Source organism: Apis cerana, linkage group LG13, assembly GCF_029169275.1.
Source record: "Apis cerana isolate GH-2021 linkage group LG13, AcerK_1.0, whole genome shotgun sequence".
Taxonomy (NCBI): Eukaryota; Metazoa; Arthropoda; class Insecta; order Hymenoptera; family Apidae; genus Apis; species Apis cerana.
Genome location: NC_083864.1, coordinates 10,636,958 through 10,781,136, shown reverse-complemented (window position 1 = coordinate 10,781,136; position 144,179 = coordinate 10,636,958). Strand labels below are relative to the sequence as shown.

Here is a 144,179-nt window from a genome sequence, read left to right as displayed (position 1 = left end):
GTCATGCAAAAACCATTACGTATACAAATCTAATAGAAACAAAGTACTTCATTATGGATGCTTGTGCAAATATTTGCCTTCATCCCGATATCCTTCAACGAGTTCGATAATCTATGACAAGATAAGTTTATATACGTGCATTGAATCTCACAAGAGATACTTCACAACATCGAACATCTATTTTTAATTTATTTTTTTGATATTTATTAAAACTCGTATAACGAGCATTAAGATTTTTTTTAATCTTTTATAATTCTATTAAAAAATATACTAAACGATTATTTAATATATTTCGATCAACATATTACAACGGTAGTAAAGATTCCGTTTATATATTTTCAAATGATACTATATACGATTTTTCTACTAATAAGAATTACTTCAGACACGACAAGGCAAATTCAACACAACGCGTCGAAGAAAATAGATCGACAGGGAAATCTGATTTGGCATTTGCATCTAAATTATTTATTTATACGTGAAAGGATAGAAGGACGAGTGGTTGGAAAAGGCTGATTCGAATCGATGATCGGGAATCACGTCGAAAGATGCAATCGAGTACGATGCTTAACTCAACTCTCCAGCGGAATCGTTCGGTCTGGATTTTTCTGAAAGTGGAAACCTCGCCCGAAGCGAGCAACGTGTCCGATGCTGCGTCCCGCCAGCAACAAACCAGCGACAAAAAGCGGTTCAGCAAATGCACTCGTAAAGCCGCAAGCAACGTAGGAACCTGTTGCTTCGGATTTACCAGCGAACGAGATCGAACAGAGGAAAAGTGTGGGAGCGAGCGAGAGCGAACGTGGTTGGCTATGGGAGGGGAGGTAAGCAAGTGGAAGGAGAAGGCTAGACAAGGGACGGAAACCGTGTAGAGAACGGTAGAGACGATCGAAAGCGAGACGAGGATGAACGATCGAGGGAAGGCAAGAGAGGGAGAGCAACGATGCTCGAACGAAGCAAATGGAGAAAAAGTGGAAAAATGGGAATGAGATAAAGAGTAGAAAACAGGATGGGAGTGAGAGAGAGAATAGTGGCGTGCATAGAAATGGAAATGGGCGAATAAGAAAGGTGAAACGAAAGGGAGATGGAGAATGGACGAGTGAACGAGAGAAGGGAAGAAAGGGAGAAACGATTCTTTGTGCCCGGTTTCTATGTAGGCTCGAGTATAGTGCGCCGAGCCAGTGCCGTACACATGGTTATCGTGATCATATTTATCGTGCAGTTGTCTCCTTTCACGGTTCCGAATTTCCTATATTTTTCAAAGGGAATTTTCTCATTTGTGGATAGAAAGATGCGTTTATTCGTTTTTTCAAATGGATTCGCGAGTGAAATATTTCTTTCAACTTATAATGATCGTTATCAAATCGTTCTTTCAAATTGAACGAGACAGTGATAGTTGGATATAGTACATTGGTTATGCGTTCAAATAAACATTGAATTTATCGAATATAAATACGCGAGGACTGAACATAAATTAATATTTATATATAATTAATATTTATATATTTCCACGTTTTTTCTTGAGAGAAAAATTTACATTTGTTGTTTCTCTTTTTGTAAGAGACCTATCATTAATTAAGATTATTATATTACGAGGAGGTATAAGACGGGGAACGTGTTGTAAACGCGATTTTGAAATTAATGGGAGTTGTCGCACTATATATAGTTTAATTACATTAAATTCTTCTAATAATTAGAAAGTGAAACTCTATTTTGTTTTACTTTTCTTTTAAGACTTTTATTAGACTTTTACTTTAGAATTTATATATATATATATTGCAAATTCTTCGATTAATTGAGAAAAACTATATTAAGCGGTATTATACAGTTTAATCGTAAAAAGAATTGTTTTGTAGATATTCGATTGTTCGCGGAGCAGTTTTGTGATAGCACAAAAACATTGTTACTTTTTGCTTCGTAATGTTGCATATCACTTATAACAGTCCATTGCCTGTTCATTTTATGGACATCCACGTGTATCTTGTTATTCGGTTTAAAGCCCGTGTAATCTTATATTAAAATAGGAACAAAAACTAGTATGCAATTCTTTTTGAGACTGTGGTATCAAAACTGTTGCAATTGTTCTGTCAAAAATTAACTATTTTTCAAACATCTCTCTAATTTATAGTAATAAAATATATATCGATATTAACACTGAAATTATCAATCGTATAACTGGTTAATTTCATTTTTTTAAAAATATATAATTTTAATTTTCACGATAATCATTATTTATCTGTGCTTTTATAGAAATTTAAATAATTATACTTGATACAGAAATGATCGCCCCGTTTTTTGTGCGATTCGTATTTTTATTTTTATAAGCGGAAAGACTAGCTTTATTCGCATCGTATTTATATCTTTAATAATGCTAAAAAACAAGAAAAATTAGAAACGTTTCATTTTCAATAGATAAATAATACTAATAATAGTAATTGATGATTCTGATGTAAACGAATTCAATTTTTCCTTTTTGAGTTGTTCCTTTTTGAATTTGTTTTAATGCTGTAAAATTATCACATATATCAATATCGAATCGTTTCATATTCTCGTTATTTCGTAATTTTCTTATTTACTACAAAACGGACGATTGCATACGAAATTCAATTGATCGTTCTACGTATTTATAAGAAGAAGAAGAAAAACGGTAAACGATCGTAAAAAAATTTGAAAAAAAAAACGTTAGAGAAGAATACACTTTATTAACGGAACGACGCGCAACTTTTTTTAACAACGGAATCGATAATTAGACGAGCCAAAAAAACGAACCGGTTGGTTCTAAATGAAATGTGTACGATTTAACCGCGAGGAACCGGTGAGATCGGTCGAGTGGTTTTTACGGTGGTGGCCATTGAGAGAATTTCTCATATTCTTGAAAAGAAACTCGGTGAACAAAAGGGTGGCTGAGGTGGGTGAACAGGAAGGGGCTTCTGGTTGTTCGTGCACCTTGCTCTCTCTCTCTCTCTCTCTCTCTCTCTCTCTCTCGCTCTCTCTCTCTCTCTCTCTCTGCGTCGAAACCAGATGACCGAGGTTGCATAGAAAATATTTCATCATGTGTCATGTGTTGTTTGCGCCAAGAAATGCCTTGAGCATGAAAATCAATTTTATTAAAAGGTTATCTCATTGAACTATCGCCTGTGCTCGACCGTCTATCGACTGTGTATGCAAATGCATCGTGGAATTGCAATTCATTATAGAAGAATTTAAAGCGATACGATGTCATATTTTTTTTTTTTTTTTGAACTTGATCTTTTTCCACGTATTATCCCTCCGCATACGATATTTTTCAACTTATATTAGAAACCAAACAGTTTGATCTCTTTATTATCGGGGGATTATGATAGGGTTGTGAAATGTGAACAGCATTTTTTTTCGCACGAACATTTGAAATTTCATGCTGCCAATCTTTTACGCGTAACTGACTTACACTGATTGGCTTCTTAGTCGTCTATTTACCAGGTGCGCCTACCCTTTTTTGCTCGTTATCAGAACGGATTCACCGATTTACACTTCGAGGTCTTCGGTTGTCCTTCCTTGTTCGCGTTATTTCCTTGCTCCTATACTTTTCGAAAAAGAATCCGATACCTGCAGCAAAGATTATGATAATTTTTCAGAAATTTGCACAAATTTGCTTTATGCAAATTTCGCTTTCGTTACGAAAACCGAATCGAGATAGTAGAATTTTCATAATTTTCGTCTAATATTGTATTAAAAAAAAATTAGTTACTAAATAATAGAGGAATGGTAAAAAAAATTGGAATTACACGCTGGAAACGAATGATTTCTCCGAACAGATGGTGTATCCTCTTTTTATTCTTTTATCAGACGGAGATTGAACCGTGTCTGCCTTTTGCGGTTCTCCTCGCAAAAAGTGTGTTGGACGAGACGTTCGAAAAATGTTCCCATATTCCTGAAAAGAAACTGGATACACAAAAGCGTGGAAGGAAGGCGTAGAATGAGGGTGCACCGGTGTGCACCTTGCTTTTCTTCTTCGTAACGCTTTTGCGTTTCCAAACCTAAAGGTTGTCTCACACGTGGAAAAAAAAGCGAGAGTGGCAAGCGATATTTTCTATGGGATTCCGTCTCCCTCTCTCGATTTCACTTTCACGCTTGATTTGCCCGACGAGGTAGTCCCCCCCCGCCTTTCCACAATTAAAAACATTCGACTTTCCACGTCGATCTATCGAAAAAGATTATTCGTGCCAACGTTTCTGTTTTCTTTCGTTTCGATGGTTAACAATCCGAGGACGAGAGAATTTCGTGTTCGTGGATCGTATCGTAGATTTAAAAAAGAGATATCCATCGGTTGAAAATTTTATTGTTTTAGAAAGTGGCGCAGATCCGATGAAAGCAGACGACGAGCTGCTCGATGAGCTCTTATAATAATCGCGATCGTTATTAACCAGAATTTTGATTGAAATATTTAATCCTTAACTATCTTGTTCCAAATCTTCTCCAAATCCGATCTGCCCGCTTTGGCGTGGAAAAATCGTCGAATAAAACATAATCGAGCGCGGAAGATTAACGCTGTATCACGATCGAGCGAAGAAACGGCGTTTTGCAGCCTGTCTTTTAATAACACGTTATCGACGCGGCTGTATGGAAAGTGGAGGAGAGGAATAAGACGAGTAAAGAGAGAAAGAGGAAAAATGTTGTTCTGTAACTGTGATCGGAGCGAGAGACTGTGGAAGAAAGGCGTGTCGGTCGAGCGTGCAGGCGTTGCATTACTAAAACATTATACTCGGAACACGAACCTTGTTGAGAAAGGTAGGAATAGTGATTAGCAGCGGAGCTGTATAAGTATTCTGCGTGCATCGGACAGCTATTTCGAATGAGATATTGTGTTGTGTTCCGCTGCGTGACCGGAATAATGAATTCATCGTTAATGACTTGTTATTTTCTTCTCTCTTTTTTTTCCCCTCTCCTTTTTTTTTTCACCTCCCCGCTTCCTTTTTTTTCTTCATTCTCCACTGAACGATCAATTAATCGTTAACGATGAAATGGAAAACTGGCACGGTGGAACGACTGCGATTTAAAAAACGAAAACAAACGTGAAAGTTGGCTGGTAACCGTGACGCGTGAAATAGGCCGTCGAAAGAAAAATCGAATTTTTATATTTGTCAAAAGTGTATCAAAAATCGAGTTATCTAACAGCCGATTAGAACTGGGTACAAGGATAATTTCATTTGTAAAACTTCTCTTTCGTTTCGTCATTACAATTATTGGATAAGACAATATTATTGGCAAAGCTTATATCTAAGATCAATGGACGAAATCAATAGCCGAAGCTGGATTAGCTATAAGGCTGGATTTTCCACGTTTCGCCTGTACGAGTTCTTCCTCGTTGATCGATTTGGCTTAGGAAGAAAAAAAGAAAAGGCAGAAGTCGAAGACCACGTGGCTCTAAAGCGCGCGATAGCACAGTGGTACTTTCTGCACGGGTGAACTCGTTAGTTGCATTAAGTAAATCTTCTTTCTTTTATCTTTTCAACAATGTTATAGGCTTCCGGTGTAATTTATCCCCGGCATATAACCCTGATTGTTGCTTGAGTAACTTTACCTTATTATGGTTATTCAGGTCGCTAACCACGTTCCAAGTTTTTACTTTCGTAATGAATCAGTCGCTGCCTTTTGTCTCGCCGTTGTTAACTAAATCACGCTGAAAGTATGATCGGTGTTTCTTTTCATTACCGCTTGTCGCTTATTTTCAACCTTTTGTAAACGTCTTCTCCGCGTAATTCGTTTCCTTTGGAAAATCATACCGAGTTATTTACGACTTGCTTATTCTCGCTATTATGCCGAACAATGGAAATGATAATCGTTACGGATGATTGGTTTTTTGGATGGTATGCAGCGATGGGTAGTATGTAAGAATAAACGACGTCTCTTTCCGTGATATAACTACATATTGATCTCTGTGAGCGAAATCTCTTTTGTAATTTCTACAAAATTTTATGGCATTATCGTTGGATCGAAATCGTAAATTTCTCTCGCTTCGAAATTTAACGATCGAGCAAAAATTTTCGTTATTTCGGAAGAACGATCGGACAAATACAAAATAACGCGATATCTTGGAATAATTTCCTGTGCACAGGAAACGATATTTGCATACACGGTTCGGTCGAAGAATTTGCTATCCTCGCGTTGCCGTAAATCCACAATTATGGCGTTTATGATACAATAGAGAGATACGCGCATATCCCCATTATGGAATTCATTAAGTGACGGGGTAGGTTGGACGAAAATGGACTCGAAGGATGTGCAACGTTGTTAACGAGCAATCGATAAGATATTCCGCACGCGAACCACCTTCTCCGACTCCTTTTGGCCACGATTCCTCTATTTTCGCTAATCGCCGCTTCTAGAAACGCCGACGCGCATATAAATCGCTGCGAATTCGTATATAAACGTTTTTTTAGTATTTCGATGTTGCACGTCGCGTGAAAGTTGCCGACATTCTTTACGACTCTGCTTTTTAACTATTCTCCTGTTACGAAATTTTTTTCGTTTCGTCGATTCGTTCGATTTTTTTTTCTTTTATATCTTATATATACCGTACATACTTGATATGGAATTAATTTATGATTTTAAAATTCAGATAGCGATTTCTTTTTCTTTTTTTTCCCCCTTCGACGAATACTCGTGGCGCGTTTCTTCGAGTCGAGATTCGTCGATCGAATTCGAAAGGTAATATTTAAGAAACTTCAAATTGCAGGTATTTGTTCAAATAGTTCATTATTTAATCGGGTTATCGAGATTATCGGGTTAAAACGAATGCACGTGGAAAGTTTTTTCAAATTAAACTTGCAAATTCAACGTATACGTATCTATTTTTCCGTAATTCTTTTAATAATGATATCTATCCATTGGCAATTGAAATTTTTTGCAAACATAATACACACGCTCGAATAATAATATACATTGCTCGAAGAAGAAGCTTGGGAAAGAGTTGAAATTGTATTGGAGTATTTTCGATGGAATGGAAGAGCGAGTTTTAATAATTGAAAAGAGGAGGACAGTGATGAAATTGAAGCATATGGTTGTATCTGTTCGTTGCTCTTTTTTTTTTTCGTGAAAAATATGCAGAGGGATGTACGGGGACGAGGAAAAAGCGAACGATGCAGAGAAAACAAAAGGAGAGGCGAGAAAACCGTACCCTTTTTGCTCGGCCATGTGTGTACAGACATGCGCGCTTTTTACCAACACCGTATGCATCGTGGCCAGCACATGTGCTTTCTTAGCCTAGATGGGTTTTCTTCCACTCTTGCTGTGCCGCGTCTGTGCGCTTATCTTTTTAAACCGTTCCTTCGAGTCCTTCCACGAAGTGAAAATTAGGGTCGTGTCGCTTCTGGGTAATATATTTCTATTTTATTTTATTTCCAGACGCGAGCTTCGAGAAAGAAAATAAAAGTAATTTCCCCTAATTTTTACTTATAAATAAATAAATAGATAAATAAGGTTTTTAAGCGGTTAAAAATTAACCTTGAATTAGCCAATTTTGAAGTTAAAATCTTATCTTCCATCTTTACTGCTCCAAATATTTCGAAATATTGGGACGAAACTGGTTCGTAATTAAAATATTGAACGAGCCAAACGGTCACGAACCGAGTTAATTAAGAGGCAAGATTAAGTAAGTATATCCAACGTGTCTCGTGAAAATAACTCGGGTATTTAACGTGTGATTTTCCCAACGACCAGCAGCCACCTTCCATTCTCGTTAAGCGGGTAAATTTAAACGAGGGGCTGGATGGTGGTGAAACCGGGCGAAAACGGAACGGGAGAAAAGTAAAAACTAAAAAACGGCTACCCTGTATACACTCGCCACGTACGCGGTTGGCTGTGCGCGGCTGCACACTTGCTCTCTCGATCCACACGTGCATATCCAAGTTTCTTTATGCGGAGGAAAGTCTTCGTGCTGCTCGTGCAGCAATGCCTGAATCACGCGGCGTTGCACCGCCACGCTCTCTCTCTCTCTCTCTTCCTCCTTCTCTCCCTCCCTCCTCCGTTTTACGAGCATAACTCCGTATTTTCGTGTTCCACCACGGATGCATTTGGCGTGGCCCTTTGTTCTCCGTCCCGTGGACATCGTGATTTCATTCGTGATTTCATTCGTGATCCAACGTCCACCGTATATACGCGTCTCTCTCTCTCGTTTCGTCCGAGCTTTACCTCGTTTTACAGTTATGTTTATGGTATGGATAGTTTGTCGTTGCTGTCCACGATTTTTACTTCGTAAATCCTCCGCGCAAATAGCATTTCTATAGAGTTGGTTTCTAGAAACGTATCTTTTACCGAGAAATTGGCAACAATAAACAATTCTTGTTTTTATCGTTGCTGCTGATCGCATACACGCTCGAAAATTTACGGTTTAATTCTTTATTAAATATTATTTGATTCGCTTTTTCTTATTTGTTACTTCGTTACAAAATTTATATCCGATTACATTTTTATCATCGTTCGTTTCTTAATTTCAATCATCGAACGTAATATCGGTTATATTTTATTTATTTTTCATTAGGAAAAAAGGATACGTGATTCACTGTTTCGACTTTTCTCATTATAAATTCTAATAACCATTGTTCGCATTATAGAAGTATGTTTGTTGTTATTGACAAATTCCATTACTGTCGTATTCTGCATACGCAACGTTTCATTATAATAAATAATGCATGCATAATGTATGCAAATATTATTGAAATTTTTCCTTCTTAAATATAATAAATTAAATCTTTGAATCTTCTTATTTATAAATGAATTTCGAATTTTATTTTTTATTTTTATCGTCGCTATTTAGAGTTGTTGATCGAATAAAAATCAATGAAAAAGAAAAATTAGCTTGATATTATATTTTCTAGTGCACTCGAAATAATGGGCCGCTTAAGCTCTACAACAATATCAAGAAAAATAGATACTATGTAACGATATCGAGTTCTATCGTGTGATACGTTTGATATAAAATTAATTTCATTTCTCATAAGTATCTATCGTAATTCTTTTTGTCTCGAATCTATAAATCATTCGTAATTCTTACTTCCTTCGTAATTTCTGAAATTTTTAATTTTGGATCTAATGGACATTTGATTAATATCATATCGTGGATATAAATAATTTTGAAAAATCTTCGAGTTGTATAATTATACAGTTCAAAGGAGGAAGTTAGTTCAACAACAAGTTTTATTATATTTGTAACAATTATAATAATAGAAACAAATAGTCCTTCTCTAATGAGACGATAAAAGATCCCGATACGTTATCATAGAGTTTAAAATTAACTCGTTTCATTTTTACATCTTCTATCGTCGTGTTAGATTTTCTCTACGTATAAAACCATTTCCTTCCTTGTGAATTTAATCGACAAGTGTGCGTCCATCTTTTTCGAAGCGATAAAAATTTAAATTATTAATTTAATTTTTCAAAAATTATATTTTCAATCGTACGTCGATTTTATTACTCCGTTCCTCAAGCTTCATACACAAAGGAATGCAACGTGTAATTAGCCTTTGATCCCTTGAGATTATTAACCGGTGATTAATCGCGGCAAAAATCATCGCTGATGAATTTTATTGGATTTAATTGCAAAGACAAAGCCTCCAAAAAACACGAGTTGAATGGTTTTATCGTAAATCGTTTATTCGAAAATGTCGTAGGTATTTGTTTTTTGATTAGGGAAATCGGATATTTTATTGTATCTTGTTCACTTATCAATGATGATTTCAAGCCTTTTCGAGCGCACATGTTTATTTTTCATCATCATCATCATCACGCGAGATTTAATTTTCAATTAACGATAAATCGTAATCTATCCTTCTTCCACCTCGTAATTAAATTTCTCTCAAAATAAAAAAAGATAAGATACTGTCGTAATAAATAATCCTAATGTAGCTATATCGTTGTAGCTATCGTTCCATTACAATTTTCTTTTTATCTTTGCCTTAGTACGTGAAAATTTTCTTCTTAACTGTTCCTAAATCTTCTAAAACTGTTCCAAATCTTAAAAGCAAACGGTATTGCGAGACTTAATCACGCTACGAGAAGCATTTACGGATTTAAAATATATTAGACTGGAGAAAAAATGCCAACAATCCGTTAAATTGCTTGATTCGGAACGGTAAGTATAGGCTTAAGCTGGAATTTGTATGCGTTGCTGTATCAGAAATCAGATAAGCTAAGCCTTGAACCGTAATTAGTAACATAGATCTTGTAGATCTCGGCAATCTTGCTGTGAGACATTGTCTCTTTAACTTTATTTTTAGTTTTCTGTTTAAAAAAGCAATTTTACAATTTGTAAATTGAACGATCCAACAATCTCTGATCTTTCGCTCGGTTTATCTGCATAAAAATGAAAAAGATATCATATAGTTACCATTAAAAGAAGGCGATAAATCTTAAGAAGAATTTTTAAAAAGGACACTCCGATTCTCAACAAATACAATTAAGATCAACGATGTATTTAAACGATGATTATAATTATCTCGATCTTATGCAAATGACTGCGGCCACGGTCTCTCGCAATTTTCTATTTATATTAACAATTTTAATCAATTTTAAGCTTTTTTTTTAATTCTGACTACAAACAATCAGCGTATAATACACGCTAAAAATTTTTTTTCTTCTTCCTTTTCATCGTCCCGTGATGAATTATCGTCACGAGTTTGAATGGCACATCGATTGTGGGCTAACGCGTTTCCTGAGCGGTTCGAGGCTGACTCGGATATAACCACGTAAATCGTGGCTCGTACGCAACGAACGAACGAACGACTGAACCGTGACTTGCCCTCGATACACGATGAATAATGTGTAGAACAGTTTTCTCGCCAATCGGAAAAATATCGTTTTTCAACTAACCGACGTTGAACGGGTTCTTTTTCTCTTTTTTCTTTTCGTTCTTGCCCCCTCTCCTCTTCCTTTTCCCTGTTTTCTCTGCGGTTACTCGAGGCGGGCGATGATGCAACGGTGATCTCTTTAGCGTTTAATGACGCATCCGTGAGACCATACTTGTTGCTCGCGCAGGTGAATAATAAACAACGAATAATGCTTCGTTGTGTCTTCGTCGTGTTCGTTGTTCTCTCTTCCTCCCCCCTCCCCTCCTTTTTCGGCGTAATAAAGTAGGCGTGAGATTCTTGATCGTTTTAATTTCTTCTTCGGCGTTCCCATTGCAGAGAAGTAGATCGATGATAAAAAAAAAAGGTGGAAGGGGATAATTGAAGAAATAACTGGGGGATTTATTGTTAATTATAATTGAAAATTATAACGAGAAAAGAATATATACGTATAAATTGATTTTATAATTTTTATATTAATCGACCAAGAACAAGGCGGTTAAGATTTTAATATATAATTATATTGCATTTTGAAACGCTTCTTCCTTGTATAGAGAAAGGAAGGAATAAAAATATGAAGAGGTTTTAGCAATAAATTTTATTCCTCTTGATACTACCAGATACTAGATACTAATGATTGTAAGCCATACATACATAAATACGTATATACGTACACACATCCACTTTATTCCGAAAAATTTGAATTTTATATCGTCATTTTTTACCTCTGTTAAATCAGTATGTACAATCTGTTAGATTTTATGATCGAATAAATTAAGGAAATTAATTTTTTTTTTCTTAACGTTCGCTGATTTCTCCGTTCGATTCGTTCGTCCGCCCAATGTTTTCGCGGTCGGATTCTATTGGCGTGGAAAAGCAGGGGAAAAACGAGAAGGAAAAGTTGGAAACAATAGAAGTTGGTAGAAGTGTGAGTAGGCAACCACGTGGGTTGTGAAAACTGTTTGACTTTCTACCGGCGGTGAAACGTTACAAAAGGTTGATTCTGATAAAGCAAACACAATGGCGGTTATACACAGGCGCAAAGAAAATACTGGACGCACGGTATGTAGTATTGAATTGTTTATTAGATCACATCACCAAAGGAATAATTGCGTGGAATCGTTGCGGCAATTTCACCGGTTATCGAAGGCACAAAGGGTATTGTGCTTCGATTTATCGATGTACAGTGTCGTGCACAAATATCTGACCGTTTATCCAACGCAAGTGCATTTTTTGTTTCTATAAATGGACGAATGGATGTTATTTTAATTATAAGTTTGTATTATGGTATATTTAATTTAATTTAAAAGCAAGCTAATTCTTTAAAGTATTGTAGTTGTTGGTGATAATTCAACGAAAAAACACTTAGCGATATATTAAAAAATATAAACTCGGGACAAACTCAGGCAAATTATATGCAATGTATTTTTTCGAAGAATGTAATTTCACTTTGCTCAATGTATGTAAAAAAAAAAAAAATATGTAATCATAAATAGGTATTGTTTTGCGTTTTGTGTCGGACTATAATCTTTTAGAATACAATTACTTTTAGATATCAATAAAATTTAAGCACAGATACATGAAATTATCGATCGTAAATACTAACTTGCTTTCAGTCTAGAAGGCATAAAAGAAATTCATTAGTAAAATATATTACAAATTTTTACGTTTATATATATTTTATTCGATAAGAATAAAATAAAAAATCCACGGAACGTTGGTTGCTACGTGGAATTAATTAAAGTAGACAACGCGCAAAACAAGCGGATCAGCTGAGAAAACAAACAACACTTTTTAAGCCACGGAAATTCAGTGTTTATTCAGTTATTAATGCTCGTTTCGTTATTTTTTAACGCTCATCTTGAGTTGTCGAATAATAATAATAAGAATAAATCGAAATTTACATAAGCAAAAAAGAAAAAAAAATACCCATCCATATTTAACTTTTCTGGCAGATAGATAAGAAGAAAAAGTAAGGATTTGCTAAAAGTTGGACTGGAAAGGGAGTGGGAGATCCTTGAGCGAAGGAACAATGTCGAGAATACTGGGAGAGGAGGGGCAGAACGGCGTGCCACGTAATAAAAAGTGTCATTGAACGTTGCTGGCTCGAGGAATCACGGAAAAGAGAAACAAGTGCAGCGAATCGACTGTTGAAAAGTTGAGATCCGGTTTTTACACAGGCGTCGCCATCTTTTTCGCCCGGTATCGGGACTGAATCATACGTTAGTCATCGCATTTTACAATCACTACACCGGCGAGCAGGCACGCACGGTGGTCACGTCGACGAAGGGAAAAAGCTGCGCACCGCGCTCTCGAAAGGGGCGACACGCTCTTCTGCGCCGGAAAACGAAACGTTCCTACGCTCTTGCCTCTCCTCACGCTCGCTTCTTTTCCCCATCCTGCCGAGTCGCGGCTCGAAAACGCTCCTCGACCGTGTCTTTCCCTCGATCGCGCGTGCGCAGTTTCTCCCATTTCCCGATCATCCGCAACTCCTTCCATCCTTCTCGTCTCGGCCTCTCTACCTTATACCGTTCGAACGAAATACTCGATGTTCCTAATTTTACCCATTATTTCTCATTTATTTTCTAATTTTTTTCTTCCTTATATCATTAAGCTTTAATGTGAAATACAATTAAATAGATAATAAATTAACCTATTTGATACGTAAACGCAATTTCTCGTAAAATTAACGAGATAGATAATTACTTCTATTCGTTAAATGCCCATTCATCGAGGAAATAATTAAATTCGATATCGTGAAATTTAAAGAATGTCACTGGCAATAATCGTTATTAATATTAAATAGAAACTTTTGCTTCCCGATATCATTAAATGATAAATTGATATAATATTAAAACGACAAAGTTACATATCATTAAAGATATTCTCACACAAGCCTGTTTTCACGAACACAACAATAACGTTATCTTGGACGAGAAGAAATACGTATATAATTTCATAAACGAGTATGCATACGATACGCGTTTGCAATTCAGCTGAATATTTCGCTACATATACCACGCTCACAATGCTATCTTATTTTTTTATCGCGTTCACGTGACATTCGCGATGTCACGATATCGCAGCACGCCTGTGTACGGGCAATTGTAGAACATCGGACGTTACGTGTTAAAGTCTGTTGCTGAGGTCAATTTATCGTTAGGAAAAGTAGCGTATTGCAAATTCAAACAATAAGGTTAACAAGAGATCATGTGCTATTTATTTTTGCCTGCGTCTTAATATCGATGATTATGATTTGTTTCTCGTACGAGAACAGAAAAGATTGTTTTTGTTCCATCTTTTTTTTCCCCACCATTATTTTTTACATACCGCATTATTATTAATATACCGTATTTTCTTATCCGTCGTTTTGAACGTTTCTTAGGGAAAAAAATAATCTATTCTTTTTTATCCTCCCTCTCCTCCTCATTTGCATTATCTGAATCTGAGAATGAGAAATTAATATAAATAAATTATTCGAGGTTGATGATACAACGATAACATAATTAACATAAATAACAATACAATGATAACACGACACGTACATATCTATTTATTTCAAATTAAATATTACTTATATCTAATGCTTTATAATTAGCTTCTCATGGGAATTCTCTATGTATATATATATCCATCCGTACAATTGTTATAAGGACGAAAAGGTTAATTCTATTTATAATTCCTATACATACATACATATATATATATATATAAACGATATTTACAAACAAATTCAAAATTTCAATGAGAGACACTATATTCATCTTTTATTAATATCCATGCTTTTCCAGTTATACAGAAACTATCTTCTAAATCAGTGTTTCTCAATCTTCTCTTTTCAGTTAGAGACGCTTGTCTCTACGTATACGACATATCGTAATATTTTTATGTTCGACAAAATCGCAAAAAACGTTATTACCAACTGAAACAGCCCATAAAAACTGTCGAAATGGCGGGAAAAATATGTGCGATACGAGATAACCGTTGGTTAATTCAGCAACAATAATATCATCGAACAAGATTTGTTAATCAAGATTTTCTCTTCCAATCGACGGATTCGCCTCGAGCGAGGAAAATATAACCGATACAATGGGATGTGTTTCGCGAATACCGTTTCAATCGCCTTTACGCCGGACAAACCGGATAATTAGGATAGTTAAAGTGAATCCCGACGATGCCTCGGTTACGTAAGAATGCGTGAAGCGCCGATTTCCATTCAACTGGCGCCACGTTGCTTCTTCGCTCTTGACTTCTTCGTTGCCCGCCATTGCCTTTTTCCTCTCGCTCCGCTTACTTTCACCTTTGACCTTCGGAATGAATCCATGGTCTTCGAGTTTGAACGTGTAATAGAACGACGAAGCCGTGAAACTTGTATCGATATAATAGACTATCTATCCTTCTTTTATTTTTTCACTTTTTTTTTTTCTCCATTCAACGAAAATGGTTAGGAGTTTTATATTTCGATAAGTCGAGAATAGAATAATTTCGCGCAAAGAAGGTATATGGAATAGTAGTGATTTCTGTTTTGTGAATTTATTATAATTCTAGAAATTGATGAATCATTTTCTTTGAAAAGATATTTTAGTTAATCATCGTGTATCGGTGAAACAATTTGGCGATTTAACGTAATAGAATTTAAAATGTGATATTATATAATAGATATAAATGAGTATTACGTGTACATTATGGTCAAACTCAACTTTGAGTTTACAATTTATTTTATTATATGGAAATATTTTAAATTAATGCTTGGCAGCAATATCGAGTGAAAAGGTTTTTAATAATTTTTAACGATTTTTAAATTATTTCTTAAAAAACGTACTTTTTATTAAAATATATGTTTTTTCATTGGATAGATTTCTAATTTTCCTAAAAATATAAAATGTACACGCTAATCGACAATAACAAATCGTAAAAAGTTGTTAAAATAACTCATTAGATAGGATTAAGATAAAGTACGTAATTTACGACTAGTTATCGGTAAAATTACATAATATATTATCAGTTACAATAATTGAATGGAATATTTTTTTCGGAATTTCCTATAATTTTTCTTATATCGGTCTACTGTTAAAATTACATAATGTTATCGTAATGGCAACGAATTATAATACGCGAAATTTTCTCTTTGTGACAACAAATATGTTAAATATATATATATATATATATGCTGTATCGTTCTTGTCCAACGTTATCGAACCCGAAATTTTATACAAACTTTTTGAATTTATAATCTTTGCCATTTTTATACAACCAAAACTTGTTCAAACATTCGATCGACGTATCATATTACTTAAAATACATATGCAATAAATAACGTGCAATATATACAATGTATATTGCAATTAAAACATAAAACACATTAGAGATTTCATATTTTGAATTAATTCGTAGTACGTAATTCAAATTTCGTAGCATTAGAAAACAATCAAGTTCTTCTTTCATCACAACTTATACTAATACACCGTGCGTTATTTTAGTCTGTTTCTTCGTCCAATTGGGAACGGTGAGATTGAACGCGTTGATTAATCGTAACGAAGAATATATATTGCGTTGTATATTGGTGCAATGCAGGTTTCTGATGTCATGGGAACGTGGAATATTTAAATATCTGGATAAACGTTGTATGCAATTTATCACTCGTCGTGTATGCAATATTTATGACGTTGTGTTATTCTTTCGTTCCGCACCACGATATTTCTATGTCTGTCATATGTTTATTTATTTTGTGGCCAAAATAGCAATACCTTTTCCTTAAAATTAAGATAGAAAAATTTCGCACGATAATTTTCTTCGAAAACATGATCAAATTGAAATGAATGTTTATTTATTTTAATCTTCCTAGGGGAAATTTAGTTTTTTTCTAAATTTTTTTCCATTCATTTGAAACAAGTTTTTTTTTATATTATATCAAAAAAAGTTTTTGCCCGCGGAAGTTTGGTCCAAAATTTGAATAAAAAAAAAAAAGACGACGAATTCGTACAACTTGGAAAACTTTTTATCTCAAAACACAACAAGCAATCGTCATATATTGCGTTGTTTTGTTCAAAACACGATAGTGGTGTATAATCATTTTTTTATCAATCTCATTACCTTATCTGACCACATCTGAAACCTTTCCATATGCGAGGAATTGCGAAAACAATAAACTACAGTGTTTAAATTGATATAACACGAGTCATTTGTTACATTCTTGAAAAATCTATTAGCAATCTAATAATGACGAATGACGAAGCAATTCGATTTGCCGAGTAATTGCATTTTCAATACCGAAAGGGACAATATTAAAAAGATAAAAAAAAATTTATCATTATGCAAGAAATTGATGTATGGGTTGTAAATTAATAATAAAAAGTTAAATCTTATTAATTGATGATATCGGAGAAATGAAGTGTTTATTGTTTATTTTTAATTATTTTTTTTTTTAGATAATATCTTTGATTTGATACATTATCAAATTAGTATTTTCAAAAGTTTATTAATATCTTTTCATTGTTTTTTTGTAGCGAGATAAAGATACTGACGAGGAATCGATATTTTTCGTGTATATAAATTGTGACACGAAACGATTAAAAAATTATGGAAGAATCACTCACTCAAACGACACGATGACTCATTGTTAACAAAGGTATCCGATAACTTTAAAAGCTATACACGATTCATACATTCGATAAAAGCGTACGGATAAATGTTTATACATACATAATATATATATATATATATATATATATATATATATGTATATATTAGTTTCTTCGATAACTAACCCATTTATGCTTTCTTTTTTCTATAACATTGAAATCTTAAAAATTTCATTCTACTTAGAATTTTTTTTTTTGATATTACAGACTTCGATTGTATAGAAGGTATAAAAATTAGTTTATGATCTTTAATTACTGGAATTCTATAAATAATAAATGACATTCAATTATTAGAAACGCAAAATTGCTTCTAATTCGATTAATACGCGAAAACGTTATATATATTGTATAAACTGTATTGTGTTATTCGTTGAAATAAATTGAAAAAAAAAGTTTCCAAAGAATCGATTCGTATTAGCGAATGAAAAATATCCAATCATCGACCATTAACGTGTTAATGAAATACATAAATAAGAGATTCGTTTCAATTTACCTTTGTTTTTATCTATTTTTTTTTTCGCAAACGCGAATTCATACAATAAATCGCGGTTCATAATTTCCTAATAAGGAGAGACGCGCGTAGATCAATTTAATCAGACTGGACGTTTTAAGAAACGTTTTAATTTTTGATCAGTTTCGAAGGCAAACGCTGTTCTTAACACTGTTCTTTTGGGAAAAAAGCGTGGCGTGGAGCATCTTTCGATAGAGCATCTTTATCCCATCAAGAGTTTATGGAGTGGCGGTGGAGTACACAAAGCTCGTTTTGCGCGGTGTTCTGCGTAGGAAACGAATCGACCAGATGAACGCGCGGCTGTGCCAGACTCTGGACTGTCGTCGTCGAATCGAGTGAATGAAAAGTGGTATGCCTATTTTCAGCCTGTTTCGTGGAAACTCTCTCGACGACTGTTACACACCAGAGAGCAGCGATTAGACTATGTGCACACGATGCACTTGTTCCCGAGAGTACGCGAGAGGTTGGCGTGAATCATCCACGGTGAGACGACGAAATCCGTTTTCTTTCATCGAGTATGGCGTCGTCGACCTCGACCAGCAGCCGTTCGAGAGAAATTTCTCGAGAAGAATGTACTTTTTGCGACTACGACCTTTTTCCATCGTTTTTCCATCCTCGACACGTAACTCTTTCCTCGGAAGGAGGCCTGCTGCCTTGCAGTTTCGACTGACGCAACAGATCGATCGTTTCTTTTTCTTTTTTCTTTCTTCCTTTCGGATGGATCTGCCAACTCATCCCAGAGAATTTCTTTCGGAGGCGAAAATTTGTGCAAGAGCGATCGATGGAGAAAACGATTCGAGGATTCACGATGGTCGAATGCCGTTTCCGCGTTTCGTGTCGAAGAATTTTAATTTTAAAAGGTCAGATGATGAATCCGTGAATCAGAAAATAAGGAAGAACATTTTTATTCGTTCTTCGTTGAAGGAATTCTCATTGTTTAAACTGTGTCGTACGATAGCGAATTCTTCCATTGTTTGAACGAGATAGACGGTGTGAAGAATCGATAACGATTTTTAAATTGTGGGAAATTATTTTACGAACGATGCTAATGCTAGATACATTTATCGTCCAAACTATGGATAAACGAAATTCGAATGTTTTTCTTACACGAGTTTAAACTCGATAAAGTAGCGCTTGGTAACATTAACATACTAGAAACATGTATCACGGGACTCGTGCACGGTATACACTGTACACACCGTGAACACACGTGCTCGTGGAAATTTCCAGACGATGTGAAACAACGATCGCGCAAGGATCTATGGAAACTACGATGGAGAAGAATCGGTCGATCTTTGGATTCTCTGACGCGGACAAAGATCAACGAAGGACGAGTTGATTTTCGCTTCGAAGATGAATTCGACTCGAATTCCTTTTTAATTCGCGTTACTTTAAATATATATTGCTGTTTAAAATTTTTTTTTAAATTCGTTTCGTTGTGAATCACGATCTCGATTTTCCATTTCCATATACGCGTATGCACGATTTCGAAATTAATTATTATAGGATTGCTACATTCCATGATTCAACGGTAACGGTGTTTCGACACCGATCGTTGTTCCTGCTTTTGTCGAATACTTTATTGCACAATTGGAACTCGTTATATCGTAGATAAAAATAAACATATTAACGAGACGGATAATTTAAATTGATTTCAGGGTTATTGTTTATACACGTATGTGCAACTACAATAATGTTTACCCGCAAAGTACGAGCGTGCACGTGATTAAAGACTGTAAATTACCATAATAAGCCATTTAACTCTAGCTGGTTTACGGTTTTTATTCTCTTTAATGTAAACCGAGAACATTTCGATCGATTACATTGATTGAAAACTCGTCGTCCTCGATACGATAATACACTTTCAGCACGTTAATTTAATCGTCCTCTAAATTATCGTAATTAACGTTTCGATTAATAAATTCGGTTCCGATCCTTTTGTTCCCTTCTTCTTTTATTTTATGCAAAAATTTTGACGGTTTAATGGAGATGGAAAAAAAAAAGAAAAAGAATTTGCTCCATTAGCATAAAAACTATCGGTATGACGATTGGTCTTAGTCATATAAGTGTCTTAGTCGGTTCACCTTGGCAAATGTCAATTCTAATATAAATTGAAATATGATAATTGATTCCGTGATAAATGGTTTACCTCTTCTGCGAAGAAAAAAAAAATATATGAGAATATTTTCTTTAAAATTAAAAAAATCATCCGAATGATCTTTATTATTATAATAAATACCTTTCCTTGAAAATATTTCTTTGTGAAAGCTTCGAAATCGACGATACTATCTAGCAACGATAATATTTAACCAATCCCCGGGAAGTAGCTCTTAATGGAGAGCTAGATAAAGATTGACAGGATTTGTAGTAAATACCAAAGATGGAGGGTTCGTTTTTATGGTTTAGAAAGGTTCTTTTGGTAAATTTTCTCTATCTAAGATTTCTTCGGTCTTGTTCGAAACTCTCGTAAAATCCGATTGTTTCCAAAGGGGCATTCTCTCTCTCTCTCTCCCTATCTCTCTCTATCCCTCTTCCTTTTTACGCGAGTTTATTCTCAGATTTTTCTCAGGTAGATTCTCGAACAAATTTTGATCTTTCCTCCTTGAAAAAAGGTTTTTCGAATCGTTGTCTCTTCTCGTATACCTGTATCCTCTTTCTGTAACTTGTCATCGATCGATTTTACCTCTCTCACGATTTAAAAGCAATTAACGATAACGATGTTTTGTTTTGTATCGCGATCGAAGATAGTAATAATCTGAACCGATGGAAAAAAAGGATAAATTAATTGTTTTGAATCGAGTTTATTAATACGTGCAGATAATTTCATTATTCGAATAGAAATTCGTGCTTACGTAACAGGTTTTCCATCAAATTTTTAAATCATTGATGAATCAATCGGTAGGAATATACATACACACACACAGGCGCACACGCATATATTACTTAGTATCGAACTTTCACATTTAGCCTGTGATAAGCGAGCAATTGAAATATCGAAAAGGAGATTTATTTTTGTAACGTTTCACAACACGGAATTACTCAATTCCGTTTTTTCTCTATTTGCGCGCAAAATCGCCAACAGCTCGTCGGCAAAACCATAAAATTGAAGTCGATAACGAAGCGTTTCATCGGAACGTTCGAAATCCTCTAACGTTCGAATAAAGCAATTGTGCACGCCATTTCCTGTATTCCTTGATTGGACAATCTATTAGAAATAAATGATCGTTGTTGGTCAAGGGTTCGCGTCCAAGCGGTTATATCGCGTTGCGTAAGCCGTCATCAATATCGTAATAATATCTGCGATGGATCATTTCGGGTAAATGACGCGTATTGTTCCTGCATTCGTCGAAATTACCACAATCGTATCTGCGATCCACCGTAATCCGCCTTCGCCTTTATAATTATCTCGAGGAACGACACGATAAACCGTTTAAATCTGTTACACGTGGTTGGTATTATTTCGTTACGTCACATACGAATCTATCCGCGTAAAAATATCAATTCCTGTTGCTGCTATCTCTTCCACGTCGCTCGATTCCTCGAAACGTTCATTTTCTCGACGCTACTTCGACCAAGGGATAAATAAGACCAGCTTATTCTCTCTCTGTCTCTCTCTCTCTATCTGTCTCTCTGTCTGCCTGTCTCTTTCTCTCTCTCGAAACGTACGAAGAGAAACGAACGAAAGGTAATGGAGCGAAGGAAAAAATGTTCCTTTGCAAATATTTTAGCTCCAGGCTAAAATCTGGCTAATGGCCCGAACACGTGTCTCTCACGTATTTAATAATTTAATTGGGAGGAAAATGAAACACCGTTCGAAGGTTAACGACATTTCGCAATTTCGAAAATTTTATCGTACGTGGAAACGTAGATATTTCTTTTCTAATTTTGCGGACGATTCTACGAATTCCTACGTTTTATCGCATAGTTTAAGTCTTAATCGATTTTATCTTAATCTCTAGTGGATTTTATTACGTTGCATCGGATGCACGGAGGATAAAGGAAAAATTACGCGGAACAGAGTAGTTGTGGAGGGAAAAAGTAGGAAAAAATTATAGGCGGGAATGGAGGGAAATTATGATTAGATATTAACGCAGGGATAAAAAGGAGGCAAAGGAAATACAGTTTGGATCGGTGTGTTACAGAACGCATCTGCGAAGGCGAAGGAAGCGACATCGGGATCCGCGACAAACACCTCGAGCAACGGTTCGAGCGGGAACAATGGGGGACACGGGCCACTTCGTCGCTACACCTCCCTGGTAACAACCCTGATCGAGCAACACCGTAAACTGGATCGCAGCGCGAGCGAGCCGACCTCCCGGTACAAGACAGAGTTGTGCAGGCCATTCGAGGAAAGCGGCACCTGCAAATATGGCGACAAGTGTCAGTTCGCTCACGGGTACAGCGAGTTGCGCAACCTCGCCCGCCATCCGAAATACAAGACCGAGCTGTGCCGCACGTTTCACACGATCGGTTTCTGCCCGTACGGGCCCCGTTGCCATTTCATCCACAACTTCGAGGAGGCTCGGATCCACAATCAAAAAGTGAGCGCCCAGCTGGGATCCACCCAGCCCAACATAATAAGCCTGAATCCTTTGTTGAGCGCGGCGGCGGCCGCGGCCGTGGCCGCCGGTGGAAACGGGTGCAACGGATCCAACGTGAATTCGAACAGCAACGTCTCGTTGCTCGAGCAGATCGTCGCCTCTCCCCAAGTGACGGCGATCGCCGCCGCGGCCACCACCCCCAGCCTCATGAGAACCAACTCGTTGAGCTTGTGCAACTCGAGCAACGTGTACAACCCACCGCCATTGCTCAGAACCAACTCGTTGAGCTTGACGACCAGCCAACACCATCACCATCACCATCACCATCACCACCATCATCAGACCGGTTCCACGAGTGCGAGCTCGGTGATCGGCGCCACCAGGCCCAAGCCGTTGAATCTCAGCCCGACCTTCTCGCTCGGCAGCACCGGGGACTCCATTTCACCGTCGTCCAGCCTCAGTCAGTCGCCTACCAACTCGATGGCGAGTTTCTTCAGCGACGACTGTAATCAACAACCGTCCGTGACCAGCCTGCCCACCACGCCGTTCAGTTTTGGCCAGGATTTCGGCCAACTTCTCGCCACCAGGCAGAGCCCCAGCCCGCGAACCAACAGCGTTTGCAGTCCTTTGGGATCGGACGAGCTCGCGCCAAGGACGCCGTCCCCATTGTCGCCCAACGCCGAGTCCAGGCTCCCTGTGTTCAACAGGATCAGCAGCACTCTCACCGACTTCGACAATCTTAAGATCTAAGGGAGCTCTCCTTTCCGACTCCTGGGTCCTTCCACTCTTTGGTATTTTATTCTTTTTGTTTTCTTCTTCTTCTTCTTCTTCTTCTTTTTCTTCTTCTATTGGTACTAGTAATGCTGTGTCTTCTTCTTTTTTTTTCTTTCTTTTTTCTTTCTTTTTTTTTCTTTCTTTCCTCGCAATCTTTTTAAGAGATGTATGCGCGTACGAGGATGTTTCGAACAACACGTGCGAAGGAAGAACAAGAGAGAGGACAAACAAAGAGCGTTGGACCCAAAAATATATATTACTCTAATTTAATAATATCGATGGAAAAGACAGGAGAATGTGTTTTAAGGGAGAGGGACACGGACTCTTCCACCGACTTGAAGAGGTTTTTTTTCTTTTTTCGTCTTCTTCTTCTTCTTCTTCTTCTTCTTCTTTTTATTCTTTTTACACGCGCGCGCGCGCGCGCATACACACACATACACATACACACACAAATATATATATATATATTTTTTTTTAACATTTAAACTGCATTTCTCGCGTTAGACGGATCTTTCCTCTCCGTCAGCTTCTTATTTAAGCGTTTCTTTTCTGTTCGTAGGACACGTTAGGCATCTTACTCTCGTTCTTTAAAAAACGATCATCTCTTCCTTTTTTTTATCATAATCGTCACGATTATATTATTATATTATTATATATATATATATATTATTATCGCTACAATTTAATATTAATTATTAACGTTATCATTAATATCACTATCGATATTGAATATCGTTATATTAATCTTAACCGTATTAATAGCGTCAGACATTTTCTGACCAACGGAGCCGTTTTTCATCTCCTTGCCCGCCCCCCCTCCCATTATCATCGTTTCATCGTCATCGTTTCATCGTCATCATTATCATCGTTATCGTCATCGTCATCTCTTTTTATTTTCTTTTACTTTAAGTTTACGCTCGTTTAACGGAAAGGACGAGATGATATCAGCCCGGATGTCTCGACCTGCTCGTGGGAATCCTTGATATATACGCGATTCAACCATGGAGAAAGGGAAAAATATACGGGGAAAAAGGGGGAAAAAAAAACGTAAAAAGAAAAAAAAGAAAAAAAAATAATTTAGGATTCTAAGATCCGAGAGCAGAAATATCGTATAAAATAATATATCGTATATATAATAGAAATATTCAGAAACGACAAGGCGAATGGAAACAGGTCGGAACGAGAGGGACGAGTCCAAGCCTCTACCGAATTGTGTGACTTCCTTCGAGAAAGTTGTTCTTTGATCTCTCTTGGACCCATAACCCCGTGATCTCGTCTCGTTTCCATCGTCGTCCATCCGCTTTGTCCGTTCGCTCTTCCATTTTGTCTCCTCCGTACACACAAGGATACTCACGGGAACGAAGCGTTTTTTTTTTTTTTTTAATTTCGATCCGGGGCAGGTGAAACGTTGCAATATTCCAAAATGATATTTTTTTCTTTTCTTTTTTTTTTTTTTTTTTTTAATTTCTTCTTCTTTCGTTTTATTCTTTAATAATAATGTTCGCGTTTTTTCCCTCCGGGATTATTCCCCCCTCCCCCTCTCCTTCATGTTGCGAAAGGACGAGGGAGGGGAAAGTTGTATTTCGAGAGTGAAAGGGAGACGAGAGCAAGACGCATGCGAGAGAGAGAAAGAGCGGAAAGCAAGGCGGATCGAGAGGAAGAGAGAAAGAAAAATAGAAAGAGTCACAGGCATATATATAACGTATATGTATATTTATACAGAAACGAGTTTTCGTCGCGTTGGTATTGGATCAAGTGACGAAACGCGCGAAACGGATCAAAGATCATGCTATGCAGATTAAGTGGCTTAAGAACTCCGATTGTCTTCCAATGTTAGAACGAGTAAGAGATTCGTTTGTGTGTTCGTGTGTGCGTGTTCCGTTTGTGCGTATGAGTAACTTGGACACAGAGCGAAAGAGGAGGGAGAGTGGGATCGGATGGTGAGAGCAACGGGACGAGCAAAAGGAAAGATAATGAGAGAAAGTGATACGTTTGTATGTGTTACGTGTGTATATGTGGAAATTACGTGTCGGGAGACGAAACGTGTCCATGGGATGAACGAAAGTGCGTTTAAAAAATAAGTTACGCGATATTGGATATTTTTGTAAAGAAGGATTCGGTCAGGGCTTTCGATCGTCACGAGACGAACTTTTGTTAAAGACGATGAGAAAAAGAGAGAGGGAGAGAGAGAGAGAGAGAGAGAGAGAGAGAGATTTGCCTTCAGAATTCGTTTATTTTTTACTTCGAGACTTTTATTCTCGATTTACTTTTCATTTTCTGATTTATCGGACTGAAGAGAATCTTATCGGATTTATCGTAGTTTGATATTGAGCATTTCGGTTTTTTTTTTTTTTTTTACCATTCTTCGCTTTTATCCGTTCTCTTCTACGTTTTCGTTTAATCGATTCGGTCGAAAGTGTGAGGTAGAGAAAATGGAGAAAAGTGGTATTTCTTCTATTCATTTTTACCGAAAGATAGGACAATCGAATTAATTAATAAGAAATTCTAACGATAACGTCCAGAGAACCAATTTTTCCCCACGAGTTATCTTGTCCAAAAGAAAGCAAATCTCTGTAAGAAAATTTGATTATTTATCGTAGTTTTAACGACTTCAATAGCAATCGAAATAATTTTATGTTAGAGAATATCGATGTTAGCTTCCTTAATGGTGCCTTAAATGCGTGCCTCATCGATAAATAAATGAACGATGAACGAGTATTTGATTAAAAAAAAAAAAAAAAAGAAAAAAAAGGGAAAAAAGAAAAAAAAAGAAAAAATAATAATTGGAGTGTGATAGAAAGAGAGAGTGAGTGGGAGAGAATGAAAGAGATATCATCAATTTCGTGGTATATATATATATACATATATATTTACATTGTTCTTTCCCATAAAAAAATGTGATATGTAACTATTGCAATAGAAATATTAACTATTATTAAAGAAAAGAAATCTATTATAGAGAGAGTGCGAGTCAAGGAGAGAGAGATATATCGAGCGAAAGTGAGAGTATGGTCAGAGGAATGAGGCGGCGTAATTTCGTGAGTGCTTCCATCTAGCGGGGGAAGAAATTATTTTTCGTATCCCAAAGACATTCGAAGGAAATGAAACAATTGCACCAATCAATTCTTAATTTTTGGTGTATATTCAATATATATATATATATATTTATTAATTATTATTTTTCTCCCCTTTTTTTTAAAAAAAATACGAATTCGATGCAATCTTTGAGATTTTAATATATCGGATCGATTTTTTTGGCGAAAAAAAATATTTATTTCCGCCGCGCGTCGCTTCAAACCGAGAATGTCGAGAGAGAGAGAGAGAGAGAGAGAGAGAGAGAGAGAGAGAGAGAGAGACAAAAACGAGACAAAAAAGAAAAGTGCCTAAATGACGTAGTTTTTGAAAATCGAATACATCTTGTATATATGCACATCATACACTCTTATGCTAAAACAAAATATGTTTTCATTTAATTTATACTTGAAACAAATATTATTATAGATTTAGTTTATTATTATTATTAATATTATTATTATTATTATATTATTAATATAATTATTTTTATTAATAATTAATTATTAACTATTATTATTTTATATTATATTATATATTATTATTATTATTATTATTATTATTATTGTATTCATAGCATTGTACGCCTCGATTGCATACGAAGTAGGTGATCATTTACTTCGACGAACAGTACGGCACATCCATTTAATATTATCTTCATTATATTATTTATCTGGCTGATCGTTTCTTTTTTCTTTTTATTATTATTATTATTATTATTATTATTATTATTATTATTATTATTATTATTATTATTATTATTATTATATTATTATATTATTATATTATTATTATTAATATTATTATTTTTTTTGTTTCTTTTGCCTTTTTGTAAAACGATGCAATCAATTGCTAGTGCAGTCGGTTGCTTCGATGATCGTCGTTCAAAACTCCGAACTAAAGTCAATTAATGCCGTGTCTTATCTAATATATATATATATATATCGTCGCAGATTATCGTGGCCCTATATATACATTATATTATGCTATTATTATTAATATTATTACTATTGCTATTACTATTACTTTTGCTATTACTTTATATCATTATTACCATTGCTGCTACCACTATCTATTATCGCACTAGTGTTAATCCAGCATTACCGTCATAAATATTTACCATTATTGTCATCGATCATATCTCCGTTTATTACCATGATTCTGTGTCGAGAAACGCGAAGGTTCTATCCCTTAAATCCCTTACATTTTCGAACTCGTGACGAGTTCAACTTTTGTACATCTATTATTTAATGAATGCATTATTTAATTCCTTGCCATAACACACACGCACTCTTCCGTTTCTCTCGTGCCCCTGCGAAACGACACGCGCGATATAGTCCCCTCGCTGCCAGTGACCAGCCATATACTGACAAAGTCTCGTTCCTCTTTCGATCTAGACATTTGGATCGTAAAAATTCAGAAATTACAATAGATGATACGATAGATAGATAAAAATTTAAAAGTTTGAAAAATTGTAAAGAAGAGGATAATTCTTCCATAAATTGGAGATATTCTCGTTCAGTTCGCGAGTCATCATTCACTTGTACTCGTTGTCAGAAGAGAACTCTTCGCACATAATTTACGCACGACGCGAAATGAGACGACCAATCTCGAAGCGAGTGGACGTTTTAGCTGGTTCTGTGCTACGGTAACCAGGAAAGGGATAACGTAGCAGGGAGAGCCATCTATAGAGGGGGCGAGAGTAGTATAGAGAGAAAAGAACGCGTTTACCAGACGCGGAGAGTGAAAGTTCCCTCGAGTTTCTTCGTCGCTCGGAACGAGAGATAAAAAGATGCGTAGGCACAGATGGTGGCACTGGTGGAGGGGGGGTTATGGAGGCCTATGTTCCACGCGCGTTCTCCAAAACGAAACCAAGCGTTATACTATACACCACCGTGTAATACACGTACAAGTTCACGTTTGTCTCTCGCGGCCAAACGGGAAGAGGCACGACGAACTTTTCGAGTTCTCTTCTCGTGTCGCGAGAGATCCGCGATTATATTCGCACGACGATGAAAGAAGTAGCGACGGCACATTTTTTCAAAAGCGTCTCGCGATGCCACCGAGTCTCTTTCGTCGTGTTCTGCCATCTTTGTTATTATATCGTTATTTATATATTATTACCATTCTTTTCCCGCCTATTTTTTGTTTTCGTAGAAAAGTGGCCGAAGATTTCTCTCTTTTGAACTTTTTCTTCTTCTTTTTTCATAAGTTGTGATTTTGTTCGACCACTTGAGAGATAAATTTATTTATTTATTTTTTTTCTTTTTAGTTTTGCATAATCATAGCCGATGAGTTTTGAGTACGAAGAAATACTTGTGTAATTTTTATTGTAGTTTTGAATTTGTGTTTACAAGAGACAACATATAAATATTTCTTGATTGAACGTTTTTTTGAATATGTAAACAATTTTTATTTTTTTTGTAATTTAAAGATTGTTTTATAAAATCATTTTTCATTGATAAAAATTACTGAAAAATTTATGAAATGTAAAATGTAAAAAAAAAGTTGGTCGTTAATTTTTTAAAAAAAGTTAAAGACGCGAAACTTTTTTGTTTAAACATTTCTTAAATTTTACATTTTTTTTTTCACAGAATCTTAATATAATACAGAATCTTACAAGAAAAATATTTTTATGTTAAGGATGAAAACGTACTCAATTTACACGTTAATTTCTATATTTATTTTTATTCTCATATTCCACAACTTAAAAATATGTATTCAATAATCCTCGAGAAGAAACTCGACAATGATTTATAAAGAAATTCACAGAATTGAAGAATATACATATATATATATATATATATATATTAGGATATTTAATTTATTTATGAATTTATAGAAATAGATCGATTTCACTTGCATGGAGGCAACGTAATTGTATACTTTGCATACGTGCTATTTATCAATCATTTTTTTCTTCATTTTTCGTTCCAAATCATTTTTTATTTTTCTTTCTTTCTTTCTTTTTTCCGAATGGAACGAAACAATGTACAATAGGAAGGAACACTCTTCAATTCGAACACAATCTTCATCCAAACACGCTTCTTTGAATTCATCCTTACCGTGTATTCGCACGTTTCTTCTTTTATTTACATTGTACACTTACAAACTTAGCTGTAAATATCGAGTTTAAACGAGCACGAATGAGCACAAGAAAGAAAGGGAGTTTTTTTAGTTGATTAGTGCAATTAATATTGTTATACCTATTTATTCGAATCATTTTACAGACAGATTCTTACACGTAGTAGACACAAACACGCGTGTAAGTTAGTTTTCTCATATTTTTCGTTTCCTTTTTTTATCAAAGAAGCGTATTGTACAATTCTTCCAAGAATTCACGGTTTTTTTTTTCTATTCCTTCCTTCGTATATAAATATTTATCTATCCCTATTTTGTCACTCGTATGTGCAAGCAAAATATAAATAAAAAAGCAATCTCCTGTTTGATCGAGATATAATGATGAAGCGGCATTAACGAGACTCGGTCGCGGTAGCGAAACGACGCTAATTTTTCGTACCCTCCTGTTATAGACTTGACAACTTATATATATATATATATATTAAAATATAATATTAATAATAAAATAATATACTTTACGTTACGTCTTTTTTTTAATTTAATATATTTATTTTTTTTCAATCAAGTATTTATATATTTATACAATATTTTATACAACGTTCTTCACAGATACACGCTATATATATATATAAAAATATATATATTATAATATAAATATGTATGTACGTAACAAGACGCGTTACGGCGAATATTGTAATGTGACAGGTCGATCTCTTGGCTCTCAGAGGAAAACCGATACGATCACTCTAGCAAACCCTTAAGATCCTTTATCTCTTATAACTATTATTATTAATATTAATATTATCATATTATTTTTTTTTTATCATATATTTTCTTCCATTTCTCCGAGACCAGCCTAAGAAACGTATTTCTCTCCCCCCTTCCCCCACCTTTCCTCTTTTTTTTTCTTGCCCCATGGGGACGTTATCTAATTCCTGATTCCGGGATTAGATGTGCCGAACCAACAGGTGGTGTGCAAATCCCATCCCCAAAAAATACAAAAAATGGAAAAAAAGAAAAAAAGAATTAATTAACGACGAAAGTGTGTATACTTAATTTCTCCTTGTGATACATACGAGCATCGATTTTCGAGATCGATGGTCGTTCGAGAAAAATATTTTGCGCGGGAGATATATTATTATGTATCATGTTCGACGAAAGCGAGAGAGCGAGAGAGAGAGAGAGAGAGAGAGAAAGTGTGAGCACGCGCGCGAGAGAGAGAGAGACAATTAGCGATACGTACTAAGAGAGAACGAAATGCGATTTTTGGGAGCCAATTGATAGGCTGGCGGAAGTCGTTCGGACCGGACATACGTTATCGCGTATACGCTCCATCAGAGATTCGCCGTGAAATCTTCCTTTCGTCGCGTTCGTCGGCCATGTACGTCGGCCATCTTTTTCCGCTGGTCGACACGATTCAAACAACAAATTGTGTATAAATTTATTTTAACTCGATCGTGATTTCGATATTTTTCCAATCGTTTCGAACCAGATTTCACGGGGATGATCCAAGGTTGTTTTTGTTTTTCTTTTTTTTCTTTTTTCCTCCCCCTCCCCTCCCCCTCCCCTCACTTTTCTTCGACGAGAGAGCGTTGGTCGCGACACAAAAAAACGTGATACACAGCTCGAACGACTTCGGTCTAATCCACAATGGGACCACAAAGGTGATAAATGCACATAGAGTTTCGTTGATTAGAGGAATGGCGAGCCTTGAAAAATAAAGAAAAAGGAAAATATGGGTCATCGGTTACGAGGAGCGATGTTCATCTTTCGATTGGAGGAGAAGGAGAATTTTTATCCGGGATTTTTCTGCTCGTAAAAAACGTAAAAAAAAAAAAAACGATTTTGTTCGGTTGATGAATTGCACGATTGATTTTTTTTCGATTTCTATGATTTTTGTTTTTTCCATCCTTCCTTCCTGTTTATCGCTCCTCCATGTGGAACGTGAACATCGATCTGCGCGAGACGACCCCTTTTTTTTTTGTTTCATTTACCGAAAAAACACACGAATGAAGAAAATTAGTAGTTTGATAAGTATTGCCAACAATACACTATCTATTTAATACATTTTATTATTACAAAATAATGGAGTTTGTGTAATGATTTATTCTCTTGTACCGTGTCTATTCCTGTTCCTCAATTCTCCTCTCTTGATTTATAATAAAGATGAAAAAAAAAAAAATATTACTTCGACGTATAGGTCTAAAAAAAACATTAAGCCAAAATGTCAGTCACACTTCGTAGATCACAGAGTGGAAGATTGGAAAGCTGAAATGATGACTGAATATACATGACTAAATAAACAACGTTATAACAGAGAATGAAACATAGAATAGAATTTTTTTTTTTTTTATATTTAAAAAAGGAGAAATATAAGTTTCATATTTAAAATTTTATTACTACATATATTATATAACTACCATAAAGTGAAGCAATTTCTTTATTATTGTCTATCCGATTTTCAATATTCCTAATTAAGTCTTTAAAAATAAGTTGTATTATAATGCGCAATAAAATTGCATAGAATGCAATTGAGTTATAGCCAAAGTATTACCTCACAATCGGTTGGTCGAGACTTGAAAAATGCAGGAAATTTGCACTTCCTCCATTAGGAAATTTTTTTTTAGCATAATGACATCCTGTTGTACGCATAATTAAAAAGTACGTATATCTCGATCCACAACACGAATTTAAACATTAGCAAAACTGGTTGTTATTGTTTTCTTTCATTGGTTACCTGATCTATTCGTAATTTGATTTAATGGAGTATTTAATTTGATTGACGGCCATTTTGATGCACGTGAAAAGGTAGAAAGAACGATAATTTGAATAAATAATAATAATAATACAATGATACGACATAGAAATCTCTATTTTATTTTGAATTCAAATTCTTATTTTCATATTTGGATATGAACTCGAATATTCTGCTTCAATCTTTTCGATCGAAGATTAATATTTTCTCACGATACGAAATAAATATTTATACACGTATTGTTATATCATAAGAAAAATGTTTGCATTTTAACGAGCTAACGCGTAAAAAACGTGTTAAGTGTTAACACGAAGATTATTTTTCCTAGTTTTTTTTTGCTACGTTTGCTCGAAAAGATCAGATATTACTTCGTTAAATATAAAAATGGAACAAAAATTTTATAATTTTCTTATAATTATATCAAAATTTTATTATTAATCATAATAAAAAATATTGTCGTACGATATTTCTATCATATATACGATTTTCTGGGAAAAATATAGAAATAATTGGAATCGCACAATTATCATTTGAAGAAGGTTACGTAAATGTTAGGATAGTTGAACCTTATATGTATGTGTGAGTTTCGTGACCTTCGAAGTTGGTGATTTTTTATTAGAAGATGAAACAAGAAGTGAAAAAATGTTTTAATATCATTAAAAATAAACCATAATACGCTTAGCTCGTAACAAAGAAAAAGAAAAAGAAATATTTGTCCAAGAGTTTAGAGAAAGAAAAAAATAAACATAATAATAGATAATATTCTGTTTACGATAGATATCCATTATGCAAATACGACGATACTTGTATTTCCATGTAAAAAAGATCTTAATCTTAAACTTGAAAGATCTAATCCTTAAAATCCTTATTTTACCAAAATAGATTATCGAAAAGTATTCGTAAGATAATTTGTATTTTTAAAAATTGAAAATTTTCAGCTGTTCTCTAACAAAGTGTGAGCAGTTTATCTAGAAAAATATAAATATAAAAATGTTTCGATTTATATTAATTAATTAACGCAGTGTATTTCCTTTCGGAGAGATCGAGAAAAAACAAGAAAAATACGATTTCATAGAATATTTGATTGATAAATCGAATATTATGCAAATCTGTGACGGATTTTTTCACCTTGTACCGCCATACCGCAGATTTATCGATCATTCATGTCTTAATTCCCTGTAGCAAACGACACGGTTCCTCAAATATCTGCCGGCATCTAGTCATATCTCGTTTCGCAACTTTCTGTCACGGTAAAAATCACGAACCACCTCGACGTCGTCGTCGTCGTCGTCATCGCCGGTGAACGAAAACGAAAGGGAAGAAAGGGGGGAAAACAGAGGAATGCAGTCCTCGACAGAGTTTATTACAAAGGTATGATATCGCGGCGAAACGAAACCATTGCTCTCGTTCGAGTTCCGTTTCGCTGCCAATCTTATCGGTTCTCGCACAAGGCTGGCCCAATCGGTCGATGAACACAGCCATCGATGCCTACTTACCGACCTTCTTCACTCTTAATTGTCATATTTTTTTTTTTTTTTTTTAATTTCCATTGCCCATTAAACTTGTTGGTTTGCTGTTTCTTGAAGTCTTGAATGAACGGGACAATATCATTAAAATATATATCTCATAGAAACTAATTTGTTTATAATTATAAACAGATCATATATAATCGTATAATTTTAGATTGAAACGTTCTCGATGCATTTTCATAAAAAGTATAAATCGATGGATAATCCGCTTATTTTTCCACACTCGATCACGCCATTGGGGAATATTATATTTTTAACATTCTTATTTGATGCAAAGTATTTTTATCAACGATATCTTTTTAATTGAATTGCAAATCAAGGAACATTAAACGATCGAGACAAGAATCTGAAATAAATATATTATTTATCTCGTTTAAAACATCTTTTTTTCTTTTTCCATTGCGCAATCTGATTTATTCTTTTAAAAAATGATTTCTGCTCCTGTACAATTATCGATAATAAAGTTATGAATATTTGAAGTTTCAAAATTATTTTTTTACGACGTTACTATATATATATTTTGGAGATTATAAAACAGAAACATTGGAATTATTTATCGTATCTTCCTATACAGGACCGAAAAATTTATCTTTTATATATACGATATAAATTTACAATCTGATTAGATTTATTGTTATTATTATTAACGAGTAAAAATCTTGAACAGATGATGAATCATACGGATAACATAGATGAGTGAATCAATTACAATATCGAACATACTGGTGGTAAAATCCTAAATTGATAATAGTTGATAAAATTATTGGTAATGACGTTGCCAATAACTTTTACGGATAAACTCGATTGTGAGATAAATAAGAAATGAACGATAAAATATCACAATTTTATTTATATCATAGTTGCACGCGCTTTGATGCATTCTTAACGAGTTATTATGTCAATGATTCGTAGCAATCAACGGGTTATCCTCGATCGTATCAAGTCCTTGTTCACCGTCCCTGACCGTTCCGGTCTCGTTGTTTCTCTCTTGGTGACGATTATGTGCAGGGTACAATTTAATTCGTGGTCTTATCGCGTATGATCGCGTAATTTTTTTTTTCCTTTCCACATCGATAATCGGTGCCTCATAAATATTCAGGAAAAAAATGCGCCAACAGTTAAAAGGAAAAATAACGTGGAAAACGATATATTATTTTTTCGGATTTGTAAAATTAACGCGCACTTATGGTTTCAGAGATTAAACCGGAAATATAATTTCCTTTTATTCCTTGTGATTTCTAAGAATAATAATCGTGCGACAAATTTTTATAGAAATTGTTCCTCTCGACTCGATATTTATTATTCTCGTGTAATATTTTATTTATTTCTTTTATAATAAGTTTTCATTTCAGTTATATCAACACTTTGCGAATATATTTGCGGATCTCTTTCCTTCTTTTCTTGGTACACGAGATGGATAAGATGATAAATGGACGATCGCAATTCATTCCACGAATATTATTGTCACGTTATTTCTTCGAATAATGCGAGATTGCATTGTTGCAATTACTAATAATAATAAATATAAAATAAGAAGAAAATATAGAATCAAGTTTTCTTAAAAGCTTGGCTCAAACAGTCATCGGAGAATACAGGATGACAATAAGAAATGGATTTCAAGGTAAATCTGCATTTATGCACGTTCGTTTCATCAACGAATGAAATTTTAAGCGTAACGCGATGGAACAACCGATCAAACTGTTCAAAAAATATTAAAATATCGAAGATATCGAGTAAAAAATAGAATTCCATTATAATCTTTTATTTACTTTCCAACGAAAAAAAGGGATCAATTTAATTTTTTATGCAGAAGAATTTAAACGAATAGCTGTTACGATTGAATGAAGAATAGCAATAATAATAATAAAAAAATAACAATTATCGAAGATCAAAGCGAAGAAGAATGAGAAATCTGAGAACGATAAATGGACGGAAGGGAATGGATCGAACGGATTGAGAGTCGGTTAAATGGACACGATCGATTCTCGGATCGCTAATGAGACGGCGTTTAGAGGTGGTCAGTTAATAGAAATCAAGCACGAATCTACCACGCTTTAATTCGTTGTACACTGGCGCACGGCCCGTCCTGTCGGCTACTGCGTCCACGTTCGCTGCAACCGGATGTGTAAAGCGCAGCAACTCGCGGAACGTGACTTGTCCGCGACATGTCACAAACTTCGTGAGCGCCGATCTAAACTACCTTTTCCTTCACGTTCTCCAAGTTGTCGTATAAGCTCACGGTGGAAACTAGCCCCGCGTAATTACGAATTCGTCTTCCAGTCTTGTTTTCTTTTTTTTTTTTCACGTAGCCTCCAACTACAGCTCGATGCAAAAGCGGTCGATTCGATGCAGGAATATAAAATTAAGTAGGAGATCGTAAGAGAGCGATGCGAAATATTTTCTTAATGGTAGAATATTTTGTAATTGCGAGAGGAATCAAAAGCTAACGCGATTACATTTGAGTCGAAGAGCGTGACTTTTATCGCGAGAATACATTGGATAAAAGTTCAAAGTCGTAAAATCATCGTATAAAATGAATTCGTTGGAATTTTACAAAAGTATGAAATATTTGACGAATTTAATTCGAACGTTCCTTATTAGTCATTTCCATGGTACGTCGCTTTAAATTGCATCAAAGGATTCTCCAAAGTTTACAATCCATTTAAAATTTGCTAAAATTATTGCTACGTGTTTAATATTTAACGCTGAGATGTTTTCCCTTCGTGTTTACGACAAGCGTATTTATCGTTGATAATTTAAGGATGGAGGCGTTGCACGTTAAGAGTTCCCATATTTTATCGATGCAACGTTTTACACAATCATCGCTTTCATACTTCGTTTTACGATTATCTCGAACGGAAAATGTTTCTAACGTTTGATAATTTTCCACTATGAAAATAACATTTTGGTCAACACGTTTTAGAGCTTGAAATGTCATGTAGTAGTCGACGTTTCGATATTTTACGCGTTATACACGTCGAAAGTTTATATATAGTATCGGTTTATATTGTAGTTTCCGATCATATAATTCGTATTTTATTCGTCTTCGAGTTTCGTGCCTGCCTTCTATTTCGCACTTTTACGCTTCTCCTCGGTATTCAGGTTGACTCTAAAAAGTATATTTTACAAATTGTACTTATTATTTGGTTAAACTATTGGAAATTTGATGTATGGGATAATTCTGGTAACTGGGACGAGCTATATTCAGTGATGAGTATTGAAATACTTCTGCTCGCGTGAAAGATGATTCCCTACTTAATACTCTCGAGAGACTTGACGAGCTCTAAATTTTGCTTTTTGATTCGTCTAACGATTCTTACGTAAGATGGGTGATTTATATGGAAGCGTCGCAAAATATTTCGATAAATTTAAAATTTTTTCGAAACCAAACCTTTATTGAATATTAAATTTTCGAATCTAAGAGGAATTTAATTTTAGGAAGCAACTAACTATGTATCTCGTCGCTTTCTTCTATTGGCAATATTTCAACATTTGCCAAATAGTTAAGCTCTTTGATTTATAATCCACTACTAAACCATTATAAACTCTCTTTCGAGAGTGATTCATTGCTCACGATTACCCAATTGAGATTGATTTTGCAACCTTATTATGCGATACCTATTTTTATCATTCCGAAACTTTTGATTTATATTAGTTGTTTGAAAATTTTTTACTACGAGTTGTTTGTAAAATACAAAAATTTAGAAATTTAGAAAAATTATACAATATTTTGGGAAAATAAATTTTTGATCGATGATACGTACTTAAGAATTATTCGAGTACGAGGATAACCTTATTATATACCTACTACGAGTTATTTATAAAATACAAAAATTTAGAAATTTAGAAAAATTATACAATATTTTGAGAAAAGGAATTTTTGATCGATGATACGTACTTAAGAATTATTCGAGTACGAGGATAATCTTATATACCTATATTTTACTACGAGTTGTTTATAAAATACAAAAATTTAGAAATTTAGAAAAATTATACAATATTTTGGGACGCATGGAAAAGAAATTTTTTATCGATGATACGTACTTAAGAATTATTCGAGTACGAGGATAACTTTATTATACGATATCTGTTTTTTACTACGAGTTGTTTATAAAATACAAAAATTTAGAAATTTAGAAAAATTATACAATATTTTGGGAAAAGAAATTTGTGATCGATGGTACATACGAATTATTCGAATAGAAGGATATTCTACTTCGGTCATCTAAGTTGAATGCTGTACAGAATTTTAAAGTTTTTGTTTTAACGGCAGTAGAAGAGCAAATGGTACAACACCGTTTTTTTTTCATCGTTTTGTGGCCAGTTAAAGGCTGAGTTTCGTGTCTTCGTAGCTCGCCTTTCTGATCATTTCAACAGGAGTCGCTTGTCGCAAGATTGTGAAAGTTAGTCGTAGTAAGCGCTTTTTATGCGGTGATAAAATACATAAATCTCACAATGTAGAGCGAGCGTAACGGTTACAGTAGCTACAATTTCATTCACGTAAGATTTGTGGTGTACGGTTATTCCCACTCGCAGCTATAGAGAAGTTCGGCCACGTAAAATGTACTCCGTGCGTGCCTCGCAGAGAAGTCTCCACTTGGCGGTGAGAAACGACAATGTATCGCTCCCCGATAAAAGACACTATATATTATTCGAGCGGCGACAGAATGGTAGGAGACAAATCAAATTGCGCCCTCTGTCCAACGCAAATAGCGACATCTTTTTTTAATTTCATTTCAAAATAACAGTTTAAATTGAATAGTACATCTCGAAAAGAGAGAGGAGGGGGAAAAAATGGTACAAAATTTTACTCGTATTTTAATTTCTAAAATCTTTTAACCCCCCCTTATGTCCTCCAATATTTACACAATTGCTTGAATCAAGCTTGAATCGAGATTTCTTCGGCTACACCTGCTACCTGCAGGATTTAAAAAAAAGCGACAACGCGACGACGAATTTATAAGCGCGGCGTGGGTTAATAACGCGATGCGACGCTAAAAAATATCGTCTCGCATTGTTACAATGTAATTAATCGACGTATTTACGATGTCGCGTCGCGTGATACGTTTCCAAATGTTTTTATACGCGTACTGTTCGTAAAAGTTTTCGCTCGTCTTCCGTGTACGTAATAAATTGAGCGAATCTTTATTGATGCTCCCACAGGCGGTGCACGCGACTTCCGGCAGAAAAAGTATGCGGAGGAAAGTAGGGCAGAAATAAAGAGATTTTTTCTTCTTCTTTTTTTTTTGGAGCAAGATAACTTTTTCTTTTTTTTCCTTTTTTTTTTTTTTTATTAATTTTAACGAAGAAAGGAAAGGGGGGAAAAAAATTCGAAAATAAATTTTATATTTCATACGCGATATAAAGAAATTCTCGGAGATAATGAATATCGTATATATATATATATATTTTTAGATTCAATTAACACTATTTCATTTAACTCCGTTAACTTTCATTTCGAATAATAATAAATAATAATAAATATGGAATTGAAAAGGTGTATATTTTTTTTATGTACTTTCTAGCGAATAATTCTAAAATTCTCTCGTCTTATCGTTCCGCCGATTCTTCTTTCTCGTCTCATCCGCGGACGAACGCATGTCCGGTCCGGGTTTGGAAGCTCGTCGAAGTTGGGGAAACGTTGGCGATCCCTCGGCGGGCCAACGATCGAAAGTTGGAGCGGCGTGGAGCCAGTTTTCCGGTGGCCACGTTTTCCTATCATTTCCCATGTGTCCTTCTCTCGTGCGTGCATCGACTCGGGGTCGTCGACCCGGCTCAGCCGGAGGCCGATTGTGGACATTCGAAAAGGCAGCGAGAGCGAGATTGGCGAAGGCGAGAGCCAACGGTGGAACAGAGATCTCTTTGTCGCTCTTCCACCGTTCTTTCCCCTCCTCGTCCAACCTTGCACGCTCCGCTCCTTCCATCTTCCCCGTGCCTGCGCGCGTGCGCGTGCGTGTGCGTGTTTAGCGCGTACGTCGTGTATACCTTGAAACATCATTCAGGGAGGCAACTAAAATTAGCGAGGGAGTATAGCGGCGTAAAGAAATTTGGCAACGGTGATCGAACGGATCTTTCGGATCGCCGTTTGCCCGTGTGAGAACCGTTTCGATTTACGATTTTTCTTTCTCTTTTTTTCCCTTATAATTGGATGGAGATTGAATATCGTCGATGAAATTTTATCGTTTGCGAGTTGTTTCTATTATCTTAATGATAGATGTTAAAATGCTATTAGTAATTTTAGTTAATTTCAATTGTACGATGATTTGAACGTAAAGAGGAAGAAAAAAAGAAAAATTCATTCAAAAATTTTGATACCACCGAAGAATTTATCTTTTCTCTTAGGATTCGAATTATGGATTCGATCGTATTTACATATAACGTTTTAAAATTAATTGATCCAAGTTTTACATAATCCGTGGAGCTTTCGAACGAAACGAAGCAATTTCAACAAAGGCGATTATAGAACGATGCGAATAGTTATTAAATTTTGCACGGGCTAGAATATATTGTAAGCCATCTTTGGAATAACCAACGTTACTGTTGAAAAATATCGCGCCGCTCACTCGTTACGTCTTTCAATATTGATTGCTTCCTGCATTTTTTTACATCTGAATATTTCCTCCCTATTAAGTAACGTGCATCGCGCAATCAAATAATCTCGAGTAGTTTTCCCGTGGATTTATTACAATTTGTTACTTTAGTATTTCACCATGAGAATAATTTTAACGTAAATTATCGTATCGAAATTCTTTCTCTCTCTCTCTCTCTTTCTGCTTTTTCAAATCTTTCAAAATTAATATAACATATAATTAAATCGCGTGTATGCGCACGTTTAATAAAATATTCCTCTGGAAAATAATAAATGAAATTTACGTAAAATTTGTTCTCTCTAATCTTTGATTTCCAAATTATACGTATATATATATAAAACTAAGATTCGAATTTGCAAATAAACGATACTGTAAGTACATATTTCTTACAATGAATATAAACGATGAATCTAAAAGACAGATATTTTCTATATTATAATTTAATACAACATCATTTGCATTTGAAGCATTACCGCGATCATGATGTACAAACATTGCAGCAAAATCTTCCGATAGACAATTCAGATAAATTTATAACTCGTAATATGATTTCATAGCACGATAGTAAGATAACGAGTGGAAATCCTAGCCATTAATTTCTACATTTTGACAAGATATTTAATCGTTTATAACCGATGATATATCGTGCAATCGATATCGTATGATAAATAACAGATAAGTTGAAATCGATCGACTTCATTTTTTGCGAATCTTTCAATTTCAATATAAAAACACGATTGGCGTTCAATTGGTTTAGAGATTAAACGGTACGATTTACCGTTTTCTCTCGTTTCTAGTTGCGGAACGACAGAGATTCGACTTCGGTCGGAATCTTGTCGGTTGGCTAATATTTTGGTTAGAAAACGGCCCGTGAAAAAATAAGCATCCGCTTGTATTCGCGTTGCCAAAAGAGAGAAAGAGAGTTTCTCTACTCATCTCGTGTTCTACGGAGTCGGTTTGAATTCTCTGCGGTTTCGCCTCCGCCGCTTTGCCTCTTTATCACCACTGTGTCAGAGGCCATTAACCTCTTCCACTCGGTTTCTTCTTCTTCTCGCGCTGCCTCCGCCGCCTCCCGCCTCTCGCCTCCCGCCGACTATCCTCGTCCCACCTAGACTTTGTTACTCTTTCTTTCCCGATCGAGAGATCGCTACTATGGCGCTTATCTCGCGTTTCTCCCCTCGTGCATCCCGCGATTCCTGGTCTGCCGCCGTGGTTACTTGGTCGCTTGGTTACTTGGTTACTCGGTTACCAAGGTGGCGAGGAAAAAGGACCCCGGTCCCCTCTGTGCGCGGATTTCTGCGAAACTAAACGGCTAACGTCACCTTTTCGCCCACCGCGTCTCTCTCCCTCTCTCCCTCTCTCTCTTTTTCCCTTTGCTTTCTGCGCTTTTGTTCACTCCCCTCTGTTTCGACCATCAAACGAACGCTCGCTCGTTAATACTTCGGGGCTCGGAGCTCGGTTTAGTACCTAGAGATGCCTCCACTTTGACTTGCGTTTTCCATATTCTTTAAATAATCCGTCGTTTGAAAATTCTTTCCTTCTCTTCGAGCTTGCGAACCTTCGAAAACATCGTTGTTTCGACCACCTTGCGATCTAAATCTATCTCGAATCCCTCGTTGTCTCGTTCCATTCGAGAAATATTAAATAATTAGAGTAGTATCTGTAATCTTGTTTTTATACAAGCTTAATAAAATATTCCTGTCTGATAGTTTAAACACTTTTTCGAAAAAATACATTTTCCAAAAAATACATAACTTTGAAATTATCCGTGAAGAAAAAATACAACGTGTTACTTAAAACGAAACAAATTGTATTCGTACAATCTTTTCCCAACGCTTGATTCGAATTACACTCGAGTATCTCCGTGTCAATATGCTCGTCATGCCACACGAAAAATAAAGTATCGAAACGTGTCTTCGGAGGCGTTCGAAACGTTTCATTATTTCGAACAGCACATGTTTCTTCTTTTTTTTTCTTCTCCAGTAGAAATACCGCTCGTGATAACTTTTCAAATCGATCGATAATTTGGCCGTGAAAAGCAGACGAGTTTTTTACACGAATCGATCGCGATCGTGCTGTATTCATCATCAATCGGGAAAATTCATAGGATTTGCCTAGAATAAGAGAGTCGAGTTTTACGTGTTTTTCCAAAAAAAGGGAATTCGATGTCAGTTATTCAGAGAAATTACAATTTTGTGCGCAGAATATCGTAACTGTGTTATAATAATTATAATTTGACGACGAAAATGAATCGAGAGAAATATCTTGCGTATATACGTTGATAAGTTTCATACGAAGATGATCTTTCTTTTGTTTGCATGATCTCATTCAATATTTCAAATAATCAATCCGATAATATTGACATTATTACGAAAAAAAAAAAAAAAGAAAAAAGAAAAATCATTCGACAGACTATGACATCGTTCCTTAACGATAGATAATTATCGTCTCTTCTCTGAGGTTGAACGAGTGACGAGTAAGTTGAGAGTTCAAGAATGAAAAGTGGCGAATGCGTGTGCGTGTGTGTGTACAGATGAAGGGTATCTCGATTGCAATGAGTTGCAATTGAGAGTTGTGCGATTTTACATTAAAACGAATGATGTTGCGAAGGTTCGATCGTAATGGAGGAAAGTCGAGGCACGAGGGATAAATTTATGAACTGGCCGAGACGTTGGGACAAGTGGCTGAAACTTGGACGCATGGCAAGCCTATTCATAGGGGAACATGTTTCCACCGATGAGATGAAGTCCAAGTGTTTCTTTCCTCCTTACTTCGTGTCAGTGTCTCTCAAAACGTTTAACGAAATTAAAATTTATGTAGCTCGCCCAGCGATTTCCGTTTGTAGGAGAATTATCTGATTTTAACGAATTGAATTTTTTTTAATTTCTTGGATTTTGACATTTTTCGTATCAGAAGTGTGATTTTGTTTATGATATGTGTATATTATACAATAATTTAATGATTTTAGGATTGTGAAGGCAATAAAATGTCAGAGGATTAGATATGCTTTTATAATAATATTTATTACATTGAAAAATATTATCTTAATTCAACATTTGAATTTTATTCGTATGATATTTCAACTTGGAATAAATTTATCGGATTTATCGATTAGAATCGAATAACTTAATACTCTTGTTAATGAAAAATAAAAATGTTTGAGAAATACTGATTTATGCGATCCAAAGAGAAAACGTTAATGAAAAACTCGTACATCATCGTGGATCGACTTCAACTTGTCTCCTTTCGACTTTTTGTTAGTCACATAATTTTAAAGATAAGAGAATCGGACAATATCTTTTTTTTTTTTAAATTTTATCACATTGCGTGAATCGAACAGAACTAGAACTTTTATATTATCTTTCTCATTTCTCATTTAAAAGATCGTAACAGGAATAATTAAGAGCAAGGTAAACTGAAATTGAAACGAATATCATATTTTGATTTGATGATCATTTTTCAAACTTGTTAAACTCCGGTATAATTAACTTTTAAGGATTAATAAAATTATCGATAAAAAATAATACATTTCACGTTGTTCAAATTATTTTTATTTCTCCTATTCTATTCGCGATATATGTTTCGTACGTACTTCTTTCTCCTCTTTTTAAAGAAAAAATTTTTTCACATTTTCTCTATCTAATCAAAATTAATTCAAATGTTATTTTTAAAATATAAAGACAGATTACGATTACGTTTCAATCATTTAATTAATGTAATTATATCGAGAAAAGAAATGAACAAATTTAATTTATTATATCTTATCGATTTATTCTTTCTCTTGAAACGTCAATATCAGTAACAATTTCAAAAAGTATTCAAGATGATAAGAGATTTAAAAAAATCCTATGTATAATCTTAATTTTCAAAAACAATTAACTATTAATAATTTATTTCATAGTTATTCGAGAGAAAATATCGTAATCAGTTAGTAAGCAGGAACTAATTAGCAAGTTCGAGAAAAATAAGCGTAGCATGGAGAGAACAAGCGACAGGTACAAGAAAATTCGCGACAGTTTAATGGGAATACCAGGGGAATTTACGATCCCGTCCTAGTCAATTTCGATTAGCTTTCTAACTAGCGCAAAAAATAATATTATCTTTCGATTTTTCAGGGTCGAGTCAGAGCTAATTTCTCGTAATTTCCCTTGTTCCGTGAAAAGATGTCAAAATAGCCTAGAAATTCCTTCAATTTCCATCGTGTTATACTGCCCTCTTTAGTCAAACTGCTCGTCTAACTGGTACATTCTAGAAAATCGTCGTGAGAAAAGTGAGATTTTGTTCTTTTCATTCCGTCATGATTGAATCGATCGATGTCAAAATCATTTATTTCTCAACAATTTCTGTAATTTTTTGAAATACAATAAATAAACAAACGTATTATTAAGACGGAAATTAATCGAAATTTAAATATGACATTTTAATCAAATTCTTAACATCGAATAACAAATTTGATTAATCTTGGTAATTTAATTTCAAAGCTTTGACGTTAGTTACATTCATCGTAACGATAAAGCAAGGAAAAGAAAATAATAAATATCATTATTATTCTACATGATACTATACACGAAGATGATACGTTATATCCGTCTTACTTTTAATCACAGAATCTCCTAATTCTAATTTGTATTGTAATTTCATAAATTAAGCGATCCTCTACGTATTTATCAGGAATAAAATCAATTTGTAAAAATATAAATTAAGGAAATTAATAATAAGCACAAAGACGAGTGGTATCTGCTTACTTATTTATACCGGATCGATCGAGGTGTTCGATCCTCGGTCTCGGTCGATCGCTTTTTATTATTACCTACCTTACGCGTTGGCGAGGCAAACACGTCGTTTCACGACGTTGCAGTCACATGTGAGTAAACACGAGGAGCAAACGATTGGGCGTACGGTCCTCCGGGTATAAACGATGAAAAAGAGGCATGGCAGAAGGGGGCGAATTGCTTGTTTCAATAATACGGCATGCGAGCAACGAGTGATTTGTGTTTGAATGAAAATTACGACGAGACATTCGATACCTTCACAGATGCCCATGCAAATGATACAGTGATGGACATCTGCCGACGTCCACCACGTTGTACCGTGCTATCCGTATTTTTTTCTCTGATTTTCCGTGGAGAAATTCTTTTCTTATTTTTTCTCCTTTTTTTTCCCTTCTTTTCCTTTTCACGTTGGATCTTTCGCGTCGAGAAATCGCATTCGATTTGTCACGATACGTGGAAAAGTTGTTCTCGACAATAGTTATTTATTTTACGACGAATGATATTCGAAACGTGTGTTGAATTTGCTTATCCGATTTTGATTTATGAAAATTAAAAATTGTCAACAGTTACATAATTACGCGAAATAAAATAAAAATTGTACAACGATTGATTTTTATTTTGTCTCTAATATTTCTCCAGCCTCGTTCCTTCTTGTTGAGTGAATTTTATTCTCTCGAGAACGAAGTGTAGTCCAGTGATAGAGAGATTTTAATGGGCGATAAGCCGACATATTTAATCGGCTCTTTTAAACACTCGTTGCTCTTGGAATTTATGGTTTTCGTGATTGCGCGGATACCGCGAATATTAAGTTTCCAACGACACGGAAGATGTATCTTCTGATTTCCTTCTTCTCGGGTAAAGCTTAAATGTTGATGCAACTATGTTTTTTCTCCGCCCAAGAATTCTTTGGATTATGTTTCAAACGAAACGAATCTGTGAAATAAGAAAAATAAAATGTAATAAAGAAAAATAACTAGAACTTTAAAACACGTTATTATTCCACTTTTTGATTATTTGATTGTGCGTTTCCCTATGGTTTTCACGTTACTCAATAACTTGTAATTTTAATGTAAATCCTCTGTTTGTAATTCAAATAAGAAGCATTAATTTAGAGAAAGAGGACTTTTTTCCTTTTCTCATTTTATTTGTCTCGTACAATTTCACTTAAAGAATAATAGAATATGATTGAATTGATTCAACATACGTTATGAATGTATAAAGAGGTTCTGAAATTACGATACGATATCGAAAAGAAGATTTCTGACTTAAAAATGAGTTGAAAGTATAAGAGGTTTATTAATATATTCGTTGAATATCTTTGGAAAATCGATTCTAGAGATTAAAACAAAGAAAAAAATTTATTTGTTAAGCTATGAGCAATTTAATTTGCATTAGATAAAGCGAGATGGCGCACCACATCTCGCCACGCCGCATAGCGGCGATACGGCGAAGCCGCTCTGTCTCCGTTACGTTATTGCCGTCTCTTTTTATCTCTGTCTCGCTTTATCTCAAATGCAAATTCGGATTGCTCGTAATTTAATAAACGTACATCAATCGAAATTTTTATATATACAATTTTTATGTTGCATTTCTTTTTTTTTTCGCCTCAAGATCAAGAATCCAATTATAATACTTGATTTTTTAAAATTTAAATCAAGGATCGTGATAATAAAATTAAGAAATTTTTACGAAATACGAAGTTGGTCGTCACTCGTGACTCGAAAACGAATAAGATTATTTTTTTAAGGATTGGAGAAAGCAAAATAATGAGTTCGGATACATATTAACTTATTTGCATTAAAAAGAAATTTACGTCAAAGAGGATGACAAATCGGGTAAAAGGATAATATCACATTATGTCATCGTACGAGTAGGATGACAAAAGATTCGATATATCATAAATTGCAACCTTTTTTTTTTTCGACATATGCGACGAGAAAATGTCATCTTTCTCAAATATACAAATTTCACGTTACATATCACTTATACGTATAATTAAAATATATTTAAAATTTAAAAAAAAGTAAAATTATGTGAGTTTGCTATCTGACCGTAGAAATTAATTACACTTACCTTGTTTTTTAAATATTAGAACATTAATCACGCTCAAATTTTATAAATTTTATAATTTTTCTTATATTTAAATTTTTCAAAAAAACGTATAAATTTGCCCGATCCAATCCAATTGGTTTTCTTTATTTCATATGGAAAAATGAGCGTCGTTACCAATTGTCGCGTCGTTGTTCCTTCGAATTAGCGATTACAGAAATGTTTAGAACAGGGATAATGATGCGACACCTTGGGTGACAACAAAAACGCATCCATATCCATGGGAAAGAAAAATCTCGGCGGTGTGCGAGCTACGACCCATGTGCGCCATCGGGCGAACTGGTTGCGCGAAGTTTTTTGGTCGGCACGAAAAATAGATAAAAATGCGCAAATAAACGCTGGTCGTGGCTCAGGGACAACCGGTTGCCATCTTGCTTTCTTATATAAGTCCCTCCTTGGTCTTAAAGACGTTCCATCCCCGTGCACTCGCTAACATTTGACTTGCCTTCGCCTTTGCCTCCCTCCACCATTTCCTCTTTCTCTCTTTTCACCGTTTTCCTACCTTCTCTATCCTCTTCGTCCATCCTGCTTTTCCGCTTTCTCTTTCTCTTCCTCGCCTCACGTGCAATCGTCTATAGTTAATAATTTTTCCCTCTTGCCTCGTCTTTTCCTCTCTCCCCCTCTCTTTCGCCTTTCCTCCTTCCTTCTCTCTTCTTTGCCCTTCTTCGCATCGCTTCTCTCCATCGAACAGCATATGGCACTTACTCGCGCGATTTCTTTCTTTGCTTCGGTTTGTGTACGATGAACTTTGATGTTTAGATAATTTTAAAATCTTTTTTTTTTCCTCTCTCTCTACGGAGATTCTCTTTTATCATTGTTGATCGGTTAAAAATTATACCTGAAGACTTACTTGAAAAACAATATTATTTATGACTCAATATAAGTAGCTATAAAAGTTTCACAAAAATAAATTTCCTGTTTCTCGTCATTATTCATTTTTTCTAACAATAAGCATGTTAGAAAATATTCATTATCTATTCATAATAAATTATATCGCTGTTCATAATCCACTTTTTCTCTTTTTCGTTTACAAATATATTTTCCACAATTCTTTCACCTCACCTTTTCGTTCCTTTCTTTCTTTTTCCTTTTTTTCTTTTTTTCTTTCTTTTTCTTTTTTTTTTTTTTTTTTGGAATATAAAATATATATCGAATAAATTTCTTTTCTCCTCTACCCGTCTCTCTTCCACCTATTGCTTACGAAATACACTTCGAATAATTTTTCTTCTCCAACGTCCATTTCTTTTTCTCCTGCCTTCTTTTCTTCTTGTAATTCTTTCTTCTGGTAGGAACGAACGATTTCTCTTTCTTTCAAGAACGTTTCTATTTTTCTCCTCCGATTCGCCTCAAAGCATATAATGCATAACTGCCATCTCTCTTCTATTTCCTTTTATTTCGTCTCTTATTCTCTTCGTTATTTTTATCTCTTTTACTACTATAACGTATTCTCTTTTCCCCTTCTCATTTCTTCTATCTTCGACTTCTTTCATTTCCCATCTTTTTATAATAATTTTATTTTAAGAACGATTTTAACGACGATATTAATAAATAATATATTTATCGATAAATAATCATAAAAATATTGGATTATTTTACTTTTCACAATCGAAAAAAATAATCAAACAAATAACGGAAATAAAAAGATTCAACTCTTATTCTCTCCGTTATTTTCGTCTCTCTTTTCCTACCACAATGTATTCTATCCTCCTCTTTCCATCAACGATTTTCTCTGTTCCTTTATCTTCGACCTCTTCCACCTCTTCCTTCTCGTTGCCTTCTCTTTCATCTCGTTTCTTCTCTCTCTGTTTCTCTCGTCTCCACGCCACTGGATCTCAACTCGGTTACATTTTCAAACATACTTGTCCCATCTAACTTCTCGTTTTCGTTTTTTCTCTCTTTACCCTTTACTGGTCCGCCTTTACTATCCTTCTTCGTTTCTTCGTTTTTTTTCCGGTATCGAGATACGTAATCGTCGTTGCTTCGAGAGTTAAACGCGAGCTGAAGACGATAGATAGATAAAAATTTTAAAATAATATTTGACGACTAATTATAATTTGACATAACATTTGAAATTTCCATAAATTATTGGAGGTTAGTTAAATTAATTTAACTTTTAACGGTTTAGTCGATTCGCTTATTTTTTGTTCGACAGTATGAAATATTTTTATGAAATAATTTATATATTTTATCATACGATTTAAAAAGTTCGAGACGTTACAGTTAGACAAAGGATAATGACACGAGACAGTTCTATTAATCTTTCATTCGTTCTTATCTAAAATTTAAAAGAAAGAATGATAATTTGGAAGTGATATATAGGGATCGTTAAAAATTTTCGATAACAATTTCGAACGAGAAAAAATTGATCTAATGGATAAAAATAATAAAATAATGATCTATTGGTCAGGAAGAAGATGATATTTTTATCGAAGTTAATTTTAATAGATAGTCGGATCGACGTGAAGATCACTGGCAAGAACGGCGGCGACGACGAAGTTAGGATAAGCAAGATAAGGAGATTAAGGAAGGGTGAACGAACGCGTGATACAATAAAACGTGTCTTGACGTTTGCATCATTTGATCACACTTGCACGAGAGACATTTTCCGAGACGTATTGCGAGTTTCGTCACGTTTGCGCCAAATTACGAAACCGATAGTTTTAAGAATTGCAACGATAGATCGTGGTGATCAATTTACATTTACCATTGCAATAGTAATAAAAAGAATATAAATCTATGAATTTCAGCGTTTATTCACAATGAATAAATTTGAAATTTATCTATTTTCATGGTGTATCGTTAATTATTTATCGGCATCGAAACGAAGAAAGACAAGGCGACGTTGCAAATAATTTTAAAGAAGATTGTTGAATAAGAAGAAGTTGAAGTAAAAAAATTTTTACACTTTCTAAAAGACATATACACTGGGTTCACGAAAGTATTTAAACACTTTCTTATTTCTCAACGAATTGTTAACGAATAATTTTTTGCTTTTAATGAAACTTTGAGAGTATATAGAGCATAACACGTTATATATACATGCACCGGTTATAATTTCTTATTCCAAGCTACAATACGTTTTCGTTTCTTTAAATATAATTTAACCCTGTTATATCTGTTTATCGTAAAAAAGTTCCCAGGCAAAATTGGATTAAAAACACGAAACTTTGGAACTCGATTTCATCTGTTCAAAGAATCTGTTTTTTTTCGACGAAAAAAAAAAAATTATTCGATGAACGTAACCTATTATGCTCTACATAATACGTAGAAACTTTCATTAAAAAAGAATTTTTCACTTCCGAGGTTCAAATTCAGAGTCATTTCCACCTGTTCGCAAAACAGCAAGTTTATTCGTATTATCTAAAGCAAAAAGGATGATTTCATGGATAAATTTATCTTATGACATCCCCTACCCTTCTCTTCGCCCTTCGCGCATCTTCCCCGTACGAGGTTAAACGAGATACGAGGTGAAATTTATCCGTTCCACTCGCTAGATCCCGTATCACCGCTCGCCACCAACTCGTAACGCAAGAAATTCCTCGATCCAAGCGTTTCCGTGGATCCACCGTGTTCCGAAGCCAGCCCAGGACTCGTTTCTGCGCACGGGCCCCCTCCACGCGGAACCCTACCTGCTATGCAGGGGGCTGATCCGATATTTTTCATCGCTCTAGGTTACGGGGTAAGTTACCGTGGTTGGCAACACTTGACTCCTTGGTGCAAGGTTACGGTAGATGGATTCTTTCTCTCTCTCTCTCTTTCATCGCTCCTCGCATGGAAAATATTAGCGATGGGAGCAAGTTCAACGTACACCTACGAATCGGATGCAAGAGAAACATGTTATGGAACGTGTACATTTGACATATTTATAAAAAGTTAAAAGATACTTACAAGCTTATAAGAAAATTATAAGTGGCCAAAAGAAAGAAAGGAAGAAAGAAAAACGAATTAATTTTGAAATTCTTCCTTTCGTTCGTAAATGATACGACTTTGATATTCTTCTGATTCATGCGAGATCGAATTTAGATAATTTCTTACTCGAAAATAATTTCCTTCGTGCGCTTGGTTGGTCAATTAGTTATCGGCGTATATTTGCGACGTATTTGATCCCATCGCTAGAAAATATACTCATAAACTGTTGGGGTGTACACGTGTACGCGCGAGCCACGTCGAATTACACCCACGTGTGCTTTACGTGCGCGCACACGCTGTCACCGGACAAAGAACCGGGTGCAACGCGCGAAAGAGTGGGACAGGGTGCGAACGGGTCGAACAGAGAGGAGGAGTCCGCTCGAAGAGGATGAAAGCGAGTTGTAAAAGGAGCATCGAGTCCGGAGAGTTTTGTCGAGGGAACGACGACTCGAGGAAGGACGAAAAGGTTTAGATGCGGATGCTGGCCGAGCGAGGAAGATGGATTGATAAGTTGTGGGAAAGGAAAAGGGAACTGGATAAAGAGAGTCGATTCTGGGGATCCGAGGGATGAGCGAGAAAGAAGTAAAAAGGGAGATAATGGAAGAAGTAGAATGAAAAGAGGAGGATGTGTGTGTGTGCGAGAGAGAGAGAGAAAGGGAGGGAGAGCAAAAAGAAAAAGTCAAAGGGTAAATGAGCTGGGTGGCTGGAGAGAGGCAGAGAATGGGATCGTGAAAAGGAGGAGAATAGAAAGGGAAAGGGTGAGCGAGAAGAAGAAGGTAATAAGAAAGGAATAGAGAAAAAGAGAATGAGGAATGTTGTGTTGACTCCGTGCGTCTCCGTATTTGTGTATGTATGTAATCCAAATTTTTTCTGCACATGTATAACGTATTCGTAGACCCAGAATTATCTCAACGAAGAAAGAGAAGGAGGAACGAGTGACAAAAACTTATCAAAATATCGAGATGAACGATAGAAGACGAAACAAAATGAAATAAAATAAAGGGAATAAGGAAATAAAAGGAAAAAATTGGCAACACGAGAAAACAGAAAACGAAGTGTAGAGAATAAGAGAGGACAGAAAAAGAGGAGAGAGAGAGAGAGAGAGAGAGAGAGAGAGAGAAGAAAGCGTGGAGCGAGGAAGCAAAGCTTCTGCGCAGCAAAAGCATACGTGGAAGTTAAACATACGGGAGACACTTGTCGGTGAAAAATGTGAATTTATCAGCAGTGCTCGGAGTCGAGAAAAACGTTTTCGTTTCTGACACTGGAATGGCTGATTTCTTACGCGTCTCTTAAAAATGTCTCACACTTTTCCATTAGAACTTTAACCCTTCAACGAACTATTTAAGCGATTTGACGACACGTGTGAAAGGATTTAAGTCGTATGGATTATAAACAATATTACTCCTTGTATAACTTGCATCACTAGGAAATTTACCAGACGCTTCATGCTCTTAAACGAAATGTTGAAAGTCCAAGTTTCGTGATGAAATCAAGAGGAAAGTTCAAGATTAAAATGATTCTGCTAATATATCTTTTTTTATTAATTGTTTTAATTTATCATAATTGAATAAATTATAAACGACTTTATAAATCAATATTGCGATCAATATTGGTTTTAGTTTAATATCAAAATAAAATAAAATGATGAACTTGATTTATAAAATTTTATGTTTTATATTCCTAATTAATATTTCATGAAGATACTTCTAATCTTTTTTTAACGAATTTTTTTACATTTATTAAATGTAACTTTGTGAACTTTGTAATAGATAATACGTTCGAAATAACGTTTTATATTACCATATTATCGAGTAAATATATTAAAAATAATAAATACATGGACGATAATTATACGAATAATGCTACAACAATTTTTTTTTGTTTCATGATAGAATAGATTTTACATTCTTTTCAATAAAAATCAATCGAAAAAAAAAATCGTAACTTCTGTAAAAAATTCTACAAAATTTTCATCTATATATAATACATATTTGACATAGAATTATTCAATTTCATTTATTCTTGATTTCTTTTATTATTATTCTAAGACTTTCTACAAAACAAGACGGACATTCATTATTCTCCTATCACCTCTTTCATGTACAATTTTGAAATCGCATGATGTTAAAGCAATATTAAACCAAACAAAGAAGACACAATCAATCTTCAATAAGCAGAAATAAATGAACGAAGCGAAAAAGAGGCCGACAACGGTAATTGACGTTTCATGATAATATAAAAAAAATCTTCCAGTTCGAAACAATGGTTGACGTTCAAATTATTTAAGACATGTGTGCCATGTATCTTATACATAAAGTGATAAAAAAAATTTAGCATCAAGATCCAAGATAATAACAGCTATCTAAAAATATAATAAGAAAACTCGTTTTATATATATATATATATATTTTTTTTTTCTATTGGCTTCTTTCATAGTTAAGACAAATCTCTTTTCTTTTTATCATCATGTATACATACACATTGAGATGAGAACAATCGATATAACGGCAATATGGGCAACTAGGCGATAAATCGAGCCAAAAGTCATTAAAGATTCTAATAGAAACGAAGTTGGAAGACACGGCAGGCGGTTAGGAAAAATGTGGGGAAGCGAATGAGCCGCGGTAACGGCCAACCGACTGGTTTATGCTTATGTATGAGCATCGGCGAAGCGGAATCAAGCTTTTACCATGCGACTCTGATAACCCAAACCCGCCATTGATAATGAGCTTTGTCGAGGAGTATCGATCGAACGTCACGACTCCAGTTATATTGTGTAATTTATATGATAAATAATAGCTCGGTTGAAAAATAAATCATGATTTCTTAAAGCTAATCCAATCTTTAATTAGATTATGGATACTATTGAATCTATTCAACAAGTAAAACTCTTGCGAATTTTAATCTTCGCAGTATTTACATATGTAACGCAGATGGATATTGCGTCGTAATAAGAGTAATTGCCACGTTTTATGTTAGGCTAAGGTTTTATTCAAATTGAAAATTTCGAATGAAATAAAGAATAATTGGAATTTCAATGCTAATTTGAATTTTAAATGGTGCTTATTTTGCATAAACCGATGTGCTGGTCGCTAAGACTACAAATATCTGGGAATATTTGTTCTGGGAGATTGTGAAAATGAAAAATGAAATGGAGAGAATTATCGAATGGATATGAATTGTTTAAACTTTACTTTTGAATGTACGATTAGTTAAAGACTACAGTGATGTATGTTTCGAAAACATGAAAATAATATTACAATCGTAATACATAACATTATTAAAAGAACATTTTCTGTTCATTACATATATATATATCTATTTTTTAAAAATAAAATAAAAATATTTAAATAAAAAATAATATTCATAATTTTATACACAATTTATACATTATAATTTTAATATTTGTAAAATATTACAAATTTTTCGTTTAAAAATTCCGTAGTAATTTCAATGTATTTAAATATATCTGCAAGAGAACATAGAAAAATAAAGATTATGTAAATAAAACACGATTTTACGTTATGAACAGTTGTTAATTTTCTGTACTCAAACTGTCAACTGTGGAGTAAAAATATTTTCCATATTCTAGTTAGATAAGGATGACACATTCGTTTATTATCTTTGATGTTCATAAAATGAAAAAATGTTAACTAAATATGTCGAATATTTTATATTTATTTCTTTTTGATATTGATTTTTCATTCGATAAAAGACAATTTATATCTTATATTTTTTAATTCGATATATTTGTATAAAGTATCTTTTTGATAACAAACTGAAAGTAAATTATTACAAAGTTAAATCAATATATTTAATTATAACTTTAAAAATTTATTATTATCGATATTTCTATGGTTTGTTAATATTTAATGTATCAGCAATCGATTTGTTTGACAATGTTCCATTATTAATAGATAATATTTTTTAATAATATTCAGGTATAATAATTAATATTTTTTTATATATTGTTTAAAATTATATGCATAGAATAGAAAGTAAATGAAAACATATTTATGAAGCTCTAATTAAAAATTCTCTATATATAGAAATTTTATACAATTTTTTCATTGTAAAAAAAAGAAAATAAAAGAAATTAAAAAATACTTATTAATTTTTAATAAATTTTATGCAAAGATAAAAGTAAAACATATCAGGTAAAAATTGTTGAATGACACAATTTAAACTGTCATAAAATTGTCCAAAAAATGAACATATAAATACTGAGAAGATATACGTATCGAAATGATAAGTGCAAAAATATGGAACATACTGTATTTGATAATATATTATCAAAGATACAATGGATTCCAGAGTGCGAAGAGATATTCTTTTATATTGAAATTTAAAATGTATATTCTGTATAACAATTATTAGAATACATTTAATAGAATATTTTCTTAAAGATAAAAAAAAAAAAACACTGTGCGTTTATGTAATCAATCAACAAATATGGCCGCCTAACTTAGAAAACTCGGAATAGTGAATAACACTCCCTTTGAGCGAGGAAAACGTGTAAAAGAAATGAGGGCCAATTTATCAGAATTAGTTGTGGGACAGCGTCATTTTATGGCTTGCCATAATTCACTTCTTTGTGCAACATTGGAGCGTGTGCGTTCTTTTGGAAAAAACAAAGCTTCTACAACGAGGACGAAGCCAGAGCGCGGGTGCGATGCACTCGACAAGGACAAGGCGTGTTTTCATAAACTCAGTTAATGAAACACATGCGTAAAGTGTTCTCCGTCCTCGTCAATGATTTCTCTCTCTCTCTCTCTCTCTCTCTTTCTCTCTTTCTCTCTCTTCAGTGTTTTTAACTTGCGTTGCCTTCGGTAAACTACATAATTCGTAAACAAGCAAACGTTAAAAAACGCTATTTAAAATAAACGTTATTTTGTTGATATAATAATTAACGAAATTTAAAAACGAATATTTTTGTTGAGATCGTAGATGAGAATTTTGATTTCTTTTTTTCTTTTTTCCTTTTTTTATTGATTAATTTACTGAAATAAAATATTAATATCATTCCATTTTCTTTTTTTTTTTTTTAATGAATATAATAAAGATCCGTTTGGTAGATGGAAAGTCAACAGATACGCTTTTGTCCACGATAAAAGCTTCTTATCATTCGCGTCTAAGTTCGTGTTCTCCTTAATTACAATGACAATAGCGTGCTAACAAGAGTAGAATAAGAGTAGCGATGAAAAAGTGAGTGGTGTCTTTATTCGTTCTGTTCGCGACATAATATCGAGATAATGAGGCTTAATATATTAAACAATAAGCGCAATAAGACAGGAAGATGATAACGAATATTGATAATAGAATCTGTTGGCAGAGTTATAGTTGTAAATTAGTTTCAACGAAAAGAAGAAAAAACTTTTATATTGGAATAACTGAAAAGGAAGTGTACCTGTATCTCTATCGTTTCCCTTATGAGAAATAAAATCGTACATTTTTTTTTTTGAATTTTCACAAGTGAAATTTTTCATCGATAAATTATGTTTTTTAGAAGAAAATATTTCATTCGAACGATTATTTTTTTATTTATATTTATCATTAATGAATAATAATATTGTAATATTTTTATTAATTTTTAAACTTGAACAATCTGTACATTGTACAAATAATGATTTCTTTTCACTATTGTATTCAAGCATGTGTATTCAATCTTTCTACGTCGTAATTATTATTAAATTTTTTTTTTCAAGGATTTATGCGATAGAATATTCTTATCTAGAATGTCTTTTATTATCATGTTTTCTGAAGATTTTCATAGATGATGCATTATTAAACAATCGTTATAAAACTATATCTTTTTCAAGAAATGAATTCATCGACTAAAAGAAATTTATCGAAGCAAAAATTATCGTTTCAATTCAATGCAATTTCTTATAAAAAGAGATATTGCATATAAATAAAAAAAATTAATATCTATCTTTAATTTTAATATTTAAAAGAAAATAATTTTTCTTCAAAAGCAATAATTCTTAATTATTTATTTTTATTTCTTGTTATATCATTTTTTTTTAAAGAATTAAAATGAAAAACAACGTTTCATAATAACTTCTCTTAAAAAAAAAAACATATGATTATCTAATATAGATAAAACAAATCTATTACTTATCAAATTTTTTTTAATGCTTCAATTTTTTTAATGTTCTAATTATCACGTATTGTAAAAATTAAAAATAAAATTTCTTATCCCTTTGTGAAATATATCTATATGTAATATCACTCTCTCTAAAATAAAAAATAATTAATATCAATGCTTTTTTTTATCTCGAAATATAATTAGGTACTAAAATTTTACAGTATATCGAGAAATATTTTTCATCGATTTGAGAAAGATATATATATGTATATCTATATATTTGATTGATTTTTTTTCGCTTTTGTTTTAAAGTGAAAATAAAACAACTATCTTTCTTACTATGTATCAAATAATATTTCATAATATGCGAGAAGAATTTTATTTCTTTTTTTTTTTAATGTTTTTAAAACTATATTTATTTGTGATATTTCATAAATAATTAAAAAGAAAAGAGAAAATTCTCAAAATTATTTAACGTAATATTATTTATCATTTCATTCTCTAATTTAAAATTATCTTTTTTGTAATAAAAAGTGCGCAAAATCTGTAGCTAATTTGCAAATTCGAATTACACATGCAACACCTTGTTTATTAGCGATACGTAAATGTGCCGTCAATTTATGTACGAGTCCAACAGAATGAAATCCTTGGTCGAACAATTTGCTACGGCTTATTTCTTTTTCTTCATTTTAAAGCTACGATGGAAAGATTAATACTTTGACTTGTGAAGATAAAAATATAGGATAGAAACATGTGTAAAATATGCATGTACTTTTTAAAATTATTAGATATTTTATTGAAGAGATTAATGGAAATATACTAAGCGATAAAAAGTAATACCTACTTAAAAGTAAATAAATTTTTTATTTCGTATTTATATTTTGTTACTAATTTTCTAGACATATATACATTTACATTATTAGTTTTTACTTTATCTTGTTTTTATTTGTAGATCATTTTTTTACACTTGCCGGGAAAAATCCAGTCATCTTGTATTATTATTTAAATAAAATATTCGATTATTATTATTAAAAATTATACACTGTCGTTTATTTACGACGCCATTTCAAAAGATTAATTATGCATCAGTTCCGCGTTAACCGTATAAAAAAATAATATTTCTTGGAATTATTTTATTATTTTCCTTTCAAGACGAATAATTTTATTTTAATCTCTATTGGTTCGAGGCAAATATTTCCATATAGCGTATATACTATCATTCGTTATAACAAAAAAAAAAAAAAAAAAAGAAAATATATTCGCATATCTTACATTCCCCCAATGTTATAATTTTCTACCTTCGTTTCAAATAAAATTCGTCCAAACTCGAAATAAAATTGACCCACGAGTGAAACAAAAATGAAGGGAGATAAAAAATATCGTGTAGAATCTGTCGGAGCCCGATGTGGAAAACACGGTTGAATCACGACGCGACGGCATCGCACGCTGAAAATACGATGCCTCTCCTCGCTCTTCTCCACGGCTTTCATTGACCCGCCAAGGACTCGTTCGGTACCTTGCTTTTGTTGTATGTAAATTAACAGTCGAGAGACGCGAGAATATGAAAGGAGATACGAACGTCTCTCGCTGGCGTTCCTCGCATACACGTGGCAAGGGAGCAACAAACGAGGAGAAATTTTTCTGCACGTCAATTTCTGCAGTATTATTTTTCTTTTTCTTTTTTTTTTTTTTTTTTTTACGACATGAAAGGGTTAATGAAACGCTTCTTTTATCGAAATTGTTATTCGATCGAGCGTTCGACTCAAGAGAATGGATGGTTCAGGATCGAAAAGTTGTATTTCCATTTTTCGATTCACGCTGCTAAAAACAATGGTAAAAACGGTTAGAGCGAAGAAATATACGAACCATTCACAAGTTAAATTCATCGACAATTCTATTTTTTTTTTTTTTTATAAATTTATGATTAGAGGTTTTATTTTTAGAAAGAGATTTATTTTCTTTTGAACACAGTTTTTTAATCCTGCTAATTTTGTGAAAATTACCGATCAAAATTTTAGTAGGAAATATGATGATTGAAATTGTAATTTTTGTGTATATCTATATTTTATTTTAGTTTAATCTTTTTTTTTTTTAATCAGCTTTTAAACACACACGGTTTTAAAAATACAAAATTTGTGTACAAGGTTATTTTATTTTTTACTCATTTATCGATAGAAATAATTTGAAATTATTTACATATCGCCATATTGATATTTTTGAAATAGAAAAAAAAATTATGTAAAGCTAATACGATTATTAGAATAAAAATTATAATAATATTTATAACATAATATTTTTTTCTTTCTTAAATTTATAAAGCAATTATAAATTTGAAAAGTTAACTAGATATAAATTTATGTTTATATACAAAATATTCGAATATAATTTATAATTTATAAAATGATTAATAGATTTAAATGATTTTTTATAAATACAAGTTCTATCGAAAAGAGTTAAAAATTGTTGTTTATGAATGGAAATATTTTATTGATATTAGAAAAAACAGTGGAATATTGTGACATGTTTTATCTTTATTTTAATTTTAGAACTGCGCACAATAAGATAGTAAGACACAATGGTAGATAGTAGTTAATGTTAATGCTACTATAGTTTGTTCATTTATCATGTACACATAATAGAAATTTACATAAGAATATTATTGAATATTAATATTCAAATAAGAATAAGTGTTAAGAATTATTAATATTAATGTTATTGTTTTCTATTATAATGTATTCCTATCATCAATTACGATCCAAACAAATAAACATTGAATACTATGAAAAACATATTGGCAAAATCGAAAGTATCTACGTATATATTTTTCAAAAGGTTGAAACAAGATTTTTCAAATCGAAATATCTGAATATTATATTTATATTACAGCTATATTATATTATAGCTGTACGGTTCGAAAAAATTTTCCCTTTATGAAAAAACCAAATTATATTTTCAATTTCAGCAGTCGTCACGCATAATCGGCATAAAAAACTCAGTGGAAAGTGTTACTGGCGCGGGAATTAATAGTTTCAGCATTGTGTATAGGAAGTGATCCTTCTCGTTCGTGTAAAATCCTATTCGAAAGCGTATGACATAAAAATAACGATTGGTTCACAGGTCGAAATCGTAAATTTTCTCTCGAAAGATATTCGATTCCCTTAAAACGAAGACCGTTAAGCATTCTTTTTTCTCCTCGTCTTTCTCTCCGTCTTTTTCATTTTATTAAACTCCACCAGTTTCAGAAATTGTCACGCTTTATTTTCTCGTATATCAAACGAATTAATGGTTACACCTGTACACACCTACACCCGTGCGATACAATTAGTTCTTTCACCTGCTCCACGCACGATGTAAAAGCCTGGAAATATGTCGCAGGTGTGGATAGCTGTACATATATTTGGAAGGTAATCGACGCTCGACTGCTGTGGAACAAAAATGAAACGTAGTTGACGTTTTAATATGCAGAATAAAATCGTACGTGAAACAAATTATTTATTTCACATTTATGTTAAATTGTATATTTATATGTAAAGATACGCATCTAAATATAGTCATTCATAAAAATCTTTGTATTTTCAACATACAGGGTGTTAATATATTCGCGCCACATCTTTCGAGGATCGATTCTATCGGATAAAACAAGTATAAAACATAGTATAAAAATAAGTACATAATAAAAAAATATCGATTAAGATTTATTTATTAAGCGATAAACAAATCTTTGCGTTGGACGAAGGAAGGTGGAGACAGAAAGAGACAACGATACGACGGAGATAAAACTATTTTTCTTTATCGCGTCGCGACATGTATATTAATACTCGTGTTATATATCATTTGTTAGACTTTTATTATGTAACTATATTTTATAATCAGATGCAAAATTTAGAATTTTTTTTAACAATTTTTACTAATTCATATTTTCGAAGGCATATTATAATTTTCCAAGTTCAATCGATAAGTTATACATGATACATTTTAAAATTGAAATAATTAAAAAAAGTTATGAACAAGGGAATAAAGATTAAAAAATGAAAAGTTTTACAACAACGAATTAAAATGTAAGGAAAATTTATATAATTATATTGGATTTTATTAATCCTGGAAAATAATCTTAATCACAATTTTGATCAGATTGAAATAGCTTAGCATAATATAACATTATCGACATTTTATTTTTTTCTTTTTGATAAATATTCATATCGAACTCTTATTAGTGTCGATCGTTTACACGGAACGGTATATTTAACGTGTCTGGATTTTAGATTTTACGATCAAGATTTAAGTCGATCAAAAATTTAACGATACAATTTGAAACTCGTCCTACGAAGTAAATGCAGAATCTGAGTTAACTCGAATCCTCTGCGTTCAGATAATAAGTGTCTTTCACGAGATATTCTATATTTCTCATTTAAACCGTGTAGTAAGATATTGTGTAAAACCTTCGTTTAAACATTGGTACATTGCCGGTGTTGTAAAAATAAAAATAATTAGGTAGAAATTACAGGATCGCGGAAACAAACGTGCCAAGTTAATTGAGATAAATATATTAAGCAACGTTGGTTGCGAAGATGACTTTTACCAGATTCTCTCGTCGATTCTTGCAAATGTCAGCAAACGTTTAGCCGCATGCTCGACTCGTGGTAATTTTTAAAACAGCTTTTTTCGCTAGTCGATAAGCGATTTATTCAATGGTTGCTTGTAGAGAATGGTATATTGCGAAACACTTCTTTGTTTAAGAGATTTATACGTTGGATTTATTTCTCGTTAAAAATATAAACAATTAAATTGAACGCGCGTGTGTGCGCGCTTAATAGAAATACAATGTGAAGAAGAAAAGATTCGTAATTGGATAGGAGTAGATGAATGAAACGTTTAAATAATATATAAGAATGTAAATGCATTAGTGACAAAGAGAGAATCGATTCGTTTATACAAAATACATCTGTCATAAATTATATTATTTGTGAAAAATGATTAATCATTGCAAACGTTGCATTCGATTTATGTTCTGATTCGTTACAGCTCTAATTACAATATTGCCAATATTTTACTTTTCGAAATTAATTAATGATATATTTCGCTCGAAAATAATCCTCCTCGAAGCAACTGTACGAGATACATATATAATAAATGATTGTCCATTTTTTATTTTACAAATATTTCGTTTAGCAGATGTGCAGAAACGAGTGAAAGTTATTTGCTAAAGATGGGCAGACGATGCAAAGAAGCAAAAGTTACCATAACGAAAGATGGCACTCTTCTTCGTTACGATAATTTATTCCTCTCATATTTCCATAAATAATCTTTCTTTCCAAATCTGTGGATCTTTTTTTTATTATATGAAATTTTTATCATGTGATTCCTTTTCTTTTTATATGAAACAAAAAGTAAAGTGGAGATCCAGAATATTTTCTCCGTTAGATTCTTACGTACTAGTACTAATTGAAAATAGAGATATTTCAAACAACATCGTTTCTTGGAAATTGATAAAAGTTTATTTCGATATTTCACGAAGCATAATTTGTTTATAATTATACGGTATTTTTCGTATACATGTATATTTTATTTATAAGATTATTCAAGAAAAGAAATGTAAGTAAAAGTCTCTACTACCAAGTTTTTAATTCAAATTGTGGCTAGACATTTTATAGATTAACCGCACTTATCGGAACGCAAACTTTTATTATTTGAACAAGCAATCGTAAGTAAAAGAAGAAAAGTAACGAGAGAATTCTTATTACATCCACTTACAAGAATTATTTATCACGTATAATGATTCGTATAAATAAAATTCTATTCTTATTAAAATATATTGCAGTAGATCTTGCACAGTGTTGAATAATAATGAATCGTGACAAGATCAATGTAAAAATAGCCAAACTCTTAAACCCATTGGATTGTTAGACCACGTACCGTACCGTGTCAAACATCACGTTTTATTTCATCGCATTATCGATTAATTCTAACAAACTTATCCCTTGTGAAACAAAGATTCCATTTAGAAGGATCGTTTATATTATCCGTTTAATCAAAACTACTAGCAATGTATTAAATTTTCTCGCGAGAATCATGTTCCATTTATCCGGATCGATTTATAATTGCAATGGTTCCCAAACGAGTGTGTCACCAGCGTACTGTATGTATACGCATTTCAAGAAAAAAGGAAAAAATTAAAAATAATTTTTAATCGAGACAGTTGAAACGAAAATTTGATATTTGAAAATTCATTTCTCGGTCATAACGATAAATATCTGTTTAAAATATAAATAAACGCAAATACTAATTGAAGTAACGGTAATTGCGTTCAAGATGATTACAAATTACTATCGCATTTTTTTTATTAATTAATTGAAAAGTAAATTCGAAATGTTATCGTTTCAAGTAGAGAAAAAAAATGTTCGTCCCGTGTCATCCAATAATTATAATGGTTGATTCAAAAAGATTGGGAAACACTGGCGTCTACTGGATAAACGATTAGTCAATGTCAGATTGGAAGCAATATAACTTATACGGATAATTTCGAACGTTTGAAAATGGTGTTTTATCGAGATTACGGGGCGCGTGTGAAATAAGTACGCACCGAGTACCAAAGATGTATCAGAGAACGTGATCGAGTAGGCTGTCAGCGTGCAACATAATTGCGTGCATCGAGATTTCTATTTGCCTCGTGAAACGATCTTCTCCGTACGGTGCAATGTTGTTATAATTTACATACCGTAAAGGAAAGATATCAAGGTTACATCTTCAATTCGTTTTTTTCACGTAACGTCATTTTTATATAACATCGAAGATAAAAATTGATCTTTCGATATCGAGAGATACTCTTAGTTGTAAATTGTGGGATATTCCTACGAATTTACGATTAATTGTAATCTGTTCTCCATCCTATTTTTATCGATTAAAATAATTATTTTTATCCATTTCTTTACCACGAGTGGTTTAATTATTTTTAATTAGAAAATTATTTATGAATTTAAGATTTAAATACGTTCGAACAAATTTCTAATATAGGGGGGGAAAAAAAAGAAAAAAAGGAAGAAGAAGAAGAAAAAGAAAAAAGGAAGGAAATAATTTACAACGCTGGAAGATTTACAATTGAAACGCTAAAAATATCCGTTTGAAACAATATCGGTAAATCATGTCAGGAAAATCGCAGCTAAGCTAGGAATACGGTAATTTCCGGTAGTAACTTAGCACGAACGCGAAAAGTCATTGAAAATAAACGGAAATTACAGTACGTACGTTCTGCCTAGAAGGTCTCGAAATCACAAACGAACATTGTGTGCACGCTTTTTAGCTGGTAGCTAAGGTCGTCGATTTCAAGCCTGAATGGAAAACGTTCGACCATATTTTATCTCTTTTCTCGTTGCTTCTTCGACTCTTGTGCCGTTTTCAACCGGCTCTCTATAACGTTTCGTTTATTACGAGTTGGCCACGCCAACGTGCGTGATTTATCTCGAAACGTACGTTTTCTCCCGGGAGGAGGGAGAGGGGAAAAAGAATCGCGTCCACGGGGATCATCTCTGGCGGAAAATGATGCGTTCCACGTCCGAAAATCGCGATAATTTTACGATCGATCCTCGTACAATCGACTTGGAAACGAATTATCACGGTAATTCGGTTGGAAAGTTGAGTGGAGGCTCGCGTCTCACGGGAGTGGAATGTAAAAAATGAAACGCGACTAGGTACGAAGGAGGTATTTACGATGATGGACGGAAACGAGCAGAAAACGAACGACGATGGAGGAGAAGAAAGTCAATTGATATAAGTGGCGCAGCTTTCGAAAGCGAAAGTCCTGCTCGCTCGTTTACACGGTTGTGCGTACGCGTTCAAACGCGATAAAAACATTGAGCAACCGGATGCCGGATGCCATAGCCCTGGCCACGAAAATCCGCCGGCCTCTTCTCGGCCTCCTGCCCGAGGCCTTGAAGAGTTTCGAGCACTCCATTCTATTTTCAAGTGTGCCCGTTCCCGCGCCTCGCCTCGCCTCTTCGCCCATTTTTTCCCTCTTTTGCATCTCTAACATTTTCCTCCCTTCTCTGTTCTTCGAAATATGAATCGATCCAATCGTCGTCGTCTCTTCTCTTGCTTTTTCAACCGTACGTTTACGTTTAAATGCGATCGTGGAAAGATGTAAAATCGATTCCATTCGATCGTTTATAAAAGATAAGTTTGTTTGAAAATTTTTTAAAAAATAGATTTTCAGATTTTATTCAAAGAATCGTAATCTTTATTTGATCGATATCAATCGTTCCTTGACTATGCCCTTAAGAAATGAGAAGACCGAATATAAATATTAAAAAAGACATGTGTCGTGTCGTATGTGTTTATATTTTAAAATATTGGCTTATATAATCGATTACAAATTCCACGAAAAGAAATATGAAACTTCTTCCTCCTACACCTTTCCCTGTTCTTTCACAAAAAAAATTTCACGCGGCTAATACAGAGAAAGTCGGTTCTCGTTAATGTCAAGAGTTCAAATAACATCTCTTTCATTAAAATATCAAAAGTGAGGGAAATAATTCGCTGCCATCCGGCGAAACAAACGAAAATGCGACGTTAATTTTACCTTATCGTCGAAGACTTCTCAATTCCGAATCAATATTTACCGAATTGCCTTCGAACGACAGTCGATGAAAAACCAATTGCACTCGTCTCAAATTTAAAAATTTCCACGACGCGACATCTTTCTTTGTCGTTAGATTAATAATTACTATAGCGTGTTAAACGTATCGTGATATATGATACCGATTTTATCATATTTTAAATTTCCCTGTACTTTGCCCGTTCCTGTTAACAAAAAGTATCGTCAACTATCGAATCCAACGTTAAGTAGACTTTATTTAAAACCGAGGTTATTGAAATAAAATATTCGAAATATATCAAATGAATATTTTCTCGAAATTTATTTATGTAAAATCAAATTAACCATTGGTAATCGCAGAATATATCTATTCGTTTCGAATAAAACAAAATTAGTAATAAAATAAAACAAAATCTTTGCTGGTTCGATAATATTCCCCGTTAATTTAACGTTACATTAGCCAAAGTATTATGGATGAGAAAAAAATGATGATTTAATTTTACTACATATATAATGTTAATATATTTACATCTTAGGAAGATCAATAGAGGCCAGAACACGAAGATTGATGATATGAAGATGTCGAACGAGGTTTATTTATTAACCTATTAATTGAAATTTGCGTAAAATGAAATAAAAAGAGAGAGATGGAATAAGGCGGTTATATCTCTGTCACGTTGCTTTAGAACCAATTTGAAAAGATATAAATTGTTATCTCTGACATATTTCAGGATTACTCAAATTGCTTATAATAAACATTGCTTGGAATTAAAAAGTGGAATATTTATTATCGTATACAAATTATACGAGATGATCCTCTCTCTCTCTCTCTGTTATCAAATAAAAACTTCGAGACCTCTGAAATGGAAGACATACAAGAGGAATCAATTGGGGCAAGAGGTATGCGATATCGGTGGGTTTTCCAAGGGACAATGAAATGGATTATTCAAAAGAAGTTAAATAGCAACGGTTGCTACGGTAATTGCTTAATTACCAGCTCGTTACCGCGCTTTTGCTTCTCTCGGCCAATTAAACTTTATCCCGAACTTTAATCGGCTCGATGCCCCGTTCTCCGGCTGCTAAAACCCAGCTGAGCGCGTACTCTAAAAACTGGTAACCGTCCAGTTAAGCTTGTAAACGTCGGCGACAATGGTTGAACCGAAGAGCGGAGAGAACACCAGTTTCCGTTTCGATGTACGACCTTAATTGTTCCTTATAATCGCATGGTGAATTTAATGGTTTAATTAATTCGTTGTCTCTGATGTCACCCGTGTATACAAGTATTTATGCAGCCCTCCTTTTCATTCCTTTCGAACGGATCGGATACACTTCATCTCGAGTCAATTTTTATTTCTTTCTTCGTCGTTCTTGCGATGCATTCTTTCTTACCTTTTTTCGAAATTATAAACATTCTCTCACAGAATTTTTTCGCATCGTACGAATCAATGTTGTTGCGATGTTATTGATTGATAATATCATTGCGTGAATATCACGATAATAATAATAAATCGGTATTGTTTTCGAACGATTCTGATAATTTACTTTTACTTATTTGTATATATGTGATATATAATATACGATACCACGAATTTATATGCTAATATACACGCGCAAAATACAAGGAATTAGTTCAGTTGCGACGCTGTGGTGTACAAGATAACAAGGTAACGAGTTATTCTGCTAATCATTACATCGACCTATTTTCGTGTAGAGACACATAAACGCGTTACATGATAGCTCAAGCGTTTTGTTCTATTAATACGGTTTACCATTCGACGTTTACCATTTACTCGTTAAAATGGAGTTATCAATTTATTCGTCGTTAATGAATTAATAATTATTCGTCGCGAGAACTGAGAACAAGTATTATCACGATATTCTGTCATACGATTTCGAGTTAAATTTCACATTTCAATTAATGAGGAGAGACATGGAGGAAAAAATGCTGGAAATTTGGGAACCACTGGACCACTACCGTCTTTCGAGCGAGATGAAAGACGCGCAAGAAGCTCCCTCCGAACAATATGCCAGATTGAAATGGAAAGTTGCGCGAGATTTCTGCCGTTACAATTGAAAGTGGCCATTTACCGCTTACGGGCCGACTTTCAATGTAATCTCGCCGGTGCAGTAGAAGACACGTTCGCAGTACGCGAAAGTCGAGCGACGTTTATGTCGGATTGCTACTCGTGTTTACGTGGTTGCAGCCACGAAGCGGGTCACTTCTAACTGCGGCTGTGCCGCGTTAAAAGTAGAAACTGTGGGGCAAGCCCTCCACGGAGGAGGAATTCCACGACATTTCCACGAGTCGAAACGAAATAGCAGTTTAAAAGGTAATAGATTTATTCCGATCGATACGTATCTTTCGCGATGAGAATCGGTTTTGCAACATCCACGATCCGTAATGATAATTTTACTTTCTTGTATTCCACGCGTTTTTCGCTTTCCTCTGTTATAATACATCGAATACCGTTCCACGAGTCGAAGTCGATCGTTTCTATGTCTGTACGGATAGATCTAGCAGGCGATAAACTCACGTTAGAGACGACGTGATTAAAATTTTTAAAATTGAAATTAAAAAAAAGATTTACTTATCAATTCTAATTAGGAACAATGCAAGGAAAATGATAGGTCTTTTTGAAGGATAAAATCCATGTTTAGAAATGTTCGATCGACAAGGGAATAATCTCATCGCATCTGTTCATAAATTTTCATCAACGATTAGATCCCTGAGGAACAGTTATCGAGGAAGTCTCGTCTCGGTTCCCCAATGAGGAAATTTAAACGTTTCCATCGTGATTATCCGTTTCCTTCAGCTAGCTCCTCCTCTTTCTCTCTATATAATAAACTTACGACTGGTTTGAATGAAAATTAATTTGCAATTACGATACATGAATTTCCTTATTATACATAATTGCGTCCTACGGTCTTCTTTCTAAATTCCACCGATGTTTATGAAACTTTAATTTGCAATTAAAGTTCCGGAATTGGTTAACGCTCGTAGCCAACAAGTTATAATTTTTCTCTCTTAATGCATCGAAACTCAATTAAAGAATATATCTCGACATTGAATGGAACGTGTTTTCATTTTTTTTCTTTTTTCTTCTTTATGCGATTATGTCGCTTGTTTGACCAACTCTTCGTAGAAAAATGATTAAATATAAATTCGAAGAAATTTATATTTAGTTAAATTTAATCAGAAAAATTGACGAATATTTTGAATTTACGAGAATATTAACACCGTTTCAACGTTAGAAATTCATGTTATCGAAATAAAATAGTAATCTTTTCGTAAAATTGTAAATTATAATTATATTATAGCGTTTCAATTTTTCATCTTCGATTCATCGTGATTTTTTTTTTCTTTTAATTTATTATTGAGAAAAAAATCTTTTTATATTATATAAAAAGAAACAAGAATGAATGCAAAAATAAGATATCCTTAGCCCTTATCTAACTTATCAACATAAGTTTTAAATATATTAATTAAGAGCGTAAATAGCACGAGGTTGCGTGAAACAATTATGAAATTGCACGGTACTTTTGAATTTCTTATTAAGTCTCTCGTCTAAAGGGCGATATGAATTAAACGAAAAATGCAACCTTATGAAAGCAAAAAATAGTCAATCCCTGCTATCGCTGTAGCGATGAAGATAAAATTAAAATTTACAAATTATCGGCGTCCGAATAAATTAAAAGTTGCTACTCTGTTATTATGTACGCCCTTGTGCGCACGTGTTATTATCGTTCGAGCGATAATTTCGGCCAGGAAAGTATCAGCAAATTTGTAAACTTCTTGTGAAAGAGTTATAATTTCTGCATCGTGTATGTTTGCACGTGGATCTTTCTAAATCTATATTTTTTTATATAAAACGTACAATTACTCTCATTAATGTTTGAATAACGATAAATTTGAATTTATTATCTTGTACGCGAAATATTATACGTATTTTGATACCTTGATGTGATTTTTTTTCTTAACAATTATTTGAACAGGAATTCGCAGAAAAAAAAAAATTATTTTGAATTTTCCAGTGAAGTGAAGTTATCTATATTGATTATACTTATTGATATCCTTCCTGATATATATTTTCAAGTATTAATATTGAAAATAATAGATCGCAATTATATAATTATAATGCGTTATTTCAAATAGTCATTTTTTTATATTAATTTCCAAATTTAATTCCAACTTTTGAGCGTCAAAGATAAAAATCAATATCTCTTTTCTACAACTGTAAAGTTTCGGTGCTGACTTCTCTGTAGGAATAAAGTAATATTTATTCAATTATATTATATTCATATAAACATCCTCAGTTTCTCTCTCTCTCTCCCTCACTCTCTCTCTCTCTCTCTCTCTCTCCCTCACTCTCTCTCTCTTTCTTTACATATCTATCTGTATATGCTTCTAAAATTTCATTTCCTGCACAAGTGTGATAATGAAATCGCACGTGCCAAGGATGTGAGTCACTAAATTTTAAGAAATCTCGTCGTAATCGTTATACTTTCGTCGTTCAATTTGTTTATAATTCCCTCCCCCTCCCCCTGCCCTCCTTTCGTGTTTAAATAATCGATTCGTAGAGCCGAGCCCGATAACCGAAAAGTGAATCGAAAGAGAGGTTTAAAGAAAACGTGATATATTCGCCGAAACGAATGTTTCTCGTCTTCGAGAAAAGGAACGATCTTAATTTTTAGAAATTGTAGATTATCCTGTTTATTTAATAACGCGGTTGCCTAGATTTAATTTTTTATTTCTCGGAAAAGAAATTGCATAAATATGCCGTAAATTTGATATAAATAGAAATTTTCTAATATTTATTTCACGTTTTTAATCAATTATTTAGGTATAATATTATATATATATATATTTTTTTTTATAAAATATAATTAACTTTCTGCATACCAGGAGTGTAATTGTTTTTTCAGTTTTAATTCCATCTTAATATCCTTTTTTCTTCGCTGCTTTAAGCCGATAGAAACATTAAAAATAAATAATAAATTTTTATTCTATGCAATGATTATTATTGTTGCTGTAATATTCTGTAAATTTCCTTAACTTCTTCGAATAAGTCAGGCAACAGATAATAATTTTAAAATTGCGGTAATTATATTAATTCGCTATACGTAAAATATTCCGTAATTTCAATTCGTTCCACAATGTTACAGTTTTGTAATTTAAATTTCATACTTTTATATCTATGAAACATTTATTGCGCAACTTTGTTACCTCGTACTTATTATCTAAAAAATTGCGGAACGTATTGATTTAATGTAAATTTTATAATATATCTTCTAGTAAATTTTTCAATAAATATTAATATTTGCAAATATTACAAATTATAATCGAGCTAAACGATTTTAATTTTGTAAGTAATTAAATACGAAATATCATACGAGTAATCGTGACAATCGTACTTAATTGATATTTGATTAATCCAAATTTAATTTATAACTTGTTATAAATTTAATAAATCTCCGATAAAAGAGTTTATTTATTCACTTTATACATTGTTTCTGTAATATCAAAAATTATTATTTTACAACGGGTATCAAAACCGTTATAGAATCGAATTGATAGTTTATTATAATTTACAGTTTATCTATGTCCTGATTTGTAATCGGATAAACGTCATAAAGAGCATTTGTTGGTACGAATGATAATCTTGTTTCTGATTGGCGTGCTCCGTTGCATCTCAATATCTATAACTTATAATCTAAAAGTAGTAAGAAACTGATTGAAAAGCCAGAGGAAATTTCAAACGTATCTACGATCAAAGTTTAATCGTAATCCATATCTCGTCAGAATAAGATCTGAAGAACTGCAACAAACAAATAACTGTAACATTTATCGATCTTTTGTTCTTTTTCTTTTCTTTTTTTTCTATCGATACCATATTTCTATAACACGTCGATTTAATTAAACGAAGCTCACGTTAGCTCAGAATACGCAGAGAGGGATTGAATATTTTTTTGTTTGAAACGAAAGACGAAAGATGAAAAGTACGCAAAATAATTATCACGAATAAAACGAATCAACAAATTAATTTAAGGAATTAATTTTAATTTTAATTCTAAAAAAAAACTTTATACCATACCACCACTTTTAAAAGAAAGAAGAAAGAGAAAGATAAGTGTTACGACATCTTCTTGCTCAGAAGAAAGAGGGGAATATCAGGAAAGAGAAGGATAATTTAGAGGATTGGAGGATCGTTGGAGCGATCGAGCGAAAGGCACTAAATGGCGGAAAAGGATAATGACGAAAGAGGATCGGTGTCTATCGCGGTTGGCTATCTTCGCACGGTACAAAACATTTTTAGAATGCGGAACAGGGAAACCAGGTGGCCAAGGTCAAAACGAGAAGAGGAGAAGAGAGGAGTTGGAACGCAGGCACGGCCGATACCTTTTGGAGAACGATCAAGAAACGTCCCCGACCACATCGAACGCCGGGACTGACTTTTATTATGTTCGCTATGTCGCGGCCTCGCCTTAATCCCCACCACTTGCCCGCTCTTCCGGGGTCCGAGTGACCCCGCTGGCAAAGCGGACTTGCTCTCCCACTCTCTCACCGATCGGACCGTGCTCGCCTTCTTTTTTTAATTCGCCCTTTGTCTTCCCCGTTCTTCTTTCGCTTCTACTTTTTTCCTCAAAAACTCGTAGGACAGTTTGCTTTGAGATTAGAAACAAAGAAAAAAGAAAAAAAAAAGGAAAGAAAATACAGAAATAAAAGATACGAAAGGAACCGTTGTTTAACGTTGATCCTGCGCCCCGCAGTGTTTCTCAACCTTTTTGCAACACGGTTCAACGTATTTATAATAATCGGTTGGAATATTTAATTTTTCGGATATCTTTATGTCTTTCTTTCAAGACAGTTGAGCGCCTTGGCTGTGCGTTGTTCCGTGACTCAATAACTGACGATATCGTTATATTTTTAAACAAATATAAGTCTGCACGCTGCTTATATAATATGTAATTTGCTTTTCCTTATTACTCTGTACATAATTTTAGATAAAATCAAAATCATGCCAGACATCATTGTAGCAATGTAAACGTGTTATCTCTTGTTTCTAGAATTCACCGTACCGAATATTCTAATGCGCGCAATAATGAATTAATTTAGATTAATGATTCGATTTTTATTTCTTAAATAGAAAAATAGGAATGTTAGTATATTCAATTAGATTTTTTTTCTTTTTTTTACTCTCATTATACTTTTTTTTAATGCAAATTTTTTTCAATTTTAATTTTTAGAAAAAAATTAATTACATCTTAATTTTCTAGGATTACTGTATATTTTGAATTACCGTATTTCTGATATTCTTTGCTCATTATTAATATTATTATAATTTCAAATTTTATACAAATTATAAGATAAAAAAAATATTTACACGTATACTTCGTTTGAGATAAGGATAAGAGTTTGTTTAAATAATTCATATTTCTTAAAAATTACAATTTCTTTTGAAGGGAGCAGTAATCGCTTCGCCTGTACAAAGAAAGAAATCATATTTAAAATAAATAAAACGGTAAGGTAAGAATTGGATCGTAAGTCGCACGATTTTTTCATTTCTTTCCGATTGATCGAAATCCAGCGGTGCAAATGCAGGAGGATGGAGACAGTTATTCAGCAAAGAAATTATTTTACTTGAAAGGATCGGGCGTGAAATTATGCGAGCGAAGAAGAAGCCAGGTCTAAACGCAGCCAAAACAAAACGAGCAACAAACAAGCGGCTCCCGATTTGCGAATTCTCAGCCTCTACGATGATGCTGCCGAGGGAATGAACGACTTTTATCTCTCATTGTCTTTGGCCGTTCGCCAAGAATCTTGGGAATCTTCCGTGGCTCATGTAAACGCGTCCACCGTGAGCTGGGAATACATTTTCCACGTCACCCAACAATCCCTCCTTTTCCATCCACGTAATTGTAAACTTTGCGTAGTCGTTGGTCCAAGATTTGTCTCCAGATTTTAGTAAAAATTTTAAATATTTCGATACTTCGATAAGATATTCGATATAAATTGATAAATTCTTAAAAAAAAAATAGATAAACGAAGAAGTGGCGCTCGTGATTTATTAAACGAAAGTAGATGTTCCTCTCGAGTACTTTGTAACTCTTGAGACCGTTCCAAGTCCTCGCAATCATCCAAATTCCCCCTATTATTATTGGTTCCATGAAACACGACATTCAGACTACTACTACGTTTCTACTTAATTCCAGGTTTTCCCCACAATCAATCCGTTCGTAAGAATAATTCGCGTTGAATTTATCCTTCACGATAACTATTCCCTGACAAATATTTGACGCTAAGCAATCGTTTATCGCGATCCAAGATGATACTTTATCCTTAAAGTATTTCAATATTTATTTTGAAACTTTAAATCTATTTGTAATTTATTGTAAAAATGTAAGAATTTATTAAAAAAATATAAAAATAAACTTCATTATTTATAAATCGTATGGTAACAAGAATTTCTTTACATGTAGAGAAGATATATTGTATGATCAAAAATGTATAGCGTATGAAAAAATTATTAGGCATACACTTTAGAAAACAGATTGATATATTATTTACGAGTCAGATGCAAGAGAAAGAAACTTTATTAGTATGTTTAAACAAATATTCTTTGAAAATTAATAAAAGACTTTCTATTCTGTTTTAACGTTTTTCTCTCTCTCTTTCTCCTTCTCTTTCTCTCTCTCTCTCTCTCTTCCTAGAAGAACCTATTTCTATTTTCATTACTCGATATCTTTAGATCAAAGAATTGCTTTTGAAGTGAGAGTCATTGTAATAAAAAATTATTTATAATTCTGAAAATATTAATTTATCATCCTCGTTCACAAGGGATTATTTTTCTTTATTTAAAAAATTTTTCTTTATTTATTTTAATTATATTAAAAATTATTTTAAAAATTATTTTCTTCTTCGCTCTATATATATAATATAGTAAAAATTTTCCAATGAAATATAATTGTATTAAAATATTTTAAATTTTAAATTAATTTTTTTTATTATTTTAATTATTACTTACTTTATTTTATTCATTGTTTCTTCATTCGATATTTATTTTCTATTTTTTATAAAAAAATTTCTATAGGCGAATTGATTTTTTATTTAGTTATATTATATATTTGTATTTCTAATTATATTATTAATAATTTTTTTTATTTCGGTATTTATTTATTCCTAGTTTATTTATCATTTCATTCTACATAGTTATGTACATATTTATTTAGCTATCCATCTACCCACTTCTATTTATGTATTTTCATCTACTTATTTGTTCATCCATCTATTTACTACTTATCTGCATATTTAAAGGCATTATCTATTTATTTGCTTAACAACCAGTTATATGACTTAAATGAAAATATGCAGGAAAATTGTGAGCATTATACACTGTCTATGTTAATGAAAATATATATTTTGTTATATTATGCAGATATTCTACGAGAATTTTGATTCGTAGAAGATAAATTTATTGATTTTGGACTCAATAATAAAATAGTAGATTTTGGAATCTCGGAATCAGAAAGATTAAAAGTAGAAAGTTTGTTGGAACGATGTCTATTAACGTTAGGCATTATATTAGGCAATAAATTAATTTTTTTATTCTGAAATTATTTTACAGAGTTCTACGACAAAAAAAGAAAAAGAAAATTACAATGTATAAATTTGAGACGAAAGCTATTTTGAAAAAGATAAAGATTATCATTATCATTGTGTAATTTTTTATTGAAGACTTATATTTTGTTTTTTTCTGATGGATTTTGATATGTTGTAACAAATTTTACAATTTATAATGAAATAAGGAATAATTTTAAAGATAATTTTATACGTTAAGAAAGAATTTAGAATAATTTATTTATTTTCTTTTTCTTACTCTAGAAAATTCTAAAAATTATATATATATATATATTTTTTTCTTTTCTTCAAAAAATATTTATTTCTTTTTTTCAAAATTCGAAAAAAAAAGTTTATTGTTTCACAAAATTTTTAATTTTCAAAAAAATATTATTTGAAATGATGTCTTTAGTCGGAACAATTTTTTTTTTAGAACATAATACTCTAAATGACATAAAGATTCATGAATTTATTGTTCTAGAATATGCATATTATTTATTATATTTCAAGAATCTTTATTTTATTCTTTTTTTTAAACAAATGACGAAATCTATATTCACAAATCAAGCTATAATGACTTTTAAACGCTTTTATCGAAATGTTTAGTCACTGATTATGACTATTCCGAATCATAGTAATAATATCCAATACGAATATATTATTATAGAATGACTCACCAGAATTTGCAGATAATAGTAGCAAAATAATCGCAGGAAATATCTCTTAATTTTGAGTTAATAATAAAATAACAAGTGATTCAATATACATATAATTATAAAGAATTATGAATGTGTAATCATTTGATAAAATTAGAATAAAAATTTTTAAGTGTTGTTAATGTGTTGTTAATATTTAATAAGTGTTTATCGAGTAATTTGCTTGCACGCTTCAAAGGTCTAAATTTTAATGACGAAATAAGAAGACGAGGAACATATGTGAAACGTATAAAGAGAATTTTGTGTGTTGAAATTACCAAACTATAGCCTTGAAAGATCAGCCTTGTGTAAACGTATAAAATTAGACGAAAATATTTTACAAATCACTTTGGCACAAAGTGAGTACTATATTTAATTCATTTTGCTATTCGTCTTTATCGATAGATCTCAAATATGAATGAAAATAAAAACAAAAATTTGTGTTCAAATATAAAATGTTCTTATTGATAAAATAAAAAAAATGTAATTCATTATGGGATACATTTGATTAAAAAGATATAAATAATATAAATAACGATAAAATTATTAATAATATTAGTATAATATAGTTAATAAAACTATATGAAACATTCGGTAATTATGATTAATTATTAATTATAATTTAATTCATGAGTAATGTAATAAAGAATATATGTACACATAACAATTAAACCTATACAAGATATTAATATGTGTATGCTTTCTTTTCGAAAGTCCATCCATAACAGCCAGAATAAATACAAAAATTGATACACAAGAATATCGATTGAAATCTATTTGTTAAATTGAAAAACAATTTAAGTCGAAATTAGATTAAAAGATAGTGAAAAAAGAATGAGGCCATGATGACAAAGCTGTTTTAATCGAAATCAAATTTCAAATAACGAATTAATCAAATATATCATATCTACTAAATTCTTTCAACTTTATTGCAAATATTCGAAAGCTTTAATCTTATTATTTATTAAATCTTTTCGATCTCAATCGCAGAATTTTAGATCATGGACGAAGCGTCAATAATTGGCGCAATTGGGAAACGTGGAGAAGCTTTTGATTCCAATTTCGAAACGGTTCGACGTCGTTCGTCCCGTAATACTACACGCAGTCATCATTATCAAATTACCAGGTGTTTTGCGGCACAGTTTTGTAATCGGGCCATTCCGTCGCGATGAATTTTAAGCCGATATTACGCGAGAATGTCGTATGTGCTTTGTCCATGTTCCATGATACTTTGTCCACGTGCGCCAAATAGCCGAATTTTTATTCTTGATTACTCATTTTATCGATGTTTTTGAAATTAAACCATCAGTTATAATTGATGACATGAACGAAAAGATAATTCTAACGAAAAAATAAGATAGTCACACAGATAGAGTTTCGATATATATTCGTGTCATCACGAGTTTGAAGAGTTAATTTCAGAGGCGAGTAAAAAACATAAATCGATGTACAAAAATTTTGTTTGACTTGAGATTTATTTATTAAAATGTGTGTACGATTGAAGTTTGCGTTAGATGAAGAGAGACAGAGACGGAGTGACATGCGCGCCACAGCGCGGCGTCTTTGTGTAATACGAACAAAGCTGTCTCATTCTATTTCTGTCTCTCTTCATCTTTGTCTAATCTAAGAAAAAAGAAAAACAAATCAATTACATTAAGTAAACGATAAGAAAAAATTATTCATGATGTTTAATTCAAAACTTATAATTTGCAATTTCATTAATCATTATATTTTTCATTCACCTTGAAAATTAATTATTGAATTTATTAATTGAATGAAAATATTCAAGATTTACTGCGTTTTATCGATAAAATCGTTCTATGAAACGAAAATAATTTTGCACTTTGTTGAAATGTTAATCAAGTTAATTTAAATAAAATTAAAGTGCTCCAAAGAGTTGAAAATTTATTTTTATCGATTGAATTATCGTCAAACGTTTTTAACTACACTTGAAATCATATATCGAGTTATCCGGTCTCACTTTCTTCAAATATCAGAGCTTCATTCATTAGATACACATATATATGATACTTTTTAGTTGACTTGATAGAGGAAGAAAAGAACTTTCTACTATGACTAACTTTCACAAATATCTCTTTACGGAATTGTCCCGGAAACGGATCATAGTACACAAAGTTGGAGTCTTCGTTCTATTTAACCGATGATCCCTGAATGTGAAGTCGTTCCTTTGAAATCTTTCGTAAGTCTGTTAATGTCAATCGAAGTATCGTTTAATAAAAAAAAAAAAAAAAAAAAAAAATGAAAAAAATAGTTGTTAGTTAGTTGGCAAATATTTTGAATGAAAATTATAAATAATCAAATTTTTTTGCTCGTTATTTAATATTATATTTTTTAATATAATATTCATTATGAAATCACTTTCGCTATTGATCTCACGATCATCGGAAATCATTTATAAATATTAAGGATGTTACTTAATTTTCTAGAATGGCTTCTTAACGAACATCGTAAAGTGAGTTTAATATTCAGCACACCGAACGACACGTTACAAAACACGTTACGATATCCTGCCAAGACGATAACATAATCTTTACACAACGTTCAAGAAACTCTTCTTGTGCATGTAAACGTCGTCGAATTACCATTCCTTGATTTCGTTCGGTAAAATAGAAATTCAAGTAAATATTCGCGCAAGAGCATTGTGCGTTTCGCCATTCGCTGAAATCGATATCAATCGATGATCTAACCTTATCATATGATAACCATATCATATCATTATGTCACATATGAAGATTTATTTGTTTTCGAATTTTTTATCGTGCATACACACAATATTTGCTATTGAATTTTTATTTTTTTAAACAGTAATTGTCACAATAATATTTAATTATATCAACGTTAATAACGATACGAAAGAATCTATTACTACGAAAGTAATTAAAGTGATTTAATTGATTCGCCAATTGAAAGTAATTTAAGTAATAAAACACTTCTCGAATTACGTTAATTTATTTTCAGGAAAAATGTGATAATAGATTAACTTTTGAATTCCCCGAGTTCATTTTCCATTAAAAAATGAGAAAGAATTTATAACGATAATTGCTTTCCTTTGTTACCGATTGAGCCAATTTCGTAAAATTATTACGTACATACGAAACGAGAAAGCAATTGCCGCCACGTAAAACATTGGACGTTACTTGAACAGTTCATGTTTCATTTTACTTGAAGCGATTAGCTTCGAACACATTCATGTCACTGTTATGTCACACGTGGCTTAATACGACGAGTTCTGTTTACAAGAAACGTATTTCATTTCCTTTTCACTTGTATTCCGATGGCACGAAGCTGGCTTTCAACATTTCACTTCGACTCGAGTTGTCCCATGTTTATTAGTTGTATGGAGCAAATTATGGTTGAAAATGTAGGATGGGAAGAATAATTCATTCTCACAATCATTGTGATTATTATAATTTTTCTTTTTTTGAAATTGATATAATTTATTTCACATAGAACGTTTAATACATTCATCGGATTTAATTAAAGACTCAATTCTAAAAGGCAAAAATAAACGAAAAGTTTATGAACTACAAGAATCACGATCACAAGTTTATTTACTAAGTTATATTAAGTTATATAAGTTACATTACGTTTGCGTTAGATGAAATGAAACGGAGATAAAATCAGTGCGATTTGATATTTTTTCATAATAATTTATATCTAAACTGAATTTTTCAAAAAGCGAATGATTGAGAATATATGCGAGATGAACAAAAGCAGTTAAATATTTTTTTTAATGAACTAAAAATTAATTAATTTGTTACTTTATATACCGTAGAAAATTTTATTCGCATTATATCGCTTGATATAATAAATGCATGGCATGACTAAGAATATATCTCTATCTAGCGATATTGTGAAACTATTTGAATGAAATTTTCGCTAACGACTCCGTATTGCTTTCACCAGCTCAAACTCGTTTTCTAATATCGTTTTCCCACAGCATATTCATTTTCATCGCGAGACTTAACGTTAATATCGTAACTTTTGTTTATCGATTTATAACCTCGTTCGCATGAATATGTTGCAAAAATAACAAAGCCAATACAATAATTAAGTTTTATCGAAAAAGAAAAAGAAAAAAAGTATCCAAAATATCTTTTATCGTCTTCTTATCACCCATCATATTTTTTAATACAGTTTCTAACATCGTTTTCTAACTCCATGTCGATAGTTATCGCTAATGAGCAATGTGCCACACGTTTTGTTCACCTTATTAGGCTGAATTTCCATCGCGCGTTTCACTTTCTTCGCCATACATAATCACGATGGTGTATCGATAGGCAAGCTTTCGGAGGCGTTTCAAGCCTGCACACATTACATATAAAACGAAACGGCGCACGAGACTTTAATACCGAACCAGAAACCTGTCGATCGGTTCTAACGATTGTTTGCCAATCAACTTCCGTGTAATCGCGCGGTTAGTTGTTACGCATGCCTTGGGCCACCTAACGATTACCAACATTCCTGCTTTCCCCTGTTCCTCATACCTTTTTTTTCCTTCTTTTTTCAGACTAGATGCCATTATTCTTGTAGCAATCGATTGGGAATTGATAAGATCGACTATAACATCGTGTACGATATTTGTAATAAGAAGTTAATTTTGCAACACGTTGGATTGAAATGCGTGATTTATGCCAACAAATAGCTCTAGTTCGTATTATTTTAATTAAACTATAAACTTTATTTAAATTTAATGTTACAAAATTAAAGAAATGTACGATTGTTGCTATTGAAAATTGTTGCCAGAATAATTGGAATTAATTTTAATAAAAATTTTTGGGATAATAGATTATAATATTTTTCCGTTAATTAATATTGTAATTAGATAATTTTTGATTTTAAAAAATATCAGAAATGTATGTGTATAAAAATTTAGTTAGATACGATATAATATTGAAATCATTAATAAAATAAGAGATAAATTAAAATAAATTACTTATAATAATCGAAATATTAAATACAAACTTTTTAAAGTTTATAATTCCTTATATAACTTTTTTAATACGTTTCAATATTTTAATTTTTTTTTAATAAAAAGAGTTTATATAGAATATAATATTAATTATATCATAAACGTTAATAATCTTATTTAAATTCTGAAATTCATACATTCATTAAAAAAGAAAAAGACAAAATTGAAAGCAATTAATGTAATAATTTCATAATATATATTATTTTTAATTTCATAAGCGAATAAACTATCCAGTGGCGACATCTAACAATATTTTCTGACAGTATATTCTCAAGAATTATCAATTGTTGATACTTTAGTTCAAATTTCCTTCTTTATCGGTTTGTTCATTTTTATAGATATTTTAAAAAATAGATTTTTTTTTTAAATTTAATGCCATTTTCAAATACCTTTATACTATAGAATTATCAATGCAAAATTTAACTTTTAATAAAGTCACAATGTTTTTGCCATGTTGTATTAAAGAAAATTAAATGCTCGTTGCAATAAACTTGAAATCAATAATGGTACTTGATACTTTGTTCGGCCATGTTCGTGAATTCTTCGATGATAACCGAACGAGCAAGTTATTAACAGTTTCAAAAACATCAATCTCTGAAAATGTTGTAAACAGAGGTAACTAATCTTGATGAAAATATACGGTCTTGTACGATCGTAAGCAAGGCCATTTTTTCAGTGAATTAGCCAGTTCTGTACGGATAACTTCGAACGTGTATTCTACAATTATGGCGCTCCTCGCGAAACTTGTTAAGTGCGAGGTATATCGAATATTTGTAACATATATTCTTGTTCGATTTTTGTATTTTTATCTGAGAAATAATATAAAAGTAACTCGATATTGCATTTTAATCTTTCATGTTATAAGAACGAATGAATATGAATATGATATGAATGAAGATTTCGATTCGATGCTAAACAGATAGTGTTTTTTTTAAATTTATTTGCTTTAGTTCATGATCGATATTATTTGATATCGATTATTAATTAAAAAATTGTTTCAATTAAAAAATTGATGCGAGTGTACGTGATAAATTGAATTGAATTTATTCGTCTTAAAATATTCGATTTCGTGTGTTTATCGGCTTGGAAAATTTCTGGAGATTGAGGTTAGGAATAAACTAGATATTCAAAATAGTTAAATTAAATAAATATACAATAATAAAATATATTCGCAATATTTTAATCGAGTTAATCTTTTTTGAATTTTGCAATCCTTCACGCTATGCAACGCATAAGCGTTTCTATTGCTAATTAAAATTACAAATTGCAAAATTTATTCATTATCAAGTTGTACGATAACGTTCTTGGCCTTTCAGATATATCATTTACTTAATATCTTTTTGATTTGTATTCATTTAAACGCTTTTAATTAACATATTATCGAACATCTATCATTCTCATATTCATTCAATATATTAATTCCAATTATTTTTATTATTCTGATTAAGAAATCCTCTTTCAAAGTTTGCACAGTAATCTTGTACTATTTACTTGTCTAAATATTCAGAATTAAAGTAAAATTGTATTTCCATCACAAGTTAATCATACAATTAGAGATAAATTTTATTCCATTTATAAATGATCTTCATACGTTTCTAAATATCACAATATCTGTACAAACCACTGGTTTATCATGCAATAAAGATAAATTGCAGAAATATTCTTTGGTAAATAATTTAGAACTTGAAAAGAGTTAAAGAAATGTTTTTTTATCATACGACATCTATGTTGTTTTCTAAAGGAAGTTACGCGCCTTCATTTCAATTGATTTCGACGAGAATTATATATGTACAGGGGCCAATAACGCTCGTAAAATAGAATGTCATTATCAATTTAGTGTAATAGAGCTGGCGTATTTTACGTAATACTCGTATTGAATCGATTTATAAAATATCGTTGCAAAATGATATTTATCGTGTATAATAATGGTTCCCGATAAAAAAGATTTATAACTTTTACAATAAATTGTACTCGTTAAATATAGAAAATATATAATATTGTGCTATATTACTGTAAAAAATACAGTACGTATGCGGTCTTATATTTGAAAATAAATGTTTTTTTACTATATGTTTGTAAATTATTTTATTGTAATTGTAAATGATATGATAAAGAGAGATCACAGGTTAAAATATTTTACAAAGTAAAATCTACCTCGATGATTAAATTATTTATTATACTATCTTCGTCGCAATTCTTTTTACGATTAATATATACGTTGTATGCAAATATAAAATGTAAATGAGTATTCTATTTTAAAAAAATGTGAAAAAAATTCAATGTGAATCTCGTTATATTCATTTATTGTCGAATCAAGATTGTTTAACATTAACTAAATGGTATTTTAGGCATATTTTGCTGCAAGGACTTACAGCAGTAGCATACCAACAGTTAAGATGTACATTGATGGCCAGTTCGTAGGTAATTATTGCAATAAAAATTTAAAAATATTTTTATAAATGCTGTATTTCTATATTAATTATCGTTTTACATTATAAAATCAAGAAAAATAATTATTAAGAAAAAATACTTGCAATAATCCTATATCCTATGTGAGGATTAATAATTTTTCAATAAAAACCTATATTTGTTCTTTTGAATAATTTATAGTTAACTCATTGTTTCGATGCTTCGTTATTTTAATTTCTCTTTTTTTATATTTGTACATTTACATATTGTACATGAAATTTTCATATGGATGCAAATGTATACTTTTACGAGCATGAATAAAAGAATGGAATCTAAATAAAAATTTGTTTTCTACAGTAAATATTATAACGAGTATTCTACCTTGAATATTTCGTAAATTGTATCATTTATCCATTTCTGCAACTTTAAACATTTCATAAATGCATATGAATAAATATCCATTCTAGTTACACGATAATATTTTTCAAATTATGAAATGTTATCTCTTCTTTTCTAATTTCGTTAAACATTTTGATTAGGTTTTCTGAAAAAAATACATAAAGTTTTAAATATATTCACATTTGATCATTATTTTCATCGAATTTATATCGAATTAACATTCTGAAATTATGACTCAATTATGAAATAACATTCCTGTTTTCAACGTGAATCGAAAAATTGAAATGTGCGCGTTTCTTGATTCGCTCGATCGCCTAAAAATTAAGGCAATTATGGCATTATCAAGAACAAAACGTGATGGAACAGATATTTGGCTCTTTGAAGTACTCTTCAACCTATTTTTCGTACGATACAACCCGTTATGAATATTTAAAGTGCGCTTTTAAAGGCATTTAATTGAAGCTTGCGGCCACGAGTACTTCTCGAGCACCCATTGAAACTGTACAGAAAAGGCGTCATATTTCGAGATGAATTCAATTCTAAGAATTGTTTTAATGAAGAACATTTATAAATGAAATAAATAATACTGATTATATGGAAGTTATTAAACTTAAATAGAGCAATTTTTATTATTCTTTAATTAATATATATTTATATTCTGGAATCATTTTACACAGCTTTTGCTAGAAGCATGTGCTAGAACATTCGATCATTTCCACGATCTTAATTTATCCTCATTTGTTATTATTGGGTCATAGATGACAAAAATAGTATATGTCAAAATATTTAAACGATATTCAAATGATAAGAATTACAAATAATTTTCGATGGAAGATATATAAAAAATAGGATTAAATTTTTAAGCTAAGATTTAAGTAAAGATTGCAAAAATTTTTCAATTACTAAATAAAATTATTTTTATAAAATATTAAAAAAAAAATAATTATTTAGAATTCCAGAAATAAACACGTAACGAATTAGCATAATTTTTTTTTTAACTCACACTGGTTTAATACGTTTTAATTTGTTTCAGAATCAAGAGCTACGGAATTCACCGACGTTCACGACCCAGCAACAAATGAACTTTTATGTCGTACCCCGAAATGCACGAAAGAGGAAATGGAGACAGCGGTGAAATGCGCAAAAGAAGCTTATGCAAAATGGAAAAATACGAGTGTACTTACCAGACAAACACTGATGCTCAAATATCAAGCCCTTATTCGTGAACACTCGGTAAGCTTGTTGTAAAATTTCAACTTCATTCTAGAAAAAAACTTTTTTTTAAAAATTATTCCTCAAAATTTCCTATAAAACTCTACCAATGAATGAAGATAACGCATGAAATACTCGTATAATAAATTATTTTGTTAGAAAGAAATCGCAGAGAACATGGTAAAGGAGAATGGGAAGACAATGGCCGACGCCGAGGGTGACGTTCTCCGAGGGTTACGTAAGTTTATTAAAAAAAATATATATATATATAACGCAAATTATATTTATCACTCTCATGCTTTCAGATCTCGACAAATGCCCTAAACACAGATACACACAAACGCATGCACAAACAATAACGATGACGATCCTCGTTCGTCCCCCTTCGAATCGCAGCCATGTAGGAACCGTAGATCACGCGCGTTGATTTATGTTGCAGAGGTGGTGGACGCGTGTGCCGCGATTCCTTCTCTTCAAATGGGGGAGAGCACGCCAAATATCGCCACAGATATGGACATAATTTCCTACAAACTTCCCCTCGGCGTAACTGCCTCCATCTGTCCCTTCAATTTCCCGGCGATGATACCCCTTTGGTCGTTTCCGGTCTCGGTCGCCTGTGGAAACGCCGCCATTCTCAAACCATCCGAACGCGTGCCAGGCGCTTCGATGATCCTCGCCGATCTGTTCACCAGGGCAGGCGCGCCACCAGGATTGTTGAACGTTGTACACGGCCAACACGCGGCCGTCGATTTTATCTGCGAGCATCCGGACATCAAAGCGGTCTCTTTCGTCGGTTCCGATCAAGCGGTGCGTATTTCATATTTCTTTTGTTCCTTTCTTTTCTTCTATCTTCAGAGTTACGGAGAGAATTGATTAATTGATCTGCTCGACGGTTGATAGTAACGCTGTATTAGTGCTAAAACGTGGCAGAGGTTGCCAATGAGTAGAATATTGATGTTCCTGAATCTCATGGGGTCTTAGCTGTTGCTTATCTCTGCGAGATGCTCCCTCTATTACTGAAACGGTTCATGAGAAAATTAAGCAGAATTTCTGACGTCGTTTCGGGTTCCAACTCGTGTATCGGGTCTTCGGGGAATCGTTTCGTAATTTGTCTTCCAGACAGATGCATACATCGATGCGAAAATATATATATACGAGTATTTTATTGTTTTAATCTTGGTTAAAATTTATTATTTTAATCGTTGTATTTTCGCGAAAAAGATTTTCGACGGATCTTTGTAAACTTGAATACAAATTTCTGAACCTATCTCTCGAATAAAGTAAATTTTAATTTTGAGTAACTTTTTTCTTTTTCTTTTTCTTACAGGGAAAATACATTTACAAACAAAGCAGTGCTCACGGAAAACGCGTGCAGTGCAACATGGGCGCGAAGAACCATTGCATCGTTCTGCCGGATGCGAATAAGAATAAGAGCATTTCCCAAATCGTGGGTGCCGCGTTTGGAGCGGCTGGCCAAAGATGCATGGCACTCTCGGTAGCCATATTCGTGGGTAAGTCGAAAGAGTGGATCCCAGAATTGGTTCGAGCATCGAAGAAATTGAAAGTGAACGCCGGACATATACCTGGGACCGATCTTGGACCAGTTATATCGCCTCGATCCAAGAAGAGGATATGCGATCTCGTCGAGTCGGGAGTGAAAGATGGCGCTACGCTAGCTCTCGATGGCAGAGGGCTCGTTGTCCATGGTTTCGAAAAGGGGAATTTCGTTGGACCGACCGTGTTGACCGATGTGAAGGTATTTATATGAGGAAAACGCACGGTTGATCGAGGTTTAATAGGTTTAATATTTAAATAGAAGCTTATTTCGCAATATGTTTCAGCCTACCATGAAATGTTACACCGAGGAGATCTTTGGACCCGTTCTTTCGTGTATTTTCACCGACACTTTGGACGAGGCGATCGATATTATTAACAAAAGCCCTTACGGAAACGGGACTGCTGTATTCACGTCAAACGGTGCAACGGCAAGAGCGTTTGTAAATAGGATCGAAGCTGGTCAAGTTGGCGTAAATGTTCCTATCCCGGTACCTTTGCCAATGTTCAGTTTCACTGGAAATAAGGGGTCATTTTTGGGCGATAATCATTTTTACGGGAAGCACGTGAGTGAAATTATATAAAAATTCGCGCGATTAAAAATTTGGAATCGCTTTTCCAATCTTATCCTCGATAGATAATTCTTTATATTGATAAAAATTTATATTAGATTTATATTTTATAATTTTTAAACCTTGATATGAATTCGTAACATTTAACATTTTGTATTAAATTGTATGAAATATTTTCTAAACATGTTATTTTTTTCAGGGTATAAATTTTTACACACAAGTGAAAACGATAACTCAGCTGTGGAGGTCCGGAGATGCCGGTGATATCGCCTCCTCGACAGCTATGCCGACTATGCAATAAGATGCATAATATTCGTTGATAATATTCGCATCTTAAAAAATCTTACTGTATATTAGTTACCGATTTTTGCGATGAATGAAATAGAATAAAAGTTATTCCTTAAAAAAAAGGAAAATAAGCGATATTCTAAAATTATACGACGATGTCTTCCATTATTCCGATAAGTAAATAAAATACTATGTTTACTATATTTATATTTTGTATCAAAATAATAAAATATTTTTAGCAAAATTTTATTTTTATCCTTCAGAATGCACACCATATCGTTCAATCATTGTTGAATTATTCATGAATTTTAGACCACAGAGAAAACTCAATAAAAGTATCTTAATCTCGATTGTTTTCATATTGTAACAATTGAACAATATCCTCGTTTACATAAAATAAAAATAAAAATTAGTCTTTAAACGATATTACTCACAATATTCCATAATAACTCAAAAACTTGGAATTCTTAATCTTTCCAACGACAAAGCGATTTCTTTAATTTTCATATCAAACATTTATAAATCATTTTTCCCTTTCTCTCTTTTAAATATAAATGCAATAATAAAGGCGTCGTGGAGTAAGGAATAAAAAAAATGATGGAAAATTGGTATCGACGAAAGGAGATCGGAAGATGGGAGATAAACGACTGGTGAGCGGATACACGTAATAAGAAGATAGCCGCAAGAGAAGTTCAAGGTCGACGAGTCCTGCAACGTCCTTGAACCCAACTCGCTCTCTCGCATCCCCATCGTGGAAAACATTGAAACGGTGACGGATTTCCGGAAAGCAAGCGGAACGCGCGCGCAGCCGCACTACCACCCCTTGGCCAGGCGCATCTGCGCATTTTCCAACGAAATTTCTCTCACAGGCGAGGTTCTGCCTGTCCCGGATTGTCGTGTTCGTTCCGACGGAGCAGGCTGCCGGAAGTGGGATACGAAGAATACCAACCCCTTTCGGTTGTTCACATATCGTGAGTACCTTGTACCAGCCTCGCTCGTTCTACTTTGCGTCGTCCTTCCCCGCGATATTTTCCATCGATCCTTTTCCCACCACGCACTCCTCGTCTCTCGCCATTTGTTTGTAAAGGTGTACGCTTCGCAAGCATTGTGGTCGTTTCATTTGTTTTCATCGACTTTCGTGGCTTCGCGGTCCTGACACTCGTGTGGTCCTCCACAGAATTGTTGCTTCCTCCCTATGTCTTCTGCTTCTGTTTCGAAATCAAATTTTCTTTCGATCTTGGATGGATTTCTTTTTTTTTTATTATTATCGTCTCGAAGGTTTCTTTCGTTTTTTCTTTTTCTTAAATATCTTTTCGATAGCGTTTGCTATTGGAGAAACCGGCGGTGTTAACCTTCGAGCGACCGGCGTCGACTAGGCCCGTGATTTAATATTTGCCGAGGAAAATCGGGAATCGATTCCCCACGGCGGAAGACGTCGGCCTCTGTTGTCCTTTCTTTTCTCCGACCACGCTCGATAATCCTTTGGGAATTTGGAAAAATATGGGTCGACGTTGTTGCTGATTTACGGATAGTATAAGAGAGAAGCGAAATTCGAAGATATTCTTGTATCTCGAATTTATATGAATCTTATATTTTGTTATTTTATATATTTTATTATATTATTCGTAACTCGACGAAAGTGAAATGAAAGAAATATTTGATAATAAGTATTGGGAAGATAAAATTGAAAATATTATATATATATATATTATGTTTTGAACGTATCGAGCTTGGTTAATTAATTATTCGTGCGTTCGTAAATTTCACGTGTTAATTTTCGTCCCATTCCGTTCGAACGAAACGTGTATATGCGTTTGTACCAAACGAGATTATCGTTATTAAGATAGGGATCTATTATTGCAAGTTTACGAGACAACTGTTTCGTTAAAATACACGTTGCCCTGTAACTAATTATTAGTATCTCTGCGTATATAATCCAATCTAAAAGATACATACGTGATTTGAAATTTAAAATTCAAATTGCCACGAAACATAATTATCTCGTGTATATATATATATATTTTTTTATAACGAGGCTGACGATCGAATTCGTAACTTTCGCGAATTTTAAATTTCCTCTAGAAATAAAATAGAATTTTTCTTCTTACGAGAAAACGAGTGGAATTGAAAGGTATTACGAATTTATATTACCACTCTTTAAGTTGGATTGAAAAATTTGTCAAAGTATATTACGGTAGTTCTTTACGATTGCTATAAAATGTAAGTTGTTTTATATTTTTACGATCAATCTTAGTAGCAATAATAAATTATAACCTCTCGTTAGGGAATAAATAAAGAGTTGAAATGTATTTTTACTTAGAAAATTTATTGCCGACTTAATTTTATGATTGGATTTAAAAAAAATTGTAAATTGAACGATATTGTAATATTTTTTTCCCTTTCCTTGTAGCTTGAGTTTAAAATTCGAGGAAGTATACCTTTGCAGCCGCATTAACTTTTTATTTTCCTATAAACGCGTTTTATTTAACCTCGTATTTTACCACGTTTCATCTGGTGCATATTTTAAGATAAACCATAACTTTTTTTTAAGATTAAAGGGATTGTTCCAAGTTATAAAAAATTTTAATAATTCGACTATTATATATTAGAGCTCGTAGACACGCAATGTTCACGCATTTTATGTTAATACATTGAAATTAGATTTTCCTTTATCGCATTTTTTTTCATTCCATTATTTTTTTTGCTTCTAAAAATAATAATGCAAAAAGAAAAAAAGATTATTTTATCGATAAAGCATATTTTGTTAGTTAAAAGAGTCTTTTTATTTTTCTAGAAAGAAGCAATTTGTAGTCTAATTTATATAAATTATCATAGTTTCTATCTTGTTTGAATATCTGTATTATTTCCAGAATATCTTCAGTTATTTGAAGCGGATTACTTTTGATTAAAGTCTTTATTTAACTATCAAAGATGGATTTAATATGGTAGAATGTGGGTCATTTTTGACGGAGAAATTTTCATCAGAAATTGCAAGCCAAAATTAAAATTAGCAATTGTTAACATCGTTATATCGTATCTAATTTTACTAAAAATAATGTAATTTTGGAGTTGTACGTAAAATATAAAACACATGGAAATCAATTTAATATGGAAATAAAGAAAATTTAAACTTTTGTTTATTATAAAGCGATAAGAAAACAAAATGATATTTGAAAGAAATTATTCGTTATTGTCGCAATGAAATAAATATTATAAAAAAATATTATAGAAATTCTTCTTCATATATAATAAAGAGTAATAATTTTCGAGATATTCTTTAAAAAAATTTGTGCAAAGTATGTGCATTTTAAATAAAACTTTCTTTAAATATAGAATATTTAATCAAAGAATTTTCTATAAAACTTTTCTAAAGAACCAGTATACTTTTATCTCTTATCTTATTTTTTTTACTGCGAACGTTTAATTTCGATTAATGGATATTTATATAATCTCCATGGAAATAGAAAAAGGAGAGAAAGAATCGTGAAAAGCGTGAATGCAGAATATAAAAAAAAGGGATCTCTGCCTTTTGCTTGAAAAACGTATGGAAAATTGCCAAGCATATACGAGCTCAGTTTCAGTAGGACGCGTTTATCTTTTACACGCGTCAAATTTCATTTTCGCATTGTCGCCTAAATGAAACTCTGTTTTCTTCTGTCCCAGCTTGGTGTTTCTGTTGCCATCCATGTCGTTTAAGAAAACAGTTCTGATTGAGAGCTGTTTCATCGGACGGTAAATTCTGCAGTGTACACTTTCAACAGGTCGCGTAACGTGTTCACTTTGTCTTTACACAAGGAAGTCCACGTTCGTTTCATTAGTATCGAACAAAGTTGGTAAACGGTGCATCGCCTCTTTCATCCATTTCCAGATAAATTGAACGATGAAAATAAATAGGGATGTAACCTCCAAGACTAATTCCAAGGGGAAAATAATTGCTCGTTAAAAAAAATTTTATTCCATACATATATTTCATGCCATTTCAACGTATTTTTAATTTAATTTATTTCAAACGCTCTATGAATCATTAAATTCCCGATATTTACCAACCTTCCAGAATATTATTTATTAGTTCTCATCTTCACGATTATTTTCCACTTGAATGTATCATTACCTTTATTTGCACCATATTTTTTTTCTTCCCCCCTCCAATTCTTCTCCAATTCTTCTTCCAACAGGTTTATTAATTATGTACAAAACGGTACGAAAAGGCGATGCCAGTCTGCAGTACACAATTGTACCGCAAACGGACCAGTTTTCGTCTGAGTTCCCTCAGACGTCGGAAAAATCTAGCCCTAGGGTGATCAAGTATACCATAGCCACTTTGCTCATCCTGATCATCCTGTCCTGCGTGGCGACCCCGTTTCTCATAAGTCAGAATGATCAGAGCCTGTTCGCGGGCACCGTGCTCGCGATGAGTCGGGTCGGGCACGACACAATAGAGAGAAACTCGTCGAGGAGTCAGGGGAAAGAGATCGGTGTGAACAAAAGCAAAAGCAGGCTTCCGATCACCGCCGCCGCCGCCACCACCACCACCACCATGCTTCCATCGACGGAAGCCTACAGGAAGCAGGATGTCGAGGACGAGATGACTACGGTGTCGTTGAATGGCGACGAACAAGAGTCGGAGGAGTTCGCTACCACGGGTATGAATTCTTTGTGTGTTGCTTCTCCCCTCATTTTCCCGACAGACTGAATCGATGCTTGTTGCGCGTTTGTTAAGTCGAAGATTTTTACTACTGAAGGAAAAAGGAAAAAATAACTTCCCTTTTCAGTTGCCTAGGAAACGACAAGAGATCGATCAAGGAAAGAATTACTTCTTTCCGGGAAAAATCGGTTGTACGGGACAAGTTTTTAAGTCGAAGAACGTCTCTTTATCCTTGGATATTTATGTATCGGCAATATCTTATCGAGTTATCTATTTAAGAAGTTTGATTCCAGTTTTGGGATCAATTTAGATCGGTAAGACGAGCTAATTCGACGCTCCGTCCTCCGAGTGCCAATAGTTTACGTCATCCTTTAATCGGCCCCTATAAAAGTTTCGAGAAACTTTTAATAGGTAGTTGGATCGATAAAAAAGAAATTGACAATATCCACGCAATTATTGTTCAAACGTTTCGCGGTTAGTTTCCCGTAACACGGCACGCGAAATGCTTTCATTATGCAAACATTTCGATGGCAACGTGACGTTAATAGAGCGTTGAGAAATTCACCTTTAATCGTTTCATCAAGTCTCTGACATTTATCGCTTTTATCGTGTCCTTTAATATCGATTTTCTCGTTATACACTCCAATTTCTCTTCTTATTAAAAAAAAAAAATAATAACAAAACATTTAATAGTAAACTCGCTTATCGAAAACGATAATCGAATCAAATATTTTATTTCGTATTGTAAATTAAACAATTTTTTCTTTTGCGTATATTTCTGAAGCGAAATTACTCGCTAATTATAGAGCGACAACCACGACGATATATATATACCTTCAAAATTGACTTGAGAAAGAATTAAAAAAATTTTTGTCCCATCTTCTACTTCTACTTCTGATCTCTCATCTACGAACTTTCAATTCCTTTTCTTCCTAAACTCTCTGTTCCCAGATTCCACGACAAGTAGCACGCAGTATCAACAAACCAGCACGGAATTGTCGACGAGTACTCGACAGATGTCCACCTCCGCGATATTCGCGTCCACGATGCTCCCGTCATCGACTCTGTCGTCGACATCGTCGACCGGTTCGAAAACATGGACGAGCACGACAAGCGAGATGGCCAAAACGTCTTCGAGCGCGTCGAGAAAGGCGAAGATGCCGAGGGTGACCTTGAAGCTGAGAGAGAACGAGACGATACCGCAGATGTACATGAAGGCGGGGATAGCGTCGTACAAGAAAGGAAACATCACGACGAGCGTGCTGGCCCACGGCCTAAGCCTGGAAGGGTTGATCTTCAAGACGCCGGAGGGTACGATAAACCCGTGGCCGCAGAAGTGGTTCTTCACCGATCCCTCGTCCGACTTCCAATGGAAGGTACAGTCATCTTCGCAAGTAAGTTAACGAGCATGTGCGATAATGCAGGGTGTAAGTGGGTCGAATTCTACTCTTATCGTCGTGTATTGTTGACGTCCATCGATTGATATACCCACCGTTGACTAGTTTTCATTCATTGGAAATATCGAAGCCTGAATTTCACTCGCAAAACGCTTCGAAACATTTGTTCGATATTTGTGACAATTGTGTAGTTGATGGAACAATATTTTTATGATTTCGTATTATAATTTTTCATCGTATTTTTTTTTACGAACAATATTATTAGCGTATTGATTTTTAGGAAGGAATGTTTGAAGATATTCGTGGAAGATTTGTTTATGTTAAATTGTAAACAATTTAAGTTCACAAGTTAAATAGCGTGAATATATATAGAGAGAATAGTGAAAAAATTTCAATATATCATTGCTTTAAATTTTTAGCCGAGTTATAGTGCTATTAGACAGCGTAAATTTCTGCGTATTTGTGGTTTCTTATCTCATAAACTCTATGACCGAGCACACTCTATCCGCTCCAAATAGTTCAAAACTTTGCTGCTTTGGAATTCACAAGCACACCGTGAATAGCGGACAATTGCGTCTAAAACGGCATACATTCTACGCTTTTTCACATTCGTCTCTGTAAAAATCCTCGATTTTAATATTACGCGACTATTTTCAATTTCACATTCTTATTTAAATTATATTTAAAATGCTATCTTTTTTTCTATTTATTTTTTTTCATTTTTTTTTTTATAACGACAAGTTTTATTAACAATACAGAAATATATTTATGGCACAATTTTGGAACATCGATTCTAAACGCTGAAATAAACGCAAAAATTGATTTACGAAAATATCGGTTGAGGTATATTTAACAAGTTATAAGTAATTCAAGTTAGACGAAGCGAAACGCAGCGCCGCGTCGCGGCGTTATCGCGAACAAGTTTTATCTCTGTCATACCGCGTACCATTACTTTATCTCCATCTCGCTTTATTTAAAGCAAACTTTCGTTCATAACTTAATAAATAAACTTCAATATTTTCGTATATTTTACATTTGTTTTCACATCTAGAATCGATTCTTCGATAATATTTCACGAATGTATCAAAATATAAGAATATAAACATCATGATATTTTATTATATCGTATTTTACGAGTATTCACTTGATTTTCAAAAAGTTATGAGTAAAGTTAAATTTGTTATTTTCATTCTTATCGAATTATTCTTCGATAAAAAATAATCGCCGTAGCTCGAACTTCGTTTAATAGTTCGAAGTTTTAATTTCCTAAACTGCTTCCGTTTCTTCTAAATCCTTTTACTATTTCCTTCCTAAATAAAAACATTTATCTCCATCAAACTTTAAATTAAACAACAAAACCGATCACAGGTCGAATAAAAACAAGTTCGAATACCGAATAAAAATAAATAATAGCAATAAAAATGTAATCAGATTCCCTGGTAGAATCTTCGATAAAAATAATAGAAAATCGAACGGTATAGGTTTGCCTTCCTTTTAAAATTTCTTGCGCATCCCTCTCGAGGATTCAAACACACTCGAGTCGAATAGAAAATTTAAGGTGGATCTTTACGAATCCCAAAGGTTAATTTGTATTCTACATAAATATTGATCGCGTTGCAGCAAAGACATCTAAAACCGAAGGTACTAGCGAGTCGCGATCGATAGGCAGGGCATGTTGGTGAATCTTAAAGCAGAGACGAGAAATAGCCGGGTTCCTTTTATATTTCTCCCACGGTTTTCTCTTTCTGGCCACGAGATGAGGAGAAAGTAACGCCACGTAATTGTTCCTCCAGAGATTATTTTCCTCCTTTATTCAACGCGGTCATTCTTGAGTAATTGCTATAATTGCCACAATTATCGTACAATTTTATTTAAAGAATAAAAGTTATTTTTTAATTACATAAACGCTCAAGATGCATAAAATTTATTATATTTTATTTCGTCTCGTCACATTTTCATTTTTATTCGCGTGGAAAATAATAAATTAATAAATAATCAAGGTTATCTCCCCTCCGGCCTGAACGGCCATTATCGTTCCGCCGGAATTTTCAAATGGTCGCATACTGAAACGGATTTATCGAGATGAGGCAACAGACGATCGCCTTAATGCAAGTTTCATAAATTGCGGCAATCCACGCAGTGATAACATGCCTGTGTTTATCACTGCTTCCGGTTGAAGTAGCACAGACAAAGAAGCAAATCAGCTGTGCACAAAATGAGACGGTTCGTTTCCTTCTTGAATATTGAGACAGCGGTCTCCACTTTTTGATGTTATAAAATTATGTATATACTTCTTGACCATTGGCTATTATTAAAAATTTTAAATCATTAAAATTATCGATTTCCACTTAATCCATTCCAAAGTTGATATTAAGAATATTTGTAATTCATTATTGTGACAAAATTACAAAAACAAAAAGGCGATACAAAGAGAGTATTCGAAACTCAAAAAATGTTAAAATATCTTCACTTTCAAACAAATAGAGAAAGAAATAAAATTGAACGAACGATCTGCACATCTTTTTCGAATTTTTCTCCTCTCTTCGTTTCTCGTATTTTCTCAAATCATACGGCTGCGCATCATATAATCTACTTGTTAATAACATTAAATTTCAATATTTCGATGCGGCGAGATTTACACGAGAGAGCAGAGAAAGCTGTGAAAAATTAATCTGGAAGAAGGGCGGCATCCAATTTCGCGGATTAAATTAAATTACATTCCACGGTAAATGTGTCTTCTTAAAGGGAAAAGTTATTTAAATGAAAGATTAATCCTACGTGTCGACCGTTAGACGATCCCCCACCAATCAGAATTTCAAACAGCCTTCACAGGCAAAGATCTTATTCGGAACACGCGGAATCAGTGTTCGATTTCAATGGAAATCCCATTCAATATCGATTTCCCAGGATAATTTATGTTAAGAATACTTTAAAACAACCAGAAGAAAATCCAGTCTTAAATTATGCCCTTAGATGGGACGAAATTTTACTTTCTTTAAGTAAGTAAAATTCTTAAAGCAGGGTATTCCGTGTTATTTATATACCGTATATTTATATGACGTAATATCTTACAGTTTCTATTTCTTTAAATTGAATATTTACGTCATAAAATTCTGTACAGGAATTTCAAAAGTGAGGACTGATGGAAGATATAAACATTTAATGAAACGACTTGATCTCATCTTTTTTATTCTCTCAAATATTTAATAAATTTCATAGAAATTTTCGTTGTATAAAATAATGATCGAGATCACATTAGGATAATAATTGACAAATCTTTTGAACGATATACATGAAAATTTGATGTGTTAATTACAAATAATCTTATATGCTTTATATATTAATATTCATAAAAAGTAAAGTTCATAATTTTCAGGATAAAAAATAAAATTCGTTAGAAAGAAAGAGGTCCTAATAAATATAAGTAAAAAAAATCGATATTTTCAAAATTATAACAATTTTTAAAATAATTAAAATAATTTGTTCGATATAAAAATTTTCTAATTAATGAATAGCAAAAATATAAAGAAGTTTGCATAAATTTGAACGAAAATTTGAATAAAAAAAAAAGAATAGAAAAAAGACATTTATCATTGTATAATTCAATATAAGAGAAACTATTTAGAAAATCTTTTATTTAATATACTATTTATAACTATTTATTAATGGAAATTTAGCTAGTTTCTCGATAATTTCTCAATATAAAATATTTATTGGGGAATTGTCTATTTAATAGACACGAAGCTTAAAACTATTATCATATTGAATTACTTAACTGGGTCAAAATTTCCGATACTAAGTTTTGTTTCATTATAAATGAATAAATTTACGACGAGTCACGAATGTATTTGAATAAGCCTCGTTCGCCCATTTTTCAAGAACTTTACGTATATTAAACTTTATCGAGTAATTTTGATCGTAACTTAATCTCTAACCATTCATAAATGGTTACAAATAATATTCTTGGAAATCTACGAATAATTAAATATTTTGATAAAAATTTAAATAAAAAAAAACATTTTAAATCCAATATAAAACAATCTCCGATTGCTCATAAATTAACAAATAAGTCTCAACCAATATTGTTTTGTATATCAACTTTTGCCTTTGTTTTACTCTCTTCGAAGAATCAATTCTTCGAAGCATCATTATTATTTTTACTTTTATTTTTTTATGTTATTTTCGTTTTATCTTATCACACAATCCAATCTTCTTCCAACGTTTAACCTCGACAGACTAAAGAAAAAGTGGCATCGCGTTATTCCGCAGGGGTTAAACCAAATGCCGATAAGGATTTACATAGTCCTGGCTGTGTTCGCGGCCTTGGCAAGCGTCAGCATCTCCCTTCTACTGTACGTGCAGCGAAAGGCTACAAGACGCCAGCGCCAGAGTGTGGAGGAACCGGAAGTGGAGGGCCACGAGGAAGACAAATCGACTCTGCTGGGCGCCGAGAGTCAGGAAACCGAAGAGAAAGAGTAATCGTGATTTCCATCACGGGGAGAGAGCCACGTAGCTCGTAAGACTCGCATATTTTTACAACACGTACATGCGTCACTTTAGATTTAGATAATATCGCGTGAAACATCGGAACGTGAAGGGGGTAATATTTTCCGGCTTCGATTGATCGAGTGTGGGAGGCTCCGTTTTTTAAAGGAATTGACGAAATAATTATTATTGCCCAACTGAAAAACAGAAAAACATCCACATCTAATTCTGACAAATCAACGTAAATTTTTAGTTTGTTCCTTAAGTTCCTGGAATGAATATATGCGTGAAAATTGAAGTTTTTAAAAATTGGTGATAATTTGGAATAATTTTGCGATAATTAAGCGATACTGTATTTTACAATATAGTTATTTATTTGTTTTATTCGTTAGATTATTTTACATTACTATCTTCTTCAATAAGTGGGCAATATTCCTTTTATTTTTATGTCTTGGTCACGTAGTTGTGCATAGTCGATCGCGAAAAATCAATTTCGATTATAGTTTCAGAGACGTATATGGTAAACTTATGATGTTTTAATCCTTACGAGGGGTTTTTTGATACGAACATTTGTTATCAATATATGACAGTTTTGAAAGATATCGTGTAATATTTAATTCTTATAAGGATATTTGATAGATCAAAGTATTAATAATTCTTTGCACGTGTTATTAATATTTTGATTTTTGATATACTTCCAATAATAAATTCCAAAGACGAATTGCTTTCAATTTAAACATTCCAAAAAATAATTGAGATCTCTTATTTATCAGTATAGACAAGATTGTCAAATTGTATTTTCTTTGAGACATTATTTATGCATCTTAATAATTGATATTCCATCGGACCATGACGTATTATAGGCACATTTTTTTTGAAATATTGATTATATTAAATCTCTATCAACAAAGTTTAAAAGATAAAATGTAAAATTTCTTTCTCAAAAAAGAAAAAAAAAAAACAAAAAAAGAAATTCCTTTCGATTATCAGTATATAAATATTCACTGGCTATTTAATAGTTTAATAGTGGATTGCACAAAATTCATATTTCTTGATGTCAGAAAATTCTAATGATTTTTTAACGTTTTATAAAATATCTTGCATATCTCTGCTGAGGATCATAGATTTATCAAAGAATTTCGGAACTCTTTGCTACAAACGTATGTATGAAGAAATAAACCTATACGTATGAGTAAGTAACAAAGCTACGTACCTCGATGACTCATTAAGGAGATAGTTTCTGAAAAAAAAAGAAATTATCGTTAATTATCGATAAAAATTTTTAAAAATATTTTAAAGGAATTTTCTATATTTATTATCTTATTAGAGGAAATAATAAATTAATTTTTGTTAATGATACTTATAGATCACTTTTCATCGAGATTTGGAAATAATTATAATATTTATCATTAATCAATAAGGGTCAATAAAATATTTAATATTCAAATAATGAATATTAAGTATGTTGTGTTATTTTTGTTTCCTGTGTTCCTTATGTTTTTTTTTTTCTATATTAAATTTGAATCTGTAGTCAGATTCTTTTCTTTCATTTATGTCTTTATTGTTTGACATTTTTAAAATGTCAAACAATAGTATTACACGTATATTGCATTGTTAAAAAGAAATCGATATTAACGATATGTCAAGAATAATGTCAAATATTAAAGGACAGTCTCCTTAATTCGGTCACACTATTTGCTAAATTTTCTATAATGTATGCAATATGCACTTATACATGATCGTAAAATGGTACGAATACTTTGCCGATTTTTTTGAAAAATCGGAAGAAATCGCAATCTAAAATTTTCTAGTGCTGATAAAATTTTTTGTTTCGTTTATCATCGCATAAATTTACTGCCATGAAAAATCGGTAACCAAAAAATCAATTAAATTAATTGTTTAAAAATTCATTCCTTTTAATTTACATTCGAATTATCGAATGTAATAGTTTTACATTTATTTTCTTTTAATTTTTGTAATTTTCTATGACTTTTTTATTAAACTACAATTTTTCATATCAAACATTTCTTTGTAATTAATAGATATATTATTGTATTTATTTTTACGAAATTTATACGTGTAAACAATGTAATTTAAACAAGATACCATCAAAGATAGATCATAAAATTTTCTATTATATTTCATTATCTCTCGAACGATATCACATTTTATAATAGCGTATCATTTCATTCATGTTCAATATCTTATTTTATTATTTAATTATCTAATAGGCATTCGTAAAAATCAATTTATTTCTCTTTGTTTCAGAATATAATGAAAGTTCCTTTAAAGACAAAATATAATTAACTGAATTTCTCGTTCAATTTTTTAATTGATAAAGATATTTTTTTTTTTCAAAAAAAATGTTCACTTTGTTAATTAATCGCTTCGTTGTAAAACGAGCTGCGATTAATCAGTGAAAAATTGACCCAGCAAATTCCTTATCATTTTTTATTTATTTTCTTTCATTTCATTGTTCCTTAGATATAACCAATGGATGAAAATGAGAAAAAATGTTCGATGATACAGATAAAATTAAAATTATAATTTCACTGATAAACTTACGTAACGGAGCAGCATGTCATTTTGATATAAAATGTCAGATATATTGCGAAAGAATGATAATGATTTGGCTCGATATATTTAAATTTATTATCACACGATATGTATTAATTTAAATCGACAAATATTCTTAAAATTATTCATTATTCTACAATATGAATTGAATATATATTATTTTAAAAAGTTGTAATTCGAATTTACATGCGACTTGTTTATTAAATAAATTGATATAATATATGATTATTTATATAACAGTCAAATTGTTTTAACAATATTTTCTATTTTTATTTCCTATGTAAAAATTATCTAGAAAAATTGCATATATTATGAAAAAAGAATTTTGTAGCAAAAATATTATTTTACGATTAATTTATGAAAAATGTTTATAAATTGTGTAAAAAGATGTTGTTTCAATTTCGAATATATTCGTATTTTCATTAATGTATCAATATTCCAAACTGCGATTAAAATTACTAACTATTAATTAAACTTTATCACCGTGAGTAATTAACGATTAATTGGATTGTCTTGCGATATCGTATTGTATGTTAATATTAACAAAAAAAAAAAAAGAGAAAAAACAACATTTTTATTATTAAGACGTTTTTACTAAAGATTTAAAATTTCTATTAGTGAAATGTATTTCTTCTATAATTAAAATGGCGATGGTCTACAACAGAATTTAGGAGACAATCGAATGTAGTATTTTTTGCGCCACTTTTCATGCAATTTTCACACAAACAGCATCGTTCAGTATTTTTTAAGGCAATACACAGAATGTAAGAAGGTAAATTATTATTTAAACAATTAATTTATAAATTTAGATACGTTTTGATATTTTTATAATAATACTAATACTAATATTAATACTAATAATAATAAAAATAATAAACGAGCTCAATTAACAATAATTTTAAAATGATTGTTTAAAATTTCATTATAATATTGAATTTTTATTTAAGAAAATATTCCTTATGTTTTGTCACTTTTTTCAATATTTGTAAATAATGAAAATCATTGAATCATTTTCCCTAATAAAAAAAAAAGCTTAAACGAAACGATTGTTTCTTTCAAAAAAAATAAATTTTTATAAAAAGTCAGCAAAACGACTTAATTACGAAACAATTTTTACTGAATTATTAGCAGATTATAAGACCTGTTGCTCAATTACCATTGCTTCACTGCGAGAAAAATCATGAAGATTTTGTAAAAAAAGATTTTTGTAGTCGACAGTAAAAACTGCATTGCAGAAAAATCCAGCGAGTATTTAATGAAACATTTAGTTCATCGATAAACATATAAAACGATACGTTACGCGTTATACGTATAAATATGTGTTACCTCTAATTAAGTGTAAGACCAATTATTTGAACCAATATTTCCTATAATTATGCGAGAAATACATTATTTCTGCGAAATAATCGTACGCTAGAAATCGATTTTGTAAAATCATATCGATAGAAATAGATGAGATGCGAACAGTGAACGTTCACGATGTTGTTCATCATTTTTTATTATATCTGTTCGAACGCAATCGATTGATTTATTATTAAAAAGGTTAACAAGCTCGAAGGCTAGTCGAATGGTAATTAGATTGACAAAGCTTTGAAAAACGTGATCGGAAAGAGTAAATTTTTCTTTTCACGAACGTTCCTTCGTTCTCGAGCCAATGAACACGCAAATTATAAATACACATGTAATTCTTGTATAAAGAAAACAAGAAAAGGGACAGAGAGAAAGAGAGAGAGAGAAAGAGAGAGAGAGAAAGAGAAAGAGAGAGAAAGAGAGAGAGAGAGATGTCCTATGCATTTTTGAAGAAATAAGGAACAAAGAGAGAAAAAAAAAAAAGACAAATGAGAATAAAGGACTTATAAGTGACACAATAGTACTGTAGCTGAAAAGAGAGAGACGGTTATAGTTTCTATTTTGAAGATTATATTTTTTTAACTTTATTAATTTTTGACTTCCACATATAATATATATATATAAATATATATATATATATATTTATATATATGCATATAATTGTATATAAGTATTCGCATACCTATTATACACATATAAATATAAATAAATAAGTATATATTTAAAAATTATAAATATTAAGTGGATAACAAATGAGATATTGTATATATACACACATACACACACACATATATATATATATTTGAAAAAATGAGGCCGTGTAACGCATAAAATTGTGAAATATCCTTAAAAAATAATATTAAGCACATCGCAAGTATCATCTATATGAATGTTTCAAATTTCAAGATGATAATCGCGATGAAAATAATTGAAATATCAATTAAAGTATTGATTCGTATTTTCTTGAAAAAGAAAACCGGTCAAAAGTTGGAATTTTTTTTTATTCTTTTCATATTTATTCTAATTTTGTTTATCAATTTGAAATTGATCTTAAATACATATTAACAATTTTATTTATTTCTCGAGAAAAAAATTTTCTAATTGATAATCTAATTATTATTTTAAATATTTTTGAATTTTATGAATCATATTATTAATTCCAAAATTTTGATCGGTACTTTCCAAAATAAAGAAATATGAAATACAATTTGCCTTTATAGTAGTGTGGCAGTCACTGGGATTTTTATCTTTTTCTTTGTGTATAAAAGCTTAACAAGTTTCGAAACAGCATTCTCTAAAAATGGCGGACAAATAAGGAAAGAAAAAGTTAACCGTTATAATAGGCAGAAGACGCAAATTACAATTTTTTTTTGAAGATTATCATAAAAAATAACACACAATTTCAGAAAAAAAGAAAGGAAGAGAGAAAGGAAGAGAATATCAGAAAAATAAATACTTCCTGTTCCTTTTATTTTCCAATAAAGTTCTTCCCCTTTTATTCCTATATAAGAGTCTTTCATTTACTTGATCCAGCTTCATAAATTTTGATAAATCTTTTATTTTCATTTTCACCTCGAATATATTAAAAATTAATTCATTTCGAGAAAATGAAGTTTTTGAGACAGAAAAATTACCTTAATTGGCAAAGCAAAAAATATTTTCTCAGTCATCTATTCTTGATGATTTAAAAAATATCGAATTCAAAGTGATTCTACTCTTTGATCCTTCGCCAAATAAAATGTCGATTCGCTAATTTAATTAATACCACAAACGTTAAAAGTGCGGTAATCCACAGTGAAAGATGCGTTTATTTCATCGATCGCGATATTAACAATATGGGAAATTGAAGAAAAAGGAGAATGAAAAAAAAATGTGATTAAAACATAAATCGAACGAATAGTAGAAGCGAATGAATTAACAAGAATGAAATACGTGTTTCGAGTGGGTGTAATAACGATACGATGATCTCGTTAAATCTGTATTGCACGTGGATTTATGATTCAGTGGAAACAACGTATGAATTTACGATTAATTCGATATAATTTCTGACCGATTGTGCCCGTGTGTACAACGATTCGATTCGACGATAAACACGATATTATTAATGAAAACGCAGTTAATGTAACAACTGATTACCGTTACACGGCTTATCGCATTAGCTAGCTTAGGTAGGCGAAACAATTCTGTGTACATATATTATTAAACATTGTAATGTATGTCTCGAGAATCATGGCATGGATCATTGATCGTTGGTGCGTTTATTATTGAGAATTGATATGTTAATTCGAGTTAAAATTGGAATAGCTCATGCCTAATTAGGGCCTATAAGTGTATACAAAATGAATAAAACGTTGAGAATAAATTTTGGTTTTTCATTTTCTTTTTTTTTTGTTTCACAAAAGATTTTATTGAATCATTATAGATCAAAATATTGATTTTTTGTTAACATTTTTACATTTAATGGAATCTAAAAATTATTATGTGCGAAAAAATAACTAATTTTAAAATATTATATGAATTGTTGAAAGATTGATTTATTTCATGGATATTAAGTATTTTTTTTTTTAGAAATATTTTAAAAATTATATCTTATTTTAAATTCTATGGATATATGACAAAAACCACGAAGTATGAAAATACAAAGAAGATAAGCTGTATGAAATAAGTTATTTAAATAAGAAGCAAAAATAAATTTGTTATCAATTTTTTTGCATTATTTCTTCTATTTAAAAAAAAAATATCTCATTTTCTATGGTATAAAAACGAAAAAACAAAAAATATCTCTGACAAGGTTCGAAATAAATTAAAATCAGTTGAATAATATGTCTCTCTCTTATATGGTTTCTTCTTTTTGTGCTTTTCATTTTGTATATTTTAAATTATTTTAATTATCTTAATACCATTAATATTCTACTAATCTATATAATTCTATTAATTTATAATATATTCAAATATATGACTAGAAAGTTCAATGATTCGTATCTTTATTTCATATACTTTATAACTATATTTCTTTTTTCTTCAATAATAATATTAAATTAAAATTATTTTAATGTGATATTGAAAAAAATTGAAATTTATTGTTTTTTACATTGATCTATTTTTTATAAAAATTTTAAGTTTATAACGTATAAAGTATATCAAATCGTAGATAGATAGCGCACGATTTGTATGTTGCACAGTACTGTCGTAAGATGGCATTGATGGCACTAGAGTATAATAAGGAGAAACAGACATACCATGACAAACACTCGATCATCAGACATGTATACATACTACCGTGTCTTATTCTACTGATTGTACCATCTAAACAATCATCTATCTTTTTCTTCATTATTATACAATACGTAAATATTTATTTGCATTTTTCTTTATCGTGATATTAATTTTCATAATATTTTATTTCATCTTTAGATATATAATCAATATTAAAATTATGCATCGGAGGTCTGATAAGCCATCTTTTTACAAGTTTTCTATTATTTTATATATATTATATATAATATAATATGAAATATATTATATATATAAAAAATTTTTCAAAAGGTTATTTACTGATAACTTTTTCGATGTTTCTAGCATCATGTGCTATCAACATTCTCGTGATTCTCTTAACATACATAAATAGAATTTTATCGTTCAAAGAATGAAAGAATAATTTTTAGATGTAAATAAATATATATTCGGTAATATTCCTTTGATTACAGATTACTTACAAGTTATAGATTCACTAGTGAATAGTCTAATACGTTTTTTAATCATATTATTTCAACATACTTGTGATAAATTTTTATAGTAAAATCAAATGCTGTAGTAATATTTAAAAATTATATATATATTTATATAAAATATTTAAAAAGTGCATATATTTTAGTGAATAAAACAAAATCATAAAATTAAAATTATTAATTATATTATTAAATTGTAATAAATATAATTACTAATATTTATTATAATTATATTTGGTTTCAATTTTGTATTATATTTTTCTGTTTAATTAAAAATATTAATTATACAATTAATATCAAAATTGATTTAAAAATGTTTTCTTCTTCAAAATATTTATTGTACTTCACCAAAAAATATCATAAGTTAAAGATATAGATAAAAAAAATATAATTTATTTTAATGAATAATAATTATTTTACATGACGTAGAAAAAGTCGAAAACTGCACTTAGACATTTTATCAAAAGTGGCGTGATCGTCAGGCCAGATATTGAACCACAGTCGCACGATCTATGATTGAATTAAACTCATACGATACACTATTATTAAGAATAATTAAGTCTATAATAAATTTTTATGGCATTGAATGTCCGATAGGTGGCACTATTATGCGGTTATCTGAAGAAACTTTTTACATATTTGAAAAACGATTATATTAAAGTAAACACATAAAATATAATTTTTCTCTCACAATAAATTATAATGATGTAACTTGTACGTGATCGAGTCAATAGTAATCTTTGTGTGATTAAAATTCTAATTATATTATATATAACATTTAATCTTTTATTTATGAGTATACCAAAATATTCCGATTATATATTATATTTTTCATATTTATACTAATTTATTATTATATAATAATTAAATAAAAATTTACAACTTGTCTTTGACAAACAAAACACTCATTTAGTATAAATTTAATTATTAATTATTAAATTTTCAATTAATAAATTAATTTTCAAATTAGGATATAATATAATGTAATAATATTATTAATAACAATATAAAACACCTGTTGAGATTATTCTTATGAATACGCCAATATCAATAAAAGTTTCTCCATAAGAGAATTTCCTATATTATTATTCCATCTTGTTCAAACAAAACTTCATGTTCCATAAATCTTTATCATTCCTATCCTTATCTAACACACTTTTACTTTCCTCTAAATCAAACATCGAACAATATATAATCCTTCAAGCACCTTGACTGCATCGAACAAATTCTGTAAGCAGAGTAAACTCGCACGATACACTATCGAAAAACATTGTCTCTCAATGCGCCACTATTGTCCAGCTTCCGATAACGTTTCTCTACGCGCGTGGCCATCAGATGGCGATACTGTCGATCGTCCGACGAAACGCGCGTCACTGTAAGTACGAGCAGGCGCAAGTTGATACACCAATCGCGCCTGTCTCTATTTCCGTAGAGGTCGAACGCGTGTGCCAGCGAGATCAGTCCGACGTGTTCCAAGATTTCACTGCGGCTTAGACTTTAGCCGGACGGGGTCTGGCCTGCCTTGTCCCCGGCGTAACGACACCCGTAAGTACACCGAAATTCTTTGTATTTTCGCGTGATTTCGCCTGCATTGCGTCACGCGACCGGTTAATCGCTGCGTTTAATCGCGACCTAACGTTTTTTCCGCGCGATTTTCCTCACGCGGCAATATCTATTATTGACAATTCACGCCACGCATCGTGCCTGGTGGAAATTGTCCTAGAAACCTGAAATCGTTGCTCGTGACCATCGTGACAAGATGAATTGTAACGATGATGCTTGGTTTTCTCGCGTGTGAACCGCGATGTGCACGAAATTCACTCACGAGTTATCGTGCCTCGGTTCGGCTACTCTCGATTCGATGCCCGAGGGTCACGGCGCGTTGATTGATCGCGCGTGTGCCGAATTTTTCAGCATTGTTACCGACACACCGCTTCTCTCGCTGAACTTCACCGGATTCGAATTGGCGCAATACGCGATCGTGACTTCGTGCAAATATAAATTGTTGGTCCTGTGACTTGGAATCGATTCGATTCAAACGTGCGTTTCGAACGATTGTTTTGCATGCTGTGTGCATGCTTTTCTTTTCTTTCCTTTTTCTTCTTCTTTTTATACACGCAAATTTTTATACGCGTGTAATTAACTTTTGCTCGGTGACAAAGGCTCATTAAATCGAACGGTCGATGTAATCAAACGTTTATAAACGTTCTGGGCATACACATCTACCCCGAATGACGTTTAGGACGTTTATATAATAATCGGGTAAAATCGCTACAATCGATCGAAGAATAATCAATAGGAAAGATCACGATCTTCGATCCTGCAATCGAGATTGTGATCTTTCGTATTGATTATTCGAATGTTAACGTGATTTTTCATGATTTAAAAAATTTAGTGAAGTTTCAATTCAGTTTTTTTTTTGCAATCTTTATGTTCTTTAATTATACTTTAATTACACATATATTTATAAACGATTTCAGATAACTTTAACTTCTTTATATTTAAAATTTTTATATCAATAAAAAACAAAGCTTTTTGTTTTGATTTAAAATTTTTCGAATAATTTTCGATTGAAAAATTATATTCGTTGTAAAACGTCGAAGTTTATGAATAATATTTCTGCTAAATTATCGAAGTTAAGTAATCGGAAAAATTCATAGGTCAACGAGCACATAAGATTTTTTTCTTAAAATTATTTTTTGATCTATCACGTGATCTATTATTATTTATTGTATGCAAATAAGACGTATTATTTGCATAACCCGTCCAACGATGCGATTTAGTTTTAGTTTTATCATGTAAAGTCTGTTTCTCGTTGCAGCAATATTTTTGTTTCAAAATATAAAAAAGAAATCATTTTATGTATATATAATTACATGCAATTAAATAATCAAGCGATAAGCAATTTCTTAATGAAACAAATAACAAATATCGATCGATGAATCATAATTACACATTGATGGTATTATCATTCAGATTATTCTATTAATATTATATTTTATATTTCTCTCTTTATGGATTAAAATGTTTTTAAATCAAATGTTTAAACAATTATTTCGATTAAATAATGTTACTAAAATTAATATAAAAAAATATATATATATATGGATATTTTATGCATTTTATGAATGTTTAATTACTAAATGTCGTAAACAATTACGATACAATTGTACGATAAATACTCACAAATACATTGAGGTATCAATGCGGCGTCGAGAACACGTGCATCAGTCGCTTGCGTATAATATAGTATACATTGTACATACATACGCTAATCAAAGAGACGTCGTTTTTCAAATATAATGCGAATTATAAATCACGTGCACACACATACAAAAATTGCGTAGTAATATCTAAAGAGACGAATTTATGTTTCAAAGATTAAAATTCACTCTTTACAATTTTTTTCTCGAATAAAAAATATTTCTATCGAATAAACAATGCTCAAATTATACTAAAAAAAAACTAGCAAAAAAAAAAAAAAGAAAAACGAAAAGTCTTCGAAACGAAAAGATGCTTATATGGCTCTTGAGAAGAGTCGGTTAGTATTTCTACTTCCCTGCGAGTAATATCGATTGAGTTAACGCCCCTTTTTCGGGGTTAACGTCGAAATCGGAGAATAATAAGCTGCAGCGCCTTTCTAAGTTGGCTCAGTTCTCGTCTGGCCACTCATGAGATCGATGAATCAGCTGTTTTTTTTTTTTTCATCTCGACGATGCTTTCAGTTTCGAAAAATCGATACCGCTTTTCCAGCATATCAAATCGCACGGTTAATGGAGACACGATTACAAAATGGTAAGAACGATAAACGGTATTGCGTTTCAAGATTGTGCGTACATGTGCACGATCGAAAGTGAGATAATATTAAAAGGCAAAAATCTGTTGATCGAGATCGCATAGAAAAGTTTATGTAGTGAATGAAATACGCGCAGGAAAGGAAATGTTTCCGTGACAAAATGTTGTGAAACATATAGGAATTAAGATTGTACGTGATTTCCGGATCAACTGTTCCCGACGCTGTGCTGTTGCTGGATCGATAGCTGGGAATTGTTTCGCAGTTTGCACCAGTAAATTTACAACGTAACTCAATGACGTATCTCAAGTGGTTTGGTTGAAATTTAATCTTGGCGGTGGTAATGTTTAACGAGTTTAATTTGATGAAGACCTATAATACAGAAAATAAGGATAGACTAATTAAGAAGTCGTATTAATAGAAGTAGAAATTCTCTCGACTCGGAGAGAATTAAATTGCGTGTGTGAAGCATAAAATATAAGCATTTCTATTAAATTAAAAAATGATTGATACTGGATAAGAGAAAGTTATTTTTGATGCATTAGATAGTTGTTTATATTTTTATTATTATTATATTTGTATAAATGATCACAATGTTTATCATTAAATTGTTAATATCAATATGATACAAAATATTAGAACGATATGCAATTATTATTATATTTTGCTTTTCGAGTTACAAATTATTCTCCGTTCCTCACTTTTCTTCGTATAAAAGATTAAACTTATTTTCGCAATTTTATAGGAAACGCGCGTTTTTGTAATTGTGAAACATTTTTTACAAACTTTATCGTTATTCTTTGAATTGTGATAAGTTTAATAAAACATGGTAAATAATTATTAATTGATCAATTTTATCAATATATAATTGAATTCTATATTTTTATTTGAAACGGTTTAAATCTCCATTAGAAGATTATTTTGCAGTACAATGTATGTTTTAAGTTATAAGATTAATTGTAAAATGTCTGTAACGGATTATCTTCCGAACTATTGATCCTTAAACTTTGCAATGATTTGTTTTGATGATTCTATTAATATATCGTATAACAATACAAGTTGAGATATTTGAAACTAATTTTTTATTATAATATACGAATATGTGAGAATAATGATAAATTAAATGGAATTTCTAATTTTTCCATTAAATTTATAATCTAGCCAATAACTGAAATTGTTTAAGAAATATTTAATTTTCAATTACTATATATTTTGATAACGATACTTTATTTATATAATTTAGTTTCCATTGACATTGATCATTATCATTTATCAATGTTTGTACTACGGAAAATCCAAAGATTCCAATGTTTTCTCTAGATTAGAAAATAATTTTTCACAATAAGTTGGATAAATAATGATTAAATAATGATTTTATTGAAAGTATTCAAAGCAGAGTATCTCATTTTGATCTCCCAATGCAAACATGAAAAAAATTCCTAAAGAAAAATTGTACGATATTAAGAAAATTAAATTGTGCTATCATTTATTTGACCTTGAAATGATCCATAAAGTTAGATTAATCGATCATTTGAGTTTTTATATATTAAATTATAATTTCATTAAAAAAAAAAGAAAAGAAAAAGAATCTCCAATATATATTTTTATATATTAATTTTTGTTGTGTTTATTTCGATATTTAAATCGATCCATCAAAAATATTTTCCTTAAGTTTCGTAATTCACATAAGAGCACCTTATCACATAAAGGCAAATCAAGATATTAAAATTTTATGTTAAAAATTAAAATAAAGCTAAAATAATGATTTATCTATAATTTATTGTAATTTATCCTATAACTTAAAGCATATATTATACTGCAAAATAATGTCCTCATTGCGTATGATGAGCTGCAAATGCATAAAAATTTCTGTAAAAATCATGTATGTAATAAATATATTGAAACTATTTTGCATATTTTGCATCTTTTGCTCATGAATATATATATAACAATATATGAAATTCTAATTTTGGGATTATTTTAATCGACTTTATTTACTTTATTACTGTTTTTAATATATGAAATTCTTTATTGTGATAGATGATAAAGGTAAAGTTAAAAACACCACTTGAATTTCATTGTCAATGAACATTAAATTGACGACTTATTGAATGGTCATTGACCAATAAACATGGTTGTGTACAGTCATTGCAACAATAAATTCACGCCAAGAATAACTTTATATTTAAATATATTTCGAATACATTTTATTTTTTGTTCGATAATTAATTTATTTTTAAATTTTATTTAACAGAATAAGGGTGACTATTTAAAAAAATAAAAAACAAGCAGCAATCTATTCAATTATTATAAGGAAAAAAGACAATCAGAATCATATCATATTATCATATTCAATAAAAAATGTTAAAAATTCGAAAAGGCTAATCTAAAAGCAGAAAGAAGTCAATGTAGATCGTAAGGGTTATTGAATCGGTTCTATGACACGTATTAATTTAATGTGTCCGGCACGGTATTACGTTCAAGGCCGACCATTTCGCTTTGTACAATAGTACAGTTTCCTTTTCGTTCACTGTGAAATGATAAAATTATCAAATATCTCTATGCAAATTGCAGTTGAATTTGTTCAAATCATGGGCAATGACATAATAACACACATTTGCAATAAGGCTTAAATTTAATTATGATATTAACTTTAGAAGGTTTAAAAGGTATAACAATTCAATATGTAACAATGATTTTTCTAAACGTGATAAATTGAAATATCAGCATAAATGAATAGTAAAATAGAATTATTACACAAGATATTATGACTATAGAAGATTTTTCAGTATGATATATCATCATGTGTTTTATACGGTTGAACATGAAACATGGATTCTCAGGATGTCTTTAATTGTTCCTGTGTAAAGGTAATGTATATTTCTATATTATATTATTATGGTTCTATCATCAAAATTAGATGAAGAAAAAGGATGAAATAAAATTATTAAATTTCTTGTTGTTTTTTATTTTTAATATAATTAATTTGATTATCTTTCATATTTGATCAAGAAAGATGTAGGTATTTTTATAAATATTTATCTATTATATGTAACTTTAAAAATATTTCTAATGACAGAGAAGATTCTTTTCAATTGAAAATAATAAAATAAAATTTATATTTAAATTATGTAATGTAAAAATATATATATATATATTTTTAAATATTTAATTTTAAATAATTCGAGAAAAATTTATTTATTCTTCGATCAATTATGAAAATGCATTGTATCATATAACATATCGCGATTGCGATTGAATAACAGTATTTTCATTCGTGTCAATGACACGAATCACTATTTTGTAGTTTTCTTGGCAAACTAGATAGATCAATGCTATAAGGCTATTCTATTTTTAACTCTATTAAATTCTGGCAGAAGTTCGAGGCTCTTACTTGCCACGTGCAATTCGTAATAGCATAGGAATTATGATATATAAATTTTTATATTATATATATTTGCTTACATATTTTATATATTTTATATATTTTTATTCATATCTGCAATATGTTATTTGATCGAATTCTGTATATAAATATTCTGTATATAAATATATAAATATTCATAATATGGCATTGAGAAAAATTATAATATGCATAATAATTTACGATCACGTATATTAATGATAATTGTGAAATAGAGATATGCTTTTATATCATATATTTTATACATATGAATGAAAAAAAAGAGAATAATAAAATTATAATAATAATAATAATAAGAATAATAATAATAGTTATAACAAAATTATTATCAAATTTGAGTAAAATTTAGTAAAATAAAATTATATTACGTTCAACTTACGTAAAATAATGCAAAATTTCATTCCTAAAAAATCAATTAATTATATGTAGAATTATAAATTATAAATACAGTAGACACATAATTTTATAAGTAAGATATGAAGTAAACATGATAACTTGTTTTTCTTTGATGCAACTTCTTTCACGTATCGCATATGAGAGACAAATTCAATAGCTTCCTTTCTGTTTAAAAGAAGTGAACGAGTATAAAACATTTTTTTAAAACACACGTATTCAAAAACATAAATAAGAAATGATTCTTTCGAGAATTGAATGCGCATCTTTCTTTGAGTTAAAATTATATTTATTGGTGAAGTATTTTTTCCATCGCAGAAACTAATTTTCAAGCCAATTTGTTTACAACTTCGCAACATTAAGTTTGTAATAATTTATGCATGAGTTTAATATCGTATGGTAAAAATATTGCTTTTTTAAAATGATGCTATTTTATTTATTAATATCTTATTTTGAATTGATACTTTTGTAATAATTGAAATTTTAAAATAACTAGTAATTGTCCTTTCAAATGAAAAAATATTATGTAAATAATTATATTTTTAATTTATTTTATTGAAATATTTTTACAAATTTAAATATTTAGTTTCATTTAAACTTTTATATTCTCATATATCCATGCTAAAGAAAAAAATCATTCTTTTTTAAATTAATTTTTTTCAATTAAAAAGAGAAATTTTAATCAAGTATTATTTTTATGAAATTTTCCTCAATTATTTTTTTTTATGTTTCCTTATATAAAATTATATAATGATCATACAATGACCAAACTTTAACTGATATTGTATCAAAAAAAATATATTCCTAAAATAAAGTTTCGTATTTTTTCTTTTATGTCGAATAAATTATTCTTGAAATTATCTAAAATTTTTTATTTTTGTTTTCATCGATAAAGTTTCTGTATAACTAATAGACATAATATATTCTTATTATTTTCTTTTCATATTGAATAAATATAAAATTTTTTTCTCTCTCTCTATAATTATAGCAATTTAAAATCTATCATTGAACCAATGGAAGAAAGCAAAAAAATATTAAAAAGAATTTTAATACATCATACATGTTTACCAGCAAGAATATAAATAATTTACATTGCAGATGATTTTTTTTTCATCCTCGGAAGATCGATCAAATCAATAATCTTTTAAAAATTAAAAAAAATTGTGAGAGCAGGCGCTTGATTCCCTTCAAATTCACATGGATATCATGCAACATAAATCTTTTTAAATGCTTTCAAATAATTTTCATCTGTTTCTAACTACTATTCTCGGTTATTTAAAAAATTGTAAGTTTATAACGAATAAAATGCTCTACTCGGATATTCGATCCCAGTAATAATAAAAGTTTCAATCTTTTGACAAAATTATTGAAAGAAATGTTTCATTGATTATTATTAAATTTACGAATTATCTAATATATTTTTTAATGCATGCATTTAAACAAAGAGTACAAATCACGATTTTGTATGAGGTTCATAGTCTAAACGTTACGTAAGAAAAGCATAGTGGAAAACATACGATGTCAAGGAACGATAAGAGCCGTTATCATAATTAACTGGCATCGATCTCAATGGACCATAAAACGCGATTCATTTTTTTCTTCTCTTCCCTCATTGACTTTTTATCAACCCATTATGGGTCATTTGATAATAAAGAAAGTTGATAGTTGATAAATTACAAGAATTGTTATAGTATATGGTTCGTTTTGCAATTTGTAAATCAACGTTAATTGTAATTTTTTTATTTATTTTAAAAACAAATTATATATTCTTTGACACTTGAGAACTTGGAAAGAGAGATTATCTCGAGTCTGATGGAAAATTTACATTTTATGAAGAAGTTTTTATCGATTTTATCAAATAAAGCAAACTCGATTACGAAGTTAGAAAGAAATTATTTTTTAATTTTTCTTGATTGAAATTTTATTACTTGCGACTATATTTTCTTTTTCCTTCTTTTTTCTTCGCTTTTGATGAAAGAATTTCTAAAAAAGAAATTGAAATTGAAATTACAATTGCTTTATTTATAATATAATAACAAAATGTAATTACTTATTTCTTTCGTATATAAATTAATCGTAAATTAATTATTTTTAAAATTACTTATAACAAATATATATAAGATATTCGGTAATTATCTTATATTTAACAAATAGCAAAATTTATAGTTCTTTCTAATATCATGACACATTAAATCTTTGTTTGACAAAGTAATTAAAGTACTTACATTAATATAAGTACAACATGTCAAGGTATTTGCAAGGTATTTAAAGATTTAAATGGATTCGATCAATGATTTCCGACTTTGAAGTCCAAGACTACTTGTCATTTAAGGAAATTGAGCAAGGTTATCAAGGAGAGTTGCATAATGGATTACACAATTTGCAAGTATTATTAGAATTATATATTTTTTAATTGATTAAAAACAATGAATATAAATAAGATAAAATACAAAACCAATAAAACCACAAATAAAAAATATTTTTATTTTTATTTAATCTTTCAATAGAAAATTACCAGTATATAAATATAAATAAATATAGGTAAATATGTATGCATATACTTTTGTGAATAATTGTATTTAAAAGATATTAAAAATCATTATAATTATTTTAATTTAGAGAAAAAGATAGAAACAGAAACAGAAATAATTGTTTGAAATAAACGAACTGATTGCAATTTTGCTTCAAACATATTAATCCATTTGTTTCATCGTTTCAATGATTGCAATGAATTCCAACGTTTTAATTTATTCAATGAATGCCGTTACGTTTGTGACATCTCTTAAGTAACTGAGATAATATATTCAGAGACTTTATCCAGCCTTTATTTATTTATAAGAAGCGCGTATCATAGAGGAATAACGATCTGAGAAGTGATTGAGAGCCACTGCCGATTCAAAGTACAATATCGAAGATCGAGGTATCGAATCGATTCGTATTTAAATATACATTAATTCAGAAAAAACGTAATTTTACAGAAAAATTATTCAGAAAATTCTAATTTCGATAAAAATTCACATTCTTTGTTTTATATATTTTTTTTTTCTACATAAAAAAATATCTTCGAACGGATGAAATTCACTCTCAAAATTTCTCCTTTCGTATTTTGAATATTCGTTTGAAAATATTTTCTACAACGAGATGATAGAATATTAAGTGTTAATATATATTTGTGAAGGATTGATTCTAGAGACCAAAACAAATACGAAAGTTGATATTCAAAAATGTCGTTTCAGATATGTAATCGTTACAATAAGTTTTTTTATTACAATAATATAATTCAAAATTTAACTTCGATACTCGACATTTTATTTCTAACAGTTTTATTATATTTATATATGCGAACGATCGAATATTTTCGTAAACGATCTAATAATTAGTTAATTTAGATTTCGTTTAATTTGCGAATCGATGATCGTTGCCAGTCCAAAATATTTTTCATGGCATCAGCTTTGATAAATATAAGATCAATGATCCAAGAAATTTCGTTACAATGAATCAGAATGTTTGTTATAACGAGTTTATAAATAATTTAATGCTTCTAACTTATAGCGTGATAATAACGATTTGATAACAAAGTAAAATTGCGCGAAAAATTTTAAATCGCAAATTAACCAATTATTCTATACAACTAAAATTATAACATTTTAAAAACTGCTCGTAAAACGGAACTTTATGGCTTATATTTGCTATTTGTGAACATATTATCGGTTAATGAATTATTTATATAGAGAAGACTTTTATGTAACAGATAGTGAGAGTTAGAAATGCAATAGAATTTCTAGTAGATATTCGACTTAACGTGGTAAAAATACCAAGACGTTCATTTTCAAGGAACGATTGCTATCTGAAGATTAACGTTTGTATATAATGAGGTGTTATGTAAATATGGTTATTAATTTGTTTAAGTAATATCGTTTATTAATTATTATTATTATGTTGAGTAATAAATTCGTTTGCACATATTTAAAAGATTTTTATATAAAATCAAATCATTTATTTTTTTATTACGTTGTTAATTTTTTAAATAATTTATTTATTCTACTTTTCTATGAAATTTTGTATTAAAAATTTTGATGAGAAATCTTTGTTTTCATCTTATATGGATATTTATAGATTTATCATTTATTAATTCATTTTTTTTCAAATGCAGGTACTGTGACATTTCTAGAAGCACAGTTATAAATATGAGGAGAGGAAGAAAAAAATGCAATTTCATATTCTATTGACGTAAATCTATGTTAATTTCATTTTTATTTTCCATTCGCTCAATTTTTACTTCATCTATATTATAAATCGTGTTTTGAAAATATCGAACATTTTTTGCAATATCGATATTCAAATATTATAAATTTATTAGAAATTCTCTTTTGATAAATTCACAATTTATGATATTATGATATGATATTAACGCAGCAATTCAATCTCGATAAGATATTGATTAGTTTCTTACTCTTTAAAATTATTGAACTCATTAGATTTCTTTTCAAAGTTCAAACACCTCGAAAACACCAATGACAATAATACAGTTATATTCTTCGTCGATATAATAATTGGAAATACAATAGAATCCTTTATATTCAAACTAATGTAGAGATATTCGTATAATCAATCTTCTATTGATTTATCAATTATTTGATAATTGATTAAAAGTCATTCACTCAAAAGCAAATTAAAAATAGTGGCAATTTATATTTATTATATTTAAATATATAAAAATTAAAAATTTTATTTTTATTTTTATATTGAAATCAATACAAAAATTTGAAAATTTATATCATAAAATCTTCTAAAAACGAACAATTATACACAAAATAATAAAAATTATTTTGTGATCGTGTTAAAAGTGACGATCAACAGATTGGAAATCTTGATTAATTCAACGTGTGATATTTTCACGTTTGAACTAAACATCGTTCAGATATCGCTACATCTATACGTACAATCTATCCAATAAATACAAAATATTTAATCGATACAATCTATTATCTCTCCTAATGATATCATTGTTTCAAATTCTTCCATTGGCAAATAATAAGGATTTGTTTAATCGCAAATTAATTATAAAATGTGATGTTTCAGGAAGCTTGGCAATCACTCCACGCCGGACTCTCGATAAGGAAATTCATCCATCCATTCGATTAAAATTTCACGATATATCGACGTTCGTGCAAATTAAACAGTATTGTTCGATTAAGAGATACTAGAAGCGATAAATATTATTAAGTATCGAGCGGGGAAGAATAAATAAGATATATTTCCTTTATTATTTGCGAATAGAGAAAACTATAAGTAACGTTATCGTAAAAAGTTCCCCATTGGAAAAATATCGAGGCAACTTCTGAACAGATATTTAAACTTTACGTAACTTTGAAGTTCGTTCGATGTTTAAAAATATAACAAAAGATATATGAACATATAATTTTTGAAACGTAGTTACGAGTTGCAAGTTGTCAATTCGAATACGAACGGTCTAATTGATATTGTTGGTGAAAGTGTGGTGTGGAAAAGAAGATAAAAATGCATTCCTCGCGTGCTAGATACGCATTGGTCAAACATAGAAACGTGTTGCAAGTGTATAAAGTTGCAAAAAGATGTTTCGGCACCGATGTTGAATACAGACCGATCAGGAGCGTCCTTGTGGCCAATCGAGGTGAGTTTCGTTTTTCTTTCGTTCATTCCGTTTCATTGACGTTTCAAATTAGATTAAAATAAAAAAAATTAAGCTACGAACAATCGAAGCCGAGGGGAAGCGAACGATTTAAAGAGAAAGATTTAAAAAATTATGAATCGACGAATCGATACGATAATGGAAAGTATTACGAATTTTTATTGTATTTAATTTATTCATCTACTTCTTAATTTACTCTTTGTTAATTCGTATTTAAATCATTCGTATCTATCTTTAGTCCAAAGAATTGTAACTGACTAATAATGAAACGGTTCGTAATTAAATACCAAATACAGTTTTAAACGATGATTTAAATTTCACGGAAGCAAAACCGTAAAATTCTTTAGATCTGTCGGTTTTAAATTTTTTATTTATATATGCCAATAATTTTATCTTTTACCCGCGATAATGATTATCAAATTATCGTAGATTTATCTGCGGTGCTTTGGAATTAGATTGCTAAATTTGGTAAACTAACATTCACCAGCGCATATGTTCATTCATAATATTTATTTCGATCATGCAATTTGATAAGCCAATTTATCGAACATCGTTCAATTTCAATTCATTGAACGGATACGAAGACACTGTTTCTCCAACCGAGATTATTCTTGATATAAACATATTGAATATATATATATGTATATGATATATCTGAATTTTGATTCGTATTTTGATTTTGTTTAATTTTTATCATTTTTACAAAAGCATCGAACCACAACGAGCGATATTGACCCTCTATGCGATTCGTTCTGACGTAAATTATATCCATTCAGTTCTTCAAAATCTTTAATAATAGAAATATTATTATAAATTGAAAAGACGTAAATCACGCGACTGAGAATAATGATGGGGAGACAAATCGAGTTGAATGATAACGCAAAATGAATGATGCAGTGCATATTATTATGTCTTCGTTCGATAATGATGCTTATTTATATTCGAACAATAAGATAATGTATTGTGATGCAAAAAACTGAATATTTTCGCAAGAAATATTTTTACGGTTTCACTTCATTCATACGATTTTAAATTGTTTATTTTATAGAATAAATTGTGACTTTGTATTTTATCGCTTTGGATATTGATCGGCCTTCTTTCATTATTGTCATTTATAAAACACTATAAATACGAACAACTTCGTGTACATTGAATATTCGATAACGAACGATACACATCGATCTATGGCACTCTACTTAATTATGCTACTAGCTTCTTTAACACCAGTGATCTACCTTTGTAATCTATTATCGAACGTCAGAGTATACGTCAGAACGTACATACATTACCTTTAGCGTATTTTTCTATCCAAGAATCAAATTCCATTCAATTTTAACTTATCTACGATTCCTAATTCTTCTAAAATTATTAAATTTTATCACACACTTTCTCTCTCTCTCTCTTTCCAGATATTTTTATCTCCATATATTTATAGACATCGTGTAAGATTTCGAAATAAAAATAAAATAAAAGTATTACTTCGAAAAAATAAAAATATATTTAAAGAAAGCGCAGATATACACCGTAATCTCGTTCTAATTTGATCTTCTTTCGTTCATATTACACATTTTAACATATTACTTTTTCTTTTCTTCGTTGAAATATTTTCAATCCATCCGCAAGATGGAAGGATTTATTTTATTATTTTCACAGGAGAAATCGCGATCCGTGTATTTCGAGCATGCACGGAACTGGGAATCCGGTCCGTGGCCATTTATTCGGAACAAGACAAGATGCAAATGCACAGACAGAAAGCCGACGAGGGTTACGTGGTGGGCAGAGGGCTACCACCTGTCCAGGCTTACTTGAATATCCCGGAAATCATCAAAGTCGCGAAAGAGAATAACGTGGACGCTATTCACCCCGGTTATGGCTTCCTGTCTGAGCGATCGGATTTCGCGGAGGCGGTGATCGATGCTGGAATAAGATTCATCGGCCCTAGCCCGAAAGTGGTTCAACAAATGGGTGACAAGGTATATTATTTTTATATATAATATATTCAAGAAATTCGAAAAATATTTAGCACAGCCAATCGATTTCATCAAAATCGAATAGTAATAATAGACAATATAATTCTAATTATTTTATAAATTACAAAAGGTATACAAAATAAAAAAGTATCATATAATAAAGTTGTTATTACAGAAACCTAAAATTTCAAAATTTATACTAAATTTCATCACTACGTTCGTCAACATTTTTTGTTCAAAATACGCTTTTTTCTTGAGAAACTGAAAAAAGTAGAAGGCACTTTATGAAATATACTTTGAAAGAGACTCGAATAGCAGTCAAAATGAAACTAAACTTTTATCTTGTACTAGGATAAAATAAGATAAAATAGGATAATAATAATAATAAAAGTGATATTCTATTTTAAAAAATTTTTTTTATTGTATTTATTTTATTTTTATTTTAGTTTTATGTAAGCCGCTATTTGATATTAGCAAAAATTAACATGTTATTTATATATATTGACTATAATTTCAGTATATGATTTAATAAACCATATTAATGGATTAATTAAAGGATTAAGGAGAAAAAATATTTTTACAAAAGTGTTGTTGGAAGATATATAGATTGATTTTTAAATAAATATTTTATTTAAAATCGTTTATTGATAAAAATGAAATATATATACATATATATTATTAGGTAGCCGCGAGACAAGCTGCGATAGATGCTGGTGTGCCGATTGTTCCGGGGACAGATGGACCGGTAACCACGTCCGACGAGGCGATGGAATTTTGCATGAAACACGGACTTCCGGTCATTTTCAAAGCCGCTTACGGAGGAGGTGGAAGAGGTAGAATTTCATTCTGTTCAATTCAACTTTAAATTTTCTATCAAATATCTATCGTTTCTTATTTTTCTAAAATTTGTTATATTTTTAAAATATTTTTATCCTTTTATTCTTTCGAGTCATTCGCTTTTCTTATAAATTGTTTTTTTTCGAGTCATTCGTTAATTTAACCTTTTATGCGTTTTTGAAAGTATTTTTTTTATTTTTTATGAATTTTAATAAATTTCTGGAATACCTTTGGAAAATTCTACGGAATAATCGTAAAAAATCGTATTATATCATAAGAAAATATTGTAAGTTGTATAAGTCATAATATGTACCTATTTTTTTTTATAATTGTTTCCTGTCTTACAACGAAATCTAGGTCTCAGCAAAGTAAGCTGATAGATGTACAATGTATTCACTTCTATTATTTCTAATATTTTTTGTCTTTCATTTTCTTCTCCATAAACTACGTCTATTCATCGCGAGAACTACTTTGTAGAATCCACTCTACTTTTGAATAAGATCATACGGATTTATTGTCTTTTTCCTTTTTGTCATTCATTTCTTTTTTGTTATTCGTCATTACCTATCATCAAATCATTTGAATATCGTTTGAATTAAATATTTAATTTTGCTAAAATTGAAATAAAACATAAACGTTGCCCAATAATTTCGATATTATTAAACCAAATAAATATTTTATAAATTATAATTTAAATTTCTTTCATTTCTAGAAATTTCAAATTAAAAATATACGTATAATTCGATTTACTTGAATCTCGTATATATTTTAAATAATAGCAATATATAAAAAAAATACAATATATATATAATATTTACATATTCCATTTTCTTGGAAAAAGTTCAAAACGAATAAAATAGTAGTTCATAATAGACATTCAATAAATGTATTCTAAGGAAAAAAAATATATATGTAATACGAGTACTGAGTCATCTTGTGCGAACCGTAACACGAAAAGAATATGAAATAGATCAGATATCGATAGAATCTTACGTGCAAATATTTCCATAAGAATAATTATATTTCCATAAAAATAATTGAAATAACGTTGTATCATGATTCTTCATTTTTTCTCCTAAATTTATTAATCGATCCGTCGGTTGATCTTACTTCTCCTTAAACAATTCTAAGAGCAATGATTTTTCACAGGAATGAGAGTCGTAAGGCACATGGAGGAGGTCCGAGAAATGTTCGATCGGGCATCTTCTGAAGCTAAGGCCGCTTTTGGGAATGGGGCAATGTTCATTGAAAAATTCATCGAGAGGCCAAGGCACATCGAGGTTCAATTATTGGGAGATCAAGCTGGCAATGTTGTTCATCTTTATGAACGCGATTGTTCCGTGCAACGCCGTCACCAGAAGGTTGGTAAACGAGAAAAATTAACATAAATAATCGTAGACAGTCATTATTTATAAAATCATTCTTTTTAATTCTCTTTGATCACTTTCGATCTATTTTTAAACTTGTATGTTTACATACACGTTATTCATAGAAATAATACAATTGTATTAGACGATCGGATATACTTTAAGCAAAAATTATAACAGAATTATTCGATGTCTTTTTTTTTTTAGTATTTCTCGTGTAATAAATATTGATAAAATTTTATATCGAGAACGAAAATAAATTTCAATATTGAGATTAAAAATTTGCTCATATGCGATTATTAATGGAAATATTATGCAAAGTGTGTATTGTATGATTGACTTATACGATATAATTATTGATAAGTTATTATGATTTATTTTTGTAAATTCATTAATCATATATCAATACAGGTATCAATAGATATTATTACAAATTATATTATAAGAGAAATATGAATTTACGACAACTTTAAAAGTAAATATTTCTCGATAAAAATAATATTGACATAATTGAATTTTATCTATTTAATAATATTCTGTTATTTGATCTTTCATGAAATAAGTATCGATTGTAGCATAGACATTCCAAAATTAAACGATTAAAATTAATATTACAGAATCCTATAAGGAAGAAATATAAAAATTTTATTTTTCACGATAAATAATTAAATTTCACTCTCTTGCTTCTCCATCTCAAGAATTCGAATAGGAATTTAAATACATTTACGTGCTCGATTGCTTCCATATACCGTAGAGAAAACGAGGGCAACGTTGCAAAAATGCGGAACAAATGTGCAAGAAAAAAAGAAAAAATAAAAGACAGAAGAATATGGCAGTAATTAAAAACTTCTAGACCAACGCATTTGTCGAGAGACATTGAAAACATGGAATAGAATAGCGCGAAGTAAATTAATCTTCATTCCATCGAATGTGTGTTTGAGTTTGTCAATTCAAGACGGAAATTTCAGGTGGTTGAGATCGCTCCTGCGCCACGATTAGATCCTAAAGTTAGAAATAAAATGACGGAGCACGCTGTAAGGTTGGCAAAACACGTTGGATATTCGAACGCTGGTACCGTCGAATTTTTGGCTGACGAATCCGGAAATTTCTACTTCATTGAGGTCAATGCTAGATTGCAAGTCGAGCACACTGTCACGGAGGAGATCACTGGGTACGTGTATTCGTATAGAAGATATCGTTGCATGAATTTATCTCATAGATATCACGTGATGTAACAGTGTTTTATATAGCGAATTATATATCATAAAACATTTTTGTATTAAACTAAATAACAGATACTCTAAATATCTCGATACTTTATAAATTTCTATATTCATTTTTATGATATCCAGTACTCAATTAAATTAAGAATATAATAAATTTTATTATTACGTTGATATTGTTTCAATAGAAACAAACTTATTTGCATTCTAAAGATTATAAGTATTCGATGGCTCGCAATCGGATGTGCATTAAACCAATCAAGATTAATCTTCCAGAATTGACCTGGTGCAATCTCAAATCCGTATTGCCGAGGGTATCACGTTACCTGAGCTGGGTATGACGCAAGAAAAAATCATTCCTCAAGGTTTCGCGATACAATGCCGAGTTACCACAGAAGATCCAGCGAAGAATTTCCAACCGGATACCGGAAGAATCGAGGTGTTCCGTTCTGGAGAAGGTATGGGTATTCGATTGGATGGTGCCTCTGCATTCGCTGGTGCGATTATCTCGCCTTACTACGACTCGCTTCTCGTCAAGGTAAAACTCAAATCTTAGGAAAAATCTGAAGAAAATAGTTTCGAGTTGGTTTTTGAAACGTAAGAGAGGCAACGATGTTAAACGACGCCTGTCAAAAAAATTGAATTAACTTTCAGTAATATCTTTTCCATTCTGTTCTCAGGTTATAGCCCACGCGGGTGATTTGCAATCATCTTGCGCGAAAATGAATCGTGCCCTCCGCGAGTTCCGTGTCCGTGGAGTGAAAACGAACATACCGTTTCTTCTTAACGTGTTGGAGAATCAGAAATTCCTGAATGGAAAAGTGGACACTTACTTCATTGATGAGAATCCACAGTTGTTTCAGTTCCAACCGAGTCAGAACCGTGCTCAGAAGTTGCTCAACTATCTTGGCTCAGTCTTGGTAAATGGACCAAGCACTCCATTGGCTACACCGTTAAAACCAGCAGAGATAAAACCTCACATTCCTCAAGTCGCTTTAGGTATGGTATCCTTTATATAGGAATAAGTAAACTTAAATCAGGTGTATCCTCAAATATTAATATTACATCAATCGAGTCACTTCTCACTGTGATTTCGTGATGAAGGCGATTGGGCATGGAAAAGATATTGGAGTTATATTTTGGGTTGAGATATTGGAATTAAACGAAGAATTGCTTTTAATATGTGGGACAACGAATCGAAGGGGTCAAATTTTTTCTTATTTTCTTCACTGTGCATAGGGAGTAATTATTGGTTGCTGCATAGCGGTTTGTTTCTTTGATTTTTTATCACTATGGAACACTGAATATTTATTTATAGTGAAATGTATATTTATAATAAAATAGTTAAAATGTGTTATTCTCATTTCTAGATATCTTTAATTATAAAATTAAGATAAATTTTTTTTCTTCAAATTTTAGACTTTTGTTAATTGATAAATTAAAATAGAAATAGAGAATCTTTTTTTCTTTAACTTCTCAGAAACGAAGAATTCGATTATTACTTTTTTTTTATCCTATATTAATGGGAAATGAGATAATTTTCAAGTATCGACTTAACATTTTTATTATATACTTCAAAATTGTCTTCTGGAACGAACTCCATATGGTACATACAACATTTTTTCACGTATATCGGTCTCTATATGTAAAGATTACGGTAGTTTTGTATTGATATGTGTTTATTATAGATAAAGATAGGACAAAAAATTCGTATGATGCAGGCAGCATGTGAAAAAACTTCAACATCGTATATGATAATAGGCAATGTAAAGGACATTGTCGAAAAATTATATATAGAATGTTAATATATTCGTCTGACAGTTTCTTGATTTTAAAAAAAGTACAAAAAAATAAAATTTTGGTATAAAAATATTGAATGATTATTTATTAAATTACGAGCAATTTAATTTGCATAGATGAAGATTTGCACGACAACGTCACGTTGCGCCGCGTTGCGGCGATACAGCGAAACAAATCTATCTTCGTCGTGCAATTGTGTCGTCTCACTCTGTTTCCCTCACGTTTCATTTAACGTAAACTTAAATTGCTTATAACTTAATAAATAAGCTTTAATCGATACTTTTGTATATTGACTTTTGTGTTTGTTTTGAATTCTAGAATATATTAACACTTTGTGTAATTTTTATATTACTTATTTAATGAAGGACCATTATATTATGATTACTTAAATAATAGTCAGTGTTCCATAGAGAAATGTGGTTTCAAAATTAACCTTTTGTTGTCCAGAATGTATTATTTCAGTTTTTCACTGTAGTAATTAAAAATTTTATTTTTCATTAGATATTATGTTTAAGAGACAGTTATTGTTTTGATATTTATTATTTATAAATTATTTCATGAAGTTTTTGTATTTTATTCATTAGTAATCTCAACAAAAAAAAATTATGAAACATTATTCATTATGAAACAAAGATAGAGAAAAAGTTACATTAAGACTTCAAAAGGTTAAAATTTATTTCAATATTGAAGATTTCAACAGTAAAGAGTTGTTGAATTGAATTTAAATGCTATTTGAAAATATAATATAATTGACGCTCGAAATTGAATTTTCGTGTTTTGGAAAAAATTTCTTTTTGAATTTATTATATAATATATAATTTATATATAATATATTATTTTTATCATATGTAAATCAAATAGATATTTTTATAATTTTTTAAAATATTTTTTTCATTTTTATTAATATTATTTTATTTAATATAGCTAATAACTAATTTATCATAATATTAATATTGCATAATATTATTTTTAATTTTTTATATCAAAATTTATTTTATTCTATATTTACGTAGATTTATAGAATATGAAATGAAAAGGTGCGGGGTTAGTAAATTTATAATTTATTATAATTTATTTTATTTCACGTAGACACTTCTATTTGTTCAATAAAACACTAAGCTTTCTGCTCTGTTAAAAACATATTTGCAAGGGATTCATTCTAATAAATATTTTATGTTGCGCATTATCCATTTCTTTAATGTACACTATATACATACACATATAATATATATGTAGACACAGACACAAGAAATTTTTTATTTTCATATATATGGTGTTTTTATTTCTATATAACTTTAAATTTTTCGTTCGATATACGAAAATAACATAAATATTTGTGATATAAAACTTCTTTTATCTGTGTTTATTAATTAACAACAATTATATTATAACTAAAAGTGTAGTTACTTTTATCCTTGATAAAATGTTATTTATTTAAATTTTCATCGCTACTTTTCTCCTTTTCTATCATTCAATAATTTTTTTTTATCATTTTTCTTATATTTTAGACTTTATTAATAATCCCTCGTACACCAAATTGTTTATCGCATGCTTTTACCTTTTCGTTTGGCCATTTTTTTTTAGACTTTGCTAAGCTTGCAGCTGCAGAAGAGAACAATGATCCAGACGCAACAGGTATGCTTTAATATGTGTTCATTTCTTTATTTCTTTTTTTTTTAAGTTACTTCGGTAAGATTGACGATATAGAAATAGAGCTAGGAAATGGTAAGATTACTTGTCCAAAAAAAAAAGAAAAATTTTTATTAGTTTTTATTTTCATTTCATTTCATTTCATTGCAGATATATGTAATTGTAATTGGAATTTGTGCAATGAAAAAAAAATTCGTTAGGTCTTTCATGAAGTAAAATTCAATAATATCAAGTAAAATTCATTACATTATATTTTTACATGCGAAAATTAAAATAAAATATTATGATACATACTTTTTACTTATTAATGTAATAGGTATATAATAATTTATTTAAAGATAACTGTTAATTGACATTTGACTTGATTTAAATATAACAAATAGTAATGGAATTTTACATTATATTAGAAAAATGAAAATATTTCAAAAATTCAAATTAACGTTACACTTTAAATTATACTAATTAAATGATCACTATACAAATTGAAATATTACAATTGTACAAAGGGGATAATTGAACATTTCAATATTATTGTATTTAATACCATGATTTTAATTAACGAAAAGTTGTTTCATAATGTTTAAATTTTTAGGAAGGGAAAGTTCAAAAAAAAAAAAAAGAATAATGCAAAAGAATCGAAGAATGGAAAATGTCGTTAATAACATTTACAATAATTAAGTCTACTTCAAATCAATGTTTGTGAAAATAAAGTTTTTAACAATTAACACATGACTTCATATTGTTAATTATTATATCATAATTAATAAAACTTTCAAAATGGTGATGGTTTATAATATCTTAAATTATAAATTCCTAATAACAATGATATAATATTAACGATTAAAACCAAAACATATACAAAAAAAAAAACAAAATTTTTCCAATCTCATCGAAAGACATTTTCCATTTCAACTGTTTAACGCTTCTTTTTTACAGTGCATACGTAAGCTATACTAATTCCTGCACGTAAAAGCTTCTCAAAATATTTCCCAATTTCCATTTATTTAAAAAAACTTTTTCAAATTTTTCAGATATATTGGAACCACCAAAAGGCTTTCGCGATATTTACAAGAAGCAAGGTCCGGAAGCTTTCGCTAAAGCTATAAGGCAGCACAAAGGATTACTTCTGATGGATACCACGTTCCGTGATGCTCATCAATCTCTTCTAGCGACTCGCGTGAGGTCGCACGATCTTTTGATGATCGCGCCATTCGTCGCCCACAAGTTCAGCAACCTTTACTCCCTGGAGAATTGGGGTGGCGCCACGTTCGACGTTGCCCTCAGATTCTTGCACGAGTGTCCCTGGGAAAGGTTGGAGGACATGAGGAAGGCGATACCCAACATTCCCTTCCAGATGCTTCTGAGAGGCGCCAATGCTGTCGGTTACACCAACTATCCGGACAATGTCGTTTATAAATTCTGCGAGCTGGCTGTACAGACTGGGATGGATATCTTCAGGGTGTTCGATTCGTTGAATTATTTGCCGAATTTAATTCTCGGTAAGAATCTCGAGAGAAAAAGTCTATTTATTGTTCAGATAGTGAACAGATTTAGGTACAGGATGATGCTGCGAGGGCAATGTCGTTTTTGACAGAAGAATTTTGAGAATGTTTCGCTTTGTACATTTGTTAGAAACGATTGTTTCAACGACAATCAGCATCATCTTTGAGAACAATTGTTTCAAACATCATCCTGAGTTTCTTGGGAACAGTGAATGGCATAGTTTCATTCTAGAAATTTTTCTTAGATGTCGCTCGATCAGGCTGATCCACAATGATCCTTATTGGAAAAGGATTATTAGAGCGTTTTGAGAGAACTTTTTGGGACTTTAGAACTCTTTCAACTTCAGAACTTTAAAACCTTGCGAATTTAATGATAAATATAAACCTTCACTAGCACATGAACTTGCTCTTGATCGGTTCAGAATAGAACTTTACGATAAATTAATTTTACGCCATAGTCTCAAAAACAGATTGGAGTTGATAATTTAAAATAATGAGTCTAAAAGAAAGGAAGAGAACGAAATATCGATTGGGGTTAAAATTACATTTTGAACAGGTATGAACGCTGCTGGCAAAGCCGGAGGCATAGTCGAGGCTGCGATTTCGTATACGGGTGACGTGAGCGATCCAAACAAGAAGAAGTACAATTTGAAGTATTACACAGACTTGGCGGACGAGTTGGTGAAGGCCGGTACTCACGTGTTATCGATCAAGGACATGGCGGGTCTTCTGAAGCCGAAAGCCGCCAGCATGCTGATCGATGCGATCAGGCAGAAGCATCCCGATATTCCGATCCACGTTCACACGCACGATACCGCGGGAGCTGGGGTGGCGTCCATGTTATCTTGCGCGGAAAGCGGGGCAGATGTCGTTGACGTTGCCGTTGATAGCATGTCTGGAATGACTAGCCAACCTTCCATGGGTGCCGTGGTCGCTTCTCTTATCGGTAAGCTGTTTTTTTATGTTGATGCCATTGATTTTGTCGAATCGATGATAAACAAAATTGGTAATAATAATATGAACAAAAAGAGTTGTTTTAAAGATCAAATTAAAATTCGTCGAAAATAAAATAAAACGAATGAGACGTAAATGAAATAGTTATCACGTTTTAAAAAATAATACAGGAACGCCAAAGGACACCGAGATTAATCTGAGCGACATTTCGGAATATTCTGCGTATTGGGAGCAGACCAGAACTCTGTACGCCCCCTTCGAATGCACAACGACCATGAAATCCGGAAACGCGGACGTTTACCTGAACGAAATCCCCGGAGGCCAGTACACAAACTTGCAATTCCAAGCCTATTCTCTTGGTTTGGGGGCGTTCTTCGAGGATGTGAAGAAAGCTTACAGAGAAGCTAATTTACTGCTCGGCGATATCATCAAAGTCACTCCAAGTTCGAAAGTAGTTGGCGATTTGGCACAGTTTATGGTTCAAAATAAACTTTCTTCCGAAGATGTCGTGAACAAGGCAGAGGAATTGTCCTTCCCTAAATCGGTCGTAGAATTCTTACAAGGTGCTATCGGCGAACCTCACGGAGGATTCCCCGAGCCTCTCAGGTACGTTCCATGTGTTATAAAACGTTGCAAAGTTATTTTTGAAAGGTTATTTCTATTAATTACACAAAAAATTCAAAAAGTTAAATCTTTGGTCGCGTGTTTTTCCTGAATATACCTTTGCTTCACAGGTCAAAAGTATTAAAAGACATGCCACGCGTGAAAGGAAGGCCTGGCGAGACTCTACCACCGTTGGACTTCGACACGTTGAAAAGCCAGTTACGAGAATCTCATCCTCACCTCACGAACAGAGATATCATGTCGGCTGCCCTCTATCCCGAGGTCACCAACGATTATTTAAACTTTCGGGAACAGTATGGGCCTGTGGACAAATTGGAAACCAGGATCTTTTTGACGGGACCGAAAGTTGGCGAGGAGTTCGACGTGACGATCGAAAAAGGTAAAACGTTGGCCATCAAGACCCTAGCCGTTGCCGAAGATCTCACCAAGAACGGAGAACGCGAGGTATTCTTCGAGATGAACGGCCAACTCAGATCTGTGTTCATTAAGGATAAAGAAGCTGTCAAGGTACACCCAATTGTCTCTTCCTACGTTGCTACTTTTAAATTCGAGAAATAAAGAATTTTATCTTTAATCTCAGGAGCTTCACGTACACCCCAAAGCTGCGAAAGGAGACAAAAATCAGGTCGGAGCACCCATGCCTGGTACCGTGATCGACATCAGGGTAAAAGTAGGCGACACTGTCGAGAAAGGAGCGCCGTTGGTCGTATTGTCCGCCATGAAAATGGAAATGGTGGTCCAGGCGCCGAAAGCTGGAAAGATCAAGACGCTGGACGTCACTCAGGGAATGAGATTAGAAGGGGACGATTTAGTGTTGACCTTTGAATAGAACTGTTAACCAATCCTGGGACTGAATCGTCTCTGAAATTCGTTTCATTGTGCACGTTTATGAGACAAGAGTGCATTTTGTTCGATTGATCGAAGTTGAGCAACATTGCTGCCTAAAAAATAGAGAATAATCACTTGTAAAAATTTTTAGATCTAAGAATCGTATACTATTTATCTTTGATCGATAATCAAAACTTGAAAGTACTTTTTATATATATATATATATATGTGTATGTATACTTCTTTTGAACGACTTTAATCCACTTTTTAATCGTTTAAGCATCAGGAAATATCGATATAAATATAAATATTCTCTGATAACGTAAGATTTTTACATTCACATTTACGAATCAAATGGAAAATTTAATTGTTCACATTTTAAAAATTCGAATCTGATATTTCGCGAGACTTCGAAACTTGCAAAAAAAACTCTTTTTTCAGTTTCGATGACTTTTAAGATTTCGAATGTTTGTTATATACAAAAAAGAAACAAGATGATACAATTTTCGAAACTTTAAATATAGGAAAGTGTTAAGGGAATCATTATACAAAGATTGTAAATTTTTTACTGCTACCTCGAAAAAATAATAGAAAGAAAATAAAATGTGTAATGTTAGCTTGATTAAACAAAGGTGCACCTCTTGTTTGCCGACGAAAAAAAAATTGTGTATAAACATTCGCTCCAACACGAGCGAATCAATCATTATCGAGGAACGAAAGCAACGAACGTTCCATTAATGTATCCTCATGAACGTCTTCATCATCGAACGTATTTTTTTTATCGATTATTACATTTTTGAATATTATACAGATCATTTGAAACAGGACATCTTGTCGCTTGTTTTAGATGAGACACACGTTGTACAGTTATATCTCATCCTTTTTGCGATGATCACATCTCTAGTTTATTTAATTTAACATTGCACGCACAAATGAAATGCTTTCGATGAAATATCGTGATCTTTAAATTACAAAAGAATAACGTCGTCTATTGAATCGCTCGAATAAGAAAGTTAAAGCTTGGCGATTTGACGAAAAACTATTACGTGTTGCAATGAGAATTGATCTATGCTGCCTGAAATGTCGATATCTTCGTGTTCATATTTGATTAATTAAGTTGAAAAATAAAAAATATATATATATATATGTCAAAGGCCTACGTATAGTCTCATCATTGACATTAAAATTGAATGATGATACTTCTCTATTATATTCGTTATTGATGTCAAAGAGATTCAACCATATTTTACAAAATGTTCTTTATGAAGATGAATTCCTTAAACGTGTTAAGTGCCAACGTTACATCAGCGTTTTCCAAACCATATTTTCATGAGAATTGAAGTATAAAAATGGTGTTAGTTTATTTTTTTTTTTTCACGTGAAGATATTTAAAGATTTCCATTCCCATCGATTCAAAAAACAATGATAAATTATTTATATTGTGTTTGTTATAAATTCAAATTCATATCGATTTATCGTAGATAAGTTTTTCACGGAAAACAAGATCTTCAGGATATAATTGAGATTGTACAAAGTGTTAATTTGTGAGTTAAGGTGGTTTAGGAAACGCTTCCTCCGGATTTAAATCGAAAGAAGTATCGAGAGAAACTTTATTGAATATAGAAATTGAATTACTATATCGAAACATGGCCAAATAACATTGTCTTGTTGTAATTCGTTGTAAAATAGTTAAATTTTTGTTAAAAAAAGGAAGAAACTAGATAACAGAATTGTGTACAAAGCAGATGTAAGTTTCGATTCGAATTTCAAATTATTTTAATCTTTTGCCGTAGAGAGTAGAAATAAATTGTGTTTAAGTGTGAATTGATCTAATATAATTTTAAATTTTCACGAATAATTACTTGAAAATCAAAATTTATTACTCACATAATTATTGTAATTTGCGATTTTTCTAAAAAATGTACAATTATAACATAATAACGAAAGTGCATAATATTTAAAAAAAAAAAAGAATCGGCATAATTTCATATAATTTTTTAGTTAGAAATTCCATTATTGTTTTACATAAAAATTTTCACATAAAAAAATTATCGTAACTTGTATGTAACATTAATTTTATGAATATAATTTATACCTTTGGTGAAAGTTTCTCAAACATTTTTGCAAAAATATTATAACATGAAAAAAGGGAGAAATAAATATTGTACATATTAACATTTAAGTCGTTCACATGATCGTGATTTCATTTCCTAGTTCAGCTTGATGTCAATTTTCAAAACCACGAAGGCAACTAATGATTAATTCTACAAACAAAAAAATTAAAGATAATTTTTATTTTCATGCGTCAAAAATCAATAACGTTGACTTCGATCAGGCTGAATTGAAAAATTGTTGTTGTATATATATATAATATTATTATATGTGTAAATGTGTAAGAGGCGTTTGATCACGCTTCAAAAAATATTGTACAATTGTATTTGATATAAAAAAAAAAAAAAGAAAGAAAGAAAAGAAAAAAAGATTGAATTCGCAATCATCCCTTTGCCATCTATGAAATCGCAGTATATTTGTGTAGATATTAAACTTTAACGAATGTAATTGCATTTGTACAAAGTAAAATAAGCAAATGCAACATAGTCTTTTAAAAATCAACGAGTTGTTTCTTGATGTTTCTTCTATCTAATGTTCGTAATTTGGAATAAGAGAAGCGATAGAATTATTAAAATTTTTTTTAATAAAAAAAAATTGATGTGTTAATTTTTTCACGTGTTAATTTCATTCATTGACTCTCGAAGATATTAGAAAAGTATTAAGTAACGCATTTGCTCGAGTTACGTGGCAATATTCGTCGCTTTCTATTCATTATCATCAAACCATGAAAAAAAGAAAAGAAAAAAAAAAAAAAAAAAGAATCCATCCACTCGAATTTCCAATCCACGAATCCGAAAATTTCAACGACCCTTATGCATTATTTATTTTTCTGCCAGATAGGATTCAGGGAAATTCTCTCGCTCCAATAAATTCGTTACTATACGGAACATTGATGAAAAAAAAAAAAAGCAACGCTTCTGATGCATTTGCAAACACGATTCCGTTTTGTTGCTAATTTTTTTTTTTTTCGTACACATTAATGAATGCACACACAATTTTACCGTAAAGTTTTTATTTTAACGGAAGAATTCTCATTTTTCGTTCGAAATCGAAAACGAATATCCTTTTAACGAAAGTACCAAATAAGATAATGTTGAAAGTATTTCCACATAAAAATGATAAAATGTATAATTTGTATGTACATATAATTCTTTAAAATAAAATTGCAGTTTGGAATTATAATTTCTCAAGAAAGTATTACTTTAACATTCCATGCATAATCTCGCATATTTTTCTTTTGTTGAAGAATTCTTTGCGTTATGATTTTAAACTAGAAACTTTTCTAATTATTCAAAAAATATTAATCGATGTACTAATTAACTGGCTCTACTTACAGAAAACAGAATTACGTATTGTCCTATAACAAGACGCTTTCTCTTCACGTTGTGACGTGTAACACTTTAACTACATTCCAATCTCCTTTTACCGTGAAAAACGAAATAGTGAAAATTGGAACTACCACGTTTTATCTTGGAACGTGATGTCAGAAGCTTGGCTTGGCCAAGGGAAATACGCCACTATCCTATCTGCATTTTGGCCAATTTGCATATTGTTCTGCTTGCAGACCACGTTCTGTGGATCAAATGTTAATTCGTTTCGTAAATATAAAATCATAATGTTGAATCAAATCAAATAGTTTTTATCTTCGTGAAATTTTTTTCAAGATATTTTTTTCCTTCTCTTCAAACCGGCTTCAAAGCTAGAACGAAATGACAAGTAAAGAGTAGAGACGACACGTCAAGCATTTTGCCTTAAACGCAAGAAAAAGCAGACTTGCCGCAAAAGAAATCCTATTTGTGCCGGAAGGTTATCATAAATTGTAGACAATTTTCTTCTACTCCATAATCGTTTCTCCTATTACGAGCAACAGAGATAAATGAAAAGGAAGTAAGAAAGATGGGTGAAAAGTGAGAACGTTAAAAGATAAGATGAAAAGAAAAGGAATGGAGACAATCGGAGCAGAGATTGCAAAAAATATGAGGAAAAAGAAGAGATAGCCACTTATAATACAATCGATGATTAAATGCCTGTAAATTACGATTATTATTTAATATAATATTGCATGTTGAAATAAATTATTTTTTATCATTTAACAAATGAATTATCAAAAATATTGAAAGAAGATATAGTTTATTTTCTTTTTATTTTTCTCGAAAAGAATAACAAAAAATATATAATTAAAAATATTATTAATATTGGTAATTAATGGTATATTAAAAAAAAATATCTAAGACCGTGCACTCTTCATTTTCGAAATAATTGTTAAAATTGTTCCAAGCTGTGCGCCGATCCGTAGTACTGAGCAAGCCGCTAGATGGCTCCGAGCGCCACTGTGAATCTCGTTAGCATTATTCGTCCTCGTAGATGTAAGCATTAAATCATCGACAATTTTCCGTCGTATTATAAAAAATTCATATTAATTAAGACGCAATGTGGATTAGCTTATAATTTATCTATCATATTCTATCATACCAAATTTATAGAATTAGTTTAATATTTTGGAACCATACCAATAGACTTGACAGCTTTTAAATCCTTATTAATCTTATGAAGCGATATATCTATTGATTTCCTTTATTATTTTGAATTTATGTATAGCAATAATTATAAATTATAATTAAACATAAGATTATATTATAATACATATGTAAACTGATTTAAATAGTATATAAGCAAATAGAATGTAGAAATTAATTTTAAAAGTAATGAATTAATACAGAGTCAGTCTTAATGTAATTTTTATCGTGAGACATAACTGAGAACAATCTTGAATATAACCGGCTGAATCCGACACGACGATATGCTCTATTATTAACACAATGCGAATCATTTGCACACGAAGTTGCATTTTCAATACAAATATCATTGCGTTGCATTCAATAGTAATAATATTCGTAATTCAACTTTCTCATTGTTTCAACGAAATAACGAAAGTTATATTTGTTCATTATTTAATTCAATACCTGGCAGTAGCCAACGTATTCAATTTACACGAGGTTAAGATAACATAATAGGATATAGCATAATAGAGCTAACGATACAACATGCTAAAGCGTAATAATCTTGCTTTAATGACTTCATTAGGGAGTACAATGAGATGTAATTAATAATACTGATGAAACGCTCGCGGTAATTCATTAGGATCACCGTTTGGCTTTACCTTATTATTATGATTCAAATTAACGTAGAACAAACAGATTTATCGGATACATTCTATTTCTCTATGACCCAAATCTCAAAGGATATCACGAGGATAGGATTCATTAAAATGTAACTCGGTGTTCACGTTGTGTCAAATTTTCTTTTCGTAATAATAAACGTTGTTATTACAGCTTTTCTTATTCATTATCTCATATGCAAAGCGGTATTACAAAACGAGCTATATATTTTTAAATTACGCCGTTGTTTCGTTTGCTCGTGTTCGACTCACGTTTCAACGATTGAACGATTAACCGTATCCAGGGGAGGAAATCGATCAAGGTTATTGACCCTTTCTATAATTCACGGAAGGGTGAGTAGCATAGAGCGTCCGATTAAATATTTTATTCGCGACAAAGTCGTCTGGAACGTTCATGTGTGCTGATCGATCGATGTTACCGCAAAATGTCGACGTCGCTCCCTCAAACATATCGTTTTCAAACATTGTGATTTCAGCTTGTCACTCGCAGAAACGCCGATCATTTTACTTTTTGACTGACGGATTAATCATTCAACCACATTCGTACTTCATTTAAGCAAGATAATTAACAATTATATTTCATTGACACGTATATTATTTTGTTTTGTTGTTCAGATCGTGTAAATAGAAACGTAACAAAATCTGTGCAAGTGTTCCCTAGCTACATAGCGTGAGTCAACTTGACCTGTTTCTGCTAACCGCGTCACAGACTCTTGTGTCCAAAAAAAATTAAACAGTGAAAAAATTTTTTCTGCGCTTACTCTTCGACTCCACTCGCGAACTGCTCGAAACGTTTTAAATTTAATTTATTAATTATTATTACATTTGGACTTAAAATATAACCTGTATATTTTTTAACATTTAAATTTCTCCCTTTTTCTTTCTCTCTGAAAGAATTTATACGTTTATGCGTTATTAGGTAAATAATATTTCTGAATTATTTCGAAAAAATTCGATTGGACGGTCTCCAAATGTTAGATATCTGATTTACAAAATCAATCTTCACATCAGAAATCTAATTTCCTCTACGTTCGAGAGCTAGAGCAACGCGAGTTTGTAACGACGATCTTTAATTTTACCCACGCTGTTATGCAATTATGCAACTATTGCGTCAACGACGCGGTTCCCATGCAATTCGTTTGCCACGTTTTAGCGAGCAATTACCAACTGATATTATTCCACCGGTGATATAATTAAAAGCTGCTAGTGCATTTCGAGGTAACGAGGATGCTGTCTTAATTGCTCGAGATTTCCTCACAATTTAATTCTTCGTTTATGAAACAACCTCGTTGATCGTAAGAACGACAACTTCTATTATTTTTCAAAACAACAAGTTTTTTTCACAGACGTTTATTTGCACTTTCCTTTAGAGGAAAAGTTGAGAACAGCTTTTAAATTTAAATTTTATACTCTGCATTTTAATTTCGTAAATATTTAATATAACGTGATGAAATTGAATAATTATTTCAAGAATATTTTTTATATTTATCAGAAATAGGTGGAAAAAATTTTTTTTCAATTTTTTTTTACGATTGTGAGACTTACTAAATTTTCTTTAATTATTGAATGAATACTAAAAATTAAATAATATCTAAATCGTAGCGGAATTACATTGGTTCTTTATTACTGAATCGATTGGTCAACATTAATTTGGGGGACAAGCAGCGACCACGAGAAAATCATGTAGCAATTGGTTAACTCAAGATTTACGAGAAAAAGAAGAAGAAGAAATTGGCGATTGAGTCGAGATACAACAGAGCAAGCAATCTGATGATTGGCAATCATTTTGTAATCGGAAAGTAGCGTTTAAGACTTCCTCGTTCGAAATTAGGACAATGGAATTTTTCGTTCGAGTGAATCTCGCCTTCACTTGATTCTTTTTTTCTTTGGGAAAAATAGGAGACAGAAAATCTATTATATAGGCGAAAACAATGTCGACAATATATAAATAAGATATATATTGTTGAGATTGTGGACAATTAATGAAAAATTATTCGAAAATTATTTATCACAAAGAGAAAAATGTTTCACGATGATTTCCCTTTCCAGACGAATATCGAACAATTATTTGAATTGTAAATATAGAATTTTATTTCGATCTGAATGAAAACTCAGATGATACGCCCACTGTCATAAATAACAGACTTTCTGCCAGGAAAGATCACGTCTGGAATCGGATTTCAGTTCAGAGTGGAGATCGTCGTGACACTTTTCAGCCAATAGTTGTTATTCGAGATCGAATTTAATGGAAATTTGATAAAATAAATGACATAAAATAGACATCAAATAGAAAAATCTCAGAAAAGATTCGTTTCTTTTTTTTTTTTAATACATCTATAATATATTATACTAGAAAAATAATAAAATCTGCAAAATCAAGTTGCTTAATAGAATAATAAAATTTATTCGAATTAATACAAATATCTTTAATTGCAAAAATTCAAAGCTTTTTTAATATTACAAAATTTTAATGAATCGTATTCAACATGCTCGTTTAAGTTGCTTGTTCCATATTAATCTGCAATTTCAACTTTAGACTTTACATTTGTTTTTCTAAAAACGATTAACTTTGTTTCATTATTTACGAAGAATTTTAACCGATTAGTTTCGCGAAATTTATAAAGTTAGCATACCTTTGCTAATAGTTTTCATCGTGAAATAACCTTTATCCATCGTAAATAAAATTTACACTCGAATTTTCACACTTCGATATTTCTATATCTCGCATAATAATAAATTTAGTTTTCATCTCGTTCGAAGCTTATTTATTTCCACGTCAATGAAAAAATATGCAATCCCAGTTTGCATCATCTCTATCAACGACATTCCTTCCTTTCCCGATCTTACATCCATTAACCTTATCACCGTCCAACTCGCCGCTCGGCTTTAACCTTGTAATTCCATAATCCGATCGAGTGTAATTCGATTGGAAGCGGTGGTGGGTGCCCTCCGGAATTAACCGAGACCATCCACGTCCACGTCGCCGTGTTTCGATCTTAAGGGTTCGTTCAGCGTCCAAATGGGAAAATAATTCCTCGCAACTTATCGTAAAACAAAGGCTTCGAGTACTGTCATCTGACTCGAGTCGTGTCAAGGACACCCGCTTGCTTTTTAACCTTCTCTCTAATCCAGCTATTCTAAGCGTCGATTCCTTCCACTCTTACACCTTGATCTCGTTCGTCCTGATCTTTCAGGTTCTTGTACGGTTTATAATTAACCATTAATGAACTGAAAAAATTAATTCGAAATCAACATTTCGAACATAGCATTAGATTAAAATAATACGAAGTGTTGTCAATTATTATAGAAATAAATATAATTAAAGTATAAATAAAAATTAACAATTTATCGATTATCACAAAATATCACGAAAGGATTAAGAAAAATTCGCGTATGTAGCTACGTTTCATTCGATGAATTGTTCATCCACGTCAGTATATGTACGAATATCAGTGGGTGAATCATGAGAAAATTGACGTGCACGTGTTAATTTCATATTATCAGAAAAATACTTATCAATTGCGAGTGTTAATAACTTGGCGAGGGGCGTGTAATTGATTATGAGGAACTGGTATCATAGAACTGATTATTATAACTTGGTAATATTAATTATTAAATATTTTGTACACCTTTTCGAAAAAAAAATAAAAAACCTTATTATCACAACAAATACAATAATGTTAATGTGTAATATAAATTAAAATTGTCGTTTGAATTTTAGAATTTTTTAGGAAAGGATCGTCTAGGAAATTCATTCGTTTAAAGAATTTACATAAAAAAATTTTAATATTTGCAATGATTAAAAAAAAATAGTCGAAGAAAATTAGACATTAAATAGGTAGATAAAATAATGAATGATCGACGGCGCGTAGCCTGGAAACGAGTTGCACAACAAACAGACACAAGATATCGCCGATATTGCCAACAAAAATCCCACGGGATTCGAAACGTATTCACCCGAAATCGAAGTTTCGAACGAAATCGACCGAATAACTCTGTTCCCAACGGCGAGAAGAGTTTCTGCTGTGGAAAATTGGATTTGCAAGATTTATCAAGAAGGCCTCTTTATCGTGTATTTTTTCCTATGAAAAAGATTTCCAAATAAAATAAAATAATATATAATTGGATTTAATGTAAAATATGTATTATATCTATTCTAAAAAATATAAAATTTGTAGAAAATATAATTCTTACTACTCAAATATATGAATATTAGAAATACTCGTTATAAGAAATTTCGATTCGAAAAGCGGATATGACTAATTCAGATTTTTATCCATATTTGAATTTGAATAATTTGATTTTAAATTTTTTTTTTTTTAATAATCTCTCGAGAATTTGAAGACTATGAAATTTTCCTTATATATTCGAATTTTGATTAAAAGGATCAAATTTGGGTAAATTTGTTGCAAGTTTATATTTCGATATTTGATGTAGAATTAATTTAATTAATATTACACATCGATTTTAAATAGTGAAGCAAATTATTTATTATTAATTCAAGTCTCAAGATAATGAGTCATTTGCTCAAACGAAGTTTTTAAAGAGTTTTATATTATTGGATATTTTGAACATTTTCAAACTATTTTTAACATAATATTTATTAAAACAATTTTAATACAATTAAACACATAATTTAATATATATTAGTAAATAGCAAAAAACAATTTTATATAGTACTTTTAAATCCTTACTTGTTATCTCATCATTTTATTATAAGTAAATTAACGACTTATGCTAACAAAGTAATCAAACTTTAATTTAAAAAGAAATTTTTAATGTAATTAGCCAATGAATTATATTAAAAATATTATTTAATCTTATTAAATATTAAAATACGATTTTATAAATATTCTTTTATTTAAAATAAATCTTGAAATAAATTAAAATGAATAAAATTAACGTTTAATAATTACTTAATAATAATACAAAAATTGCAAGTACTAGAGGAAATATGAATGCATATAGCTTTATATTTTTAATCAAAATATAATTAATGATAAAATTTAACATGTTTCGAAAATCATTGAGAAAAAAGTGTATGTAATAATGATTTTTTTCACCAATAGCATTACGATATTCGAATAAAAATTCATTTCGCCTCGATAACTAACAAAGAAACTTTTCTTTCTCGCGTATTGCAACGTTTTGAAAAGAAAAAAAAAAAAAAAAGAATCACGGTATCGAGGTTACAATCGACGCTTGATATTTTTTAATAACGTCAATAAGATAGCGAGAAAGCGTGAAATCTACTATAGAATGCAATGTGGCAATAAACTGGAGTTGCATAAACGAATACGAAATAAGTTTACACCGATGATAATGTTAGTAATAAAAAAGTTCTATCTCCTAAGTTTTACAATACATGTAACACATATAAATTATTTGTAACTTAATAAATAAATCAAGAGAGACATTCCCGCGTGTCAACTTTTGTTTTTGATCTTTAAAAATTAAATCTTCAAAAATTTTATTATTATTACTCAATTTTTTTATTGTTGTAATTTTTCATGCGAAAACAGAAAAAAAACTGGCTCTCGTAACACGATTTTTTCATTTTCATTTTTTAATTGTATCATTAAGAGCGATGTTTATGCAAGTAATTCATATTTGTGGCTATGATAAAATGCGCTGGTACACATGGCGTAACGGAATACGAAACAAGATACAAAGCAACGTTGCTTTTGTTTCCATCATTCAAAATTCACGTGGTGTGTTATACCCGGTAACAGGGTACATTATAAGTTATAATAAACAGTCACATCTCGTTCAACGAAACTCTTATTCACGTGTGTGGGGGTATTCGCGCGGTTTCAGAGTTTCGCAGGTTTGAAAAACTTCAAACACTTTGCATGGATTAACGCAAGGATTGTTTTTTAAGCTTTAAAAAAGAAATAATTGCTTCATGGTTGGTAAACGTGGCGAGTTGGCATGAAAATATTCTTAAAATTGTTTGGAAAAAGGAAAAAAAAGAATTAAATAATTAACGAATCTTTGGGAATCTTTTTAAAATTAAAATTAAAATTAGAGATGAAATATATGCGCAGTTTTGTTTCAAAAATTTTCCTGATAAAATTTAACAATTTTATGCGATATTCATTTTGCTAATTATATTTCGAAATTCATTTTTATTTAATCATTAATATTAAATTATTCGCAAGAGAAAAATATTTGTACAAATCGAAAATACAATGGCATATAACATTTGCATAAAGAAACAAATAATTGTCAGTTGAATAATTTGCTTTTGATTACAATAAATGTTTTCTAACTTCCGGCTATCTGGAATGATAATTTTAAAAAGCATATTTGCAACGAGCCTGAAGCTAAACGATTTTTAATTGTTCTGAAATTTTGTATAATTAAAAAGAAAAATTAAATATTATTAATACGTAACAATTATTTCGAGACCGTTATTATAGATAGATTAAAAATGAAATTATAAATATCAAAGAATATTGAAAAATCTGAAAATATTGATTGTCATAAATTATTAAATTATACAATTATTAATTTAACAGAATCGACGTGAATGTAGATACGTAGAAAAGTATAATAAATTTCATATTATTTTTCATTTTTCTTATAATTTTATTAGATCCATGATAAAGTAAATTTATATGATATTGTAAATCTTTTTAATTTGCATTTATTATTGTAATAAATTTGTAATCGTTTGTAATTACAGGTTTTTTTACAACATGTAAAACGTTTCAATTCTCCTTTTTTAATACGAAATACCAAGCAAGGATCGTAAGTGAAAGCTTAATTTGTTTTGCAAATTGCTCGAATTGCTTTTCCTTTACAACTTGTGGTCCAGAATCGATTTCTCATGGGCAAAGAGAATTGCAATCCCTTTAATCAAATAAAATCTCATCAATTTGATTCAATTTGATTTATTGAGAACTCGAACGTACATTTATCTTGACAATTTCATGTAATCTTAAAAGGTAAGATAAATATAAATTTATGTTGTGATAAAATCGTACAAAAATCTTTATTTAAGACAATATGTGTATTGTTTTAAATCATTTACATTTACCAGGAAAATAAAAGAATAGTTTTTCTTTTTTTTTCTTTTTGTCTTTCTTATTTCCATTATTAATTCTATTCATAATAGCATTGTAATGTATATTTCAAAAGTACACGATAAAAAT

General features: G+C 31.4%; 4 protein-coding genes and 2 long non-coding RNA genes across 11 annotated transcripts in view; 5 read left to right on the top strand and 1 right to left on the bottom strand.

Moving 5' to 3' along the window:
* The window catches only part of LOC108004042 (protein TIS11), a 39,333-nt gene extending 7,810 nt beyond the window's left edge, over positions 1-31,523 (top strand). The window contains exons 2-3 of one of the 2 annotated variants that reach the window (XM_062084149.1): positions 22,112-23,301; positions 24,195-31,523. In XM_062084149.1, coding sequence (XP_061940133.1) covers positions 22,112-23,260 — 1,149 coding nt within the window. In that variant the 3' untranslated portion in view covers positions 23,261-23,301; positions 24,195-31,523. Of the gene's footprint in view, positions 1-22,111 lie in introns of both variants that reach the window. The other variant, XM_017066689.3, reaches the window with a different exon arrangement.
* A 9,008-nt stretch (positions 31,524-40,531) lies between these two features.
* Positions 40,532-43,847, top strand: LOC133667212 (uncharacterized). The gene is made up of 2 exons (XR_009832494.1): positions 40,532-42,787; positions 42,922-43,847. It is a non-coding gene; the product is annotated as an uncharacterized LOC133667212 (long non-coding RNA).
* A 759-nt stretch (positions 43,848-44,606) lies between these two features.
* Positions 44,607-48,950, bottom strand: LOC133667211 (uncharacterized). Of its 2 annotated transcripts, none has more exons than XR_009832491.1 (2): positions 47,157-48,950; positions 44,607-46,016 (listed from the first exon to the last, which is right to left on the bottom strand). It is a non-coding gene; the product is annotated as an uncharacterized LOC133667211 (long non-coding RNA). The 2 variants fall into 2 exon arrangements; XR_009832492.1 differs by lacking the exon at positions 47,157-48,950 and adding an exon at positions 46,288-46,702.
* A 32,756-nt stretch (positions 48,951-81,706) lies between these two features.
* On the top strand, positions 81,707-87,758 carry LOC108004057 (probable methylmalonate-semialdehyde/malonate-semialdehyde dehydrogenase [acylating], mitochondrial). Its single transcript, XM_017066714.3, has 8 exons — positions 81,707-81,838; positions 83,429-83,501; positions 84,922-85,121; positions 85,260-85,338; positions 85,540-85,907; positions 86,428-86,856; positions 86,942-87,220; positions 87,426-87,758. Exons 1-8 carry the CDS (start codon positions 81,806-81,808, stop codon positions 87,525-87,527), a joined length of 1,563 nt encoding a protein of 520 aa, XP_016922203.3. The 5' UTR covers positions 81,707-81,805; the 3' UTR covers positions 87,528-87,758.
* Positions 87,759-88,000: 242 nt separating this feature from the next.
* Positions 88,001-104,330, top strand: LOC108004048 (uncharacterized). 2 transcript variants are annotated; one of them, XM_017066700.3, is made up of 4 exons: positions 88,001-88,485; positions 91,690-92,157; positions 93,111-93,553; positions 97,826-104,330. In XM_017066700.3, exons 2-4 carry the CDS (start codon positions 91,701-91,703, stop codon positions 98,033-98,035), a joined length of 1,110 nt encoding a protein of 369 aa, XP_016922189.2. In that variant the 5' UTR covers positions 88,001-88,485; positions 91,690-91,700; the 3' UTR covers positions 98,036-104,330. The 2 variants fall into 2 exon arrangements, with proteins under 2 accessions (XP_016922189.2, XP_016922190.2); XM_017066701.3 differs by having other exon boundaries at positions 88,002-88,485; positions 93,111-93,535.
* Positions 104,331-106,018: 1,688 nt separating this feature from the next.
* On the top strand, positions 106,019-133,907 carry LOC108004016 (pyruvate carboxylase, mitochondrial). Of its 3 annotated transcripts, none has more exons than XM_017066635.3 (14): positions 106,019-107,241; positions 118,389-118,959; positions 120,631-120,950; positions 121,630-121,780; positions 122,934-123,145; positions 124,120-124,322; positions 124,651-124,912; positions 125,055-125,373; positions 127,759-127,809; positions 128,856-129,323; positions 129,883-130,272; positions 130,451-130,886; positions 131,015-131,411; positions 131,485-133,907. In XM_017066635.3, exons 2-14 carry the CDS (start codon positions 118,827-118,829, stop codon positions 131,731-131,733), a joined length of 3,591 nt encoding a protein of 1,196 aa, XP_016922124.2. In that variant the 5' UTR covers positions 106,019-107,241; positions 118,389-118,826; the 3' UTR covers positions 131,734-133,907. The 3 variants fall into 3 exon arrangements, with proteins under 3 accessions (XP_016922124.2, XP_016922125.2, XP_061940132.1); XM_062084148.1 differs by lacking the exon at positions 106,019-107,241 and adding an exon at positions 112,152-112,359; XM_017066636.3 differs by lacking the exon at positions 127,759-127,809.
* Positions 133,908-144,179: the final 10,272 nt, after the last annotated feature.

Coding starts and splice junctions, on each gene's coding strand:
- LOC108004057 (XM_017066714.3), top strand. CDS start 81,806: ATGGCGCTCCTCGCGAAACTTGTTAAGTGCGAG. Junction 85,122..85,259: donor CCCTTATTCGTGAACACTCG/GTAAGCTTGTTG, acceptor TTATTTTGTTAG/AAAGAAATCGCAGAGAACAT. Junction 87,221..87,425: donor ATCATTTTTACGGGAAGCAC/GTGAGTGAAATT, acceptor TATTTTTTTCAG/GGTATAAATTTTTACACACA.
- LOC108004048 (XM_017066700.3), top strand. CDS start 91,701: ATGTACAAAACGGTACGAAAAGGCGATGCCAGTCTGCAGTACACAATT. Junction 92,158..93,110: donor GGAGGAGTTCGCTACCACGG/GTATGAATTCTT, acceptor CTCTGTTCCCAG/ATTCCACGACAAGTAGCACG. Junction 93,554..97,825: donor AGGTACAGTCATCTTCGCAA/GTAAGTTAACGA, acceptor GTTATTCCGCAG/GGGTTAAACCAAATGCCGAT.
- LOC108004016 (XM_017066635.3), top strand. CDS start 118,827: ATGCATTCCTCGCGTGCTAGATACGCATTGGTCAAACATAGAAACGTG. Junction 120,951..121,629: donor TTCAACAAATGGGTGACAAG/GTATATTATTTT, acceptor ATATATTATTAG/GTAGCCGCGAGACAAGCTGC. Junction 124,913..125,054: donor ACGACTCGCTTCTCGTCAAG/GTAAAACTCAAA, acceptor TTCTGTTCTCAG/GTTATAGCCCACGCGGGTGA.